The sequence below is a fragment of the Rattus norvegicus genome, chromosome X, assembly GCF_021556685.1.
Source record: "Rattus norvegicus strain SHRSP/BbbUtx chromosome X, alternate assembly SHRSP_T2T, whole genome shotgun sequence".
Classification (NCBI taxonomy): Eukaryota; Metazoa; Chordata; class Mammalia; order Rodentia; family Muridae; genus Rattus; species Rattus norvegicus.
In genome coordinates, this window is record NC_141554.1 from 117654440 (window position 1) to 117798618 (window position 144179).

Below are 144179 nucleotides of genomic sequence, written 5' to 3' on the forward strand. Positions count from 1 at the left end.
CCAAGGTCTTACTTTAGAACCATAAGATCAGCATATTTAAATGCAAGGCCAGGTAGTGGACACTGAATGAATACCTGAGATGATGGTGAGCTCATTGCTTAGCAATGCACTTACTTAAGAACCGCTTTCTATTTTAGTCATATGAGCCATGTAAAAATGTTGTAGGGTGACTATCTGTATAATAAAAATGTCGGGGTTGGGGATTTAGCCCAGTGGTAGAGCGCTTGCCTAGCAAGTGCAAGGCCCTGAGTTCGGTCCCCAGCTCTGAAAAAAAAGAAAAGAAAAAAAAATGTTGTAAGATGACTATATGCATTGTAGAAAGCTAAATAAAAGGACATCAGATAGTTTATCATAATCTCCAGGCTCTCTGCGGGAGAAACCACAGCACCTCAAAGCCTAAGCCTGTTTATTAGAGTCAAAGAGAGAAGAGGAATAATTGCATCTAGCCAGACTTGGAGGAGGAATTATTACATGCAGAAGACCAAAGAGGCAGGGTTTATGCTTGATCAAGGTGACAGACTTATCTAATCTCATTAGGAGCAATCTATGTAGGGGAGAAGTCTTTGAGCCATAAACATCTATGGGTAACTATATTGGACATTTTCTGCATACACTATCAACATCCACACATGGACTAAAGAGAAGATTGTGCCATTTCCTTGAGAGTCTGAGGATGGGCAACATGACATGGCAGTATCCATGTCAACAACACATATTGACTGAGGACCTCACACACTTAGGACTTCCTCTGCTCCCCACATTTTAGTCTATTGCTTCAACTGTGATCTTTAATGTTCGTTGAGTGGCTCTTCTACCATATGCTCATGTGATACACAGAGACTAATATATTTGTTTCTGTTTTACTGATAAGCCTTATCTTACAAACAAACAAACAAACAAACAAAAACATATCCACAGGTAAATGTGTTTGTTGGAAGAGACAGTACTCAAACACAGAGCTCTGGTGACTTCCACACTACTTCTGTATGCCAGGTAATTTAGATGTTAAGGTTTTCTTCAGCTTTTCAGCAGTTGTACCTATTTTCTAGAACCTTTGTACTTGGAAACAGTCATTCGATTTCACCTTTGCACATACTGATCCTTTCACCTGGAATGTTAATAAAGCCCCCTAGTCTGTCAGGTTGACACTTGAATAGTTTTCCCTCAAGTCATCCCAACAGCCATTCCCTTCCTTTGCACTAGTCCTGACTTGCTCGAATTTTTGGTTATTTCATGTATCTCTGTGAATTTTATGAGTGTGCACGCCCACAGATATGTGATTTGCTGTAATTTCCTAGAGTCGGGGACTTAAAATTGTGTATTCCTGTGGTTTTCAATATACAAGCATCAAATAAGTACATACTCAGAAACTCTCACATATCCAGCGGTAGATGACAACAAACTTGCATCTAAGAGTACTCGTGATGTGCTACCCAGTGTGGGTGTTGAAAAGAACATGGAGTCAGAGGGGGTAGGGAGTAGGTCCTATTATTGAGGATTCTTCCATCAAATATCAGGTAAAACCAGTCAATTCCAAGAGCAGAGCATTTGCATTTTTTCCCCAAAGCAATCGAGTAAACAAATGAACAAACCTAGCAGCCTTCCTGTATGGGAAGTTGGCAGCTAAAGGAGTGTGAGATATGATTTCTGATCTCAGTGGGGCATGCCTACATTGAGAGGTGTGAGTAGCAGGCAGATATCAAATTGTGTTAGAATCCTCCCTAGATATGCTCCTACCTCTGAAACGCCGTATGTTCTGAATGGACCCTTGAATCACAACCATTTAAAAACCAGGGACAAGATCCTTGTGAAAGCTCTGGTTGGCAAAGCTTTATAAGATGTGATAACATTTAATACCACCTTCTTTGTTCTGAAAAGGGGCCGTTCTTCATCTCCAAAGTTTTCAAATAACTCATAAGTATGGAGGAAGTACAGTCCCAGCTCAGACTTACAGTTGTCTAAATCCTGTACTCCTGATCCATTTCATTTGTAACGTCAATCACAATCGACTCCATTGTGAAAATATGTCACTTTGAGGTACTTCTGGAGCGTTTCTTCCCCAGTTAGGATGCTGACTCACTACTAAACATGAAGCATAGAAAAGGTAGAGGAAAAGCAGCCTCATCATTTCTTTTTTTTTTTTTTTATTAACTTGAGTATTTCTTATTTACATTTCGAGTGTTATTCCCTTTCCCGGTTTCCAGGCAGACATCCCCCTAATCCCTCCCCCTCCCCTTCTTTATGGGTGTTCCCCTCCCCATCCTCCCCCCACTGCCGCCCTCCCCCCAACAGTCTAGTTCACTGGGGGTTCAGTCTTAGCAGGACCCAGGGCTTCCCCTTCCACTGGTGCTCTTACTAGGATATTCATTGCTGCCTATGAGGTCAGAGTCCAGGGTCAGTCCATGTATAGTCTTTAGGTAGTGGCTTAGTCCCTGGAAGCTCTGGTTGCTTGGCATTGTTGTTCATATGGGGTCTCAAGCCCCTTCAAACTCTTCCAGTTCTTTCTCTGATTCCTTCAACGGGGGTCCTATTCTCAGTTCAGTGGTTTGCTGCTGGCATTCACCTCTGTGTTTGCTGTATTCTGGCTGTGTCTCTCAGGAGAGACCTACATCCGGCTCCTGTCTGCCTGCACTTCTTTGCTTCATCCATCTTGTCTAATTGGATGGCTGTATATGTAAGCCTCATCATTTCTAATGAACGCCCAACTTATGTGTTTTCCCCCTTATTTTACTTTTATTATTTAATTTCAAATATGACTACACAATGTGTTTTGATCAAATCCACCCCTATGCTCCAACCCCCAATTCTTCCCATACCTCCCCACCACCTTTTCTTCCAAACTTCCTGTGTTCTTGTTTTTCTGTGTTCTTGCTTGTCTGAGTGTTGTCAGCGCATAGGTGTGACTGGCCTTTATAAGAAGCCACGCCCCATCTAAAACTAATTGGCATAACTATTACTGTTACAGAATAGGAATTCCAAGGGAAAGTGACTCGAAAATACTAATCCCAAAATTAGTTCTCTGCTTTGCATGCCCCTCATTTTACTCCTCAGAACCCAAAATCTAAAAGGTGCAAAGCTCTTACTATATATAGCTTGCTTGCTTGTCATTGTATATAAAGACTGCTATAGAGCATGCGGCTTGCCATATTGTCTGAAGATGTTTCAAGCACATCCCATACTTTGAGCAAATGCAAATTCTGCTGCTGGTGTAAGACATTTTTACTATCTTGAAAGTAATTACCAACACCGCCCAAAGCCAGTAAACACCAAAGCATTTTCCACACAGTGCTGCATTTTAAAACGGCTAACTTTATTGTCATTGAAAAGATAGGCTTAACTTTATTTGATCTAAGTCTCTTGATTTACAGAATAGGATCATAACCACTACAAAGACCACATACATTAGCCAAAAGTAATTCTTCTTGAACAATCTGCCAAACCCATGTAGCCATCTTATTCAACACATGCCATTAACCACAAAGGAGGTCAGAAGGATTTGAAAGCTTCTTTTAACCCACTCTTACTACCAGAAGAAAATGTACATGCTTCCAACCCTTCTCCTAATGTCAATGGGCGGCACTCGAAAGAAGAACTTCTAAAGGTTGTGGCAGGCCAAAATCAGTGACAATGAACCCACAGCGAATAGTTCCCTTTGAAAATACTTTCTGTAAGAAGGAACATATCCTAAGTAACACATTCCATGTATGAAGGAGCATGTAAGATAACAGACTGTATGGCTAACAGATATGAGCATTTATTAAAGTTAGCGCATACATCTATACTTTAAGCTGCCACATGATTTAGATTCTTCATGTAAAAAAGTAGTTGGGAAATAAGTTGGTTAGACCCACTCAACAGTGCAAAAGTAAAAAGAGAACATGACAGGTATCTTGCTAGTTTTCCTGCCATTGATGATGGCAGATGTTTCAAGTTTCTACTGCCCCATCACCCTGCAGATCAAAAGCAACACTGAAAGTAAAACCTTCATTAAGACAACAGTCACAATACATGACTTTCAAAGGAAGTTCAATTACCTCCCCAACAATGTTAATAGTTTTGTATCAAGTATAGTTCCCTCAAGTGAAATTTTGCTGGACATGGGACATGGGGGATAACATAATGCATTATAAGATCCTCATAGACGACCAGACAGTAAAAGTTAAGACAACAAATATTCCCTCCTCTTCTGGGAAGCCCAGGAAGAGGCCCCAAATGTTACTTTCACGCAACCGTGAAGACATGAGTTAATTTGAGATTTATCCATATTCTGAATTTTTAAACTGGTAGGTGGTAGGAATTTTCTCAAAAGGTAGAATCTATGCAGATTCTACCAACATAGTCTTTCTTCTTCCATCTTTTAGACATGCAATGTCCTTCTAGCAAATTGCCTGGGACAGACAACTGAAGAGAACAAGTGCCTCTTGGGTGATAGGCACAGAGGTTCTGGAAAGTTCAAATTAACAGTTCAGCAAGGACTTCCTTCTTTCCTCAAACACAGGATTCTAAAGAGATTGTTGCCACAGTGAGGAATGTATTTCATCTGTCACTTTACAGTATATGATTATAATCATGGCTCCCAGAGTCAGCCCACATTCTAGCAATATGTTTTCATCATGAGAGGACATGTAGGTTCTTTTATTCTCATTCATTTGCTTGAATAGAAAGTAGCTCTCCTGGTGTTTGCTGCCTGATTTTTCTACTGTCTGCAGGTTTTTTCCTTGCACTTTTAAATGTCTATTTGGCATTCACTCTGTAACTGAGGACCAATACATTGGATGATCATTTTGCTATTAAAAATGTGGAAAAATATACTAGTTAAAAGATGTTGTATTGCCTTCCCTCATCTACAGACAGACAGACAGACACACATACAAATAAACCTTTTGGAAGGTAATTAGGAACTACACAAGAATACAGGTAAATATAGCACTCTTATTCTCACAGAGGAATACATAAAATGACCCAAGACACCCAATTTTATAGTGAAAAACAGTTGGGGTGCATTTCATGTAGCTCAATGATTAAATGGGATGAGGAAAAAAACAATTTCATATAAGGCACTCCAGCAGAGACAAGATAAGAATTCAGATACCCAATCAATCTATTCACACCAAGAAGATTTTCATAATGTAGGTATGCCCTAGACTATGAAGATGTCCTTTCTTCAAAACAGAACCTTCTTTTTTATAATTGTTTACCAAAATGGGCATGTAATTGGCAGAACAGAGAGATGCGCGTGGTGATCTTGAAAAAGTCACTGATCTTTTCCAACTCTCAGATTCCTCATCACTAAACTTAATGCTATATTGCTAAATAAAGTTCTTCCCCACCGCTATAGTCCATGGCATAATGCAGGATACCCTTGTATCAATCTCATTTCTAACTTAACACATCTCTAAATGTCTACCCCCTTTACCCAATAGCCCCCTCCCTTAACCTCCCTATAGTCCTGAAAACTGATCTTAATGGTACTATCTGTAGTTCTATTGCCTTAATGAAGGGCAGAGACAAGGGACAAGGACCAGTGACACCTGACACCCTCTGTGTCCTTGGAGGCAGCTCTATGGCAAGGTCCCGTGTTGGTCTCGCCCATGTATACATTCCCAGCTGCTGCCCAAAGGGATCCCAAGATGGAGTCACCGGTAGTGAGAAGAGGTAGTTGAGGAGATTGCTGCAATCAACCTCGCTCCTGACTGCAGCCTGGTACTTTGGATTTCTCATGCTATTTCCTTGGAGGTGACAGCTGCATATACCTTTGAAGGCACATGCTAAGGATTTGGAAAAACAAAAAAGAAACATTTCCGAGTATTTGCCAGAAATTCAACACATTCAACCTGTCAGCAAAGATGTTTCCTTATCGTGCAAACGATTGGCAAACAAATACTGGCAAACCAGTCAGTGAGTCTGCATTGTTGGGGGGAAAAGGCTATGTCAGTCAAGTGGACTAATTTAAGGTGACTGGGCCATATTCATGACTATACCCAGATCACTAACGTCTGCATGCAGCGTCTCATGCAGCCCTTCATCAAGGCCTCTAACATCTAATCCCCTAAGAGAGGCAGTGATGGATCACTGTTCATTTACTTTCCTACCCTCTGAAAGCAATATATTAATTATCCAAATGCATATATTATTCCAGAGTATATATATGAATGTATCAACCTCCAGGAAGAAACCAAAAGAATCCACTTCCAAAGCACCATTGAAATGGAGAGAAATACCATCATTACGAGGAGGCAGGGTAACTGGCAACTGGGAGAGAAAATTGGCTCCAGCACCGTTCTTTACCCTAACCCTCTCTACCTTTTCTTCAGCATCCATAGCTCCTAAAACACTTTCTTTTCTCAGCCCAAAGTAAGAGTTTTCTGTGGCTGTTGTCTAGGTAGTGACTAGACAAAGTAGCAAGTCCTCAAACTCTCCCTGAATTTCCACTTCGTAACTACATGTTACAACCTGCCTTCTACACATACTGTATTCTTCAATGAAAAGTGACCTCAAATGGGAAATTTAAAACAAGTTGAAGCGTATTCAAAACATCAATGGACGTCACTACCTGTTAATAGTCCATGATTTGTATAAAGACCAACAGTAAGATGTAGAGCACATTCTGCTTAACCTATCTTTTTGAGGTACTCCCTAAGGATTCCAAAATAGATTGGAATTCATTTCTATGGCATTACTTATGTACTACCAGAGTCCAATAAAAAGTCCCTTTAGAAAAATCATCCCCACCTCCCAACCCCATCTTCACCCCAGATTAAACAAATGAAAGGGAAACATTATTAAAAAGAACTCTTGCTGATAACTCCAGCGCTTGATGTGGCCTTTAGATGAGATATTCCACCATCTCTGCATCAGGCTCTTGCCCCAGGATCTGAATGGGTGTCTTCCTTTCCAGAGTGCTGGAGTGGAAAGCAGGACCATCTGAATGGAAACGAAGGGTTAGAAAAGACTTAGGCAGAAAGGAAAGATTAACTTTCAGCAAACCATGTTAAGAACCATTACAAAACTCATTTCTAAATGGAACTTGCCACTACAGACATGCCTATCCTTTTCCTTACTGAAAAATGGCCTCTGCTCTTGACCATTCCCATTTTAGCGAGTGACAGAAGGCATTTCCAGAACATCTTTTCTTTCCTCTGACCCTTTGGATCATGCAGTGTTCAACTCTGTCAAAATGGCGGGCATCAGCTGATAGATGTACACCCGAGAACACCACCAGAAGATGCCTGCTAAAGAAAATTGTGACTACCTGGCTTATCTGGATTGCACATCAGATTTGGTGTAGACAGACGGCGTGGTCCGGAACTGGCACCTGGACTTGCAGGACCCTCAGCTTGAACCAAAGCTGGAGTTGGAGTCGGAACTGCAGTAGGAGGTTCAATCGGAGCTGGAGTTGATGCCTGAGTCGGAGTCGGAGCAGAAGCCTGAGCCGTTGCTGGAGCCGGAATCGAAGCTGGAGATGGAACCGGAGCCGAAGTAGCTGGAGCAACCTGAATAGCAGTAGTGGTGGCAGCAGCAGCAACAGTGGCAACAGCAGCACCAGCGGCAGCACCAGCACCAGCACCAGCACCAGCACCAGCAGCTGCACCAGCAGCAGTAGCAGCAGCAGGAGTTGGAGAAACGGTAGCAGAAGTAAGAGATGCAGCAACTGCAATCTGACCAGCAGCAGCTGGAGAGACAGGAGCAGCTGGAGAGACAGGAGCAGCTGGAGAGACAGGAGCAGCCTGAGAGATCGAAGTAGCTGCAGAGACAGAGGTAGCTGCAGAGACAGGAGTAGCTGGAGTGACAGCAGCAGCAGCAGCAGCAGCAAGAGCAGCAGCATTTGCTGGAGATGGGGTGGCAGTAGCAGCAGCTGGAGCAGCAGCAGCAGCAACAGCAACTGGAGCAGCAGCTACCATGATAGTGGTGTTGGTGGCAGCAGTGGCAGTGTTGGTGGCAGCAGTTGCATTGATGGCAGCAGCAGGAGCAGCAGCAGCAACTGGACCAGCCATTGGAACCGAGATGGGAGTGACAGCTGCAGTTTTGGTGGACTCTGATCCGCGCTCAGTTTGGGTGCTACAGTCGCGACTGCCAGTCTTCGAATGAGCTGAGAGTAGAGGAGTAGATGGAGGCACAGGGGAAGGTGTGGATGGCACAGGCTCAGCACGGTAGTCTCCACCCAAAAGAATGCCTAAGGGTGAAGCAAGGAACAAGAGGATGGGAGGTGATTTTTCTCTAGATACTGATTAACTATTTGCCCTTTTCGGGAATTGAGGAAAAGAAAATATTTGATAGTTTTCTTCCAAACGTGATTGGTTTTGCCTCTAGTGAACCTCTGGGATCCTCTCTCTCTTACATCCCAGCTAAGAGTTGCTTTTGGACTTAGATCCCTTCTTGTCTTTATTATTCAATTAACAACATAACATTAAACCTCTAAGTGTCCTGGGTATCAGTTACACTTCTTTTTCATTAGTGATTTCGGAAGACCAACTTGTCAGAGGTCTTTTTTTTGTACCAGTCATAATACCCCACATTCACCAGAGAGATGAAAATAACTCAGTGGCATGGGGAGTCTGTGGATACCAATAAGGGTGTTTTGAGTTGTGTAACGTACGGTTCCAAACATGACCAGGGCTCAAAGAACTCTGACTAAAGGATACTGCATTCATTGGATCAAGAAAGGAGTTAAAAACACCAAAAGATTTGAAATATATCATTTGTTTGCTTCCTTTGGATCAAAAATGTGTCTCAGTATGTAAGGTACTCCGAGGCTTTAATTAGAGGGGATAAAATGGACAGGAATTGAACGAAGAAGTACATTCTGTTCTCTTATCTGAACATTCTGGTAAGAAAAGCTGACACGTGACTTCATTAGCCTTAAGAGAATTTTGGGTCCTCTTTCCATAGGAGAGGAAGGAACATAGCGATGCTGTAATTTTGAATTTTGCCTGAGATAAAGTCCATTTGAGTTTTGAACAAAGTTCCCATGTGGCAAAAGCCAAATACAAGAATTTTTTTTTTTTTACATAAAAGTCAAGTTCGGTTCTTTCCCAACCCTAAAGAACACAGGATTCTCATATTTTCAGTCTTTCAGTTACTGTTCTCACCATGAGACTTCAGAGTCCTCCTTATGCATCTAGTTCCATGAGGAGAAAAAAATAACCCCAAACTCTCCTCTCTAGAAGCTGGACCATTGTCCTTTTCCTTGCTGCGTGGAACAGAGCCATGATACTTTCTAGGTATGTCACTGTACCCTTGCTTCTGTTCCTATCATTTTTCTTACCTAGGCTCCCCTTCCAGCTCTTGTCGTCTCGCTTCTCCTCCATGATGGGCACACCAGTCAATGTAGATGAGTGTACAAGCAGGCCTGATCCAGCATTGGAAATGGACATCAGAGACTTCGCTGGCCGCATGGATGACAGTTGCTCTGTCTTACTAGGCTCCTTTCTGGAGCGCTGCTGCAGCACCTTGATCATGGCATCCTTTTCAATAATCTGCGCATGGAGGGTCTTAATCCTAGGAGACAAAGAAAAAGCACACACAGAGACTTGGTTACTACTTCTCCATTCTAATCTCACCGCCTACATGGATTTGTATTCCTATTATCCTTTCTATTAAGGGCTGGTGTAGTGAATTCTTAGTTGGAGGCAAGGGTCAGTGTGTTAAGGCTTAAAGGAAAATAAAATAGCACATCCTCTGGACTGCCAAGTAGACATAAGAGAGCATCTAAAAATTTCTGTGGACACCCTAGAAGATCAAAGTCAAATATTGGCAAATAGAAAGGCCATGTATGAAAGAAGTCATTCTCTAGTAAAGGAGTATGTCCATAATAACAGTAAGTTCAGTGAGAAGATAAGAGTCTTCTACTAGTAAGGCATGACTTCCAGGTAGTAATAAATGACACTGAGTCTATAAAAGACACTGGGTGCCATAATCCCCAGATATTTTGTTGACAGATTATCTGTATTATAGAATTATTGCTACAAGGAATACCTCAGAATGGAATACAAATGGAAAACAATTATAAAATCCAGGAAAAAGCAACCCTACCTGGAACTCCACAGTTAGCAAGAATGTTCATTATTAAGGCCATCACATCAAACCTTAGGTAACAGACTGGCAGGGGTAAAGAGGTAGGAGGTCGGCAGGCTACACAATCAAGTTCATCATTTCTGAATAAACAGCTTGCCCTACTCTACTGATGTAGCTGGTCTCAATATCGACTTCTCAATCCTTCTGGGTCTGCATTCAGACTTTACCTTCCTTCCATGTCTAAGCAACGCTTGTTTGCCATCAGGATCTCTTCCTCTTCTTTCTGGATGCGGGCCTCTAAGGCTGTGTCATAGCTGGTGTTAGGAGAGTGGCTAATGACTGTTGTGTCTCTGTGGGGGACAAAGGGCAGTGACGATGATGAGCAGGCATCAAAACCAATACATGTTATTTTCAATCCTAAGTCAATGGAAGATTTGCTGAAAATTCTTAAATTAACATTGATCTCAACAGGAATGTTTGATTTGTCAGGGACTCACTGGAAAGAGCTTTGAGCAAGTATGATTTCAGGAATATGTACACTTCCGACTTCATTCTCTTAACAGTCACAAAATGGAAAGGTATTTTTGAAAGAAACCAGAGGATTGCTAAGTAGGTTCTATGACAGTTGAGGATCATTTACATATGAGGGCTAGAAACACACAACAGAGACACAGAAACTAAAGCCAGTTATGCCATATGAACTAACAGAAGGGGACTTTGACTCGGTGCTCTTTGCTTCTTTATCTAATCTACATCAGCAACCATTCTCTCACTGAATACATGGGTTTTAAACCAACCCAAGTGACTGTTCTCATGCCAGAGTCTCAGCTGTGCAAGGGATCATCGTGTTCCACCTGGAATTGTCTCAGGCCATTAACTCAAAGCCTCAAAAAAGGAGAAACATGTGTGCAGAGGAGAATACCAGAGACAGAGAGGGGTGAGTAGATGAGAGACCAAAAGACAAGGAAAAGAGATGAGGCCTAAGAGAGAGATAGGTATTATGATTAAAGAAGACATGCATGGGGTTAAAGGTTATACAGGAATCAGGACAACAAGCTGAAGAAGGACGAAGTGGGCCTGCTTCACTCTCCTCCTTCCGGATTCCAGGTATGTTATCTGATGGAAGCTAAAGAGTCATGTTCTCTTGGCATTGGGATTGTGACCAGAAAAGATTTGGGGTAATAGAATAACAAGGGAATGACCAGGTGGTAAGTTAGCTTCCCTAAGATTAGGGAGGTCTGTCTGGTAGGCCTCTATAAAAACCACTGCTCTCCCAATGACTACAGCTCCTTTGCAAACTTGTAACTGTTTACTGGAGTTGGGAAGAAGTGGGAGGGATACAGTTTCTCTCCATCATTTGCCAAATCAAACTAGTTTAACATCCCCAAATTCTATATTTCTCCAGAGCAATCACTTGTTCACAATTCTCCTGAATTAACCCCCTTGCACAGTACTCGATATGAAGGCTATTCCTAGAGACAGCCCCAGGATCAAGTCGCTGATTCCTCAAGTACTCTGCCAGAAACCAACTTTCTGAAGTGCAAAAGTCAGTTACCTGCTTTTATGCTTACTCTTCTTCACATGCAAAATGAGAACTGAAGTGACATTTCCTGCCCTTTTATGTAAATTAAAGTTAGTGATATAAAAACATCTACCATTGGGCACAGGAAAGGCACACAACAATGCCCTTTCTTTTTTAATAGAAAGAGAATAACAAAATGTCAGTATGAGCTTGAAACAGTGTGCCCCTTGGTGCAATCCTGGAGGCCATTTGTGCTCTTACAGAGTGCCAAGGGAAACTGAAGGCTAACTCTTTAGAGCCAAGCCTCTTGAAAAGTGCATGCTGTCTACAGACACTGGGGGTTTGAACGTACGGTTTGTCATTGGGGGAACTGGTGCTGGCCTACAGCCATTCATTGCATAAAAGACCAGTTTGGGTACACAGAGCCCTGCCAGCTAATTGATATGGACATTGTGAACTGCTCAGGAATGGAGCCTGAAAATGTGGGGCACTTAGTGAATTCCTACAGGGCTGCCAGGACAGCCCTCAACATCAATCTTCCTTGGAGAAGGGCTAGGGCTAGGAAGCCAATGGCTTTGCCAATGCAAGCTAGTACAGCATTTGAAGGAACTAGGTCCAGAGCTCTCTGAGGCTACCCTCAAGAATATCAGGAGATAATGGCTGCAGGCTGCAGACAGCATTCAAAGCCACATGCCCCTGGACCTCCTATGTCATCCTCTAAAATTCTTAAATAAACAGATGTTTGTTAATATCCCCCCCCCAAAGTATGCTCTCCTTTTCTCTAATAGCATAGTCCCAACTGAGGCAGGAAGATCATTACCAGATCTATATAGCAAGTATCAGGCCAGCCAAAGTCTGTTTGAGACTCTGTCTCTAAAGATCAAAAAATAACTTAAAAATAAATCACTAAATATGCTTCATCTTTTCTAACTGGTAGCATCTTGCTGCTTATTTAATACCAGAACTTTACCAAATGGGGAAGATCATGGGAGGCTAGAGAGAAGAAACATGTGGAAATGATTAGGCCCTAGGTGTAGGAAACTTGCAAGGGTAGACAAGGAATAAATAATTAACTACTACAGGAGTGAGTTTGGACTTTGGTCCAACAGGCATTGAAAATCACTAGAGCTTTTTGTGGGGAATGAAAGAGTATGTGCTAAGCTCTGTGACAACAGCACTATCTGTTGCTGAAACACAGAGGTGGATCAGAGGAGAGAGGCACTTGAATCAAGCAGAGCAGTTTGGAAGGTGATTGCAGTAATCCCATCAGACGATAATGAAAACACACACCAGTAAAGTGGCACGGGAAACGGGAACGGGCTGTAGGTGGTGGACGTGATTGGACTTGGAGACCATGTCCATGGTAACATTAGGGAGATAAAAGAATGAATGAGAACTGTACTTGTAATTCAAATCATGGAACAGTGTTTGCTGTCATGGGGAACCAAGGAGAGGATTTTTCCAAAGTGCTATGATGGCTTTAGATTACAGAGCTGTTGCAGTGAAGTTGTCTTGAGAACAGTCCTATGATGGGATCCATCAAGTTGCTGGAGATTTCTAAGTTTAATCTTAGAGATGAAAGCACTACTATTACAGTATTTTTCTAATTGCAGAGAAGTTCTGGTTGAAAACAAGGTAAGTACAGTGCAGACTGAGAAAGGACATTAAGGAAGGAACACATAGCCAAGTGTGGTACGAATCTTCCTCACACCCTCCGTTACTTTACCACCTCTTCTTCTGGATTTGCACTGGCCAAAACAAACCTGCAACATTCCAAGTTAACAACCCAAGGTAACAACCCAATTCAGTAAATCCATCCTAGTAGATCACATGGTTGATGGGTTGTTATTGTATTATCTTTTTGCTGCTCTCCAGGCATAACCTCACCGTTTATGAGCTCAAACTCAAAATCTGGATTGCTAAATCAGATTTTCTGGGAATGAAGAGGGACTTCTTTTTAGGGAGTTCCATTCATCATATTAAGTGCCTAGATTCTCGGGAGACACAGTAACTCAGAGCCTGAATGCAGGGAATGATCCTGCAAGTATTGACAACTCCTGCAAGTGCCTAAGAATCTTCAGCTAATCCTTCATTGAACAGCGAAGGATCTCAAGCTCATCATCACTGAGCTAGGAGACAGTTAAACGGATACACTGTTGATTTCCATTCTGGCTCTTGTGCCCTTGAGTACTGCTCTATAGATGACAGAATATCTCCATGACTGAGAGCAGAATAGATAATAGCACCCACCTTTAAAAGATAAGTAATATGTTAAAGTTGTTACTAGAGCCCTGCCTGTTTTTGAGAAATAAAATACATTTTTCGTAGCCTTTGGACAAAAAATATTAAGTGTCACATACTATTGTATTTCATTTTCTACAGGGTTTGATATAGCCTAAGCTGGCTTTGAACTTACACCCTTCCTCCGTGTCCCTCTTGTGCACTGAGACAACAGGTCGGTGCCACCACACTCAGCTCAGGTACTTATTTTTAAAAACGTGAAATTCAACTACCTCACTAGAAAAGCCAAAGAAGCCTTCAATGTATTCTTTCTTTCTCCCCTTCTCTCCTTTCCACTGCATTGAATACAACTTACCTATACATACAGCAATCAGTCTCACTGTCTATTCCTAGACACTTCTAGTTTCTAGTCCCCAATTCCTGTCTGAAAACATTGTACCAACAGCTTTCCCTTGGCAAAAGATTATTTAGAATCAAAGCACTACAAAGGTTATAGACAGACTACCATGTAGTATGGCTTCTAATGCAAGAAAATAATCTTTTAAAAAAATCCTATGTTAAAATTTGTATTTCCTTATATTCAAAGGTCACACACTGGAAATAATCCAAATATCCATCACCACATGAATGGATAAATGATCTATGATACATCCATTCCATGACACATTACACAGAAATAAGAAGGCATGGGCTATTAATAAATGCATCAACTGTGATGGATCAAAATAATTATGCTGAGCAGGACAAGTAAAACAGAGCATAAACACAATGTAACTCCTTTTTCTATTGACAGTCTAGGAAAGACATTTGTAGTTTTATGACATGAACCAGATGAGTCATTGCCTAGGAAGGAAAGCATCAAGTTTAAGGGCCAGGAGGTCACGGGAGAATGTGACTTCTATTTTGAGTGTTAAAATGTAGTGCTAATTACACACTGATTAAAAAAACTTGCCTTTTCTCTCAGTTCCTCTTCTTCCTTCCCTCTTTGCTCCCTCCATTTTTTTTTTTTTTTACTTTTCCTCTTTAATCAAATTTTGAGCACTTTCCATCTGCAGTCAACATCCCAGGCATCATTTTGCATTTAATTTGAATTTAATCGCAATGAATGCAAATTGCATTGAATGTCTGTATGTGTGTGTGTGTGTATATATATATATATACATGTATATATGTATCATTCATATATATATGAATGATTTCCATCACAGAACAAAGACAAAGGATTCAGGTTGGTGGCAGGTCGAAGTGAAGGAATGTGAAGAGATACTGGCATGACAGAGAGAAAGGCCTATAAGGTAAGAAATCTTGTTTTCTGAATATTATCTCACAGATTTAAAATAAGGAAGCCAGTCTGTAGAACAAAGTGAAATGATATTATCATTGGAAATATAGAATAAACCTTTAATAAAAGGGTCAGGAGGAATCATCTAGTCTAACTCATTTATGCTACAGGCATTTCAATATAATCTCTCCACCTCTCATCTTTTCCTATTGTCTGAATCCATTATAAACAGTGCAGATCAGGAATGTTTGCCTCTGGAAGAAGGTGTTCCTACTTGCTAGGAACACTGGGAACAGCCTGTGTTCTATCACATTAAATGATAAACATGCATATTTTGCTGAAAATTGTAATTATGTGGACACATTCTACCTAGTGATACAAAGCAATTCAATTTAAGTCAACTCATTTTAGACATAGATCTGTAAGAGAACTCACTCAATTCTTAGTGCTTTCCAGAAAGGAGAGGAGGAATGGTTTGTTTATTTTTATATAATGGCCCTTGTGCCAAGCACCTTTCTAGATTTCTTGTACTTTGCCCTGGAATCCATTCTGTAGTCAGCACCAAGATGCCTCCTTCAAACATTTTCTCATGCCTTGTACAGTTATGAGCTACGTCATGCAAAGCTTCTGCACAAAGTGGACAAAATGACCCAGGATCTCTCTGGCTCACCATGAGCACATTTCCTGCATCAGGCCTTCACAAATATCTCTGAGCAAGTGCTGCCCTTCTTTGGGAGCCTGTAGATAATATGATACTAAATTCTGCTTCATATCTGCCTCCAAGCCTTGTGACCATCTTCGGACACACATGGAGATTCATTGGACACTATTATGACACTGGCTTTTCACGGAGCATGCTTTTTCCAGGAAACAAAGCCAGGGAAACTTCAGCTGATAAAGACCTCAAGATTAAGGCAAAGATGGCTTCAGTCTATTAAAGGTATAAGGTTATCTGGAGACAGGAGACTCTGGAATAAGTCTACCTGGAGAATCCTGAGTATCTTTAGAATGTGCCAGTCCAACACTGATTCCTTCCACACACCTATTAGTACTTAAAATCTAGCAAGTACTGGACTCTACTGATGTAGCACATTTGCAAGAATATAAAAATACACTGCTGTGTCTAATAACTTTCTGAATAGAAGCCTGTTTGGGTACAATATACTCTAATGCAAGAGACTAGAGTCAAGACCCCCTTTAATACCTATGTCTACACCTACATCCTGTCTATTATCCCCACAACCAAAGCTATCACCTGGTGATACCTGAGCTGTTTCTTTCTCCGCTAACAGTTATGAACATAGGCAACATACAAAAGCTGTGAAGAACAATTGTTTCCTATAAAAGCTAATTAATTCTTTTTATTAATATGCAAAAAAAGTACCCAAGAAACCAAAAATAGAACTCCTCTTGCCTTTTTCTCTCTGGTACCAGATAGAAAGAGACTTCTTATATAAGATTATCTCAGGAATACAGAGCCTGTAGCCTGCAGATATAGACCTTCTCAAAGGGCCGTGATGGACTCATATTCCACACATACCCAGGAAGAGCCAGGACTATCAAATGGCAGCAGCTACTCCTGAGTGACATTTGCTTTCTGACTGGAATTTCTGCAGTGGGGATTTCACGTTGGTCCTGAGACTAAATACCAGGCACATGTGGCTGAAAGGATCTATAGCTAATAGGGAATGAGGTGTACAAATACTTACTAAGCCTATCTGTAATATTCCAGCTCATTCCTAATGCAAACTCAATTATCATGCTAGAAAGTCCATAATTTTGAAATCTTTACAATTCTCTCCCCAAATCCATCCGGTCCATGTGTAATTGGAAAAAGAAAAACATATATGAAGAGAAACTGAAGGGGAGGAAAATGACTAGATATTGGGAAATCTCTGAATGAGTTAGTGTACCTGCTTTTCCCATTCACATCTTTCAGTGACTTACCTCTGCGCAGCCACGGTTGCAGCAGCATCCAGAGCAAAGTGTCTCATCACATTCTCTTCCAAATACTTTTGCTCCCACTTAGTCATATCTGCTTCCAGGGCCAGAATTCTCTCCTCCTTCTCCCGGAGGAGCTCCATCAGTGCAGCAGCATTGTATTCCGAAGCATTAGTGGGCTGAGAGTTGCCCTGGCGCTATTGGGGGAGATTCCAAGACCCCTCAAGTTAGTGAAAGAAAAACCATATTGCCTAAGTCATGAAGATTGATTATCTATGTATCTATGTATCTATCTATGTATCTATGTATCTATCTATCCATCCATCCATCCATCCATCCATCCATGTATCAATCATTGCTGATTTTCTAAGACAGGATTTCACTATTTAGGTTTGAACTCATGAATCCCCTGACACAGCCTCCCCTACCCAATCTGGTCTGAAGAGCTTCCGTTTTATAAGAACAGGCTTGGCCATGCTATTTTGTTTCTTTGCCTGACTGTTTTTTGCATAGTGTCGAAGATCTAACCTAGAGTTTCATGCATGTTAGGCAAGCACTGTTATTGATTGGTGTTTCCAGGTATCAAACCATACAGTGCTGTGAGCACTGATGAACTGTTCTATTCCTAACCTCAGCTCTTTTTTTTTTTTTTTCGGGGCTGGGGATTGAACCCAGGACCTTACGCTTCCTAGGCAAGCGCTCTACCACTGAGCCAAATCCCCAACCCCCTAACCTCAGCTTTTAATTTGAGTACAAGGCTGATTCAAAAGAAGGAAGGAGAATTTACATCTCCACATTGCTAGGTTGTTTGAAACTTAGATGTAATGAAATAAAAACTTCAGTCCTTAGCTGACAGTAAAATCTTCAAGGAAAATGGGAATTTTTTTCTTTTAAATATGATTTGGTTCCAAAATTGTCCCTAATTTATGAGATCTTTACTGAGGTGCTCAACATTTGGGGTGAGGGGGTCTTGATTTTTTTTTCTCCTCTAAACCCCAATAAGTAGTATGGTCAGAAGATTATTAAAGACCACTTACAGCTGAAAGTGGTGGTGTACACCTTCACAGACTTAAGTTGTAAACTTGTCTGGACTACAAGAGACCCAATCCCAGAACAAAATAGAAAAACTCTCCAAAGATCCCACCAGCTTCGATTCAAAAAACATCAACTAATTCAGGTGTACATCTGTTTCACTTCATATGGATTTTTTTGAGGTTGTTGTTCTGGTTCGTGGGAAAAATAAAATGGCAGATTTTGCTGGAATAGAAAACTAAGGAAGAAATAGGTAGGCTATGTATTTATACTGGCCACACCTTTTACTCTACCACAGGGAGCTGGCAAACATGTAAAGATTAACAAGCACTAAGTACCTTTAGAGTCTGATGAACACAAAATAATACACAAAGAAGCAAGCAAATACCCAGGAATTTGGCATTTCTTTTCTCCCGTTCCTTCATTCCACTAGTTAAGTAAGCCTCAGGAAACAAGCCCCGAGGAGTAAAGAAGTAAAGGATCATTCCAAGGCTAAATACCCCGCACAAGATTTATAAGTCCCCCTCTCCCCAAGATTATATAAGCAGTAACAGTTGCTACAGAGACAAAATTCTGATTGGTGGAGCAGCCTGGAGGTTCAGCAGAGATCTTCAGTGATTCAGCTATAATGCGTCATCCCCCATGCTTAGGGAAGGAAGACCTTTCCAGCTGCATTTGAGTCACCTATACTTCCATATGTAGCCCCTTGCCAGTATTTCTGGAAGCAACCCTAAGAAACTTACTGGTTCATTAAGACAGACTTGGGTAGCATAGTTTCACACATCTATCATCTCTGTCCATCCCCAGGATGTCCCACAGCATTACCTGCTGGATTCTAAGGGATTCCAGTTCCCTCTCCAAACGTGTCCGGAGTCGGTGCTCCAGCTGCTCACGCTTCTCACATGCTGCCTGGAGCTGCACCAGAGCCTGTTGCATCTTCTCCACTTTGTCCACGTACACTTGCTTCTTTTTCAGCTGGAAATCCAGGTTGGGAGGGAGATTCGCAAATAAAAAGAAAATAAGTCACGGGGTCAGTTTCACCCTTTTCCAAATTCAGCCTTATACTGAGATTTCTTTCTGATTCAAGAAGAACAGTGAGATGGACCTTTGGAATGAGCTTTCTGCTTATAATGTATATATCATACAAATGTGAAGAGAGGTAGGACCCTCTCTTGTATCCCTTCCTCCTCCTCCTAATCTGTATGTCTTCATCAAGCTTTCTCCACCCAAAACAATACCTTAGAATGTGAGATGGTTAGTTTCCCACTTATGGCTGCCCTCATCCCTCTTCTTTACTATAAATGAGAAGGTTTGAGGAAGCTTGTCTCATTTGCGCTCTCACAGTTAATAAATGCTAAAGAAGTGGGAGGAGAAGAAGGAGAAAAGATCAATGTTGTTTAGAAGCCTACTCCCTTGAATTGTGTTTTACATTGATTATTTGTGTGTGGGAGACATAGAGACAGAGAGAGACAGAGAGACAAAGAGATACTCATCCGTACTTAAACGGTCACAGGCCACAATGGCATATAGAAGTCAGAAGACAACTTGTGAGACTTGGCTTTCTCCCTCTACAATTTGGGTTCCAGGGATCAAACTGAGGTGGTCAGGTTTGGTGGCAAGCCATTTACCCATAGAGCTCTCAGCAGCCTACAATCCCCTTAAAACACTGTCTCCTTCCAGGGCTGAGGTTAGAGAAAGCAGCTACTATGGATACAAAGGCACCAAAAATGTCTTTCTGAAAACTTGCCCTGATCATTTTTCAAAGTAGCCTACATTGGCTCACTTGGAGAACTTCTGTTTCTCAACTTGGTGATGCCAAATAATGGCTCAAATGACTTTTGGTCTCCTCAGGACAAGCAGTGTCTTACTTGTTTTATGTTTGTTTACTTTTTAATTAAAAGACTACAAATTATTTGGGATTTTCCTTTCCAAAGTTGAGGCTGATGATGACTGTGGACTGTATACTCTTTAGTTTTATTCTGGAGCCAAGGGTCCCTTAAATACTCAAATGAATCAATATATATCTCAGAGAACGATTGAGTCAGATGTGATTCTTCACCTTTGCAAGACTATAAGCAAAAACTGAGATAACCAGGGAGAAGAATGCATGTTCTTTGTACCCTTTTATCTTGTAAGCCAAACCCTGGCAAAGCAGCAATGATCAAGGAAGCCATTGGACAGCCTTAAATAAGACATTCATACTCCAATATCCAATAACATTGGAAAATTAGCAAACAGCCTTACCATTTTGCTTGCAAAAGAACAGATTCTGCTTCCCACACTACCATATAGCTTCCCTGAATGCGAGCATATCAACTTGTAGGCTCTTTCTACAATAAATTCCTCCCAAGTGGGGCACTCCTATCATTATATTTTCCTTGGTCACTAAGTTTAGAGATAGCTCAGCCACTGAGATTAAGAGTAAAAATATTATTGCTAACAGGTAGTAAAAAACATAAATCCAGGTAGTTAACTGCAGGTAATTCCTAAGCCCTGGATGACTTCAGTAGGTAGCTGCAATGGCAGAAATTGCACACCGTGTCAATATTGTCCATAGCCACATAGCCCTATTGGTCAAGCCAGTAGGACCCATCAGATCTTCTCAGTGCAGAGACCAGGTAACTCCTTCATGGTAATAATGAGCCTAAACCACAGTTGTTTTGTATTTCTGCTTCAACCGCACTACCACTTACTGGTGGGGAAACAACATTTGCTCAGAATCCTCTCCTATCCAGGTCAGAATTACTGAGCTTTCCCTGGGTGTCAGGAAACATACCTTATATTTTCCTATCACCAGACCATTGATGTCTCCTGTGACCAACAAAAGAAACCATTTTAAATTGCTTCAATGGTTTTTTGGCATTGCCTTCCAAAGCAGGCCTCATTTAATCTGGCACTGTAAACCAACAGAGGTGAATTTAAGTCTAGATGCTTTACTATTTATCAAAATTTCCTAAGGTATACAATGATCAAAGAAATCATCCTATTTTGCCTCTCAAGAAGCTTAAACCTTTCCTTCCTTACTAGGGCAAGCAAGAGATTGGGGTCTGGGATGCTTCTGCCTTGCTTTCTGTAAAGCATTCAGTACTGAGAAAGAAGGAATCATTCTGTCACCTTCACCTTTGGGGTTTTGTAATTTAGAGCTGAATGCATTTATTTGTGAATCATGCTGAAAACCCCAAGGGAGCAGTGCAATGGTAATGCAGAGAATGGGAACTATAATTATGAAGCTTAGAGCAGTTATACTTAAAGGCAATTAAACGTAGACAGCACGCATTTCTTTGCCTTGATGGCAAAGTACAGCCAAGTGAGCTCTGAAAACTGAAAAGCAAGCAATCCAGGGTCATGCCAATCTCTCTACGCCCTGCCTTTCTCAGAAATGGAAACGAAACATCCCATGAAAAGCACCCACAGAAAGAGGAGTCACTGAGCCAGCCCTCTGAATGGGAAAGGCAATGTAGAATCGGCGAGTTCTCTGAGTTTGTTGAAAACTGGGTGTTTAGACAGATTCTGCAGAGCAAGCCAAGAAAAATAAAGGCCACTATTGCTGCCATAGTCGTACATTCGTACATTTTTTTTTAAAAAAAGAAAAAATGAAAGAGTATAGCTCGGCCATAAATACTGCAAGCACCTGGGAAGCCCTTACCCCTTAGATATGTTAGAATGGAGAGTGGCAATTCTTGGATACTGCCCATGCTAGGCTTTATGCATGTAACTTACAAATTCAGCCATCTTCTAGGTTATATACTCCACAGAGTGTAGATATTTCTAAGTACTGCGGTCTATGTATTCTAACTTCATTGCTCCCGGAGATTTTATGGGCTATAATTTACTCTCTTTCCAGTTATGTGTGTTGTTAAGCTCCCCAACTTGGGTTACTGGTTGGCTATGAATGACAACTTCCCCACTGTGCCTCAGAGTCTCCATTTGTTAACAGACAACTGTGGGTAATAGGAGGAGCAGTGCACGAATCAGCAAAGCTAGATGGCTGATGCTATGCCAGGCCTGTAGAATGTGAATAGTTCGTTGCCTTCCAGCCAATAAGACTGAGTACAACAATTGCAACCAATACTACATTGCCCTCAAAAATATTAAAAACTATTTACTATGTAGTGCCAGCCAGGGTGTCTTATGGGGGTGGGCACCTCATCAATCTCTGAAGGGTGTCAAAACTTCAAACTGAATTCTGCAGATCTGATATTTTGTATGGAGTTGCTGCTATCTTCTCCTCTATTGTGTATTTATATATTTAGTGTCCTACATAAAACATCCTAATATGTAAAAACATCCTAATATATACATATATACATACATACACACATACATAAATACACACATATATATATACATACATACACACATACATACATGTGCATACTCATCCCTTTTGTTTCCAATGTTGTTTTTCATAAAGAACTAGCTGCACACCTTATAGCACTCAATCATCTTGTTTGTTTGAGACAGTGTTTTCTTAAAGTGCCTAAGCTGACCTCAAGCATAAGATCCTCCTTCCAGAATGCTGGGATTACAGGTCTACTCCACTACATACAGCGTGACATTTATCTTTTTATAAAACAGACGCAGCATTGTTACACACGTACTATTTACGGTTCCAATATACCCTTTGGTGATTTCGCTCCTCACCGCTCAGCAATTCCTTCTCCCACAAAGTTTTAAGAACTTAAAGAAAACCCACAAAACTAGATAAATAATTTATGATGACCTCTACAGGTCTTTAAACTTCCATAGTTCACAGATCTAGGAGGTGTCTTTTCATATTTAACAGTGAACAATATCTGAGAGGGTTAAAGAAAATAAGATGTTAAACAAGGTCCTAGAATATATATAACTGTGGAGGTTAAAAACTAAGTAAATGCTCTCTCTCTCTCTCTCTCTCTCTCTCTCTCTCTCTCTCTGTGTGTGTGTGTGTGTGTGTGTGTGTGTGTGTGTGTGTGTGTGTGTGTAAGAGAGATCACAGAAAATGTGATTTTATAGAAATCTAGATTATTTATTTTTTGATGTCTTCAGTCTTCAAGGAAATGAGGGTTCACTTTTTAAGTTTCCAAATCCACAAGTGTGGCTCTGGTCTGCATGTAGAAAATGAGTTTTCAGAACCACAGATTAGTCACTCTGAGTTTCTAATCAAACCCTGTACTCATGAGTTCCTAGAAGAAGCCACGTAAATCCATCATTTCAACCTGAATCTTTCTAGTTGTCTAGTGAATAGCAGACATCATTCCATCTATTTAAGCTTTCTTAGTAAACATTGATTCAGAAATTCGTTAAAGATTTTCCCTTCCCGTACTATCCTCTCGCCTGTCTTCTCTCAATTTGTCTCCAGAACCCATTATTTGCTTTTGTCTTCATCTCTGAGTCATCTTCTCCTCGCCCCATCCAGGAACCACTGTACCCCAGAGATTCAGTCTATGACAACTACCATTTTTGTTTTCCCACCAATATTTACTTTGCTTCGCTAAGTCATGATAAGGATATCAAATCATTCCTATTCAGAATAAATATAAATTTTCAATGGAGAATCTTTGTCAAATATAGTACAGGTCTGTCATCCCTGTGCTTTGAAAACTGAAGAACCCTCTTCTCTCTCTGTTTCTCTCTCTCTCTCTCTTTCTCTCTCTCTCTCTCTCTCTCTCAATTTCTCAATCTTTCCCCCTCCATCTCTCCCTTCCCCCTTCCCAGACAAATGCACAGACACACAAAAGGAATCTTTAAAAATCTTAAGAAATGGGAGAAAGAACAGTGAGAAAGTAATCTGATAGAGAACAGAACAAATCCTCTTGCGCTAAGTCAATCATCTTTCCACTGCACTTCTGTAATAATTTGAACCCATTCCCAAGAATTTGGCAGATCCCATAACCTCTTCTGACTCAGGAGAATCTGATCCCTACAAATGAATGCCATGTGACAGCATCTCTTCCCTCCTTCCAACAACTGTGTGTGTCTTTCAAACTGACTTTTTTTTTTAAAGAAAGCTATATACAAAATTAGTTTTAGAGCACCTGAAGCTGTTTGTCTCAAGCTTTTACAAGGAAGTTCCTTAATCCATATGTTCCCCACTTATTTACAGGATGACAAGTAACAGGGCTCGTAGTGTGTGTATGTTTTCCCGAGATTTCTTTCTAAGTGTCCTGCCTAATCTGTCCGCACTTTAATACTCTCATCTGTGGAAAGATGCTAATACTTGGAAGGTTCCCAGAGGATATAAAATATGTCTGTTGTTGTTCTTTTTTCTTTCTTAACTTGGCCATGTGCATCCCAGGCAAGTGCCCTACCACTAAGCCACATCAACGGCTCTCTGGAAAAAATACAAATTGGAGATTAAAAATACAGATGTGTAGGCAGGAGTGAATCCTGACATACCCAGGCACCCATCTTCTCAAGGACACTGAAACTGATACAGAAGTAAGATCAGTGTGCCCACATTTTATCTGCTTAGTCTCTTGCCTTCCATTATGGACGCATAGTCCTTTCTAATGTCATGTCTACAGTATATTTTCTCTGTTCCACTTCTTCGCAGAGGACGAGCTTTATGTTGCCCCATGAGCTTTCAGTAATATTTGTTTGATCTGATTTAGTTTTACCCAGAGACCCTGCCCAATGTCAGGATTCACACCGAAGCAACTTGGTAACACTAGCCTGGTATTAGCAAGCTGCCTCTGTCCAATGCCAAAAGGTTATGGTCCGCTGGTAGATATTAAAAGACTTTAAGGAGTAAAACACCACCTCTGAAAACTTGCTGCCTCGGGAATAAAGAAATATATAAGGCTCCTACCTTGGGAATTTAAAAGGCCATAGTGATATAAAAAAAAAAAAAAACGGAAAAAACAACCTAAGAGAGGCAGTCCTATTTCTATTGGGTGTGTGGCTAAAAACAATAAACAATAACAAAATTGCAGTGTCATGGGCATGAGAAATGTCATCTTTTGATGAGATGCCTTTCAAATGAATTGATAGTTCATCAGTAGAACATTCCGGGAAATTCCTTATGGCATATGTACCTCATCCTATCAACCCTCTAAGTACACATATAATTCACACTCTCAGACGTCCACTCAAACTTATAACATTCTAGCTACTGTATAAGCTTAAAGTTCACCGACAGAGCTCAACTGGTTCAAAATTATTAGAGAGTATTAAACATATACATGTTATGCAGACATCTTCCTCTATGACTGGAAAGGAGAAACTGGTATATTACTTGGTAGACAGCAAAAATTATCTTTTAGAACAAAACAAACAAAAAGCCAAGGAATTCTAGTTGTGAGGGGCATGGAAAGATTGGCAAATGTTAGCTCTTAAGAAGAATGCAAGTGAAAGTGGAATAAAAGAAGGGAGGTAGGTACATTGGGAGACATGGCTGAGGTGTCAACAGGACTTTGAGAGCTACTCAAGGATCTCAACAAGAATAACAATGTCGAAATCATCATCAGTCGCTGTGGTTCTAAACACGTGACTACTTCAGCCTCTACTTCAATCATTCATTCCAGCCCCAAATGTGACTCATTGGCTCTTCCAGCCCGTCCTCTCACCTCCTGCTTTCTACTTTCCTACACACTGTGCTCACTAAGCAGCTCGCCCTCAGCATCTTCCCCTTCAGGTTTTGCCAAGTCTATTTTTCCCACCATCCCTGAAACAATTATCCAAGCCTCGGCTTCAACTCTGTATTCTCCTAATGTAGCAGCCGGCCAGAAGCCTGGGCTGACTTGAGTTTTGTGAAAAGATATGCCAGACATCCATGGAAACTCCCCAGTGAGGGTAACTTTGAGGGGATGGGAGGAAGTGCTCTGTGAATGTGAGAATACTGTGGTTGCTTTAGGACACAGAGCTCTTTTGACTTGTTGAATCAGTGTCAATTTCAATGAGACCCATGTGTCCCAAAAGGTAAGGGAAAAGGGGGTTAGGAATGCATCATTTACCTCCTCTGGCTGTCTGCTACATAGGAGGGAGGCTGATTTTAAGGTCTGTATCACAGTGACTTGTCAGAAAAAGGAATCTATTCATCCCCACCCTAGCAAAATATCTCTGTAGATGTCATGAGACCATGGTTCATAAAGGAATCTGAATTATCTTGAGAGAAATTGCATGTTATGACTGTAGGAAAACAGTTCTTGCCTGAGTGGCCCTTCTATGGAATGCTTATAAGGGTGACTGCCGAGACTCACAGGAAGCTCAATGGATTGGAAAAGTGAAATGAATGTCAAGGAATGCACCCACATGAGGGCTTTCAAGAGGTGAAGGTATAAAAGAACACAAGGGTCCTTGAATCAATATAGTTAATTCCCTGACATCTTGATGTAATGAAAACTAATTACCTGAGTGACCTTGAACTTAAGAAACCTGAGAAAAATATTCCCCTCACAAAAGGCCTGCTTCGAGAATAATTTTGATTTGCTAAATAAGTTAAAAAAAAACCTTTCTTTTTCCTGGGAAAACTCCAAATTTCTGAGACAGACATGAACCACACAAAACGTATTTACACAGGACACTGGCAGGCAGTCCAGTGTATCTCGGCTTTCCAACATGGCCTTCCTTGAGCCATGTCCACCAAGCATAAGCAAATCTTATCTATTCATTAATCCAGTTCTACCTTCCTCTCTGTCACTCTGTTTTATGAGACAGGGTCTCACAATGTAACTCTGTCTGTTCTAGAGCTCAATGTGTAGACTGAGCTGGCCTTAGACTCACAGAAATACACCTGCCTCTGCCTCCCCACTGCTAGGATCAAAGGCATGTGCCACTATGCCCAGCACAGAAAGCATCCATAAGACAGAAGTAGTCACTGATTTTGTGACAGAACCACATTAAAGATCGCATATCAAACTGTTGCAGAGTTTATGAATCCTAACATTCTCTGTTGAGCAGTTTTAATTCTGAATAACCAACACCTCTTCATATCATGAAGTAACAGTATGTTTTTAAGAGAAAGGACTGAAGAAGTATTATGTCGATTCTCTACAACTTGACATTAACACTTGGGTAAGGCAGGCTAAAGGATATCATGGATTACATGGTATTAGTTCCTAGTAAACTATTAACTCACAACGTAACTCCGACCAGTCTTTAAGGCTCAAAAAGAAGATCAGAGGAAATCTAAGTCTGGAGAGCTCCAGAAACCACAGCCTTTCTTAGTAGGACCAAGAAGTGGAAAATTAATGGACACAGGGAAGACATTTCTCATACAATAGCTACAATGTCGTTTAGTTTGCAAAACTACGATCTTATTTTATTTTAGGCTCCTATGGCTTTCAAATTGTAAAATAACGGAGGCTATTATTACTGTTTTCCAAAAGGTTTTCATTATACTACTTGGGCTGGCCTTGGAGTTGCTATGTAGCCCAAGTGGTTTCCTACTACAGATCCATGAAATGTACTATTTCTCTTAAAATAATTCAAATTTCAAAATAGAATTTAACAAGGTTTTAATTTTTTTTAGCCAAATTTACACTTCATCATTACTTCTTTGTTGGAATATACCCATTCCCCAAACATTCAAAACATTTAAGAGTTAATGTTACTCCAGAACAATCACAACCAACATCTAGGATTAATTAATGAACAGTACAGCAGCGAAGTTCCCGCTTTTTCATAGTAAGACAGTTTAGTGTCGCAATATAGCAGCTTCTACATGGACACTAATCGGATACATATTTAAAGCATTCTTACTAATAATTCAGAGGCCCTTGTATTTGTCAAGGGATGGCTCCATCTACTCACACAAAGAGCTGACAAATTCAACCGCACCACATAATAACATTCTTTAAAACTGGTCTCTAAGCCACAACAAAGATCTTTACCAATGCATTCTCCTGACATAAACTATGAACTCTCCCTGGGTCTTATTTTTGTCCCAGACCTCTGAAGACTGCTTCTATCTCCAAACAATATTGTCAAATTCAATAGCAAAGACAGGGCTGTCAAGATGCATTTCTGACCTAGGACAAGGTCAGGTTTGACTTTCCATCGAGTGTGGGGAGAACGGGACCATTCCAATTGCAAGATCAGTGGAGTATTTTAAAATATCTGGAATCATTCTCTAGTCCTTTGAAGGTAAATGTTTAAAGCTTAGTAAGAAGAGGCTAAAGGCAAGGCTAAGGTACTAGGGAGAACTTGTGGTATAGAAACTGTTTATTAAATAAATAGGAGAATGGAAATTGCCTCCTTTGTAATGGTAATGATTTCATATTCTGGCATATATAAATATATTCTCGTGTGTGTGTGTGTGTGTGTGTGTGTGCATGAGGATTTTTGTAGATACCGTCTCCTCTTTAGAATGGAAGAATCACTAAAAAGTGCTTCTAATTGTTAGTCACAGTCAGAAGCAGAGTACCAGCCATAAAGGAGAAATCACTGAAGAATTTCTGTCATGCAGGATAAATAAAATACGTTAGAAAATGAATAAGAGAGCGAAACTCTGAAACATAGAAAATGGAATCCGAGCAGCAGTCTATCCCTTATTTCTGTCCAGATAAAACTGAATAGCCAAAATCTGTCTCTGTTGTAATACTGTATAAGCTGCATATTCAAACGGATAAGAAACCCAGTGCTATGAGCTCCCCAGCTTTTACTCTCAGGCTCATATGCTACCTGAGGGAACCTACCTCTTCTTCCAGTTTCACCACCTTCGCCTGGGCATTGCTCAATGCCTGGTCTCGGATTTCAATGTGTCGCCTTTGGTCTTCGTTGGTTGAACGGGCAGTAGCCAGCTCAGCTTCTAGCTTTTCCTTCTCCCGCTGGTTTTCCTTATCTGTGTGCACATGGAAACCACAAAGAAGAGTCTTTGTCAAGCAGGATAAAGAAAATATACTCGAAAGGAGCAGGAGAAAAAAACACTGAAACACAGAAAATAGCATCACAATCAATCCCTTATCTCTGTTCAAATGAAACTGAACAAGCAAAATCTGAGCAAAATGAGGTAGCAAAATGAAATGGCATTTATCTCAACCATGCAAGGGTAGTTCAGTAAATATCACAAGTCTGAGCCTCGAATCTATGATGCTCCATTTAAATAGAGCCTTGATTCTAGCTTCTGCCCTGCCTGGACCTTTCCTACTTAAACATGAAAGGCAGTTAGGTCCATGACTAGCCATGTCTTAATTTTTTTTCTTCTAAAGTAGAATAATAGAACTTCTGGTTTCTAATACAGCATGAAAGGAATTTAAAAAAACAAGACTCCACATTATCAGAAGTTTAAACGGCCGAATTAAAAAAAAAAAAAAGACAATTGAGGAGAGATCTGTAGGGAGCCCTCAGAAGTGAAGTTCACTGGAGGAGCTTCTGCCCTTAAAGCAGGAGACCTGTGGACAGGGGATCACAATTTATCAAATTAGAATTCCATGAGCAGGGACTATGGAAACCCGAGGCTAGTTAGGAAACCCTGAACTATATAACTGATAAATTGCTGGTGGCTCAGTATGCACACATGTGAGAGCTAATTCCTGGGAGAGCCACTCATACTGGAACACCCACATTTTTAGAAGTTTTGCCATCAGGTGTTCATCTAGATTCTTCCAGGAGACCAGAAAAATATTTCCTCGTGTTATTTGTGACTGGCGGTTGGGTGGGGGTGGGGGGTGACCATTATGAAATATCCCAGAGCATTCTGTTCTTCTCAACAAGGCATGCCCTGAGGAGAAACTTTAACCAGAACCTAACTTATTGGAATATTTTGGATGCTAACCAGTCTGGAGAAGGGATAATGTTCATTTTAACATGTTCCAGGCTAAAGAAAAATACCCTGACTCTAGGCCCCTCTGATCCTAGCACAGTAAACAAGAATAGGGACTGAGCCACATTTGTAAGGGCCATAGTCCAAAAGCACAGACTCACTAAAGCTAAAATCGTAGGGCTAGATACTATTTAACTTGCTCCATGCCTTATACTATATTCCCATGCCTTATGCTATAATAGGAAAGAGTATTGCCCTTAAAACAACAATGCATGACAAGTGTTATTCAAATACCTGTCTACTGCAGTTCCTAGCCCCTGTATAATTCCTATTACTCAGCAACAATAATCAAAATATTTTTTAACTAAAATACAAACTACACAGCTTCTTTTCTACACCAGACCCACACCCAGGGAAGTCAAGGAGGTTTGAATGATCAGGTCCAAAATTGGAAACACCTAGGAATAATATGCTTACGTTTTTAATAAGGAAAAGTAGACAAAATGGAAGGACAGGAGAGGAAGTAAAAAGATCATATGAAAGGATAAAAACCCTCTATAATGCAAGCACAGGTGACAGTATCCCGTCTTTTGTCATCCATATTTCCTAAGGATCTGATGAGATAAAAGGATTTATTTAAATGAGGGACACATGAGAATGATAATCATCACCATGATTAATGAGGAAAAAGAATTAAAGGCTTCAAAATATGTCTTTTAACTAAACGTGACTGATTCTTTTATATTAACTTTTAAAATATGATGGCTAAGTGTTACCAGAGCTGTAAGAGTAGTAATTTTGTTTCCGAATTTAGTACTAAAGTACAGCTACAAGGGACAATGACATACACTGTATGTCTCATGTTTTTCCAGGTACCTCTCCAGTGACTAGGACAAACCTCATCACAGAGACATGTTAGTGTGGACATGTATGTAGAGGTGGTCTTCCTTTGAAGACCTTGAACACTATCTCCAGGATGCCAGTTTGGACTCCTTTCCCACAGACCCTTATTTGAATCAAGGTACCTCGGAAAGAAATGAACATTTGCTGAACGCTCACTACATATCAGACATGGTGCTAGCTTAATTCTCAGAACAAGGATATGAGGTATCATTCTTCGCTTCTCTATTTTGCATACAAGGAAACAGGACTTGGAAAGCAAGCATGACTGACTTGCAAGAGCTCCTGGAAAATGAGGGGTGCATTCTAGACTCGAGCTAAGGTCTTTCTACTGTACCCAACTGCCTCCTGGCTTGAACTGCTTCTGTCTCTCTGGGGTTGCTGGAGTATATATTCCCAGGGAAGGTTTTTCAAAAGAGCTCTCTTTCTTCCGGTTACAGTTCCCATCTTCCAGGGCCCTTTGGATGCCCAAGGGCACAAGAAACAAAGGGGTCAAAAAGGCATGCTCTCGTCTTCACCTAGTTTTAGAACCACTGACAGTAGTTTCACCCTGCTGTTAATATAATGCCGCCTAGTAACTAACTGAATTTTATAAACCCATGCCAGAGCTCTGAGAGTACCTGAAATACCATTTCTTCACACAGAGGAGTAAAAACTGGAAGATGCAGGGCAAGAATCCATATGTTTTGTTTTATTCTGGGAGGCTGCCACCGTCTTCCTACCACTGAACTAGCTTCCAGGGTAACAGTGATACCACAAAAGCAACTTCACAATTTTCCCTAGGTTCTGATGACACCAGAAAAAACAACATTCCTTGCCCTTAAGACTACTGACAAAGGAACAGGAGGCTCAGGGCCGAGAGGAAGAAAAACTGTTCTGGAGCCAGAGTACAACAGAGCAACCCAGGCAGGGAAGGGAATATTGTCAATGAAGATCAAACAGACTTGTAAAAGCCAACTGGGAACTGCACAGAATGACATGAAAGGGTCACCGGGAGACCCAGCAAAAATAGAAGAGACTGTCATGTCCCCAACAAGAAGAACTTCAGTGGAAGTTGCACTGAGGGAGGCTGGGGTGGGGGATTGGGGAGCCAAGTTTAGGCATCTGTCGAAACAAGGACAGTTCATCTGTTCTCAACCCAATTCATTCTCCCAGTGGACTCCATCTACTATGAAGTTTTTATTGCGACTTTTATTATAGCAATTGGAAAGAATTAGGCATTGTCTAGCTGGGTGGAGTCCATTAGGGACTCGATAAAGAAGAGGATTAATTCATTGTTACAGTCCTAGGAGTATTTCCAGACAAAGGAAACACTATTATGAGGAAAGCACAGCTCTGCCCAGCCCCATACCCTCCAACTCTGTAATCAGAACCATGAGTTCAAGTCACAGCCAAAGCTCTTCCTGCTTAAACTACAATCTGCCAGTGGGTAATAATATGACACAGCAGTAAGTGTCTGATAGGTGAACCCATGGTATAGGCTGGGGATTTCAAACATTAATGATTGTCCTGTATGGTCATCCCATCTAGAGCCAGCATATGGAATCGCCTATGATAATTCCTTTGGCATTATTGAGGACAGTATTCCCTAGGGTCTTTTCCTCAGCTAGCCTTTACGATGGCAGGAATTCTAATGGGTTTTCTCTGACAGTGCAAAGAATACTCCTTCTTGGTCTTTCAGGCACTAACAGGAAAAAGATATTCATTCTTTCCTGGTTGTTCTAGAAAGCTAAAGAGAAGAGCCAGGCAACATTTTCATAAATGATACCTCTATCCATACCTGCAACATCTTCAGACCTGTTCAATACATTCATACCTGCCTCTGGGGTTTGCAGACTTACGTTTGGCAAAGAGCTGAGAGATGGTCTTCCTGGTGTCCTCGGACCCCTCGTACTCCTTTTCTGCCAGCTGCTTGTTGGCAGTCTCGAGACGGTCTGTGGAATATGAAGATGATTAATGCACATACAGTTTGCCTTCTAAATACTAGCCTTTGGCAAAGGTCAGCATATTTTTGGACAAACAGGGGTGGGTGCCACAGTCCTGAATTTTCAAGTGTGAATCTTCAAGTAATACAAGTTGGTCTAAAGCAAGAGCCAGATGTAGGCCAGCACATGCTTTCATCCTCACTGCCTGGGAGAGTAAAGCAGGGAAATTGTAGAATATAAGGCTGGCAAAGACTATGTTGTAAGTCTTAGGCCAGCCCCAAATGGGTAAAGACACATTGTCTTAAAAACAAACAAGCAAACAAACAAAAGAACTAGAAAGTGAAGTCCACTTGTCACTCACCTCGCAGATCTCTGTTGAAGTCATGCATCCTTCTAATCTCGCCCTCCAGCTTGTTCCTCATGGCTTTCTCCAAAGCCTCTCTTTTGGAAGACGACTTCACCAAGGTCTCATATGCCTCAGAGACCCGTTGGATTTCAGTCTCCACCTTTAACATAAGAGAAGGGAGGGAGGGAGGGAGGGAGGGAGGGAGGAAGGAAGGAAGGAAGGAAGGAAGGAAGGAAGGAAGGAAGGAAGGAAGGAAGGGAGGGAGAGAGAGAGAGGGAGAGAGAAAGAAAGGAAGGAAGAAAGTGTTACTAGGAGTTGGATGGAAATGACCGTTTAGAACCATACAGGAAACACTTAAGTGGCATCTTCTTTCAGACTGACTGTAAACTCAGTAAATGACTCAAATGCTTCATGGGATTTCCTTAGGACAAAAGCAAGACTCTCTCTCTCTCTCTCTCTCTCTCTCTCTCTCTCTCTCTCTCTCTCTCTCTCTCTCTCTCTCTCTCTCTCTTCTCTCTCTTTCTCTCTCTGGAGTGAACATTGGGCAGTGTAATTTCTGCCTTCATGGGAGGTACTATGATAAAATAGACTTCATACATGACATTAATTTCTAAATTATCTTCTGATTTAGAAAATATTAATAATATTGTAATAACTTTATTTTGAAGCACTCAAAGGACTTCTTTGCAGTTCTCTCATTTTGTTCTGACATCTGCCTAGGCAATGTAGCTTGCTCTATTTAGAAAGTAGTTAAACTATCTACCCCAAGTACAGATCAACAGCAAGTATAAGCCCTGAAATCCCAAAGTGTCCTGTAGTATAATTCAATTCGCTTTCACGACTATTTAATCAAGGGTCAAATAGTTAAGAAGATCTGATTAAACTGTGAACTGTGCAAACCAGAGCAAGAACATCCACATTATCCTTGCCTTCAAGGAACTTTCAATATAATCAAGTCAGAGAATAGAGGGCAAACTACAGCTTTAAGAAAACAAGGACTAACAATACAAAGCCAAAAGAACGAGCGAAGTTATCCCTGTTTGGGGGAGGGGAGGAAAATAATTTCAGGGAGAGATGGCATTTAGAGTCGGATCCTGAAAGCTGGATTGGATTTCAATGGGCAGAGGTGAGTGGAAGGGTATTCTATTCTGAGTAAGCAAATGCATTCCCAGAATGACCAGGAGTCTAATCTGGCTGGACACTGTGTGGTAGCCACAGGGAAGCTAGAGGGATGTGGCCGTGAAGATGGACTGAAGTCAGGTCATAAAATGGTTTTAAATGTCAGGCATTTGGACTTTATCCCATAGTCACCAGAGTCAGTGGGAAACTAGTGCAGATTTCTAACTGAAATTCAGGATTTGTGTTGCTTTATGGCACCTCTCTGCAAATCTTATAAAAGGAGAAGGAAAAAAAAATCAGAAAAAGACTCTTGTCCAGAATGAGAGAGAAACAGGAAGAAAGGAAGAAATTAGACTCCAGAGTCTTGCGATCAGTACAGCTCCAGTGCCTGTGTAATAACCGCAGAGATTATTTGCATATAATTTGTATAAGACAAATAAACCCCCTGGCCTATTAAGCAATTGTCAAATTAAGTCTGACTCTTCCAAGCACTCTGCATTTCTTCTCAGTTTTCTACTCTTCCCGAACAAAGCTCCGGGGACTTTAGGGGGTGAAATAAACAGGCGCCCCAATGGAGGGTGGGGGAGGGGAGGGAGGATTTCAATCAACTCCAATTCCAGCTGCCCCCATCTTCAAAATCCCGCTGGAGACAGGACTGCCTACAAACAAATGAGGCTTACACTCCTGAAAAGAGCAGACATGAAAGTGTTTTTCGCCTTGCAGATGGCACCAAGATAGCAGCACAGAAGGTGAAAACTGGTGAGTGGCATTTTAGAGACAAGATCCGCAGGGTCTGTGCTGGATGGAGCTTTAACGGGAAAATCAACTGCTGGAGAGGAGAAAAGAAGCACTTCCCGTTTGAAAGAGCAGGCCAGGTGGTGTTGCTGTGAAAGAAGCAGACCAGCGAAACTGAGGCTTCTTACTTCCGGCCCAGAAGGCCACACCTAAGAAGACAGACCCTCTTCTCAAAGTGCACAGCCTGCTTGTTAAGGATCTGGTGCTAACCAGTCCCCTTCCCCTTGTGGACATACTGTCCCTTTCCAAAGAGCTGTGTGATAGATAAAGCTTTCCCTGAAGGGAGGATCCACTGGCTGGGCATGCATGACGGAATAGGGAGAAGAGAGGAAGAGTGCCCATGGGTTTCCAGACTTGCTCATTCTACTTCCTGTCCTCAAGACCTTGTGTTCCAATTTTTTCCTAGCTCTAGCATCTATCTTGTGTGAATCTTATCTTCCCCTACTTTTAATTTCTTTTTCTCCCCTACCTGTCTCAACCTTAGCCTTGGCTTACACTGTGCTTCTGCAGACACTGCAGCGAATGATGATTGTACTTTTCTGATGTATTTCTGCACAAGGAACAAACAATCAACAAAGTTCCTATTCTGCTACCTAAACTAGTTTCCCAACCCAGCTCCTAGCAGTGTCCCTGTCATCACGATCCTTTGGCAAGGAAGATCTGAGTTCAGTCCTGGGTGATTGTGTCAAAGAGGAGGCCAGGCCAAGGCCAATTAAACGTTAGAGGAGGTCTACTCAGCGAAGTGGGGTTTCTAATCAATGAACAAAACCCATGGATGGCATGAATGTGAAATGAGCAAGGCGTATTTATTGTCAACCTAAGAAGACAGAAAAAAATAAAATCAAGACAAAGTAATAGCTCTCAATCCATCCTGAGAGCCCCCAAACAGATTTGAAGAAAGTAAGAAGGGGAGGGATCTTTTTCATTATATATTTTTTAAAAAAATCACTTTACTATGGAAAAATAAGCCCACTTCTCCTTTAGGTAAAAGATCTGGTGTCAGTGAATTCTCAGCATCCTGCAGGCCCCTAAACCTTCCATTCCTCTTGTCTCCTAGGGACAGAGCTACTGAACAATGCAAAGCAAGTGTCTCTCCATCCCCACCTTCAGCCTCACCTTCCCAGAACAGTTCGAAAGATCACGCCACGTGAATTCCCTCATGGACAAAAGCTACAAAGAAACTGCCAGAGGCATAACTCACTAAGAGTCACCGAGGCAAAAAACTTAGGTTTGGGCCTTAGGACACGCTTCGAAGTTAAAGTCCCAGTTGAAACAGACAGTGGGTGTGGGGGAAACAGGGAAGAAGGGTAACTGGGGACACTTTTTTTTAAAAAAAATTCCCTCTGCCTATGGCTGTCACCTGTCACCCAGCTGTAATGCTAAGCTCCTTTTGTGTGTGCCCCCTCAACACACACACACACACACACACACACACACACACACACACACACACACACACACACACACCAAGAGAAAGAGAGCAGATGTTGAACTGGATCTGTGGTCAAAGACCAAAGCAAACGCAGGGAGGAGAAGAGGAGAGCTCCCACAAGGAAAAGCACTGTCAGCCTTTTCATAAAGCATACAAACTCTCAGCTGCTGGGATTTTCCTAGTAACTATGTACTATGGCTTTATATTTTTGAGGCCAAAATCATATGGAGAAACCATAATCAAGACAAAAGGCTTTTAAATGCTGTTAGTTTTTTTTTTTCCGAACACAGGCCTTACTAATATTCTTTGTGAAGAACTATCTCTGAGGATTTTTTGAATAAAATAATCAACTAAGTTTTCTAGGATTGCAGAGTCTGGGAAATCGATAGTATATTTCTTTTAGTAAAAATGTAAAATGTTACTCCTGTTAACAAAACGAGGGGGGGGGCGTACAAAAATATACATGATATTACACGATAATACATTGCTCACTCGTTTAAAATTCCTATAAAAATTTCGCCATGAAACCCATTATTTCATATAATTAAGGTATGGTAATAAAAAGAGGAAAAACTTAGTTATCCTAGACAAGCAAAGAGGTTTTCTAAAGTTTGACCAACATCAGAAGAAGAATCTTAAAGATATACTCACACAGATGAACTTTTATACAGTCACTTAACAAGTCCCACCAAAAAGATTCAAAGAGTAGAACTGACCCTCAGGGGGAGCCGTACCTTCTGCAGTCTTGCCACCTTCTCGTAGCATCCATCCAACTCCTGCCGCAAGTTGCGATTCTCATCAGAGAGGATCTCAACCATCTGCTGAGCTCTAGAGACGATGGCAAAAGGGTCAGCTGGCATGGGCTGATAAGCAGCTGCCTGCTGAGCCCGAGGCATAGCTGAGTAGGCTTCTCCTGGTTGCTGCTGGGCTGGAGTCAGGCTGGGCTGGGGGTGCCGGTAGTGGTCCCCCTGATGACTCTGATTCGGAAGAAGATGCTGCTGATGCCTCGGCAGGTGAGCAGAGTGGTCTCCTTGGTTCGAGACCAAGCCGTGTTGACCAGAAGACAATCGAGTGGATGGTGGAGACTGCAGCAAGGGTAAGCTGGCAGCCCCAGCTGTCAAGGACGAAGTAGGGCTGTGAGGCTGAGAGTTCCTGGCTGAGAAAGACAGCGAGGCGATGTCCTGTGTTGCCCTGAAAAACACAAAATGCAAGCTCTGATTAAATTCATCCCCAAGACACACGGAGCTATTCCTCCCCAAATTCAGGTAGAATGAGAAGTAGGCAGAGTTAGATCCCCATCCACGACTTCTCGAGCTCCTTCTTACCGAAACATTTTGAGACTCTGTCCAACTGCTACTGCTCACTAGCTATGCTCCTCTTGGAGATGAAACCAGATAACTTCTGAGGTAAGTAGGAGAATCTTAAGATGGCTATCTCCACATTCATTGCTCACTCGTTTAAAATTCCTTTTGTACAAAGTAATGCTCATGTGGTTGACTGAAAACTGAACCTGTCTGAAAAAACTTTACGTATGCAACCCATCACATGCAGACTTAAATGTAAAAAATGTTTACTGGCTTATTTCAAGCAGTCATTCCACCACCTTTCACCTTTCCACTTGTGGCCACCTTGGAGAATTCCTCCACTCGAGAATGACTTAAAGAGATGAAGACGTTCGTTGCATTTCAAGACACCAAATAATTATTGCCCATTCCAGTTATCAATTTAATACTACAGATGAAGTGGTGATTTAAAGGCTTGGGGACACAAGCAACACCACCATACCACTTGATATACTGAATCACCACATTTAGAAATTAGAAAGGCTTTAAAGAAATTATTTTACTGAACAGAGTGAAACAAAGACTCAGGGAAGAAAAGAGCTGTGCTGAGGATTAGGGTGACGTACAGGGCAAGAACACAGGCCTGAAGTGCGGAAGGCCCCGAGTCCCACCCTGAAGGAAACAAACAGAAAGAGACAGAGAAACAGAGAGATTGAGGAGAATTAATTCAGGGGAGTTAGTGGTAGGATCCCACTCCATCTTCTGGCACCATTAATTTCTGAGCAGCAACCCATAAACCCCCAACTTATTGCTTACAGAATGTTCAGAAAGAAAACATTGGTATGCTGTTTTTTTGGTACCTAATTACTAAACACAAAAAGTCTCTAGAAATCCCAATAAAGGAACTTGAGAGACTTTTGTCACTGTTCACTAGCTGGGCAACCTTGTTTCATTACTTAATATAGAAATTGGAGAGGTGGTTCTGTGGTTAAGAGCATTTTGGGTGCTCTTTTAGAGAACCTCGGTTTGATTTCTCAGACCTACAGAACAGCCATGTTGTATGAGATGGTTTGCTGTGTTCTGGTGGGCATCAGGCATGCATGTGTAGCACAGACATACATGCAAGCAAATTACTCATAAACCTTTATAAAATTATAAAAATAAACCTTTTTAAAATTATCTTCTGGGCACGGTGGCACACACCTTTAGTACGAACACTCAGGAAAAAGCAGAGGCAAGCAGATCTTTGTAAGTTCATGAGCAACCTGGTCTACATAGTGAGTTCTAGAGAGGCACGGATGAAAATAAATTGCTAAAATACTGGGATCTTCACATGTTTTGACTCTATAAGAATTATAGCTTCTTATCTACCAGTGAGATGTGTTTGCCTTGTTAAGTATCTTTGACATAGAATAACCTGTTAATCATTGTGCTAATGTGCATAAAATTCCTGATGGAAGTTGGACAAATGACCACCAATCCAGATGCTCTAATGCATTTCTCTTTCATACACTCCAGGCACCAGCATCCCCCAAAACTCCTCCCTATACGGGCTGTTTACAACAACCAAATCATTGCAAACATCGACTCAAGAACACATCCAATGACCTAGATACTGAGAAAAGTATTCAAACCTGTTTAGACTCTAAGGTCTGTCCTACGTTCCGATATGTGGCTCTAGCATACACACATTTGTCCAATTTTACATATAAGTCACTGGAAATAATTGTTTAATATTGAAGAAATCATGCAAATAACTTACATATAGAACGTGTGATAAGATATTAATGACCACAACTGGAAAGTTGGTGCCATTCATAACTTTTCTTTCCAAGAGCTGAAAACTTTCAGTTGTTCTAAAGCCAGGGGGTGGCTTATGAACTTACTAGGTGAAAGGTTCGCATTTTCTATTCTGTGGACCTTCAATTTCCATGCAGGTCAACACAACTACCCGTTCTCTTTCCAAGAGCTGTTTTAATTGACTTTCAATATAGAGTTAGAATGTCCAGGGATTTGAGGTGGGGGATGGTGTTAAATCTCTTGGGCAGAAAGAGGATCTTAAATTTCCTATTTTCCAATCCTGCTTTCAAATTTTAAGAGGAAAGAAGTCATTCCACTCTCTTTTGCCCCTGTTCTTGGGATTTGGAAGCCTACTTACTGCCTGGGAGATGTTCTCTCTAAATACAGTTTCAAACTGAACACACACTTTCAAAAGGGGCTTCCTCCCAATGGCTCCCCTGAAAGCTTATCAAGTAAAAGGGGCCTTTCTCTCAAACAGGGAGGCATCTGCCTCACTCTCCCAGAGGGTCGAATGGCCTGTTAAGGCCTGGACAGTGCACAGCTTCTCAGGGGTCTAGGGAAGGATACTGTGAGGTTTCCGGAAGGTCTCTAGGGTCAGATAAGCCCAGGATGAAGATAAGCAAAACAAAACAGCTGGCCCTTGACTCCCCAGGCTACAAAAGGAAGCAGAACATTGTGGTGTTGAAAAAACCCTCAGTCCTTCACTGGCAGATTTGCAAACAAGCAAAGGCTAAGGTAGTTGGGGGGTAGGGAGGAGTAGAAACCCTCCAGGCAAAACAACTCCATCTGGGCTCCAGCATCTGCCCACCATCAAAAGGCGGGGCACTGGAATGAGGTTCTCTCTGAGAACAGGGGGCTCTTGGGAAGAAGATACAGGTTGGGAGAACTATGGCAATCTGTCAGGGAAAACAAAAACACACTGAAGAGGAAATAATAAAAGAAAGAGTAATGACAGCAATAAAGGGGCAGAAAGGAGAACATTCTACAGGTTCTCCCACCCCACAGCAGCTGGAAATGCTCTGGGAACAACAAGCCACCAACAGGAGACAATAGAATCACATGATCCCACGGTCACTGTGATCTGCCTCCCTGCCTGTTCTCCCCAACTCTGTACTCCTTCCTAAGACTCATGGGCTACAAGTGTTCTACCAAAGAGAGAACCTGACTATCTATGCAGGAGACCACTCCTCCGAAAAGCTGCACTGAAAGAGAGGACATAATCTCAAGGAGAACTTATATAAAGACAAAAAGGGAAAGTAAAACCGAGTGTGTGCTTGCACACACGAACACACAAAAACACACACACACACACACGCACACACACACCTTTCTACCCTGCTACCTCCATGACTAGGGTCCCCATACCCTTCTGTCACTCTTTCACACACACCTGCCAACACGAGTGCAACACATGCAAGCTCCTCCCCACACCTGCCCTCCAACATACACTCTCATCAGAGCAGGTGCCACCAACAACCTATAGCCAACGTCTCACCACTGAAATGGTGCCTCTCCCAGGCTCCGTGGCAGTGAATGTGAATCGCAGAGCACCTTGTGAATAATTCTGGACCGTTCCAATTGCACAAGGAGCTCTGTTCGGAACTACAGATTTAGGTCACCCTGAGATTCTGCTCAAAAAAAGCATTTCAAGAAACCTCAGAGCTGGGCATGATTTCAGCAATTGCAAAGGGGGTGGCCGCTTTATAAACAGAAATAATTTAATTTTTTACAAGCACTGATCAGTGTCTAAACCCAGGATGCAAAAAGGGTTCAGCACTTAGAAAGACAAAGATTTAGATACTAAATTTTTTTGAAATGGTTTGGCCTTCTTTCCCATCTGGAGTTCTGAGCATTTATGCTATTTATGAAGTAGGGAGGAGGGCATGGGGATGATGAAGTAATCAAAGGATTGTTTATAACATTTTGTTCATTTTAACAGCAAATCTCAACATTTCATTGACTCTCCAAAGGCAAAAGAAAAATGATATTTTCTTTTAATAGCAGTTTGTTAAAGCAAAAAACAAATAAACAAAAAAACAAAACAAAACTTATTTTTCATACTGATCTGTCATTTGTGGGTTCAGAATTTAAAATGTAGGCTCATCCATCCATCCATCCAACCATCTTCCTGTAAACTACAGTTACTTGGGAAGATATTCACAAGCCATATAGGAAATCAAGGAGGAAAATGTGTCTCTACCTAAAAATGGTAGACTTCTGGAAAGCTGTTGAATTGCCTCCTTTTGCCAAAGATCTGTCAATAGGTGCCACTGCCCGGACCCAGTGAATGCAAATGCCTAGAGACAGAGTTTGTCTGATGTATACCCAAACTACACATGGAACACTGCTAGCTTAGACAATTTTACTATCCCTTAAGAATATCAACCACGCTGTTCCTGTCCCATAGAGAATCAACTCTTGGCATATGTCTCGGTGTCAAAATACTTCTCAAGGGCGGTGGGAGGAGTTCAAAGGTAGGGCATTTGCTTAGCCTGCTGGAGGCACTGGATTAGATAGATGCCTAGCACCCTGCCCAACCGAAAAACAAACAAACAAGACAAAAACAAAAACAAAGGCAGGTCCCCACGGGCTTTGTCGTTTCAAGACACAGAGAGTGAGATCCACAGCTAATTTAGACGGAGAAACTAGACCTATCTTCCTATAAAATATGTGCCGCTAAATTTCTTTGGTTGTTTAATCAGTATGGGAAGGAAAAACCCCTCTTTGTCTCATTATTTATTTAGGCAGATCAAAGAGCTTTTCCATCTAGCTTCAAACACTGTGGGAGTCACTTCAGATCACAAACAACACTGGTGAATGAGTTCTGAAAGTAGCTTTCCTGAGAAGGCGGGCCATGTGCTGAGCAGGGGGCTTTGGCTTCAGCTCCACACCATAGCCAACCAGCGCTTCCAACAAGGCAACAGATCAGACGTCATCCCATCTACAGATCAGAATGGAGGAGAGGCACTGTCTCAGATGCTTCAATACTGATGGGAAAAGCAAAACAAAAGCCCTGGGCTTCCTTGAAATTTTCCTAGCTTGAATGGATTTTCACTAAGCTAGGCTGTCAAAGGGTGCTGTGCGCTCTCCCTGGATCTTCCATTTCACTGGGCAGATGGGAATCAGGTTCGTGCGCTAGTTGAAAGCTGAATGGACCTGTTTTTGTCCCATTTCCTGTTCTCAGAAAATTATCAAAAATTAGGCTTCTGAAAGCTTAAGAGGACCTTGCAAAGGGTTAAGAAGAAATCATCCTGAGTTAGGGAGAAACAAAAAAAAAAAAGTCCTAAACCGGTAAAGCAAGGGGAGGAGCTTAAAATGAATTGCCTCTGGATCGGAAAAAAAAAAATCAGGACCTGGGGGGGAGAAAAAGAAAAAAATACCAGGAAATTCTAGGCAACTTCTCTTACCTCCGCCCTACCCCACCCCAGGTGCCTTATCTCGTGAGTCACCACCTGCTAGCCAGGAGGTTCTTTCCCAAATGAATGAGTGGACCCAGGAGACAAAGAGGAAGATGCCAGTGATATCACTGTCTTGGACTGCGAGCCACCTGGGGCTTCAAGCCTTCTGGACAGCCATAATTACCTACCCCTGGGAAGAGGCCAGGATCCCGTGCACAACTGTTGCAATATCTGTCATGGTTTAACCCTTCCCCGACACCATGTCCTGAAAGTCTACCAAATGGTAAAAATACAAATAATATAAAGAACCATAGGATCTTGTGGGTTGTGCAAAGGACAATGGGAGCTGAATGATTAAGCATTGGAAACATACTTAAGATACAGAACAGAGATGATAGTAGCATTCCATGTCCATTGAACATCTGGAGGAACTTCTACAGACATTAAAGTGAACTTAACCTAGATGCTTAAAAAACATGAACGGCAGGCAGCTACCGTTCTTGAGAGCTACAAACTCTCAAGAAAAGCCAACAACCAGTTCAGACGTTCCCCGAAGTTGGACATGAAGTTCAAGGCAAGAAACATTCTGAACCCGCATACGTCTATCATTCTTCTTCTTTCACCAACAACCATATCTCCTCGACTGTTTAGTATCCAAAAGGATCCCAATAATTCTCTGAGAAAGCACAGACAACAGGAACAGATCGATACCCACAAACAAAAGTGATTTGTGAATCATGTGAGTGATAGAATGTTGCAGACTTATTCAAGGCCAAGATGATTTGCTTCTGCTCCTCAAGGAAGGCTTTAAGAATTCAGACGTGAAACATTGACCCCTTTTTTTTACAGGCCTAGGAGGCAATAGAGCAAGTCAGTAGGAAAATAAAGCATTGCTCATCTCTTCAGCCACTAGGCAATTTGTCATATCAAACACCTGCCCGTTCTGTTCCTTCCCTTAAGATTCCCAGCAGAGAGCAGAAGAGGCTGATTGGGGACGAGGCCAGGAAATGACAGAAAGGGAACTCTTACCTGGCTGCCCCATACTCAGGTGGGTGCTGATACCTCATCAGTTGCCCCTCTGTTCTCCCTGGCTGGTTCAGGCGATGCTCACTATAGAAGTGCCCTGGCTCTTGGGACTTGCACACTACAGATTGGGATGGCACGCCTTTGAAAGGATATTCTGGTGGGGGACCGCGGTGTTCCATGCTCTTCAGACTATGTTGGCTTGGAGGTGGCCCTTGGGCCTTGTAGAATTCACTGGAACTGGTCGGATTCTTGTAGAGGTCATTGGGTTGTGGTGGGGAGAGGGGAGCACTGGTAACAGGTGGGTGGGCTTTAACCCCACTGGTAGCCAATGACATCTGCATCAGTCTTTCGCTCAAGGATCGGACATGCCCTTGCTTGAGATCTCTAAGGCCTTCATCTTGGTGCATCTTCCCAGGAGTGAGTCGCTGAACTGATGGACGTCCCTCGGTTCTCATCTTCTGGTTAGTGACTCCTGTGACATAGAAAGCAGCTCCAACACTAGCATGCTGCTGGCCCCTAAAGTACTGGGACTGGACCTTGGCTTCTTCATAGGTGGGGAGTTCTTCGTTATTCTGCATTCGAGGGGACACTTGCTTCTCCATGACGCCGTTTTCTGACTGGATTTCCTGACCCTGGGGTTCTTGACGAGCAGGGTGTGCCACAAGCTGCTGGTGGTGATCCTGGGAACTCAATACATCATTCTGAGGGACTGGGTTCCCACTGCCAGTGGAGAATGGAGAGCTATTCCCTGTGGCTTGCTGGTGTATGGCAAGCAGACTACGATTCTCACTGGGATTGCCATAGCGAAGCTGCTCTTGAAGCAGACGTTGCAATACCGTAGTTCCTCCGCTTGGCTGATCTTCAGAATTTCTCATCTCTATAGCCGGCGGTGCTTTGTGAAGAGAGAGAGAAATTGGGCACTTGGGCTGCCCTTGACCTGGGAAGGGGAAACAGGAAGCTTAACATCCAGCTGATGTATAAATCAGTCCTCTATAGGGGAAGAAAACGTGTTTCTTTTGAAGGTGAGCAGTCCATTACAGAAAGAAAACAGAGGACTGAATAGATCAACGATAGATTAATTCCATGATTATTGTCTTTACTACTGATATGTTGAGGAAGAGTTAGCCCAAAAAAACTGATTTCTCTTTTACTTTTCTTTAAACGATCCTGATTTAATTTCAAAAAGGCAAACAAGGGGCAGGCATGTAGGGGAGTCAGAGGGGGCTGTTTTCTAAGACTCTCAATCACAAAGCTCATCTCCCTGTACTCTGTTTAAATTAAAAATACCCTATGGCTATGGAGGTGCAGCCAGAAAAGTGAGCAAATCTACCCACTAAAAAGCATTTATCAAGCAGTTTCAGCATGTGACCAGGAAAATAAAATGCAAAATAATAACGTAAATAAATAATGGGTAAAGAGAGCTTAGCTGATACCAGGCATAAAAGAACCCTGCGTAGTTTTTCTCAGATTGCCTATAACTCTAAAATAAGACTTATTTATTATATGTATGTATGCTGTAGCTGCTCAGACACACCAGAAGAGGGCATGAGATCTTATTACAGATGCTTGTGAGCCACCATGTGGTTGCTGGGATTTGAACTCAGAACCTCTGGAAGAGCAGTTAGTGCTCTTAACCACTGAGCCACCTTTCCAGCCCTCAAAATATAATCTTAAAAAAACCTTTTTAGTATTCATTTTGGATGCTCCGTAATTTAATAAGAAAATGTCATTGAACAAATGTTACTGACACTTTTCTTTTGGGCCATCAAAGGATAGCGCTAGGATAGTTTGGTGCTGCTATTGGGTAGGACAAATTGATTTGAAATAGTTCTCTGACAACTTTTAGAAACTGAAAAAAAAAAAAAATCAAAGTCCATGCTTCGGAAACAGAAATGATGACCACGCCCCTGACTACCATCATGTTCTCCTAAAGAACTACAATGGATCTTCTAAAACAGATAATAGAGTCCCAAATTAAGATTCACGTCATAGTCATACTATGGTACCTAGGGTAGCCATACCCAGTACTCTTCTTTTCATGACTTCTATTTTCTCATCTGAGAAACTGAATGGGAAGGCACATGCACCACCCCATCTCTCTCAACACTATCCTACTCAGAGCATCTGATCAGGCACGCAAAGACTCTTTTGAAAAATAAAAGTCAGTCATGTTAAGTACTACAAGTAAGCAATAATGTTAAACGATGAACTGTTCATTGAAAATATCTGAAGCAACTCAGTGTGAACACACACACAGTCACTGTAAAAGTCAACCTACTGAGTCTTTAGAGGTTTCTAAAGGAAAACTCTAGACTCTACCTGCCAGGTGGTTTTTATCTCTTTGATATTACCCCACCTCCAGGCTCTCTGCAACTCCCTTTCTTTCGTGCTGCAGGGCATCCAGGAGGTGCACAGCAGATGGCCTACTCAGCCTCTGGCTCTTCTCGTTCGGTAATGGTTATCACAAGTTGCATTCCAACTGTTCTATGGGATAGTCTGATCCAACAGTTACCCTTCCAAAAGGACGGTTTACTTTTTTAATTCAGATAAATAGTTATCTTGTTGATGGCTTCATTTTGTGCTGTTAGAAATGGAACTCAGGGTCTTAGGCATGCTAGGCAAACATGCTACTTCTGAGCTACATTCCCAGCCCTAGAAGCTCTCTTTCTCCTTGTTTTAGTTTCATCTATATTCTTTTGAGAGGTGGAAACTAACCACTAAAAGGCTAACCAACCTAACCCATAATTGTACTCTCCACTCCAATGACACTCTGGGGTTGTTAAAGTTGGACTCAAGAAACCTCTTCAGTTGCCTGAAATTGGACAGATGACTACCAAATTCTTTTCTTCTAGAAAAAAAAAAAGGTGGAAACAAGAATGTTTGCAGTTAAAGCACAGACCACTTCCACCCCTCTCCAGCAAAGCAGGAGAATGTCGACATTGAGCTGTCCCAGACCCCATACCTTCAAAGGTATGCCACTCCCTCCCAAGGCCACACCCGCCCATCCAGCACACTCTGAAGCAAACAGTCATGTGGACGTGCGGGTCATCACACACTAATGTAGGGCCCATGCACGCAGGCACACAAATATACATACTTATTCAAGCAGGCATGCACACACACATACATATGCACACACACCAATGGTTCGTACCTATTTCTGCTTTCTTTTAGGCTTAAAGCCTTGATCAGGATAGGAAACTCTTGCTTATGCGCAGCTCCAGAAACCGCAGCGGCAGATTCCCTCTCCCCTAACACTCAGGTTCAGGGTAAGCACCGGCAAGAGTCCAACCACTGGTCAGTCTGAAATGTTCAGGAGGGGTAGGGGGGAGAAATAAAAATGTCGTTTCTAAGTTGCCACCAAGAGCCAGCAGTTAACCGAACTACTCCTTCCAAGGGAAAGTATTGTCCTGTGTGGCTTGGCTTTTTAAATGAGTGGCAAAGGCTATCCACACTAAGGCAGAAAGCAAACCTTAGTGTTCATCAGGTGTATGCAGGAGGTCATTCCAGTCTCCCGGAGACAGGAAGGCTGAAGTGTGACCCTAGAAAGTGCTGCTATGTTCAAGTCTCACAGCCTTGGAACGCCATGCCAATCGGAACCCTGGCTGATGGTTAAGAACCACAACCACAGTTACCTTTAGGAACAATGTTTGGTTGGTGTCAGTAGCAGGATAGGCTCATGAGTTTGTAACTGTCTTACAAGCTAGAAGGGAAGACAGACATCATAAAATAGATCTGAGGTTAAAAACAAAAACAAAAACAAAAAAACACTGAAATATCAACCTCCTGATTCTACTGCCTCAGCCTCCAGTAGGCAGAAGAAAAACAAAGCATCAGCTGAGTCCTTTAATATTTATTGAATATTGACCATTCCAGACATTTGCCAGCCTTGTGCTAGACACAATGAGTCACAAAGATACACACGATGTAGTCCCTGCTCTCACGGCGCTTACACTCTGATCAAGGGCTAATCACTCTTGCCAGAGTAGGAAAGCTGAACATGTACCCAGTTCAAACCAGCAGCCCTTCTCCATGCAGCGGAACATGCCTTGATTTTTCTTTCTCAGCACTTCCTGTGACCCAGGGTCTCAGCAAAAGAATTCTACGTTTTAAAAAAGCTAAGTACAATTACAATTGGAGATGAGATACAAACATCCCATAGACACGGATTTGAGGTCATCTTCATTTGCAATTTCTGCTTTGAATCTCTCCAAAAAAAAAATCCCTCCAAGTCCAACCAATGCTGTTATAAAATTTAAGAGTGTGTGTTTAGATAAGGTTGCACATGAACCACATCCTGGCCCAGCCATGACTCATTCATATCACTTTAAAGGAAAGAAAAAAATAAAAGAAAACTTTAATCCACACCAGAGGCTCTGTAAGCAGCACAGCAATGCAGAAGAAACACACGAGCATCGTATTTTGGGAGCTTGTCCAAAATTTTCAAGTTTAAAAAAAAATCCACAAAACCACACAATGCTTAATTTAACATTATTTCCTTGCAATGTTGCCAAAAATAAACCGAGCAGATAAAGAGTGAACAAACCCGGAAATTTGTCTTTCCATCTTGTTTTGGTCCAAAATTACAATCATGATCAAAAGCAAAACTGCATCCAATCTGCAAGGTAATTATGTTAGGGTGTCTTTCCCTCACTTCATAGCAGAGAAGCAACTTTTAATTGGAATCAAAATCAGACTGTGCGAAGAAGTTTAGTAAAGAACCACCAAGCTTCTTTTGTCCTATTCAGAGCAAAACAATTATCTGGGTTTCAACTGAAACACAAGAAAACGGCCAAGGCCTTTCAAGTGGAAGCCTCTGGAGAGAAAGTGCCACAGGTTTTTCTCTCCAAAAACTTCTTAGGTTCGTCTTGCTGATTAAGACTGGATTTCTTCTGACACCCTGATCTTCACTGGAGAATGCTTGACTCGTCTCAAATCTCTTTTCCCCGTATGTTTTTCTCCTCTTTCTTGTATTCTTTTCAAAACCCCAATCACTTTATAGAACCCACCGTGCTCTTCCACTCCCATACAAGATTCTAGTTAACAGGAAAGCAAATCAGTTCAGGAAACAAACAAATAAACAGACAGACACTGAACATAGTTTCTATTCAGCTATGGCTCTGTTCTTAAAGACCTTATGACCATCTGGATGCTAGGGAAAGACATGACACTGTTAAAGACATGGTTCCTTGCCTTATACACAAGAACTAAAATAGTATGAACCCTGCAACCTTTAATTTACCCACACTTTTAATCATGCCACTGCCAGAGATCTGACATCATCTTCAATCAATAAAATAACCTTGTTGCTCTTGGACACAGAGAGTGCCTTTGACGATACTGGTTGGGAGAAGAAAGGAAATACCTAGCTTTGTCTTTACAAATCCATATATTCAGCTCTTCTGTAACTGCAAGGCAGCAAGGTGAAGCTCAATTCTTACTCCATTTGCAGCCATTATCCCCTCCCCATATAACTAGAAGTTGAGCCTAGCACATTAGTGAGAACTCCGATGTTTCCCAAGCCAAGACCTGGCAAAATTAACATTACATGGTGGCCAGGACAAGCCTTATTTTTGCCCTTCAAATGAATTTTGCAATAAGCCTATTAGGTGTTTCTAACCCTTGTTCTACTTCCCCCTACATTCTGCCTCCACTTTACTACATAATCGAGGAGGGAAAACAGTCTAGAAAACCTTCCTATGTTAAATGTGGATCGAACTACCCCATACTTTATTTCCACATAAATGGTCAAAATTTCTGTGACTATGTCATTGTGAATAAAACATCACATGGACATATGCACACCCTCATTAAAAGCTAGAAGTGTGGACTAGAGAGATTCCTCAGTGGTTAAGAACACTGACTGCTCTTCCAGAGGACTAGAGTTCAATCAATTCTCATTACCCGCATGGATCACAACTAACTGCCTAACACCAATCCCACAGTATAATACATCATCTCCTGTTCACCATAAGCACTGCATACACATCATTCACAAATACATACAGGCCAAATATCCATTCAAATAAATCTAACAACAACAAAAATTTGAAGAAGTCCCAGTATAGTCTCATGTTCTGTCAGGTTGGACTGCTTACTGGCCTGATCTTTCATGGACATATTTCCCAAGAAATCTTATGACACAAAGCACACATTCAATTCCTTGCATAAGATCCCATGAGTTTAAGAGGTGATGGGGAAGCAGTAAAACCACCAGAGGCAAGGGTTCTATAGTCTTCCGGCTTAACTTCAAATCTTGAATCAAGGTCTTTATTACTTGCCCTCATCCAGGTTTCTTCACTCTTATGGAGCTCGGTGGCATCACTTACAGTGGTCTACACAATGAATAGCATTATAAACACTAAGATAGGTAGAGGTGTTTCAAGTAAAATGTTGAGCATGGAGCCTGAAACACAGTAACGACTCCAAAGTTAACTATTACTCTAATTATCATGTCAATTTAGGTTTCTTTTTCTTGCATTTTAAAAATTTAGGGCTGTTTTATTTTAAAGTCCACATTTGCGTCACAGTAATTGGTGCAGGGTTTCTTAAGCCATCAATCAAATTTGGAAAGACTCGTGAGAGACCACTTAATGGCCCACACTCAGGTGACTCTCACACCAGATTGGCATCTGCTCTTGCTTAACTCCTAACTTGCTTAGAAAACAAGTGTTGACCTATGTCATTCATTGCTTAGATCACGTTGGAAAATAGTTGAAAAGCCTTGAAATTTTCAAGCCTTACCAAGGATCTTGTGAGAGATCGGTTTCTAAAACGCTAATTCATTTACTCAAATTTTACATATGAGTGTGGACAGTAGTGTGTGGGCATGCACACCATGTGACACTTGTACAGATCAGAGGTCAACTTGCAGGAGTCACCTCTCCTTCTACCATGCAGCCCCTGGAGATGGACCTCAGTCTTCCCAGGGGTATTTGCTTTACCGGTTGAGCCATCATGCCCAGACCAGGATCACTCATTTTTTTATCGACTACTTAGACTTTAGTTTATATTGTGCTGAAGCAACGAGCCCAAGCATATTGACAGGCAAAATTTTTATCACATAGACTGTGGAGGGGCCAGCGAAACACAGAGTAGTAGGGTGAATTCTGTTGCCACCACTCTATCTTCTGATATATGTCCATTTCAAAAGAAGATGAGTGAACCATTTTACCACATCTCACTGCTTACTGCCTCAAAAAAGTATCAGGGATCCATACAATCAGAGTGAACATAAAAGGAAAAGAGTTTGTACCTGGATAACTGTTGCCTCAATGGTCTCCTCCCACTATGGTGCTGTGATTTACACTTTATGTTTATGAACAACATATATAATAATAAAGAAGACAAGTCACTTATAAATCCAGTACTTCAACATTGTTAGTATTATTGAACGTATTTAGATCTTGGCAAAACAATGGGAAAAAAACAGTTTTTGATTGGAGAGACAAGGTCTTCCTGTGTAGCCTGGAACTCACTATGTAATCCATGATGGCTTCAAACTCATGGCAATCTTCCTCAGTTCACCAAGTGCTCAGACTACAGGTGTGAGCCACAATCCAGCACAATGAGGCATTAACATGCCTATAACCATAGGCTCTTCCACTTGTACCTTAATGTAAGCCTTTCAGCCATGTTTTGGAATAGACGACATAACAAATATGCTAATGGCCATGTAACAGTCCATTAAATGAGTGTATTCACATGCACTTACCCAGTTTTCAATTATTAAGATAGTCAAATGGCTTTCAGTCTTGGGCTACTTTAAATAATATTATAAAAATGTCTTTGTCATTTCATCCTTTGCCATATTTTGGAAAATGGTCTTTTACCAATATTGATAAAATCTTAATCTTAGTAAAACATATTGTTTCTTAATGATACAATCCCACAAATGAAATAAATGGATCAAGGAGCACACATTTGTCAACAACCCATTAAAACAAATAAACAAACAAAAAGTAGCAAAACAGTCAAGTCTCATGAAATCTTTCTTTCACTTAATATAATGTTCTGCTTCTATTTCTTTTTTTTTTTCTTTTTTTCCGGAGCTGGGGACCGAACCCAAGGCCTTGCGCTTGCTAGGCAAGTGCTCTACCACTGAGCTAAATCCCCAACCCCCCCCCCCCCCCGCTTCCATTTCTTTATCAGGTCAGAGCAGGGCTCTGGGGACACTGGGAGGCTACAGCTGAGAGAATCAGTGTAGGACCTCAGTGGCTTTGGTAATGGCCGAGAGTGGAATGTGGGCTCCCTGAGGAATCTAGCTTGCATGCACTTGCCCCAAATTGCCACTTGGCCAAGAAGCTAATTAGCAAAAACATCAGATGGGTGAGAACAGGTTCATGGCCTGTAATGGCTCATATCATCTTTCATTTTTGCCCTTGGAAAAAGATCTGACAGTCAGCTTGAAGACATTCAGTTCTAGTGACCCAGCCTGCTACATTCTGAGAATGGAATTTGTGAGTTTTGACATCTTCATCTTCAACCTACTCGAATGCGCATGTTGCTGTGTAAAACTGAATGTACACAAGCAAGGAGTCTGTGTGCATGCCTCTATTTGGAGCCTCAGTGAAAGTAGCACTTTAAAAAGGTGACCTGATTTAATAAAATATGAGTGAGTGCCACCTGTTTAAGGGTCAATGTGACAGAAACTTCGGGTAGTGAAAGCAGCAGCCAGAGTTGTCCCTGGCTTCTGAAGAAAAGACACGATGGTCATTTCTTTTCTTCTGTTCTTTTCCAGAACACTCAGAAAAGTGTTGTTCAGCTTTCTCTCTCCTCCTTCAAAGATCTGAACTAATTCTTCTCCAGTTCTTCCCTGCACTGAATTCTTCTCAATATAGGAAATAAATTCTGTTCCCTTTATGTTGCTATTGTACTTTGTATATAATTTAATTTAGCACCAATCATAGTGTATTTTCACCAACATTTAGTGAGCATTTACTATAGATAAGTGTTTAGCTTTAGCTTATAATAAGTAAACATTGGAGTAGGAAAAAAAATCCAAAACCAATCAGAGCCCGGGCATCAGGAGCTCCTGGAAAAGATAATATAATATTTCTGTAGAGCACAGAGCTGTGGTCTATATCTCTAATAATGCAGAAGGGGAAAAATCTCTGAGCTCTGTAGAAGGCCCTGAATTTGTGAATCCACATGATTTCCAAGACATACTAAAATATATCTTCAGAAGTCATTGGTATATGGTTAATTGATAAAGTCATAAGAGAGAGTTGGGGCATACAGAGGAGAAACAGAGTTCACCAGGGCTGACAGAGATGGACCCCAGAAGAAAATGATCATTCGAGCATCAGGTACATTGTAACTGTGAAACTAATTTCTTTATAAGTAAAGTAAACTCTCCGGTCCTTTCCTCTATATAACTTCAATGAAGAAGACTTTGCTTCAGGGATGGAAGTCCCCAGGAGTAATGTGGAGACATAAAAGAAGGTAATTTTCCTCCTTTGTGCTTCTAAAGTGTCCAAGCAGAAAACTGAGCCAGAAACAGAAGACAAGTGTAACTTGCTAGGATATGAGATCATTGAGGCCATGGGACGGGTGTATACGATTTCTATCCCAGAATGTAAAATATGAACTCATGCATTCAATGTGCCTGATATGTGCATAAAGTAAATGATGATTTTCCAAAGATTTGGATAGAAGCGAAGCTAAAATAGAAGAAAAGGAAGGGAAGACATAGAATGTTAACATGATTATTACCTTTTGCTTCTCGGCCTTCTTTCTAAGGAATCGGTTCTTTCACTCCTACTGGTTCTCTCAGCAACTGTGGATGGAAATAAAGGCAGATGTGATTAACTCCACTTTACAACAAGAGAAATATGAGTCCAGAACAGATAGCTAATATTAATTCACTCGATCAATCTTTCACTCTTGTCTACCAGTAGGATTGGGATCAGAACCAAATCTTGCGACTTCCTATCCTATGTAGGTAAAGACATAAACCTCCCATACTTTCCTTGTCTGGCTTTCAAGAAGACAGTTCCTAACAGAATTGTTTTAATTAAATATAAATTTTAATGTAAAAAAAGAGAGAAACTCATTCAAAAAGCCAAATCACACTCAACACTTCAACAGTATGTCTAAGTGTGTTCCACCTACAAGAAAAGATTTAAGACCTTTCCCCAAGCTAACACAGGTATGACTGGCTTCATTTAACTCTCATGGGGTGTTCCACTGACATAGTTCAGAGTCCCCCATTTTGTGATATGACTTTGGGAAGGAGCCCCATTTGCCTGGAGTCAGGTTTTCATGTCTGAGCGAGGCTCAGGTGCCCACTGCAGGTGTGGCTTCACCCAGCAGGTGCATGGACAAGAGCCAATGTTTCATATCGTCATGCCAAAGAACCTGAGTCACTCTCCCAAGACACAGACAGCCCCTCCTCCCACTGCTGACCTGCAAGCACCAGAAACCCAGTTTGACTGGGTTGATTGATAGAGCTGAATTTAGATCTTGCCTTCTCAAAATACTTAAGATCAGTTATGCCACATGCCATATAGCCAAAGTAACCGCCCCAGTAAGAGACACTAAAGCAGGCATAGCCCATGGGGAAAAATGCACCAGGGACTATGTATAAAGAATGACCATCTCCTACAAATTATGGAGGGAAATGAGGCTCAAAATAGACTTCTATTTTATCCCTCTACAGAACCTCTAGTCTTCTGAAGATGGTCCTGAAATCTCAGAAACCAACGTTTATTTCCCTAAAGAGGTGAAGCAAAATAGAAACTATAGGAAGCATATGTTCTTAAGGTTATTACCGCCATAACCTGTCCCCTTCACACTACTAACAGAGCAAAGTGCTTAGCCTGGTCATAGAAACAACCAGGCGAGAAAATTTGCCAAAGTTCCCTACACAATCCTAACCAGCACCTTCGGGCAAAAAGAATCTCTAGGGGGTGAAACAGGTCATCAATATTTTTCTTAGCTCCAAATACTATTTGCTTGGGAAAATAATTTGCCTTTCTCAATCTGGACCCACCTCCCTCCTGTCCCCAACACATATGCATGTATTAAGGCAAACACTCACACGCACACAGAGGGGGGAGGGTGACAGAGAGAAGACAATCATACAAGAAGGGAAAATAAAATAAAACGGTGTGGCATGATAAGCCACAGGATTTCCCCAATTCAGAACAGAGAACTCCCATTCGTAAGCTATGGCTCACAGTCCACAACCCAAAGTAAGGGACTGAAACAAAGATCTGAACTGAAAACCCAAACGGAACAGAGGAAATTCTATGTCTTCAGGACTGGCGATCTAAATGCCTTTCCCCCTCTGTGATATTTTTTCATCTTAGTTTGCTATCACATGAGGAAGCATGTCACTAATTCAATGCAAACTCATGCCCCCTTGAAAACAACTAAAATGAGTAAAGGAGGCGCTAATTAGCTTCCTAATAGGGAAGGCTTTAATTGAACTTTTCTATAACAACCTTCATCAAAGTTTCCAGGACAACTTCATAAAAGATGTCAAGTCTGGCCCGTATTTGTATTGCCTTAAAATACTTCTCAATACACAGAAACAGAAAGCTGATTTCTCTCCAATGCTGTTAACACTCAGGCCACTGCATTTTCTGATGTCAGCAATCCCCTCCCCACAAATATTCCAAGTATGCACCACCATCCTTCTCCTTTCAATTATGTGGTTTCTCTGCTCTTTTCCTGATTGAGACCAGGCCTCCAAGATAATGAGAAGCATGTGTTGGGGAAGAAAAAAACCGGTCCTAAAAAATACATACATCAGTTTCATCTGCATCATACTTGGGGGGGGGGGCAATCACTTGTTCCTAATCAAAGGTATCAAAATGTGAAGTTTACTAAGGGACATTATAAGATCAGCATCATTGTGTAAAGATGATCAGTTATTGTAATTAAAGCATCACCAATAAATATAAGGGAGATAGCACCCCCATCCACTCTCTCTAACTTGACCACATTTATATTTAATGTTATCTTAATGTTGCCTTTAGGGGTATTTAAATTCTGACATATACATGGAAATGAGCCACGAATTGTACAGCAAGCATAAATATTCCATCATTAATAAAAACCAGCTGTGCACAAAACACTACAAGAGCCGGGTTTTAGTCACTGGCTATTAGTATTATTTGTCACAGGCAAATATTACTCAAAACTTTTCTCCCTGCAAACACAGACCCATCGACCTTTGCTTCACTTGAACATTTGTAGGTACTTTCAAGAATTCACTGGTCACTTGGGTGCCTTCCAACTAATGTCTCTTTCTCAAACTGTTTTTCCTCACCCCGACAGTCACCACTATCCTCTTCATTCTTACCTCAGCCTATCACAGAATATGAAAATATTTTAATTGTTTTTGGAAAAGGTTAGAGGGTCAATAACACAAATGTAGGGTCAATCTTAATTATAGTCAGTAAGGCAATAGGGCACCAAAGGGCACTGTATGTTATAAGAGAGCAAAAGCTCATTAAACACGAACACCTGCTCAGGACCCTATAATAAGCCGTCTCTGCCATCATACAAACACCTTTCATCCAATGACCTCAAAGCATGTGCCCAATATGAAGCATGCCTAAACACCTCTGTGAAGTCTTAATATCCTCGCTTCCCAGAAGGGTAACTGAAGCTTAGAGCAGCTAATTCAGCTATCCTTGGTCACATGGCAAGTCAGTGAGGGGCTGGGTGGAGAATCCCATATCCTCGCTTCAAGTCACACAGACTAATGCCATTTCAGGCAGCCAGAAAAGGAGTGACAGTGGCTTCACAAATGTCAACTAAATTTGCAGGGAGAGAGAGAGAGAGAGAGAGAGAGAGAGAGAGAGAGAGAGAGAGAGAGAGAGAGAGAGAGAGATTGATTTGCATTAGAAACTATTACCAAACAAATAGACCCACCTGCATTTCCCTCTCAGGAGCACAAAGTATGAAGCATATATTCCTGTATTTCATTTGGAAATGTCTACATGCCAGAGACTTAGGTTTTAGTATTTCTATTTTGGCTAGAGAAATTTCATTGAATTTGTGCAGAAATATTATTAATTTACCAGACATCAAAAATTAGACATTACACACAGACTATATTTTATTAAAGGGAAGTTAAAGGTTTAAGAAACTTAAGATTCACTATGTACTAAAGTTCTCAGATAAAAGAACCCTTTGTGTGTGGACCACACTACTATACCTGTGTGCTGTGTATTAGTCCATTGCCTACAAAAATCATCTCCTCCCTGGTTCTTTTTTCCCCAGTCTGGCAAACATTACTTTTGAAGCTATCAATCAAGCATATCTAGGCCTGCCTCCTTCCCCCTGCCTCATTTTGGGTCCTTTGCAGTTCATCTGAATGGACACTATCTTAATGAAATATCAATGATGCAGCAATTTAAAAATAATGTCCAATCAATTAGATAAGTAAACACTGGGTTCTGGTTTGGTTTGTCTTCATGTGGAAGAGTGGAAGAGGAGACCACAAGAGTAGTATTAACAGGGGCTGGAGAGATGGCTCAGTGGTTAAGAGCACTGATGGCTCTTCCAGAGGTCCTGAGTTCAAATGCCAGCCACCACATGGTGGCTCACAAGCATCTGTAATGAGATCTGATGCCCTCTTCTGGTGTGTCCGAAGACAGCTACACTGTACTTACATATAATAAATAAATCTTTAAATTTTTTTTAAAAAAAGAACAGTATTAATAGGCTTGCTACATATATAAACCACCTCTAAGTCAGACAATGATTAAAGCTCACTGAAACCTATGTGCTTCCTGGCACACCAGGAGCAATGCACAAGAGAATCTTGGCATGGAGTCATTGGTACATACTCCACTATTCTATACCAGTTTACAAAGCTTTGTCTCCGACAAACTCCTATTGAAAAGCAACATTACCTACTCTCACGACCCAAAGTAAGGAAGATTCACATGCGTAGAGGGACCAGGATTCTTGAAGTTTCATAGAGCCTCTTTGGCTTATTATCTGATACTACTAAAAAATAAAGCACACTTCTGTACATACGTTATTACAACTGATCCCTCAACCCACCCCTACACACAGGATTGTCATAACTGTTACACCTCACTCTCATAGCAATCCTTCAAAGGCAGACCACGTAAATGAGGCCTCAAAAGACATGCATAAACTTTTGAAAATTGACTATCAAAACCACTCTGTCCAATCTCCACAATTGACAGTGGAGGAAACATGCCTAAAGCCCAGGTTCCCCTCACTAGTGGCCTTACCCAGAAAGCCTATTATAGATTCTTATATGTAAAATGGTATTGGGGATCGTTGTTTGCTAAAATAAAAAATAATCTAGGTCCTTGTGTTAGTCAAACATGATAAATGGAAACAAAATAGTTTACCAAAATGAGGTGGACATTCAGAATCTGCAAAGTTAGATTTGTCTCTAGAAAGTAATGCTAAATCCTTTCTACAAGCCTGTGTGGGCTACTTCTAAGGTGGCCAGGATTATTACAACCCAGAATGATATAGACAATTAACTCGATCCCATATAACAAAAGACTCCAAAACCCCAACAACAGCCTCATTTAGTTCAAGAAATAATCAACACAGCAAATGTTAATGTAGTCTTTTATGCAATAAGTATGTTCCCGAGAAAGCCCAGATATAGTGAGGTTGGTTTTTTTTTTTTTAACCTATCAAGCAATGGTTTAAAGACACTAACTAAGAAAGCTAGTTCTGTTCAAGAACTTTTGCTTTTATAAGGCAAATGACATTCTACTTTCTTTTCTTTCTTTTTTCTTTTTTGTTCAGATTGTGTGTGTTGTATATGGAAGGGGCAACTTCCTTAAAAAGGGTCAGAAGCCCACCATGGAGGCGAGTGCTTCAGTATCCCAGCCTGTTTAATACCCCCTTAGTTCCTGCAGCTAAATTCTAACCTTTGACTTGGGGGTGGAAACCTAGATTTTGGACCAAAGTCCACAAAAGGCGAGAAGGAAAGAAAAGTAAGTAATGCTAAAGACAACACATCATAGTAAAACACTAACAAAAATTCCTGGGGACAGGAAATCAATAGATCACGATTCTAAACAAATTGGTTTAGTCCCCAGCTAATTAACTTGTCATGCCGATCTCTAAACCCACTGAATCTATGGGAGAAAGAGGTGATGTAATAGGAGATTTGGAAACATTTACCATCCTAAAAGGCTAGGCCCCGACCACACACACCTCTCTCCACCCCTTTCAGTGGGTTTAAGCTGGGCTTAATGGGTGCAAAGGACAATTTCTACCAGACAGTCCTGAAGAATAGACTGTTCTCATGCATTCCAAATGTTCAGTCTCCATGGAGGAGGCTACCTGGCCACAAGCATTTCCCAAGAAGGAATATATCCTCTATTCCTCCTCACTGGTAACACTGCCTCTGTCCCAAACAAAACAAAACTGCTAACCATCCTGAGAACTTGGTGTGTGTGTGTGGGGGGTGATTTTCTGGGATAAAAGAAAAGAAATGTTAAGAGGGGAGCAGGAGAGTGTGAGAAACTCCTCTTGTCTCCAAATGGAAAATAAGCCTAAAAAACTGGATCAAAAGAAGAAGAGAGTTGGGGGGAAGGGCTGCTTAATTACAAAGACACCCTTTTAAAGAAGGCACAGGCCCTGGGAGAGAGCTCTTAGGAGAGGCCCAGAAGCAGATGTACCCACTTAGAATGCTGGCAACTCAGTGGGACCTCAAAGTCAAAGTACCCATCCCTCTATCTTCCTACTACTCCATTCTCAAAAGCTTTCGAAAGTCCTTGTCACTCTATACAAAAGTAGAGGAAAATGGACCTCCAAAAATGCCTTAGTTATGCATTAGTCTACTAAACTTTGCTTCATAAATTAAAAAAATACATTTGATTGTCCCAATCTCAATGACAAATATGAATTGCGAAAATCTCTTTCTAAACTTTATTTTTTGTCAAGTAAAAGGGATTCAGGATGTCCATGTAAAACTTACTTTAAGTACAGGTGGAGTTACAGGATTACTTTGTACCTAGGCTGTGAATTAAAAAGAAAATTAACTTTCAATTTAACAGAGACACAAACTTTTCCAAAGTACAAAGGAACTTAAACTAAAGTATGATGTAGCGCCAGAAAGGGCCCATAAACGACACCAGGCAAACCCATACCGAATAGCTGGGACCTGAGTTATCTTCCGTAAATAGATGTAACTACACTACAACCACCTGGCTATTAAAATGTCCCAGGCCCGTTTTAAAATGTAGTGTGGTCCGGCCAGCTTTTCCCTCCCAGCTGATCTGAAACATGATAGCCTTTAAAATCGTCACTATGTAACACTGTAGCATTCCTTCTCTACCTTCCTGGCCACCCCTGATGCCCTGCCTGCATCTTCCGCAGCCCCCTGTTAAAAATCAACCAAAGATTTTATGTAAATATGTAAATTATTTATTCTCTAAAGAATAAGCAACAGCTTCCGGACATTTTGGGAACAAGTCTTTCAACCCAACTAGTATAAAGCCTGTGGCACTTACTTGCCCAAGTGAAGAGAAGTAGGAGACAGGTAAAAATTTATCCTGTGTCCAAAATGCCATTTCAGACTTTTCTTAGCTATTGAAGGAGGGTACTAAAAGGTCTGAGGTAGTTTCCCAAAGCTGGCCTGAGGAAGAGGTTTCACAAGGCCAACCCAAGAAGAGTTACATATATCCTTAGCCCTTCATCGTTAAAGATTACAGTTGATTATCTTTCTCTCTAAATGAGAGGAAAAAAGTTCTAAGTTTTCAATTGTCTCCCCACATCTGGAGGTGAGGGGCAGTACTGAAAAGGCTTTTTCAAATCTATCCCTTTCATCTTTCATTAATTTGTATTTAGTCCCTTGCTGTAAATTATTCGCCTATTATGATTTATTAGAGGCAATCACCAGAGACTGCTTGCGGTCTATAAAATCTGTCATTCTCCCTCCTCCTTCTCCTTCTCCTCATCTTCATCTATCTTCATCTATCTATGAAGATGGTATTGCTGTTGATGAACAAAAGTACAGTGGCCGGGGCTTGGACCTTAAACCAGCCACCTTCGTGATGTTTCAACCACTTATTAAAATCTTCTGACCTTTTGAAGCAAATAACGGCAATCTCCGCCTCCGGAGTCTCACTACCACTACCACTACACATGCGTCCATAAAGCGAATAGTTGTGTGGTACATTACTTCCACATTTTAAAACTTGAAGAATTCGTGGCCTTGGGTCAGGGAGGGTGAGCTCCCAACCCAAGTAAGCACCTAGGAGAAAGCCATCTAGCTCTCTGAGATAAGGGTAATTCCTCAAGCAGGACTGAAGGTAGAGCCCAGAGTCCCCCTAACTTAGTTACTGGACTGAAGTTAGACTCCAGAGTCCCTAACTTAGTTGCGGGGCTGAAGTTGGACTCCGGAGTCCCTAACTTAGTTGCGGGGCTGAAGTTGGACTCCGGAGTCCCTAACTTAGTTGCGGGGCTGAAGTTGGACTCCGGAGTTCCTAACTTAGTTGCTGGACTGAAGTTGGACTCCGGAGTCCCTAACTTAGTTGCTGGACTGAAGTTAGACTCCGGAGTCCCTAACTTGGTTGCAGGAGTGAAGATAGATCCCGGAGTCCCTAACTTAGTCGCTGCGGGACTGAAGTTAGACTCCGGAGTCCCAATTAATTGCAGGACTGAAGGTAGACCTCCTCGGAGTCCCTAACTTAGTTAAGTCCTTAGTTCCTTAAGCGATCAAATCTGTAGGAACCTACAAGAGCCCAGGGAGGAAGTAAAGTAGCACCAAGCAATGGTACCCCTCCAGCATCTCCTCCTAAAAGTAGGACAGGAACCAATACTTTTAAACTGCGTTAAATAAACTTCTTGCACATCTCAGAAAACTCAAGGCCAACGGCAAAAATAGTAGAACATACAGGCGACCCCACAGGCACATACAAAAACCTACTCACAAATAAGGACGTGATCAAGTTCACAGCACTACAGATTACTGCCCCAGTTCCCCGCAAAAGTAAGGACGCTTCTCCTACCTCTGAAAGCAATGAAGATAAGGTGAGGACTCTCGGTCTGCAGCCTCAAGCGGTTTTGGTCCCGGGCCGGAGGCCAGGGATGGGTTGGGAGGAAGCCCCAGGTCCCGGCTACTCCCAACCTCGCTGCTCCCTCCGGTCTCTCCTTGGTGGCAGTGGACGAGCAGGATACCGGGCCGGAGGGTGGAGCAGCGGATGGTGAGAAGCGAGATAGGCTGGAGGTGGTGGTAGTGGGGGAAGGCGAGGAGAACTAAGGGAAGGGACGAAAGAGAAGGGAGACGGAGGGGTGATTTCAGGGGTCTACCAGCGAACGCAGCCCGAAAGCTCCTCGGAAGGAAGGGGCGTGACTGCGATGAAGGCAGCTCCTGAGAGAAGGATGAGAGGTAGAAGCAGGGGAGGCACGGTGGCTTTTCTTCTGGCGGTGAGCAGCTAGGACCGCCCACAAGAAGGGGGGCTGGAAGATGGGATGGGCCGGGCCGAGGGCGGGGCCAGCAGGGCGGGAGGCAGGGGGGGGTGGAGGCCCGCTGGACTCTGGCGAAGGGGAGGAGGCGGCGCCCCAGGAGGTCAGGCGGCCTTCAGGCGGGGAACTTTCAAACAATTGATCTGCTACGTTGGCTAAGATCAGGAGTCTGGGAGAGATCTGGGATAACGCGCAGGCTCTCCAGTCCTCCCACGCGGCGGACTCTACTCCGTGATGGTAGTTCCGATAGTGTGTACAGGAATTAAAGCGGGAGAAGAAAGAAAGGCACCGGGTTTGATTTTTTGGTTTTGGACATTTGGTTGATTGGTTGGATTTTTCTTGTTCAAAGACTTCAATAATCTATGGCAGCAGAGTAGCAGAGACGCGTGGGAGAGTCAGCACAGCTCCCAGCCCCAGGGCGGGAGGAAGAAAAAATCATAGAAATGCATTTAAAAACAAAAACAAAAAACAGCACGGAGCCAAAGCTTCCCAAAATTCAAGAACAGCTTTCCTTCGTTTTTACCCCCTTTGTTTCCTTTGACCACCTAAGGCAAAACCAACAAAATGCCCCTTTTTCTTCCGTCATCCTGCCGGGTCAGCCTCTTGCCCCAAATTTCTAGAAGGGTCCATGTCCCCCTCCCGGAGGCCGGTCACTAGGGAGCCAAGGGATGGGCGGGACTCAGGAGAAGCTCCACCTCTTGGCCTGGCTGGGCGTGCTTACTTTAGAACAGCCGGCCCTTAGTAAGACCCACCCACCATTCTTCTACATCTACTTATTGGCCAGTCACGACTGCTGTTGGCCTATGATTGGTCTCTTTAGTTGCCAATCTTATCCTTTGATCCCATCCCGCCCTTAAAATTATTAAAACTAAACAAGAGACTATTGTCTAGCTCTCTGTTCTCCCCAGCTTCTGCTGGGGATAGATGAGATGCTTGACTTCTCAGTATCCTAAAAGGGTGCGACAGTGCGTTAGCCAACTGAGATATAACTTTATATTTAAAGCACTGTCCAGCTCTCTGGGAATTGGTAACTTACCTCTTAGTTCATAAAACCAGGAACGGACAATACATGAAGTGTCATTGTGGTACTCACATTTCCTTCCAGTGGAAAAAAAAAATGATACTGCTCAAATACACGGTGAGTTGAGTACTACAGTATCCCAGGACACAGGGTTGGGTTTGGAATCTGCAATTTACCATTTAGGTAAGTGAAAACACAAACATTAAAGGGAAGCAAAATAATGAGAAAGTTGGGACCAAAGAAAGAATTCACTGTGGGCTCTAGCACATATTACCTGGCTGGGTGACTTTTAGAGAACTTTAATTTCTCAGCCTTAACTTTCTTATCTGTAAGTAAACGCCATAAGGCATGTACCGTGTTCTAACTGGCACTGATGGTAAAGTCAAATGAAATGTATGCAAAGACTCTCTAATTCACTCCCCACATGTGTGACACACACAGTAGAGCCTCTAGCATGTGATTGTATTTGAGAGTCTGATCTCCTGCCCACCTGTTTTAAGCATTTATAGCCACGATTGTAGAGGTTCTGTGGCTTTACTGTGAAAAGGCAACTCTTTTCCTATAGTTTTGAGGCTGAATATGAAGTTGGCTCCCCCGATAAGAGTAATAAATTACCCCCTCTTCTAATCACAGTGGGTGAGTTCTTTACCAAACGGTTTTGCAGTTTCGTCACCACCTAATAGTACTGTGGTACTGATGCTGAAAGAGGAAAACATGCTGTGTATCACCAAAGTGAAAATGTTCTGAATTGGAAACAAGTATAAGTACAAAAGCTCCCATTAGTTCAGAGTCGTTATAATGAACCCATGCTAATGAGAGAGGGACATCCAATCCTAGGCTACCCAATGGGAGCCTTGAGGGTACCACTGATCTAGGCAACCAAGGAAGGCAGGGTCAGAAGACTGTCTCGTGATAAATAGGGTCTTCAAATATCCCTCCTGCTATAAGAAAGGTAGTGGGTGGGTGACTTGCTGCAGACTGTACAGTATGTTCTACTAGCTGCTGAATCAGAGGCTAAGATCGTGACAAAATGGATTCTAAGTCTGATTCACTCTATGTGTGAGAGGTCAGTCAGGTGATTTCCCCCCTGCCATGGGGCGGCAACCTTTTTTGAGTGCTTAAACATAGAAACATCTACCTCGTGAGGTTGTTTGGTATTTAGAAGGATTCCTCCTGATCATCACCTCAAGAGAATACTTGTTTCCAGAACACTGATGTTTAAGTGGAAAGGGAATAAAATATGCAGTTCTAAAGAGGAAAGCCGTACAATAAAGAATGAGTCCAGTGCCGAGGTCTTCATTTGATCTCCTATAAGTGAGGTTAGCACTCATGACATACCTTGAATTTGTCTATTCAATGATATGCCTGAGATGTCTGTCCCTATCAGGAAAACTACTTTTACCTTCTGTTTGTTCATAACTCATCAAAAATACTTTCACTCAGTTCATTATTAAGAGGGCCCTTGCCAGTCTTGTGTCGCCACGGAAAAATAAATTGCAGTAGCAAAAGCCTGAGGGATTCAGTGTGATATGCTTGCTCATAATCTTCGAAGCTGCCTTCAAAATCACTTTCAAAATGCCTTCCCCAAAGCTATTGGAACCTATAACTGTGAATCTTGGCTATGACTCTCCAACCAGTTGAAAATTTGATGGTGAACCGGGTGATGAGTGAGCCACCTTTATCTTAGCCTGTGGCAAACAACAGGTTTTTAGGTAATTCTCTTTTCTCCAGGGGGTCTCCCAAGGGTCTTAAGGTCTTAGGTGTTCCTCCTCTCCCGCCATGCAAGACTTCCTCTGTGTTTTTACCCTGAAAACCTTTCAGCTTGTTTAAATTGAGTTTGAATTTATAAAGCCCCACATTGCCTGCCCTACTTAAAAGGGAGGGAGAGGGCAACATCAACAAACCTAGACTGAACTGCTATTATGGACAGGACTTTAAAAAAACAAAAAGGTATGCGACTTGGCTCCTGCCTTCCAGCATATACACATAAAAAGACAAGTAACAAGTGTATGCTAAGTGCTAAATGAGTGGTATTGACAGTAAAAGCTGTGGAAGTTAAGAGCAGGGAGTGAAAACTAAGTTTCAGAGAGTGAGTTTATACAGCAAACTATGCCACACACATTTAACTAATCCCCACAGCATCCCTATGTCTTCAAGACTTGCCTATAAAATATGGGAAGCCCTCTGGGGGATACCAGGAGAATTAGCCACTAGCTGTAAAACACCTGTGTAAAGACACTTGGTTACTGAAGTACTATGCATTAAAAACTATCGCATTAGGTAGGGAAAAAAAGGAGACTTTTTTTTATCTGAGAACTAAAGAGTCATCAGGCCAAACCATGGACCCTGTTTGACCTTCTTCATAAAATAAAATTCCTACTTTGGTGTACAAAGTCTGTGCTGTGAAAAGAGTCTACTAAAAAGAAATATCTGCCTTGAAAATATTACGTGAGATGAAATGAATCAGCCACAAAGGGACAAATGTGTGGTTCTTATATGATGGCCCTTCAGGACCCAAGTTCCATAGCAAACAAAGAGTACAAGTACAAAAAGTACAAGTGTGCTCTCCAAGAAGACAGTGCTTTGGAGGAAGAGTTTCCGCTTAGAAGAAGGAGGAAGGTGGAAAACAGATTATGATGGTGTTCGCAGAATCTGTAACTTTACGAGTCCTTAAAGTCAGTAGGATAATGGACACTACTAAGAATAGAAAATAGGAGTCATTATAAAAGGGGCAACTGGAGAGCTACCATAGGTCACACAAGCCCATGCCATCAGGACTCCTAACTTCTCAAGAGAAATAAAAGTTGTAACTCATGGATGTTTTCATTTCTAAAATTTTGTCAATCAATGAATGTCTTAATAAAAAGTCTGTTTTTCATTGTGAACCTTCCCTGACCTAATTGGTCAAGCAAAAAGGAGAGTGATGTGGATAGTCTGTCCCTCAACACCATAGAACCACTGGAGTGCTTTGTGCTGAAGGACATTCTCCTCCACCCATCAAGTAACTGGGCGTGCGAAATGAGTACATCTTCCTCTACCTACCTTCTGAACAGCCAGATCATCTAAATGCATTTAAGAATAAGAGCAGAAGTATGCACATGCACTTAAGCAAATAAACCCTATATATTTATGACATTACAGAAAGTTCTGCCCCTTTCTTCCCACAAGCCCTCAGGGGGGGAAAAAAACCCCTACAGACATATTAGAAAAGTGCTGAAAATCTGCCTTCACTAGGGCAGCTCCCTAAAGCTCAGGTTCCAACTGATTTCTGAGCACCCCATCCCTGCTCCACCCCTTCCCTGATCATACAGATGCTGGCAGACCAGACAAAAAGGAGCCTTGTGTGAACAGGACAGGAACCAAAGAGGACACATACGCAAGGCAGAGAATTACAAACACTTAGGTTTTTTGGTCCCTACCCCTCTTCCCAGACACACACACACACACACACACACACACACACACACACACACACACACACACAAACACACACACACACACACTCCCAACACAGGAAGTCTGAAGCCTGATCCATGTGTGGAAAACAGCAATGTGGGAATTCAGGAAACAACAACAGAACTCTGCCCCAAGGCCGAGACCTGCTCAGCATTTGAGAGCCAAGTTACTCCTGGGGTACTTATGAGCCTCAGGATTTTGGAAGTAAATCAAATGCAGGAAAATAAAACTGCGTGCAAGTCTATTCCCCAAATACCTCCTAGGGTCCTGTTTGACTAACCTGGGTTCGCCTCTTTATGATTTATACAGGGTTTCATTTCAGTTTAACTAAATACCATATCTCCTTCAGCAGTTTGAATTTCTGCTGAAAAGTCCAGACTGACCATACCTCAAAGTAGGGTTTGCTTGTAAATTCCTAGGTTATTGGACCAAGAGGGATGTATGCCTGGACTGAGAGAGGTGGTGGGCTGCTGCGAGGGGGGTTCTTATTGGAGTTAGTGATTAAAAAAAATCTCTGCAAGTGTCAGAGGGAAGTCAAACAGCTGAGCCAGTAAGCATGTTAAATGTACCGAGTTAGCAGGAAGTTCATCCTCTGACATTACCCTTTGCAAATAAATTCTTGATTGATTTCGCATTCTGTTTTTGTAGTTACCAGATTGTGTGACACTAGGTATCACAGTTGGAAGCAAATCATGCTATGGTGGGAGTCAAGATTTCTCTTCTCTGACTTGCTGCTTTACTCTAGGAACTTCAGGGAAAGCTGCTCAATGCCACACCAGTGTGATTTAAAACAGGACTACCTTGCAGGCCTCAATCAGCCTTTTTTTCAGGTTTGCCGCTGTCCTGTGAAATTCACACAGGAAGGCCATTGTTAAGGTATAAATACCTAACCTAGGAAGGGTTAAACAGTAAGCCATAATTGTGAGCTCTGGTGGAAAAGACACAGAGATTTTTCTCTAGTCACCCAAGCCTGGATTCCAACACAGAGCCACAGTTTAATGAGGAGGTAAATTACTTAATCATCATGGACTTCAACTTCCTCACCTTTAAAACCAGGGCAAATTCTTTGCCATAAGGGATTGTTGTGAGGGTTAAATGAAAAGAGGTCCTGGCCTGAAGCCTGATACGAAGCCATAAAGCATTCCAGGAGGCAGGATGATGGACTTGGTCTGGTGATTTCAGGAACTAACAGCTTCAAGATGGTAGGCTCACCTCATTCACTCTTATCAGCAGAGTAGATGGATGTTGCAACATCCCAAAGATGTCTTTTCCGTTGTTTAGGTTATGCCGTTCACTATCTCTGTAGCTTTGGGTACACTTTGGGTTCTCATTTCTTCAGCCCTAAAATATGGGTACCAGGCTGGAAAAATAGCTCTGTTACAGCACCTACTGAACACGTATTAGGACTTGAGATTGTACTCGTCCCCTCAAGCCCATGTAAAACTAAATATGCAGCATGCATCTGTAATTCTGGCACATTTAGTGTGAGATAAAAGAAAATAATTTCTCTCTCTCTCTCTCTCTCTCTCTCTCTCTCTCTCTCTCACACACACACACACACACACACACACACACACACACACACAGTCAAATAGAATGAGCTAGGTGTGGGGATGCACACCTTTAATCCTAGAAGGAGTCAGGGAGTGTTACATCTATATGATTTCAAGAACAACCTTATTTAAAAACAGAATTCCAAGTCATCCGAGACTATATAGTTAGACCTTGTCTCAAGCAAGCAAATAAAACAAAACAAAACAAAATACAATACAAGAAAATATGGATACCACAAAACCTATGTAAGAGGATGGTATTAAGGATAAAATGATATGTATATGCAAATATTAGTTCAGACAGCTGTTTGTAATAATATGTACAACAAGCTATCCAGAGTGCATGTGTTCTAACTACCTACCTATCTGTCTGTGCATCCATCCATCCATTCATCCATATGTCTGTCTGCCTGTCTTTCTTTCTTTCCTTCTTTCTTTTCTTTCTTTCTTTCTTTCTTTCTTTCTTTCTTTCTTTCTCTCTTTCCATGAAACAGGTTCAGACTTTGTACCACAAGCTAGGCTAGAATATTCTATGGAGGGCACATTGACCTCAGACTCAGGACTGCCTCTGATATCTGAGAAACAAGGTATTGGTCTCCAAGGCAGTCATGAAGTTTACTGTCTCTATTGAATAGTCTCGAATCTAAAACAATGCATGATTTTACCAAAGGGTTGAAAATTCTTAAGTAGATGCCATCTATAAGTTACTAGATTGACGATTACGTTAAGAAATTTAAGGTCATGGGGGAGTAGTTGTACACCTTTTCTAAGTGTTGGCACACATCTCTCCAAGCTTTACAGTGTTCTGCCAGGGCCTGAGTGAAAAGATGGAGTCTTAAGAGAATCAGGTGTCTTGACATATTAGAACATTCATGCTGTTAATAAACTGGGAATGGGTGGTCCAGGGAGGGTGAAGGGGGCAACTTAATAAAATGGAAGAAAAAAGAGATTTTTCAACCACATGGAACTAGATTAGGATCCACAGATTAGCCAACTAGTTGTGTGAAATTCAATAGATCAATGTAATCACTTAGGTCTCAGATTGCTACCTTTCTGCCTAATGTTACATCTTGAAGGGATGTTGGAATGGAAGGTAGGTATTTGAGGACTGGTAACGATTCATGGTTTCCTGGAATAGAGTAGCTATATTAGTAGTAACAGTACTATTATATATAATTTAATTTTACTTATTAATTTTATGTGTATGGGTGTTTGCGTATAAGTCTATGAATATCCATGTCTAGTACCGATAGAGGCCAGAAGAGGGTGTTGGATTCCCTCATCAGTTTTGGGCCTTGTGGGTAATGGGGATTGAACCTGGTTCTTCTAGAAGAAAAGCCCATGTTCTTAACCACTGAGCCATTGCTCCAGCCCCAGTACTACTATGTTTTAATAAGGTAATAATTACTTGCGTAAAACTCAAACAAATCTGGTTTGTTTCTGTACAATGGACAGTAAATTTCTTAAGCAAAGTATTTGGGATTCTTGTTATATATTTCATTCCCTTCTGACTGTTTGTTCCAATTATAGTTCACTCTATAGCAACTACCTGCATGGTAAAAATTCATGTAGGGCGATCCTGACCAATACATTTCACCTCATTTGGATGAACTTGCCTCTCACTATTTCTGGGGTCAGAGAGCATGAATGTGGACTCTTGACATTCCAAACAACTCCAATTGTCACATTCTTAGTCAGGTGACATAAACCAACCAAGCATTTCTCACAAGCATGATATCCCATCCTTCTAGAGGTTTTAAATTGTATATATTATTTTTAATGTGTGTTTCTTTTGGATATATGGTTGTGTGTGCCTTGTGTGAAAACAAGAGAACAATGGGGTGGTGGAGTTGATTCTCTGCTTCCGTCTATACATGATCTCAGGTGATGAAAGTCAGGTGGCTGGGCAAATTTACCCAAGCAGACATCTCACCAGGTACAACTCTCTACTTCCATAGTCTCTTTTCCAGAGGGAGATGCAGTTCTCAGTTCCCCGTGGTTCGTTTGATTATTTAAAATGGCAAGTTTTACCTTCCTACAGAACAATAGAACCCTGACTTAGGTTTCATATGTTATGTGTTTAATTTCACCAAGTGTCTTGTTTCCCGGGATATCGTGTTTCCAGCATTTCAACGATCATGTCTCTCCTCCTACAGGAGGCGTGCAAGCATTAGGTGAAGGCGTCCAGAGAGCTAGAGCCGAGTTAGCAGCACCTTGCTTCCCCTTTCCTTTGTCCTTTGAGTTTCTATCTCTGTCAGATTACTTATCACATTGCTTTGGGACAAGCATTTTTGCATAGCCAGCTCAACTGCAGATTCCCTTGAGGTGCTGACAATGTGTACTTAACTGCTGTGTCTGATAAACCTAGAACATGTTATCTGTAGCATATACTAAATAGTAAGTAAAGGTGTGGGGGAATATAGGAATTGTTCCATGATAACACTATTTTTGTTTTATTTTGTTGGAATTGAGTAACTTATAGTTTTATTTGGCATTTAAATCAGATTCGAGGCAACTATTCTCACAACGAATGACAAAAACTATTCCTTTAGAGTGCTCTCTGTCCTACATAACTCACATAACTCTTTAAAGCTGTCCTGCCTTTGACTTCCTGATTTTCCATGGTTGTCCTCGATGGGTTTTATTTTGTTGTTGTTGTCTTGTTGGCTTTTTTTTTTAATCTCAGGTTCCTGTTTTCTCGAAACACAGACACTGCATTCACAATAATTTCATTTTAAAAGCCTTTTTCATGAATGGTTCTCCAAAATGTTTGTTTTTCCTAGCTTTCCCACCCTTCTTGTCTCGTTGGTCATTTGTGCTACTTCTAACTGGGTCACTTCTCTCAAGCATGTACTTCGCCAGTCATTTCCTCCCCTGGTGGAAAAGCTGTATTGTATTTGCCATGTAGGGAAGCCATTGTTTGTCATGTACAAAATTACATTTAGATAGAAACTGCCTTGACTATCATATTGCACAGAGGGATAACTGTAGTTAACAATAACGCATTATAGATTTCAAAATTTCTAGAAGATTTTCTTGATGTGCTTACCACAAAGAAATGGTAAGTGATGGCTCTATTGAATAGCCTGATTTGATTATTAAGTAAAGTCAGGGTGGTCATGGGCACCTATAATCCAAGAACATGGAAGGGAGAAGCAGGAGAGGCAGGAGTTGAGGGGGGGGGGCTATTCTGGGCTGCATTAGCCAAGAGCTTATCTCAAAATACAAAACAAAACAAACTGAACTGAGAGAGAAGTGAGAGACAGAGACAGGGGGCAAGAAGAAGGGATTTGACTCTGGTAATGCTACTTATATAAGTTATGCATACTTAAACAAGTAGCTTAACCCTTCTGAGCGTCTTTTTTTTTTTTTCCTGGAAAACAAAACCTGAGAAAATCACTGTCATGTCTTGGTATCGGACTGTCTTGCTGTGAGCTTCAGATCAAACAACAGTTAAGAAAACACCTTAGAAAATGAACTCAATGGTTATTTTCAGGACACCTGTGGTTAGTGTGGTTACCACCCACGATGCCCCTCCCTCCCCTCCCAGGAAGGCTCCAAGAATTGATCCTGTCTTAAACCCCCTAGCCTCTTGCTATTGCTGGGTGGGGGAAAGCATTGTTCTTCGTATCTTGACAAGTTGATCTTGGCTTAAGACTTGTTGCCCTCCGGTCTTTTCAGTCAGCATCTGGGGGAGCTCCTCCTTTGCTTTCTCAAAAGCTTATTGTCAAGTGTTTTTTTCCACGCTACCTTGCTTCTACCTTCGGAGCCTGCTTTGTTGTCCCAGTGAAAAGTTGTTCTCCTGGCGGGAGGAGAAAGGGCACATTGCCAGCCTCTCTGTCCTCAGGACCAGAACTCCCAGTGTCCCCAGACTCCAATTTCTCAGGCATAATTTCTTTCCATGCACCAAGGTTTACCTTATGAGGTATTTTAGATGGATCCCAGGCAGGTAAGTTACATTTTGCAGAGATTTCACTTATTCCCAAAGCTCTGCCTCCAATTGGTAATTACAATACAAAATCCAGAACTTTCTCTGCCTTCGTGGTTAAAAAGGAAGGAAAAAACCCTCAGCATTCGCCTCCCTTTGACCTCAGCTTCCAGACTGTGCTTGGGTCTGTGCTCAAGCTTCCCGGGGGAGTTCTCTAGCATGAATTTGGCCAGATGCGCAGTGTCCTGTTTAAATCACACTCACCAGTCGTTTTTTTTTTTTTCTCCACGTTGTATAGCTTTTGCACAGACGCTTGGATTTACTCAACATGTTCTCTCTCCAGCTAGTTCTGCCCACTGGGAGCAGTCAGGTAGGGCCACAATAAGTCTTTCCCTCATTCTGCATCATGACTATTTTTACAATAGACTTTTCCAATGCCTCTTCGGCCTATTGGACCAGACCTATTCAATGAGTTATTCTTCAAGTTGAAATTGAATCAAAAATGAAAACAATCTCTATGGTCGTGAATGAGGATAGGCCAAAATTATTTTCTCAGTGTTTTTTTTTTTTTTTTGGCAACTCTTTTCAAGATTATCTAATTTATTTCATGTTTTAAATGTCTAGATGTATGGAACACTAAAACATGACAGAGATTCCAGAAAAGTAGCTCACAAAGTCTAAAATATGTGGTACATAGTGCTTCCTAGACAAACTTTTCTTTAATGTCTTCAACGTGTTTTGAGGTGGTGCTGACCATGCCACTTTCCCTCCAAAGTTACAAGAAATTTTTGACCTCTTTATCACCCTGTTTTTCTGTGTCGTCTATCCCTTCCACTCACTTGCTAGTCTAGCCACGGAGAGTTTCAAAGATCTTTTTCTACCCGAACTCGTGTTTCAGTTCTTTCCCAGAGAATAGACGAACTTCCTTTGCAAACCAGCTCCCTGCCTCCTTCTCTTCCTGCATCTAATTAATGTCCCTTTGGCTTTGGTGGACACTACAAAATGAAGGCTCCTTGCTCATGTTCACAGAGTCTCCGAAAAATGCTCAGGGTAATTTGAAGACAGAGCAGATGTTAAATACAGGGAGATTTTTTGCAGACAGCTAAACCACAGAGACACTTAAAATCCCCTTGCAAGCGAAGGCTAACTCTGTTTCACCCACAAGGTGATTTATTTCCATAGCTCTTTGGAAGAAGGCAGGATCAGTTTACTGGGGCTCAGCTTACTCAGCAGAAGGACTAATCTCTGCTAAAATGTATTTTGGCCGAATTTAATCTTACTCTCGTTCCTTTTCCTGGTGCACTACATTCACAGTTATCAAGGATGGCCTCTCCTAACAAATAATGGCCAACTCTAAAGAACATTAGCCCTTAGTTCAAACAAAAATACGGAAGGACTAGTAAATACTTAACATAAGATGGTGCCATGAAGTCTCAACTTTAACCCAGTGTCCGGAACCTCAGATGTCACAAATGAGACAAGATGCTTAAGTAACTACACAGGGGGTTCACGGAAACAATTCCTGTGGCCGGATTGCTTCCGTTTTACAGCATTTCTCTTGATGCACTTTTCACACTCATTTCCATTGATGAATACACAGGCACTGTAACCCTGCTTCCAAAAGTAGGGACACAATTGGAAATAGCTTTATGGGCTTGATCGGAGGAGAGTCTGTGAGTGAGTAAAGTGGTTCGAGGATGGCAGTCAAAGAGCACAGCCTAAGTAGAGGGGTAGAAGCTGATACTACAGAGTGTGTTGCTTCAGGATGCTGAGTGCTTGACACTGGAGGAGGCTACGGATCTGCAGAAGTCCAGTCTGAGGCTCTTCTTTTCTCTCTCTCTCCTCTCTTTCTTTCCTTCTGCCTTCCAGTTTTTCTGACCTCTTATTCTCCCTAAAGTGTATCATGAAAAGCCCAGTTTTTCTTTCTGAAGAGAATCCCAGGAAGACTAGATCCTCCTTTCCCCAAAGCAAGACATAAGATCTAGCAAGGCCACAGGCTATCTCTGAGATATCATTCCTTTTTGCCTAATCGCATTTCTACATAGATATCAGTCCTTCACTGCATATATGTACCACAGAATTTTCCTTGGGTCTTTGGGTCTTCATTGCTGAAAATCCTGCTCTTGGAGATTTTGGTTTGATAAATTGGTTATGTCTTTCCATCATTAATTTGTGAGGCAGCTGTTGTCTGTGATAGATGAGGAAAAATTTCACATTTTTCTGTCTCTATAATAGTAACAATACTAAAGCTCTACTGTAAGACGTCTGGTTCGTTTGTACTACAAGAAAGCAGCCTGGCCAAGTTGTACCAGACAGTTTCTATGTGTGTTTGCAAAAGTTGAGTTTAGTTATGTAAGGTTAGAACAAATTATTGAGGAACTTGAATGCCATCCAGAGCAATTGGAACTCGTTCTTTAGGAGGTTTTGGAAGCAATCCAATGTCCTTGGTGCATATGTGGTTTTTAGCTAGGAACAAGACTGACAAGTACCAAGCTCGATTTTCTTAGATCCTTTATTACCCTGTGAGGACTACTTTAACTGAGGTATCTATCATGTTTTACAAATGATACAACGCACACTTGCTTGGTCAAGTGTATTTAGACTGGGCTAGGATAAGTGCTCGATGACAATGTTTCAAAGATACTTAAAAGTTATTTTCACAGTTTAAAGAATTTAGAAGCCCAAGATATAAATATATGACAGGGTCTCATCTATCACAGCCTGGCCAAAAGTTTGCCTTGTAAACAAAAATATCTTGAATTTCTGATTTCCCCTACCTCCATCTTTTGAGGGCTGAGATTACAGTTGTGCAGCATCACACGTGTTTTATACAGGGCTGGAATTGACTCTAGACTTTCATGCACCAGAGCTATTTATCCACTGAACCACATCTTCAAACCAGCAGGGAAAGATGTTTTCTTGTCTCAAAAACTGACAAGGAACATTGTAATACTCCAAGCACAATAACGTCTCTTAGATTTCCCTTTCAGATCCTTGAATCAAATAACCTGCTGGAACAATAGAATGAATCACATAATTGTCATATGCCTTTGTCTACATCTTCTATCATTGTGAATGCTATTGCTGTGAATCTGATTGCCTAATTACCCAAGCTAGAATCACAGCAGCAGACCTATAAAAATGTCCCCGCTCTCTCACCACTTAGTTTTCGTCAGTCACACAAATATCTCAAGTTACTATTCCATGGCCAATGTTCCTGTTCAACTTTAAGTTCTCATTACCCCTGGCTTTCACTACTTTATGATTTTCTCCAGTCTCATCCTCAAGTCCATCAGTCACATCTTTCAAAGGTGTGCTTTATAAATACACAAATATGATCTTTCCACTATATAAGTGAAACTGTGCAACACCATAGCAAGATTACTGAACTAAGGTTCTATGTGATGCTGGGGTGAGGGGGGGGTTGGGCATGGATGTAGGTCAATAGTAGAGTAGTTAATATGCACACATCCCAGCATTTGATCCCTAAAACAAAAAGAACATAATAACAATTTTAATTTACAAAAGAGTATTAGGTTATGAAGGCCCAAATATCTCAGGAAAAAAAACCCTTTTTTTTATTAACTTGAGTATTTCTTATATACATTTCGAGTGTTATTCCCTTACCCGGTTTCCGAGCAAACATCCCCCTCCCCCCTCCCCTTCCTTATGGTGTTCCCCTCCCCATCCTCCCCCCATTGCCGCCCTTCCCCCAACAATCTAGTTCACTGGGGGTTCAGTCTTAGCAGGACCCAGGGCTTCCCCTTCCTTCCACTGGTGCTCTTACTAGGATATTCATTGCTACCTATGAGGTCAGAGTCCAGGGTCAGTTCATGTATAGTCTTTAGGTAGTGGCTTAGTCCCTGGAAGCTCTGGTTGCTTGGCATTGTTGTACATATGGGGTCTCGAGCCCCTTCAAGCTCTTCCAGTTCTTTCTCTGATTCCTTCAACGGGGGTCCTGTTCTCAGTTCAGTGGTTTGCTGCTGGCATTCGCCTCTGTGTTTGCTGTATTCTGGCTGTGTCTCTCAGGAGAGATCTACATCTGGCTCCTGTCTGCCTGCACTTCTTTGCTTCATCCATCTTGTCTAATTGGGTGGCTGTATATGTATGGGCCACATGTGGGGCAGGCTCTGAATGGGTGTTCCTTCTGTGTCTGTTTTAATCTTTGCTCTCTATTCCCTGCCAAGGGTATTCTTGTTCCCCTTTTAAAGAAGGAGTGAAGCATTCACATTTTGATCATCCGTCTTGAGTTTCATTTGTTCTAGGCATCTAGGGTATTTCAAGCATTTGGGCTAATAGCCACTTATCAATGAGTCCATACCATGTGTGTTTTTCTGTGATTGGGTTACCTCACTCAGGATGATATTTTCCAGTTCCAACCATTTGCCTATGAGTTTCATAAAGTCATTGTTTTTTATAGCTGAGTAATATTCCATTGTGTAGATGTACCACATTTTCTGTATCCATTCCTCTGTTGAAGGGCATCTGGGTTCTTTCCAGCTTCTGGCTATTATAAATAAGGCTGTGATGAACATAGTGGAGCACGTGTCTTTTTTATATGTTGGGGCATCTTTTGGGTATATGCCCAAGAGAGGTATAGCTGGATCCTCAGGCAGTTCAATGTCCAATTTTCTGAGGAACCTCCAGACTGATTTCCAGAATGGTTGTACCAGTCTGCAATCCCACCAACAATGGAGGAGTGTTCCTCTTTCTCCACATCCTCTCTAGCATCTGCTGTCACCTGAGTTTTTGATCTTAGCCATTCTCTCTGGTGTGAGGTGAACTCTCAGTGTTGTTTTGATTTGCATTTCCCTTATGACTAAAGGTGTTGAACATTTCTTTAGGTGTTTCTCAGCCATTCGGCATTCCTCAGTTGTAAATTCTTTGTTTAGCTCTGAACCCCATTTTTTAATAGGGTTATTTGTCTCCCTGCGGTCTAACTTCTTGAGTTCTTTGTTTATTTTGGATATAAGGCCTCTATCTGTTGTAGGATTGGTAAAGATCTTTTCCCAATCTGTTGGTTGCCGTTTTGTCCTATCCACAGTGTCCTTTGCCTTACAGAAGCTTTGCAGAAAAACCCTTTTTTATTGTTTGTTTGATTAAGATTAGTAGTAAATGTGAGGACAAGATGATCAGCTCAAACGGCTTTAGACTCAGAAAAAGCACATTTTCATGCTTTTCTTTGACGAAGAGGGGTTCTAGTTTTTGCGGAACCATCTTGAAGGATACATATGACTCCTGTTTTCTGTGACTTACTTTGGGGAATAACTGATTGGGAGAAACAGGGGGTTAAATGGTGAGACTTGGTTTTTGGGATTTATGGAAACCTCTTTTAACTGATAGTACTCAGTGTGCCGAGATGCCATACTTTAGGAGTACTGTTGTCTGAGTTCCACCACTGCTGTTCTACTATAAGTGTCCAGTAATGCTCCGTATTCCTTTCACAGTAAAGCCCACACATGCCTGACAAGCCTTATTTCTAGATTATTTCACTCTTCTCCACAGTTCATGGTGTGCTCTATTGACATAGAGTAGTCTGTTCATGTCCCACTGCTGTGGCACATACTGTGTTATCTCTACCTCTCCATTCCTCCCATCATCCTTTCACTACTTGTAACTTCAGACATCTTAGCCATTACCTCCTTGTGAAGCCCTTCTTCAACCTTCCTACTGTAGACTAGATGTTTCTCTATGGCCTTCATGGTAACCTGGCTACACTTGGAACACAAAGCTAATCATATCCTACTATATGGTAATGGCATTTGTACTGGATAGTTTTATATCAACATGACACAAGCTGAAGTCATCTGAGAGGAGGAAACCTTAACTGAGAAAATGCCTCCATAATATCCAAGTGTAGGGCATTTTAAAATTACTGATGGGTGGGGGGAGGGCCCACCCAGCCCATTGTGAGAGTTTCTATCCCTGGGCTGGTGTACCTGAGTCCTATAAGAAAGCAAGTCATGATAAGCAATCTAGTAAGCAGCAGTCCTCCATGGCCTCTGCATCAGCTACTGCCTCCAGGTTTCTGCCTATTTGTGTCTCTGTCTCAGTTTTCTTCAGTGATGAGCTGTGATGTAGAATCCTTAGTCAAATAAAAAATTTTAAGCCTCCATTTTTTTCTTTTGATCCCAGTGTTTCAGCACAGCAATAATAACCCTAACCAAGACAGCTTGCAGCTTGGTTATTGGTATCTCTCACAATGAATACTTTGAAGGGAATGTCTTTTTTTTTGTATGACTAATATCTATGCGTAATGTATTCTTCAAATTCTCTGTAACAGGAATATGTGGGTGACTAATTAGAACATGTTTACGGTGACATATGAGAAGCTAATATTTATTCCCTTATGGAGAGTTAATAGAGAAAAGGAAAGCATAAAGTTTACAGATGATCTAAAAATTAGAGAAGGTCTCAGTGTGTGGGATTCAATAGATGCTATGAGCAAAAAGAAAATATCAGAGGTATCTATAGAAACTTCTCATTGCTAGGCAGAGCAAGCACTGGCTATGCAAAGATTCCTTTTTTTTTAAACAGGGAAATAATACAACTAAATGAAACAGCTAACTTCCTAGGGAATTGAGGGAAATTGAAGGAAGTGAACAGAGGGCAACTGCTTTCTGAGGGAAAACAGACGTTTAAAAGGAAATAGGCCTTCAGACATTCATTTACAAGGCAGTATCTGAGTGAAAGCAGGGGCAGCTTCCCCTTCTCCCCAGTCCTGATGGCTCTCATGCCTTAGCACTGGGTATAACAGCTTGTACCACAGTCTGGCCACGCAAGTGACACAGTGACTACCTGATGTGCTTTGATGAGAATAGATTTTATAACCTTAGGGGACATGGTCATGCTTTATACTAGTCATGTCTTAAACATGGTTTTGTTTTCCATGGATTTAGTTCCACAAGGCCAATCAGAGTTAGAAAGATAATAGAATTTGCAATAAATAAAAACTTAAATCTGACAAGCTTGCTCACACTGTAACACCAAGGCCTGGGAGGCTAAGGCAAGAGGATCATTTTAAGTTTGAAGTCAAAATGTGGGCAATATAGTGAGCACCAGATCAGTGTAGGGCACAGAATGAGTACCACTGTGATAAAAACAAATTCATAAGCTTTACATTATATGATTTTGCATAGCATAAGAAAGTCTCAAAAACAAAGAAAGAAAGATAACAGAAAGTCTCATGCTGCCCTTCTCCTTATTGCTCAGGAAATGAATCATCCCGCTAGCCAATGTACCTAAGCTGTGAACACTACCCACTTGTAAGCAACTAAATAATGTTGGTTGTCATATCACCTATACTTGTATTTAAGTAGCCTCCAGTTTGGCTAACAAACGACCCTAGATGCACAAGTAGTTGTATTAAAGATTTATTATATTACATTGTTATATTGTTCTATTTTTGCTAAGTGTCATTGATAAATTTTTACTTAGTGTATTAGTGAATTTTGTAATTGCTTTCACCAAACACATGACAGAAGTAACTCAAAGAGGAAATATTTATTTTTGGCTCACAGTTCAAACAGTATAGTCCACCATAGAGGAAAAGGTACAGTGCCTGTGGCTGCTTCATCCATAACTGTCAGAAGGTAAATGAGAAAGCAGAGAATGGGAGTATGGGTCAGAACCAAAAGTGAGTACAGACTTCTCGTAATCCTGATACCATTTCCATGTGACGTCCACTAAAAGTATCTTCTAGGTAGCCCACAGACTCAAAGGCTCCATAGCTTTCCCTCAAAAATTGGTACCACCAGATGAGTAGGAGTTGTCTAAAACATGAGCCTACATTTTACATGTAAGCCATGGTGTTATATCTAATTTATAAACTAAACTTCATCATAGTTATATATGCATAGGAAAAAAACAGAAAATATGTAGGGTTTGACTTTATCTGTAGATACATGTAAGCACTGTTGACTTTAGAAGGTACTTTTGAGGATAAGGGCGGGTTAAGATATTTACGTATCCAACAATGCCAAGCAACCAGAGCTTCCAGGGACTAAGCCACTACCTAAAGACTATACATGGACTGACCCTGGACTCTGACCTCATAGGTAGCAATGAATATCCTAGTAAGAGCACCAGTGGAAGGGGAAGCCCTGGGTCCTGCTAAGACTGAACCCCCAGTGAACTAGACTATGGGGGGAGGGCGGCAATGGGGGGAGGGTTGGGAGGGGAACACCCATAAGGAAGGGGAGGGGGGAGGGGGATGTTTGCCCGGAAACCAGGAAAGGGAATAACACTCGAAATGTATATAAGAAATACTCAAGTTAATAAAAAAAAAAAAAGAAAAAAAAGATATTTACGTATCATCCTATAAGACTCTGAGTGAATCTTGCATGTAGGAGGCATTCTTTGCATCTAGAACACATCAAAGTGGGGTATTAAAGAAATATTATCAAACGGGGAAACATAGAAACATAGGAAATTAGTTCTAACTGACATCTTCCTGCTGTCTGCCTATAGACAAGTTACTACCATTGTTTGGCTCCCTGGATCCTTCTTGTTAAAGTTAGAATGCTAATGTGTTCTTTCATGGCTTGCTATAAACCACATGAAAGAATAGACGTGACACATTAAGCTACATGTTCAATATATATCAGTTGGAACCAAAAAAAAAAAAAAAAAAAAAAAAAAGAACTAGAAAGGATTTACAACCTACCCCAAAGGATTCAGCCTCTGCCTCCTATATAGGTGTTAAGGGCTTTTTAATCTCAGAGACATCTCTGATTGTTGGCTCGGCATAGTGATATATTTCTGTAATTCTAGGAATGCTGAGCCAGGAGGACTTCAATACAAAGTCAACTAAGGCTATAGGAGAAGTTCTATATCAACCTATACTATGCAGTGAGACGCTGGTACAAAACAACAAAACAAAACAAAACGAAACAAAATGAAACAAAATGGGCATGGTAGCACACACAAGTATCTGCTGTTTTGATTGTCATACTTCAAGGCAATATACTTTTTTTTAGTTAGTACCTCCCAAGCTAAATTGCCATGCTAAGGAAGGCAAGAACATGAAAAGAATCAAAGAACAAAGTACCTTACAGTAGGTAGGAAGAGGCAACTGATAGAAAATGGGGTTTGGGGCTCGGAACAGAGCTCAGTGGTAGAGGTCTTGCTGAGAATATTCAAGGCTCTAAGTTCCATCCTCCTAGGTTCAAAAAAAAGATGTTTCAGTAATCATAAATATGGATATGAAATAAAGACAAATGGCTCCTACTTTATAACGTGTTTGTGTCTATACCACAAGGCATCAAGGGTCTAAAGCATACTTTACTTAGTTCCTCTTACTTTTGTTGAGTGTGTGTGTGTGTGTGTGTGTGTGTGTGTGTGTGTGTGTGTGTGTGTGTGTTTTGCTGGAGATTAAAATCAGGACCTCATATATGCTAGGCAAGTGGTTTACAATTAAGCTATGTTCCCAGTCCTGAGATTGACTGTTAATTGGCCTTACATGTGCTTTACACATACACACAGCAGAAACCATGAGGCAAATGCTTCATATCATGAAATAAAATGAACTGTGCATTTTATTAAATTCTGGGAATGAAACAGTGCCACAGTGTGGTTTCTGCACAGAGTTTCATGAAGTGTATATTGGAATTCACTTTTTGAGCAGAGACGATGTTTTGAGAATATGAATTAATTCATCAGGAAACAAGAGGACACTAAAAAAAAATGGAAGCTGTCCATATTGGGTATCTCTGAACTGGGAGGAGATGTGTGAAAGATATTTCTGAAATACCAGGTGAAATCAAACCTTTAGAACCTCTGTATACTCATATGCATGAACTAATAAGAAAGTATATATAGAATTGGTAAGTCAGTGGTTGGGCAAAGACATTTGTAAATCTCTACAAATTTCCTAACCCATTAGGAAAAACACTGAATCCTGTTTGGAAGGAAGAAAACGGACTGTTTTATCTTAGAATTTCCTCAGCATCTAGCATAGTGCCTATTAGTTGTTCAGTAAATGGCTTACACAAAGCCAAAAAAAAAAAAAGAGTTATTTTCATTTTCTAGACATGCCATAACAAAACAACAGGCCATCTGGCTTAAAATAATCAAAAGACGCTATCTCACAGTTTTTCAGGCCAGAAGTTTAATCGCCAGCTGCTGTCAGGACCAGACTTGCACTGAAACCCGCAGAGGAGAACTTTACCTTCATTTTCTGGCTTCTGGTAGCCCCAGGTGTTTTTTTGACTTCTGATACCATAACTCCAATCTCTGCCTGCATCATCAAATGACCATCTGCCTTCTGGGTGTCCCCATCTGCACATGATTTCTCCCCTTTGGAGCACTGTCTTTTCATCTAAGAAGTACAGCAGTCATATTTAGGTAAGCAGATCGTCTCTCCTGAAGCTGATGTTGTCTTAAAATCTCCTATATCCAAATGAATTTACATCACAGGTACTGGAATTTAAGGCTTCAACACATCTTTGTGAGGAATATAACTCAACCCACACCAGGATCCCAACAATACCATCTCCTGATTTCCACATAGTCAGAACAGAGATTTTCTCTAGATCTAGTTTCAAGCTTGGTGTCTCCCACAGTGAAGGGCTTACTTCACCTCTCTTGCTTTATTCTTCTCTGTGCAAACGATCTCTTAAATCTATGTGTCTTCAAGGTCTAAATTCACTTTGTACAAATGGTGTGCCCACGACCATTGTGTAAGTTTTAAATGTACTCCTTAATTTTTTTTTTCAAAATGACTATGTTCTCTAGTTTATAAATCGTTGGGTAGGGAAGAACTCCCTTGCTGATAGAGTCTTGCCCTGCCATTCGAGTTTTAAGGCTCAGCTAGTAAATCTGCATTTCCTGGGATCCAGCTGCTTTTCTTATCTTACCAGCTCCTTTGGGTTACAAACAGCAGCCCAATTCCACAAAGCCAAAATCTAACTAGGAATTTATCCGAGTCTCTGGTCCCAGATTACTGAGTGATAAGAGAGGATTAAAGCAATCTTTCCCTACCTGGGCTCCAGACGGTCTGGAATCAACATCTTGGAGAATGTCTGTTGGGCTTCTATTAGTTTACTGAAATTCCCATTAAAATTCCCACACATTTTTTCACAGACCTGGAAAGAGCAATTCTCAACTTCATATGGAAAAAAAAAAAAAAAAAAACAGGATAGCCAAAACAACCATTTCTGGTGGGATTGCAAACGTGAACAAGAACTCTGGAAATAAATCTGTCAGTTTCTCAGAAAATTGGAAAGAGTTCTACCTGAAGACCCAGCTATACTGCTCCTGGGCATATACCCAAAAGATGCTCTACCATACCAAAAAGACATGCTCATAGTAGCTCTATTCGTAATAGCTAGAAACTGGAAACAACAACCAAGATATGTGGAACATTTACACAATAGAATACTATTCAGCTATTAAAAACAAGGGCATCATGAATTTTGCAGGCAAACAGATAGAACTAAAAATCATCATCCTTAGTGAAAGGACATGCATGGGATGTACTCACTGATAAGTGGATATTAGCCAAAAAGCTCAGAATACCCATGATATACCCTACAGAAGCAAGGAAGTTAAAAAAGAAGGAAGGCCTAAGAGATGCTTGCATCTCACTTAGAAGCAGGAAACAAAATAGTTGTAGGAGGATGGTAGAGGGAACCAGGTGGGAGAAGGAATGGGAAGGGAAATGGGAGGATCAGGATCAGTGTGGGGAGAGACAGGAGAGTGGGCCAGAGGACCAGGATAACGAATAGCAATCTGCAGTTTCTGTGTGGAGATGTGGGAATGGGGGGTGGGTGGGAAATTTCTAGGAAGTGCCAGAGACCTGGGATTGGGAAGGCTCACAGGAGTCATGCAGGTAAACATAGCTGAGGCTCATGGCAGTGAGGATGTGGAACCTGGAGCGTCTGCCCCCTGTAGCCAGGCAGGAAACCCAGTGGAGGATAAGGACGCCAGCACACCCATAAAAATTTCAACCCCAAATTTGTCCTGTGTAAAAAGAAATGCAGGGACACATATGGAGCAGAGACTGAGGGAATGAACAACCAGTGACTGCCCAACTTGAGAACACATCCCATGGGCAAGAACAATCCCTGATACTGTTAATGATACTTTGTTGTGCTTAAAGATAGGAGCCTAGCATGGCTGTCTTCTGAGAGGCTCCAGCCAGCAGCTGATTCAGACTGATACAGACACCCACAGTTAAACATTGGGTGGAGTGCAGGAGCTCTTTTGGAAGAGTTGTAGGAAACATTGAAGGCCCGGATGGGGATAGGAACTCCACAAAAAAGCCAACAGGGTCAACTAGTCTGGACTCTTTGGGACTCTCAGAGATTGAGCCACCAAGGCCCCTGGCACATATGTAGCAGTTGTGTAGTTCAGTCTCCTTGTTAGTCCCCCAACAACTGGAGCAGGGGCTCTCCCTGATTCTGTTGTCTGTCTGTGGAATAAGTTCTCCTAACAGAGCTGATTTGTTTGGACTCAGTGGGAGAAGATGCACCTAACCCTTCAGAGACTTGTGCCAGAAGGAGAAGAGAAGGGGAGGTACAATAGGGGGAGGGAATATGAGAGGAGGGGACACAGAGATTGAGATGTAAAATGAATGAGTAAATGAATGGAGAAAAACTTTGACCATGAGGTTGGTGTCTTGCAAAAACAGATAGCCACCCCCACCCCCACCCACATGCACATAGGGCTGGACACCAAAATCCAAAGCAAGGTTCTAGTGCAGTCAAGGTTCCTGAGGAGGATTTAGAATAGCATGTGTCTTGCATCTTCCAGGTAGTGGTTGTTGCCAGCATTTCTTGACCTGTAGCTTCATCAGTCCCGTCTCTTCCTTTTCCTTCACTGCCTCCTCTGTTCTTCCTTTCACTGTGAGTTTAAGGACACTTGGGTGTTTGACTTAGGACCCACCTGGAAAATTCAAGATGACCTCCTTATTTTAAGATCCAGAATTTACGACATCTGTTAAGGCTCTTTTTCCCCCCAGGTACATAATGTTCATCGGTTCTAGGGATTACACTATGAATATATTATGAAACATTATTGAATGCACTACAGTGTTGATTTTCTTGGGGAGTTTCCAACACATTTTGCTAGATTCTCAAGATTTTGTAAATCAAAGAAAAATTAGGAGTTGACTTTCTCTAAATGCTTTCATTTAAAAATACATCTATCTATCTATCTATCTATCTATCTATCTATCTATCTATCTATCTATCTATCTATCCAGCCATCCATGGGAGAGGTGTGTGAATACCTCAGAATTCTTGTGGAGGAAAGAAGACAACTCATATATGGGTCTCTGTTCTCTCCTTCCACCATGTATAACCTTGGGACTCGAACTCAGATTGTAAGGCTTGGCAACAAGCCCCTTTACTTGCTGAACCAATTTATTAGCTCTTTTAGGTATGTTTTGTGTGAAAATATGAGTGTAATTGGTGAGGTAAATGTAACTTGACCTTTCTAATATATTTTGTTCTTTTGATTTGGCATTAGAATTATGGTTTTAATATCTATCATTTAATGCTTACTCTGTGCTAAACACTGACAAATGTACTTCTTTTGTATCAACTCATTTCACATTCAGTACATTTTCTTTTCTTCTTTGCTTTTCTTTTGTTTATTTTGAGATAGAGCCTTACTCTGGAGTCCACAGTGGCCTGAAAACTATCTATGTGGCCCAGGCAAAAGTATTCTAAGTGTGAGGTTAGCCTAAACTATATAAAATGGACAAGGGCAGCATAAGTTATATTGTGAGAATGTATCTCGAGGGGTAGCCTTTAAGCTTTCAGATGCTCAAGCCAGGCCCAATGATGGACCCCTCTGCCTGCTGCCTGCTGATCCAGACGTAGAACCCTCAGACACTTCTCCAGCACCATGTTTGGCTGAATGCCACCATTCTTCCCACACTGATGACAATGGAATAAACCTCTGAGCTGTAAGCCAACCCTAATGAAATGCTTTCCTAAGACTTGCCTTGCTCATGGTGTCTCATCACAGCAATAAACTAACATTTAATATATCCTGGGAATATATATATGTATACAAATATATGTATAATATATATTATATATAATATACATGTGTGTGTGTGTGTGTGTGTGTGTGTGTGTGTGTGTGTGTGTGTGTGTGTACTGGTCCTGACTTGAGCATCTTAAAGCTCAAAGGCCACCTCTAGCGACACACCTAATTTAGGAAGGCCACACCTCCTAATTGTGCCACAGCCTAAGAACTATGGGGGTCGATGTCATTCAAACCACCTTACTCATTTGTTAAGGGGACTGTAAAGAGGAGTACATAAAAGCCTGGTGTGTTTAGGGAACATGACAGAGATTCTGAAACTTGTCTTCTCAATGTCTGCATTCGTGTGCCTCTGTATTTAACTCCGTGTTTATTCTTTCATTCTTTATACTTCCCTCCAGTTTCCCACAAAATGCATGTTTAATCACTGTCCCTTACCAACACTCCTACTAGGTCTATTGTTACATTTAATATGGACAGCTTTGCTAGTACAGCAAGAACTGTGGCTTGTTTGTACAACCATACCATAACATAATTGAACAGAGAGACTTTGTTATTTCTTCCAGTAGATATTTAATAGAAGGCAATTTCTCTGCTCTTGCGAGGTGTTTTCATTCTCTTTTACTGTTATTGTGCTATTGTTGCTGTTATTATTTTGGGGACAAATTCTCATAATATAGTTCATGCTGCCCTTATACTTTTTATATAGTGTGGGCTAACCACACACTTATTAGGATATATATATATATACATATATAGTGTCATGATTCCTTTAAACGTTATGTGAAGTGCATAATTAAATTATTAATAGAAATATCCAAATTTATTCTACTTCCAAAAATCCTGCGAGTCTTTCTTTGGTTTTCATTAGTTGAAATATTTAAGGAATGATGCTTGCTACCTTATACCTAGACAAGATGAGGGAAATGGCCCAGACAGTCCCTGTATATCACAGGACTGCTCCAGTGCAGACCTCAATGTGCTTCTCAAAAGAATTTCAAGTTTTCAACTTACAGTGTGGCACAACCTGAGACACTCTGCAGGTTTCTGAATCAGCTCATTATTTGTTTAGTGCCCTGCCATTTGTTTGACATTATGTAGACACAAGGCTCTATTGAATGAGGAGAGTGTGTTAGCTGGTAGGTCATAACTGGGGCCTCGGAATTGCAATCCAAACAACCTGTCACACATTTCAGTCACACGTAGCAGCAATATAATTCTGTCGCTTTGGAAATAGTTAAAAGCTAATTTTACAATAAGAAGACAAGCTCTTGAAAATAGAGAGGGGCGGGGTCGCGGTGTGATTGACAGACTGTCATTAGTACTTGACAGATAACCACGATTGTTTTTTTCTAACAGGAAAATGGGTGATTCTCAAAAGCAATTTTAGATTCCTTTCTCTACTTTTTTAAAGAAAGCCTCTTTCATCAGCTTTTCTGTGTAGTGTCAGTGAATGAACTGTTTCCTCTAAAATCCGGTGCCCTGCCATGGGACCTTCAATTGCTGAGCAATATATCACGAATATTTGGTGGAAAGAGGAATAGCCAGGCATAACCATTTGAGTTATATGGGCTTTTCCATGCATCTGTTTATTCAGTATGGGTCCTAAAAAAGATTCTTGCATTTCAAAGAATATTTCATCCTGATGAGCAACCATAAGACAGTGAGTGACTTTCCTAGTCTGACACTACATTATAAAAGCACTTGAGAGTAGGTGCATCACTTTGGCAGCCTGTTGCATTCTGAAGCAAGTTGGCGGCATCTTGCATGATAAAACGTAGGATGCATTGACTGATGGAACCTTTATAAGACTGCCTCAAAATGGAAAGTTGCATTTTCAACTTTATTTGAATGGCTTTGTTAGAGAAATTAGTGCAGCCACGGTAATGTGCCATTTGGGCTCTATAAAACAGGAATGGTCTAATCTAGTCCTAAGGCCTATGATATTAGGACTACACAATGCCACAGTCACTTTTTCTGCAATCAAAACTATTCACTTCCATGTATTTCTATATTACCACTAAGTTTCGCAGATATGCTCCCCCCCCAACCCAATTCAGAGACAAGTTTCCCATGTAAACAATGCTATAAATTTGTAGCCTGTCTGCAAGCCAGGGTACTTATGACTACTTTCTTCATAATATGCTTAAAGTATAGCAAAATAACATTCTCACACACACACAAGATCAGTTGGAATACAAGAAAATCATTACCCATTTTTCTTTCCTGTGTGACTTTCCTCTGCTTCTGTGCCTCCCATCCTGTTTTAGGCAAGCCTAGTCAAAGGGATCACGCTGGTCTCAGAGTAAGATGTGAATCCTTCCATGTCTGTAAGGAACCAAGAAGAAAGTGTCATTTAAATCATTTGAGGCTGCTTACCTCTTGCTTTTTCATCCTTAAATGTTGGTCAGAGTCCTGCCATGACAACACAACTTTGTGGTTGTTGTTCCTGGTTTTCACTGTCTGTCCTTTTGAGACACAGTCTTACTTGGGAGCCCAGAGTAGTCTTGAACTCATGATCCTCCTGCTTCAGTCGACTCAGGGCTAGGATCATAGGTATATGCTACATGGCCAGGAATGCAAAGCTTCCTTAAGGCTTTTTTATTAATGACAACAGTGGAAATACAGTAAAAACTCTGATTTGTCTACACTTTTTATATGTCTATTAACTTCCACTACGTACTGGTGTAAACCCAATTACTAGATATGTGGCACTGTGCTCTGCACTTTTCTTTCAAACAAGAATGAACCCTTCAGATCCTTTCAGTCTATATAAACAAACCTTTGCGATGTGACACCATGGTACCTACCAGTGATGGAGTGCTTTGAGCACATAGTGGGATGGGACAAAAGACTCAGTATTCTGCTTAGTCAAAAAGCTTCCCAGAGTAGATAGTAAGACTTAATTGGGAAGGACGAGGTGATCAGCGGGCAGACTAGGGACTCCGAAAAGGCATTTTGTGCAGAGAGAAGAATAATGAAATATCACATTCAGAAAAGTAAGAGCCACTTGGTGTGGCTTGAAAGAGCCTCGAAATAGGGCAGTGTGAAAAGGTGAGGTTAATTAAGGGGTTTAGGTAAAGAGACTTGCATATCATGGTAGAAAATGGGCTTATTCTCAAGTTTTAAGTAAGAGTTTTGTTCAGATTCATCATGGTAATTGCATTCAGAAAGTAGATTGAATGAGAGGAAAGTGGAGACAGAGGATAAGGGAAAGGAATATAATTTTGCGAAAATATGCTTTACTTTTAGCTATTTAAAAATGGGCAATTCAACAATCTTGCACACATCCATTTGCTACATAACCCATCTCTAGGAGCTTTTCATTTTTCAAAGATAAAATTCTGTACCCATTAAATATTAACTTCCCACTTCCTCCTCCTCACATCCCCTGGCAACCACTACTCTGCTTCCTGTTTCTGTGAATAATCTATGTACCCCATGTAAGCAGAATCATTTCTCTGTGGCAGTCTTATTTAGTTAGTTTTAATTTTTATGTTAAAAGTAATTTGTGCTTATGGAGTAATAATATTAAATAGTAACTAAATATGTAGTATGGATAGTAAAATCACAGAATGGATAATAGATTTTATTAAAGGCATTTCAGCCTATTAATATAAATGATTTCCTTGACTACTAATACTTTGTTACATAATCATTGACAATTAGTAAGGGCAAGAATAATCCAGGGGTTTAATGTCATGAAGACTGAAACAGAGTGAAGGTGGTTCTGAATGAATAAGCAAACATGAGTCTCACCTCCAGGACCCAAGAAATCTTATCTTCAGTACAAAATAAGGAAGTGTTAGGGTATAGCTATGTGAACCCAGAATTCCATAACATTCTTTGTTCATATTCTCTCATGATGAAAGCATGCTTATCAAGCTTTCTCTGAGTTAATTTAAGAATTTTTCAGCTAGATGTAGTTGAGAACACTTTAATCCCAGCAGTTTGGATGCAGACACATACAGATCTCTATGAGTTCAAAGTCCACTTGGTTTACATAGCCAGGACACAAGGGCTACACAGAGAGACCTTGTGTCAATAAAAGTAAATAAGGGAGAAGAAAGAAAGAAAGGAAGAAAGAAAGAAAGGAAGAAAAAGAAAGGAAGGTGTCTTAGTTGTGAGACATAGTTGACAGTGGTTTGCTTCTTAAGTACAAACATCAACTTATTGCTGGTACATTATTCCCATTGTAACATCGGTCAGCATTTCCTAAGAAATGTTTTATTGAAGTATAAAGATTTCTCTTAGATCTTAATAGATTGTACAGTCATAAGAAAGAGAAAAAAGAATCTCTAATGAAAGACATTTAGATACAATTCATTCTAGATGTTTCTCATAAAGCAGTGCTTCTCAACCTTCCTAATGCTGTGACCCTTCAATACAAAGTTCCTCATAGTGTGGTGACCCATAACCGTAAAATTATTTCATTGCTACTTCATAACTGTAATTTTGCTGCAGATATGAATTATAGTGTAAACATCTGATATGCAACCTCTGTGATGTGAAAGGGTCATTTGACTCCCCTCCCAAAGGAGTCCTGGCACACAGGTTGAGAACCACTGTCCTAAAAATTCATAGCACAAATAATCTCATTACAACCTGTTACATGCGCTGTGATAAATAATAGATCATTTGAACCTTTAAAACACTGTTTCACAGCTATGTTTACTAGTATATATACATTTTCTTTTATTCCTAGTTTTGTGTATAATGAATGCACTGCAAATCATATGAAATGTGTAAGTAGAGATGTTGGCCAGGCTATATCATCTTTCAGAAACTAACCCTCTAGATATATGAAACTGAGAACTGGGCTTAAGAAAAATGAAGTCAAGGAGTTGCCATCATGTTCTAGTGCATTTAAACTATCTCCAAGATGCTGGCAAAGTGACTATGAGAGTTTCGTACAGTTACACAACGAAATACAATATATATATATATACATACATATATATTGCATATATATGTACATATATAGAATGCATATATATATGTACATTCTCACTACCCCATATCTATTAAAAATGCCCCTTCCCAAGTTCATATATTGTCTTTATGACCCACTAAGTTCAGTTACTGCTGACCATATATACAAGAATGTAGGGCCATCCAGTTGAGTGTGAGAAAAATCACCAGTGGCTCTATCCTCAATAATGAGTGAGCCTCCCACACAGATTACCTATTCAATGCCATTACCTCCTCAGTGAAGGATGAGGTCTGCCTGCAAATACTCTGCCTTGCCTACACCAAAATTTTGACTGGCTCGATCTTGTGTAAATCTTGCGTAGCTAACCACATCTGGTGTAAGATCATGATTGTGAAGGCCATGTTAGGTCCTGGAGGCAGCATTTCATGAACTTGATCTTCATCTTCAGGCTCTTGCATTCTTTCTACCTCCTCCTTTGTGATCCTCCCTGAGCCTTGATATGTTTGTGTGGGGGGGTGGGGGTATGCTAAGAGATGCTTCCTGAAGACTGCAAGTTTTAGGTTTCTGCCACTCTGCCTGATTTATTTGGTAATTGGGGTTGAACCCAGGGCACTATGCAAGCACTGTATCAACTGAGATCCACCCCCAACTTATAATAATGATATTTCACCAAAAGGTTTAACTCAACTCCAATTCATAATTTTAAAATCTCAAGTCTACTCACAAAACCATCCTTGCCCTTTCTGTTCCTCAATCCTGTCCCATAGTGAGGTTTCAGTATGATCTCTGTCCAGCATTGATGACTCTCTAGACTTTGCTTCATCTTTCTTTAATGTCTGAAAACACAGAGATTTATATAAATTTGAAAGAAAAATAAAGAGAAAACTAGAAATATAGTTTTCCCCCTTTTTGTGTCTGAAAGAAGACTGAACAGACATAATGATGACACTAGTTGTGTTAACTATTCTTGGGTAGTTGTGACAAAGCACATCTATTCATCTCAGATATGACACCTTTAACATAGTAAAGAAATGATTATGTCTAAGTTAATCAATGAGTTCAACTGGAGTTACTAATGAGAGGATGGATTCAGAGTTCTATATATAACAACCTATGGGTGATCAGATACTCCACTAAAGAAAAAGTTCTTCAGCAACAACCAGTATCTTCTTTTATATCTTTGAGTAGGGGTGGGTCTGCTTATGCCTCCCCAGTTCCACAATGGACTTTAGTGTGTCTAATATTGTGCATATCTGAAGGTCTTCATTTCATCTCAGAGGTGATCAATGACATAGTCATGTTCAGAGGTTGGCATTCCACCACATTAAGTTAGATATTTTATGCTCGATAACAGCACTGAAGCTTCCCACTCATTTATAAAAATTGTATTTCATTTGAAGAGATGGGAACAGCATGGTATTTTGAATGTACTTGGACAATAATACCATTTTGAAAAACATTTTCAGTTCATTGGATAGAACATTACATTCTGTACAGATTTGGGGGCAGCATCAATTCAATGAAAAGCTCTAAAAATACCCATTCAACCTTTTGGCCATCAGATTTTCCATCTTGCAAATAATTCTGATTTTACCTACGCAGTGTCACATAATGCCCACAAAAATATACTAACATTACCTTGTCCTCTTAGGTTTCACAGTATATTACTAATGGTAAAAACGAGGTTTATTATATAATGCAAGATGACAAGCCTTGGGAACAGATGGTAAGGATGCTTAAATTTCCTTCATGAATTAACAATGGTCACATCATACAAGTATTTCGAATGAAGTGAAAATTATTTAAAATAAAGTGTCCATATCTATCTAAATATGGCTATCTTCATAATACATACAAAGTACCCAATAATACACAACATATTGTAATGATAATAATATAACCATTGGCAGAATATTTCATACATGCTTATAATATTAAGGGCTTGATATGTATTATATATTTGACATGCTAAACATTGTTTTGTATGTGGGCTTTCCAAATTCTGGATTTAATCACAGAAGTTGGGGACTAGCTTGTCATCCTTGCAGTTGCATTCTTTCCAAATAAGTGCTATACATATGCAATGTTAGGAAAATGGTTTTCCCTCTATTTTTCCTTGACATTTGGCTTAGAGTTCCTATTACTGTGAAGAGACACCATGACCCCAGAAACTTTTACAAAGAAAAAAATGTGGTTGGGACTGGCCTACGGGATTCAGAAGTTTAGTCCATTTCCGTAATGGTGGGAAGCATGGCAGCTTGCAAGCATACATGGTGCTGGAGAAGGAGCGAAGCTTTCTACATCTGGATCAGGGGGCAGCCGGGCGAGAAAGTGAACAACAGGGTGGGCCCACTTGAGCTTCTGAAATCTTAAAGTCAATCTCCAATGACACATTTCCTTCAACAAGGCCACACCTTCTAATAACGCCACTCCCTATAAGCCTATGGTGGTCATTTTCATTTAAACCACAACAACTATTAACCCCCAAATTTGTGACTCATCTCCTGGATTAGGAAGGCTTACCCATGATACTTTACTCACTCATTTCTGTATTTTTTTGAGCAATGGCTACATTTCTAGATCTGCCATTAAATGTCATATTCATTTCCCATTTTTCATTGACACACATTTAGTCCTGACCAAGGACAGTTTACTTTACAATTAATATTCTGCATCTTTGTGTCTCCCAATCACAATCTTCATTGTAGATGATTTGATGACAAAATTCTCAACACAGTGTTCTCAATTTGTGGCAAAGCTCTATTTCCAAAAAATATTAAAATTCGCAATAGTTTCAAAATTACAGTTATGAAGTAGCAATGTAAATAATCGTATGGTTGGGGTCAACACAAGATGAGGAACTGCATTAAAGGAACACAGCATTGGGAAGGTTGGGAACCACTGTTCTAACAACAATTTCCATCAGCAGATGATATTCCAGAATAATATAATTAGAGTTCATGACAAATCCATGAAGAATATCAAAATATTCTAGATACTTTCCTTCTGAAATATATATATAACATAAATTCATGGATCTTACACTTGAGGATGTCCTTGTATTCCTTTGGGAACTGTATTTTGTATTTTGTCTTTTCAAATTGAGGGATGCTAGGTTTTTCTAATTGAAGGTCTAGCCCTGATGTCTATCTACCTTACATGTTACAAGTATATTCTTACCCAGTTTCTTCTAAAAATGGAACTTCATTTCTCTAAATACACTGCTAGTTTTGGGAAAGCATTTGTCTAACCTTAGCAAGAACACAATCCTTCTTTGAAAATATGAATATTTATGCCAGAAAATAAAACAATAGCAAAGGTTGCTATCATAACTCATCATGATAGCACTGCTATTTACATGAATCACTTTCCAATTAATCTCCAAGAAATCTTGATTTAGGTTTTGGCCAATTTCAAACATGCTTGCCATACCTACCACTGTTTAACTGGATACTTTTAATGTGATTACCTGAATTTCTACTTGTTTCAGTTAGATTTTGTGTTCTAGCAACTGTTCTTCCTTTTGTATAAGCAGGACAATATGTCTGTCTTTTTATTGTGTTCTAACAATGGGTTAAATTTAGACTCCAAGAAAAAGGTGGAATAGACATTTTGGAAACAATCTGGTGAGGTATCTTCAACAACATGGTGATAAGGAGTAAAACCAGGTGAAGTTTACAATAAATCAGTGAGAATTTCTAATAGGAGACACATTATAAGAACAAGGGGATCTAAAATTGAGTGAAATGATAACGAGAATATGGAATTTTAAAAATAGATTTTAAAGTCTCTCTAGCTAGTATAGTCATGACTAGTCAACTCTTTATTCATGAGTGATTACATATAGTTAGTTAAGCACTGTTAAAGTATTTTTTTCATGTTGCTGTGTTAAACACTTCGATAAAAAGCAATTTAAGAGAGACAAGAGTTTATTGAGCTAACAGTTCCAGGTTTCAGTAAATCATGGCAGGGAAATCATAATGACAGGCACTTGAAGGGGCTGATCATATTACATCCATGATCACGAACAGGAAATAATGAATTGAATGCATTCTAGTACTCAACACATTCTTGCCACTATATATAATCTGGATCCTTCCCACAGTTAAGACAGGTGTACTTGAATCAAGTAATACAGCCAAGACAACCCTTCGCAGACATTCTCAGAGTCTAATGTTAATTCAGATGATCCTTTATAGGTGTGCCAATGAGTTTGACTCCTAGTTTTTGAGATCACTATTAATAATAACCATCACAACCATAGTAAGTCAAACAAACAAACAAACAAACAAACAAACAAACATATACCTTCGTATTTGGAGGGAATACATGATTGTGATCCTTGATGCATACTCTTCTGTTTGTTTTGTCTAGTATCTGTTATTAGCCAGCTCTTAGTTAACTACATAACTCCTTTATCTAGGTCCAGCTTTCTATAATTCTCATTTGCAGTTTGCAGGGGTCCTCCACAAGACTCAGTGGTTGAAGACTTGTATCCTAATGCACAAAAACTCTGAGGTGGGGTAAGTGGGATTGTGATTGAATCCTGAATATTGTAACTACATTGGTGGTGAGTTTACAATTTATTAAGGTCATTTGGAGGTTAAAGAATGGAGTTGTGCCTAATCAGAAGATGCAATTATGTTACTTTACTTATCCAGGACACTGTCAATTGAGAAAATATTCTTCTCTTTGTACCACAATGTTATGCTTTACTATGACTAAGAAACAATTTAGTCATCCAATCATATAGACTGAGACTTCTGAAACCATGAGCCAAAATAAATCCTTTCTTTGTTAAACTAGTTTGTCTCAGGTATTGAGACTGACATATAACTTACGCACTTATTATTCCAACAAGAGAAAGGATTGCAAAAGAATGAATGTTTTAATACCTTATCCAATTTTCTCTGCTGAATTTGATAAAAAAAATCAACTTGGCCATACCTATTTTATTAATAGTCAAGAAAGAAGTGAAACCCTAGAGTTTTAACATTTATTTCTAGGCTTTCTTGCTATCTATATACAAGTTACCTAGTGATCAGCTGTTGAACTTAGTTATTAATAATCACTAAGCCATAGCTAAGCTACATGTCTTCATGATGCTTTCTGAAAGTACATCTACATGACTAGCTGTTCTCTGAAGTATATGACCAGAAGTGGTGGGTCTCTTCTTGGTTGAAGGAGATCAAAATGTTTGTGGTTCCTCTCTATAATGATCTTAGACTCCATGTGTTAAAAGCAATGGCATTCTAATGTAGAAGGAATTTGGGTCCCCGAATGACTGGTTTGAATATAGGATCCACAGGTTTACTCTTGGCTACACTGGGCAATGATTTGAATGAATCAAATAAAGTTGCCTGTCGGAAGACCCGGAAATCATGAGCTTTGTTATGACATTTAAGTATCTGGACAAAAACACCTTGTCAGGGACCTTAACATACTTCATTATTCACTACATGTCTTATTTGTTTCCTACATATGACTGTGAGTCCTTTGAGGGTGAGTTCAGGGTAAAATTTATTGTTTGTTGTATCGATAGTGTTTTGTACAGTTATCACAGGACAATTACAATACTGGATAGCTTTGGTTGAATGCTAAAAATGTGTGTGCTGGCTGCCTCACCAATAAGAAACACACTGTGCTAAGGAGCCCACGGAAGTTGCTCATGTGCCTCTCCTTTTACTTTTGATTGTAGATAAGGAAACGAGCTCCGTACTGATTAATCAATTAACTAATTTTTGGCAAAAGGTCAGTCATGGTTCACACATAAGAAATCCAAAGACCTTTGTTCACATGTTACATTGCTTCTAAGTCGCCCAAATAATTGTTCTAAAAAACTGAATTTCTCCCGCAGAGTCCATAGATGTCAGTATAACATCGAACAAATATGTCGAAAGCTAGCTGCATGAAATATAAAGTTTGCAGAAGAAGGATGTTTTGAAATTCTTATATATGTATGTGAATATGCATGCATGCACTTATATACATATGCATGTTTATCTGGATATATACATGGCCCATGACATGATAGCTTGATTAGACATTCTAGGTAAAGTCCAACCAAATAAATACAATTAGCCAAACTAGTATTTGGCAAAAGACAGCAAAATAAAACCTGTTTATTCCAGAGAATTTTTACTTTAACCGACTGAATAGTCACATACACAAATGAGCTCAGTATTTTAAAAATGGGCGTTTATAATCATAAAGCAAACTGAAATTTCATTGGTCTGTAATGTGTTTTTTTTTTTTTTAACTGAGATAGGTATTCTCTAAATTGCTGTGAAGGAGAAATTTGCATTGTTGGGTGGAAACATTATTTTGTTAGGTCTTAGAGAAATCATCAAAAAGATTTCTGAGAAATTACTAGAACATTCAAGTTACGGTACTTCCTGCATGGGATTGTTCAGTTCAAAAGGAAACTGGATCCAACACAAAATAAACCCTGGGGGTTATCTCAGTGAGTACTTGGTGCCAAACAACCATTTGACTTTTGTTTTTAATTTTTTGACTATACTTTTGGCTCGGAGGAGCCTTGAGTATACACAATATTACAGAGTGCCACAAAACACTGAGGTGCTCTGCTTTTATCCGATGCAGCAGGATACATATTTTCACTGCTCGTCCCATATTCCTTTAACAGATCTTCTAAGGAGAAGGCACAGTGACAGGCAGCTCTTGTTTTGTTCAGGGACATTGGGATAAGGTTGCAGTTTTCAAAATGAAAGATTGTTATAATTGTACATGTGACACATTCCTTAATCCAGTTACATAGAATACATTCCAGTGGCCTCTTACAGTCAAAGGGGCACAATTCGGTCCATATTCAGATGCCAATAAGCATTGTATTATTTAAACTTGTTTTTCCACTTGGAACCCAGAAGATTAGACCCGAGCAGTGGCAATGGAAACATAAAAGTAGCAAATGCCTTCTCCAGATACAGCTTTTCATATAAACACATTTTCACTTAGCAGCTTTAGTAGTTATTCTTCAAGAGAAGAGATTTGCTGAATGAATGTTTTCTCCCCATAGAAGTAGCCTTTGCAATACACAATATTCTGTTACCTTAAAAATATATTTAGAGGAAATTATTTTCAGCTAACAATGCTTCAAACTTCCCATCCCTTGCCTTTTAAGACTTCCTACTTGGATTCTGCCATAAACTGTCATTTCATCTTTTCCCCCCTTTAAATCAATTCCGCAGGAAAGGGATCAGAAAGGAGCCCTGTGTTCTTGCTAATTGGTATTTGTCCTTAGACTACACGGAGACTGGAGAACATGGCTGCTTTAGATCCTGGGAAGCATTTCTCACAGACACTGCAGAATATTGCAGCCTTGCGATGTCTCACAGCTATTCTTCTGTAACTGACTATTGTTTGACATTTTTGGGAAGAGCTGACTGTTGACAAATAGAAGAGGTGGACCATAATTATGCCCAGACTTGCTCTTGGGGCAAGATTGCTTTTTAGTTGTTGTTCTGCATCATCTCTGCTTCCAGACACCATCTTCTGTTATCTGGGTTAAGCTCAAAGTACGTGGTGCAAATAACACAGCTGTCTCAGCTGTATGCATGTGTCAGGAAGCCTCCCTGCCTAGGCCGATTGAGGTTTTCCAAGTTGATCAGAAAATAGTGACAAAATTGAAGCAAGTTACTCAGTGTGCTTTGTGGTCTTATGTCACATTGCCCATCGACTATGCCACAGATCATATCGTCATAGGAGCTTATTGTTCAGCGTGGCCTCTCCTACCCCAATCATTCCAAGTTCCCTAAGCAACCTGTGCCTCTGCTTCTTCCAAACATTGAACTGTAAAGACCAGGGTGACAGAGGCCTGAATTGTGAGTTCTTTAGATATTCTCCATTCCTTTTTATTTTGTTTAATGCAAAATGGAACGGATGTTTATACATGTCAACTGACAGTACAGCTGGTTAACATTGCTATGCCTAAAATTCTGCATCTGACAATTGCTACTGTTAATGAACATCTGTCCTACAGGATTGGCGTGATTGTCAAATGAGATAATGGATGTATAAAATCTCTATGAACTGTAAGTGCTCCACCACCGTAGTGTGTTAATAACCATAATAATCGGTTTAAAGATGGATATGGCTTTTGTTTCTATGACGGCCTTTTGCCTTAGAAACTAGACATTTGCCTTTCAAAAGGTCAGAGATTCCAAATCAGCCAATCTGCCTGTTCTGTGTTTAGGAGAATATTCCAAGGCAAATTGCCATTTAGCAAATTGCACAAATTGCAATCTTTGGTTCAAACCAGAATTTAGCTGAAAGGTATGCTCTGAGGCAGTTGATGTGTGTTAAATGTTCTCTTATCAGGAGGCAGGATAACAGTGTCAGAGACATACGCATGCAGCTTAAGCTTCATGGCACAGCTACATAGAAACAGTGAAGCTTGACAGAAAACCAATGATCCTAATGACTAGTGGAAGATTGAGGTGGAAGTTCTGTTGAGTCTATGAGGTCAAGACCAGTCTAAGAAACATAATGAGGCTTCTATCAAAGATAATTCGAAATGAAGCAAAACAACCAAAGGAATCTTTTTTAATCAATGAACAAGTGAACAAAAACAGATAAAACTTGGTAATTTCTCGAAGCTCGGTGTATAGCATATTGTTAGCTCTCCATGAAAATCCTACTTGGGGAAACTGATTGTATTGGTTATCTAAAGACAACATTTGTGAAGTGTGGGAGAGTTTGCTACCGTCAACAACGTGTGACTTGACTGCAATACGAATGAATGGTCTCTGTCACTTGGGGCTTCATTCCAGAAAGTTATGATTCTAACTGTTTGCTTGCTTTGTCTTAATAACATAGCCCAAATATTTGCATGATATTTGAAATAATAGTAAGACAAACTTACTTACAAATGTATGTAAAAAGAAGAGAAAAGAAGGGAGGAAGGAAGGAAAAAAAGGAGGGAGGTGAAGAGAGAGGGAGGGTGAGGGAGGGAGGAAAGAAGGAAGGAAAGAAGGAGAAAGAAGGGTACTTCAGGCCAAAGAGAAGTAGTGAATTCAACTCCTTTGTGAAAGCGGAATGGGAAACCAGAAAGCCTTTGTGAAAAGCGCCTGAGTGAAGTCCCGTGGAATGCATACAGGTTGGAATCCTTTCGGGAGGCCTTAGTGTCTTCAGCTACAGACATTTTATGACTGCAGTGACCTTGAAAGACAAGATTGCAGCACAGCCCCACACCTGTTTCCAGTGGCAGTCTTCAGAAGTTAGCTTCCATCAGGCATCTGGCCAGCTTGAAAGAATTTTAATCAGAAAGAGGTTTATGAGGTAACAGTGCTTGGACTCTGTCCTCTCTGAAGCCCTTTTCATACTGAGCACAAGGTTGTTCCGTCAATTCATTGCTTATCAGGCCTATCTTAATTAGGCCTGGGAAATCAGTATGCAAAGCAAATTGTCCTTAAGCAGTTAGTACACTGCCTTAGAAAGGGTGCGCTCTGTTCATTTTTCTGAAAGGAGATTTTCTTCATCTTGAGAGTCACAGCTGGAGTAGAACTAAAACCTAACACCAGCCAGAAAACTTCCTGCTGGGTACATTTTTCTAGCTTTCAGCATAATTATGCAAATCCATCTTTGACATTAGAGAAAGGCCAATGACAATGTCAAGCAAATGTTATCCAATTTTCCCTCAGTCCTATTTTAGGTATTCATAGAGTTCCTGTTCAAGCACCGGAGTATAGGAGGAATCGTTCAAGTGTCTGAGGGAACTGCCGTTTAGTGCCTGCTACTGGAGTAGCTGTTTAATTAGCAGGAGAAAATCATCCACATGGAGACCTCTCCACTTTGAAAGCCTTTATTAACGGCATGCTGCCTTTAGATTACTTGGCATTACTATAGCACCCATAGGCTGTTTCCATGACACTGACTACTGTTTTCACTGCTTTTCTGGATTTAAGGTATGTCTGAATGTAAAACAGAAGTACCTGAAGCCAGCCTTTTATTCTGTTTTGTTTGTTTAGGGGCATTCAATCCAACACACACACACACACAAACACACACACACACACACACACAAACACACACACAAACACACATACACACACGCAGGCACGCAAAGTGATCTGACAAACCGTAGGCATTTAAAAACCTTTTGAGCAAAATAAAGTAGGCAAAGAAATCTATCTACCTTCTTGATTACATAGACCATGGAAACTGGTTTGGAGATATTAGGGACAAGAAACAACCATGCTGTTACCTAAAATGGCCTCTCCATCATGCATGGGAGTCACTCATGGGAGGCCTGTTGCAAAGGACTTGCCTTAATTCTGTAAGCTGATCACTGGCTGAGTAATGAAATCTTAGACTTTGTGACACTGGATCCACTTTTCTTACAGTACATATTATCATTCATAGAGGACATTGGAGGATTAGAGACAATATTCTACAGAGCCACTATGGACAACTTTATGACATAGAAACTGAGACATTTGCAAAATCTCTTGGGGAGGATCAGGAGCAAAAGTCTTGACATTCCAAAAATCAGTAAGCTTAGGTGTTTGTTCAGAAATGATGGTGACAATGAGCCCCAAATGACCCAGAAAGTGATAGGTTTTAGCAGTCTGACTACTGGAGAAAATTCCAACAAAGATGAGGTGGCTTTGAGGGACTTTGATGATATCACTGACCTAGGTTTTTCTGGTTGTGCAAGCCCAGCTCCATAATAACTCTGACCTCCGTGGAATTCAGGAAATCTGGAAAATATGTACACTTCACTAAGAAACTTATTTTCTGAGGCTCAGTGATAGAGTGTTTGCCTGGTATGTACAATATCCTGGATTCCATATACAGACTGGCAAAAAAAAGTAAGACAAGGAAAAAGAAAGATAAAAATACGTTGTGTGCTTTTAGGCCTTATCATAGAGTAACTTAAGAAATAACCAGGTTGTAAAGGTGCTGGATAAACAACAAAGAAGGCAAATAAGCTATGAAGAATGAAAGGTGAAACCAAGTCAATATGAAAAAATAGAAAATAAAAGAAAAAATAGGATAGGAAAGTGTACAGCGTACAGACAAGATTTTTCTAAAAGCAGAGGCATGGGTCCTATTTTTTTTTTTTAGATTTTATTTGGGCACAGGACATGCATTATGGGTCCTATTTTTATTTCTGTGATAGGGATGCAGAAAAGTGGAGCATCTACTTGAGATAGAAGCAGAAAAACCAGATGGGTAGAATCTAATTGATAGGAAAGAGGGTCCTAACGATAGGATAAACTGTCAAATTGGAGTTGTTGATACACTGAGGTCATCTCAAGGGAAGCAGTTCTAGGTTTCAGAAAGAGCAACAGAGAAAAGGTGAAAGGCAAAATCTGATATAAAAATCAAGAAAGTGGAAACAGCATGCTTATGTTATAATAAAGTTGTAGAGGCTTGATATACTAGTTGTTAAATACTGGTTGTTTGTTTCTCTCTCATATATATATACAATAATATAATATAATAATATTATGAAATATATAATTGTAAGGTTGGGCTTTTTGTCACAATTAGGAATGGTCTTTATTGGTACCTATCTAAGGGGACACATAGGTGCTTACTTGCTTCCTATTGCTTTCTACATTATGAGGGACAATGAGGTGAATACGACCACCTTTAAAACAGCCAACGTTCAGGCTTTCCATCATTCATCAGAACTTCACCATATTGGTAGATTTTTTTTTCTTGTGTGTGTGATAGGAATGGAACTCAGAGCCTTGTGCATACCAGGGAAGTGCTCTACCACTGAATCATAGACTGAGCCTCAAGCTGGTGCTTGAATGTTGGATTCCCAGCCTCCAATACTTAAAAAGGAAATTCATTGTTGAAACTACCCAGTCTTTGGTGTTCTCCTATCATAGCCCAAACAAAGATAGTGCTGTGAAAGCCCCAAGTAAAGAAAACACTCCATGATTTTTGGAGGCAATTGCACTCCTATATTCCCAGGACTTAGCACAGTGAGTAGCATATAATAGGGGCTAATTTTTTTTTTAGTGAATGTGATCAAAATATGTTTTCCTTTGAAGAAATTTTCTCCAGAATTTGGCAAGTGGCCATATAGACAGAAAAAGAAAAAAAAGAAGAAAAAGAAGGTATATGGACTGAGAAGAAAATGATAGAAGTTTTTGGGGTGGTACCTAAGGAGAGCTTGAATGGATGCCTAAGTGATATAATTAGTTGGTTATTTTGCTGAAGGCAGAAAAATGATATGATGTTTCATTGTGAACATACTTTGACATTTGGAGTGTCATTGATTTGATTTGTCATCAGTGTTCGTGATGGATCATGATATGTTTATTCTCCCTAGAGGCTTTTGTGGGTACAGAATGAGTGTGCGATACACATAGATTGGATAAAAATGTGTTTCTTCTCTTGTTCATATGGCAAAAAAAGGCTAATGTCTTCATGTTTTTAGTTAGGCTCATGTGTCACTACTTGCATTGACACAGAGAAGAAAGACTTTAATGCCCTTATGATCAAAGGGTATAAGTACAGACAGTGAATTACCATGCCAAAGTAGTTATTGCCCATGAAAATTCAAAAGCACCCACAGAGTATTCATAAAAGAGTTTCCACCTCTTCAATTGTTTGTTTCTCTGGCTTTATGACAAATTGCACATTGGGCTTACATTTAGGTTCATAAGAAGAATTTAAACAGATGTGCAGTATACAAATGAGTAGATGGATGAGCTCATGATAAATAACCTTGTTCGATAAAGAAAATATTTAAACATCTTAACTAGTACTCATTAAACAAAGAAGAAAAGGACCATATTTTTCTTCTCTCACCAAGTTTTTCTAACTACAGCCACTGGAGCATCATGGCCTTGACATTGAGCAGGATATAGTAATAGAAAGTGAATCGTTTTGGGGCATTAATTTTTGAAACATTCAAATTTCTGCTGTTTTGATTTTTGGCCAGTAACAGCTCCACTTTATGTCCTTGGATTTGAAACCTTCTTCCCTTATTTACCTTTTATTGATTTCATATAGGTTACTACGTTTTGGTGTTTTGGTGTTCTGTTTTGTTGGAATTTTGGAAGTATTGTTATCCATTCTGTAAGATTATCATGAAATATCTATGATATGAAACATGAGTTTATAATAGTGGTTGGCTATAGCATACAATTAATATTTTCATTGTTATGTAAATTTTTAGATATATGGAACTCTGGATGGAGAGGTTGTTTTGTACACAATGACAGTAGACTGATTTGTAAATAAGATAATAATAATAATAATAATAATAATAAATTTTAAAATTTCTTTCCAAATAAATAGCTTTCCTTATGGCATATATACACATCGTTTATAAATAGGTTTCCTTATGGCATATATACACATCATTTTGGTTGACCTTTTCTCTGACCCTTCTCTCTCTCTCTTTTTTTTTTTTTATTAACTTGAGTATTTCTTATACACATTTCGAGTGTTATTCCCTTTCCTGGTTTCCGGGCAAACATCCCCCTCCCCCCTCCCCTTCCTTATGGGTGTTCCCCTCCCAGCCCTCCCCCCATTGCCGCCCTCCCCCCAACAGTCTAGTTCACTGGGGTTTCAGTCTTAGCAGGACCCAGGGCTTCCCCTTCCACTGGTGCTCTTACTAGGATATTCATTGCTACCTATGAGGTCAGAGTCCAGGGTCAGTCCATGTATTGTCTTTAGGTAGTGGCTTAGTCCCTGGAAGCTCTGGTTGCTTGGCATTGTTGTACATATGGGGTCTCGAGCCCCTTCAAGCTCTTCCAGTTCTTTCTCTGATTCCTTCAACGGAGGTCCTATTCTCAGTTCAGTAGTTTGCTGCTGGCATTCGCCTCTGTATTTGCTGTATTCTGGCTGTGTCTCTCAGGAGCGATCTACATCCGGCTCCTGTCGGTCTGCACTTCTTTGCTTCATCCATCTTGTCTCATTGGGTGGCTGTATATGTATGGGCCACATGTGGGGCAGGCTCTGAATGGGTGTTCCTTCAGTCTCTGTTTTAATCTTTGCCTCTCTCTTCCCTGCCAAGGGTATTCTTGTTCCCCTTTTAAAGAAGGAGTGAAGCATTCACATTTTGATCATCCGTCTTGAGTTTCATTTGTTCTAGGCATCTAGGGTATTTCAAGCATTTGGGCTAATAGCCACTTATCAATGAGTGCATACCATGTATGGCTTTCTGTGATTGGGTTACCTCACTCAGGTTGATATTTTCCAGTTCCAACCATTTGCCTACGAATTTCATAAAGTCATTGTTTTTGATAGCTGAGTAATATTCCATTGTGTAGATGTACCACATTTTCTGTATCCATTCCTCTGTTGAAGGGCATCTGGGTTCTTTCCAGCTTCTGGCTATTATAAATAAGGCTGCGATGAACATAGTGGAGCACGTGTCTTTTTTATATGTTGGGGCATCTTTTGGGTATATGCCCAAGAGAGGTATAGCTGGATCCTCAGGCAGTTCAATGTCCAGTTTTCTGAGGAACCTCCAGACTGATTTCCAGAATGGTTGTATCAGTCTGCAACCGAACCAACAATGGAGGAGTGTTCCTCTTTCTCCACATCCTCTCCAGCATCTGCTGTCACCTGAGTTTTTGATCTTAGCCATTCTCACTGGTGTGAGGTGAAATCTCAGGGTTGTTTTGATTTGCATTTCCCTTATGACTAAAGATGTTGAACATTTCTTTAGGTGTTTCTCAGCCATTCGGCATTCCTCAGCTGTGAATTCTTTGTTTAGCTCTGAACCCCATTTTTTAATAGGGTTATTTGTCTCCCTGCGGTCTAACTTCTTGTGTTCTTTGTATATTTTGGATATAAGGCCTCTATCTGTTGTAGGATTGGTAAAGATCTTTTCCCAATCTGTTGGTTGCCTTTTTGTCCTAACCACAGTGTCCTTTGCCTTACAGAAGCTTTGCAGTTTTATGAGATCCCATTTGTCGATTCTTGATCTTAGAGCATAAGCCATTGGTGTTTTGTTCAGGAAATTTTTTCCAGTGCCCATGTGTTCGAGATGCTGCCCTAGTTTTTCTTCTATTAGTTTGAGTGTGTCTGGTTTGATGTGGAGGTAAATAAAATAATAATAATAATAATTAATAATAATAAATTTTAAAATTTCTTTCCAAATAAATAGGTTTCCTTATGTCATATATACACATCGTTTATAAATAGGTTTCCTTATGGCATATATACACATCATTTTGGTTGATCTTTTCTCTGACCCTTCTCTCAACTGTCTCCCCATTCTCTGATGTACCCTTCAGTCCTTAGTATTTCTCCTTCTCGTTACGAATACTCCCATCTTTTTCCTTAAAACCTCCCTTCCCCCTTTCTCGAGGGTCCCTTCTAATTTTCTAGTTTCTATACTCAATCATTCCTACATAAATACACATACATAAAAATTAGAAGCTAGAATTTTCTTTTTTACTGGTTATTTTAGTTATTTACATTTCAAATGTTATCCCCCTCCCTGATTTCCCCTTTCAAACACCCTATCCCATCCCCTCTGCTTCTGTGAGGGTACTCCTCCAAACACCCAAGCTAGAATATTTTGTATGTGGTATTTTTATTTTTGAGCCTTCATACGATGTTTTCTGATTCCATCAAGTTTTCCTCAAATTTCAGTTTTTAAGGATGGGATAAAATTCTGTTGTGCATGTGTATCACATTTTTATTATCTATGGACATTTAGGCTGATTCTGTTTCCTATCTTTGTGACAAGAAGAGAAATGAACCTGGATGTCCAAGTATCTCCTTAGTAAGCTATGGCATCCTTTGTACACAGGTCCAGGAGCGGTATAGCTAAATCATGTAGTAATTCCATTTATCCAGTGTATTTATCCAGATCCGGTAGAGAAGAGAAAGCCCCACAAAGAAGAGGGAGTCCTCCATATTGTGCCAAGACATGGTAGACTATAACCTCAGTAGCAACGTGCAACACAACTCCACATTGATTTCCATGGTGGTTGCTGTTCCTTTTACTCCCCGCAACAATCAAATGCGTCTCAGCACTTGTTGGCATTTTGTTTTAGATGTGTATTTATTCATTTTTTTACACATGTTACTATCATGCATGGCTAGGAAACCACTGTTAATTTTTCAGTTGTGATTTTTTTTGAGACAATATTTTATTATGAAGCACTGGATGGCCTCTGATTTATAAACGCGTTGGGATTAAAGGCAGCGCTTCTTACTCTTTTTTTTTTAAATAACAAACTGTAGAAACGATCCCTGAATATACATTTTTTTCTTTTAAAAAAGGGACCCTTTCAAGCATTCTTTAATTAAAGCTCCAGTTTATTTATTTATGTATTTGTGTGGGGAGAGGCACATGTCACTGTGAGCATGTGGAGGTCAGAGGACCATGTGCAGGACTCAAGTTTCTCTCTTTACCATGTGGGTCCTGAAGATTAAACTCTGCCCCCAGGCTTGGTAGCCAGGGCGTTTAGGCACAGAATCAAGTCTTCAACTACTATTTTCCTGATGGTAATCATTCTCACTGAGCTGTGATGTTTTTGATAGCCTGCATTTATTGTGGAGGTCACATGCACTATGAAACTACCCAGTTGTAGATTTTATTTTTACATTTGTAAGTGAGACAGTGTCTTTGTAGGGAACACTACCATAATTGAGTAAATTTATATTACGTCCAAACACCAAATTGGGCTAACAAACCCTGTTTCACATCTTTCCCTTGTTATGACAGAATGTCTTAGAGAAAAATGACCTAAAAAAGGGAAGAGATTTATTTGGGCTCACTGTCTCATAGATTTCAGTTTATGGTGTTCTGAGGCTGTCTTTGTGGACCTGTGATGAAACACAGCATTGTGACAGGAGGGATGTGACAGAGGAACGTTTCTCACTTCACAGCAGCCAGGAATCAGGGAAGGGGAAAGGGAGAGGGGAAGAGAGAGGGGAGAGAGGAAAGGAGGGTCAGGAACAAAACATGTCCTTCAGTGCATACCCCAGTGACCTACTACCTTCAACTAGGACACACTCCTAACATCCCATATAGTATGCACTTGCCAGTGTATCGATTCATTGACAATATAGTACTCCCATAATCAAATCAGCTATTGATAGTGTGAACAGACTGATAATATACACATTAATTAATTAATCAACACATTAGCTTTTGGGAACATTGTATGTCTATCTTGTAGTATAAATATTTCCTTGTCCTCCAACATTAGTCATTTTATACATTAGGAATTTTTTGCTATTTTATATTCCTTATCAGTCATTTTGAAATATCTTAATAGGTTATTTTAACCAAGAGTTGTCCTGTTGTGCTATAGGTGGGAAAACAGAACTAATTCTTCCTAAGTGTTTTCTGACTTTTACTGGCAATTTGGTTCAGACATGTATTGGTCTCTAAGGATAGTAAATGAATCAGAGAGTGAAGAAATTGAGGAGAAATCAGAGCTAAAAGCATAGGGAGACTGAACTTTAGAGAAAATTCACATTATAGAGTCAGAAGATCTACCTGAGGGGAAAGACCAGATAGATCAGATCACACAAAATAGTTTGGATGCAGTAGGAACTCCATATTCTAAATGTTTCTACAGTGAAGTCAGGGATAACTAGGTTGATAGTCTTTATGGCTAATATTTAATCGTATCAATATGTGCATTCACATTCTTAGCATATACCCCAATTCATGGGATGTAATCAATATATATGTATGTATATATTTATTGAGTAAATTAACATGTCATCTTAGGGGCCAGAGAGATGGCTCAGTGTTGATCTCAAAGAAGTTTGCGAGATAAAGGTGATTAAAAGGGCATTTGTTTCAGAGCTACAAATATTTAGGAGTCTGGTATTTCAAACACCTGATTCAAGATCAAATAGAGTTCTTTGGTATATTTCATTTCATCCCGTTATGAAAGCATCATCACTAATGTAGCTCCAGAATGCTATACACACACCTTTTCCTTGCTTCTTGCGGAGTGGAAATCATCATAGTTCATGGGGTTGCAGTTGAGATTTGACATTATGAGTACACAGGTATGGGAGGGACTAGGCTAATAGGCAAAAAAGAGTTAACTGAATCTAGGCTGTTCTAGGGGAGGTGATGGGTGTCAACAGCCTGGAAACTCTTTACTGGAGACAATATAAGTCATCTGTAGCCCTTTTTCGGCTGCATGCTTCTCCTTCTCTTGTTTTTGCCTTGAAACGATAACAGTATTGATCTTTACAGTGCTTCTGTCACCTTGGTTTTGGTAGACCACAATTTCCCATCCTAATCTCTATTTTGAAACCGCAGATACAATGCATTTTTCCAACCCTCAATAATATGACATTTAATACATATATTAAATTTTTTCATGATGGGAACAAAATGGTCACCAAAAGGAACATCACAAACTTGAAGATTATATCTGTGTATGAACTGAACAAAAGCCTCTGATGCCTTTGTTGTATGCATCCCAAAGCATTCTACACACATTGAAAAATAACTTTCTTTTATTGTTTTTTATTCAATCAATGCTATTATAGAGAAGATTATATAAAGTCATAGTTATATAAAGACCCTGTTACCAAAAGGGATTTAAATATATAGACACAGAATTGAATGAAATTTGAAACCTACCTGCAATTTCCTATTCAATCAAGTAAAATAAACACCATGAGCTGAAAATTAACTCTGGACCTGATGATTTGGACAATTTGAAAAATGAGAAGCACTTCGTTTTCTTCGTCTAAAATCTGTAGATGGATTTTGGACTATTTTATTTCCTTTGTTTTTAAGGCTTTCAAAGGGCTGAATCAAAAGACCTGAGCTAAAGAGAGGCAAAATATCCTCTGCTTCAACACAAAGAAAATTCTGTAGCACATCTGTATGCTTTGTCAGTTGGGAAGCAACTGGAATGACAGAGAGACATGAGGACCCCTACTCAAGGTGATCACTCAGCAGATTTTGCATTCTAATAAGCCACAACAACCCAGGATGCCTCTGGCTTAGGGAGAGGTAGCTCTAACCTGACTGGGGCCAATTATCTAAATATGACTGAAAGGTGTGGGAATTAGTGCTCTGCAGGGACCAAGCTTGATAAATGATACTTCTCTTCAATATGAGGCACAGCAAACTGATATTCCTCTTTGGAATTTCTTTTCACAGAAAAGTAAAAAGAAAGTGGCCCAAATCAAATGCTCCCTGTTTCAAATACAGAATGTCCTTTGCATAGATGAAGCATGTACACCAGAAACTAGGAGACCCTGTAGAAGAGATAACTTAGAGGATGGTCTGGTTGTTATAAGGACTCAGAGTAATATAAGAAGAAAACTCAAGTTTCTAGACACCCACCTGTCTGTAAGTCATCCCAGAGTGCCAGTTTCAAGTGACAGGTAAACAGTTGTTCACTAAATGAAATTATAGCAAGAAAGCATTTGTAGCAAGGGTGAGAGGATATAACAATATAGCAGTGTGGGCAATGATAGTCATTTCTCCTTGAAAATAAACAAAATTGATAACTGATATTTAGTTATTTATAGTGGAGATGGCTTGGAGTTCCTAGCCATACCAGGCAAGCACTCTTTTAATATCTCAAAATCAGGAACTATTATTTTTTTTAGCAGAATGTTCTATATAGACACCTACATAAACACAAAAGCCCACACACTTAATGAAGGAAGTCATCAAGTATTTTCTTGAAGGCAGAAACAATTTTGATCATTGTTTCTTGCTAATCATCAAATTATCTTTTTCTTTAATGTATATCTATGGTGAAAAAACATATGAATTATGTTGTCTAATATCGCTTTTGTATAAGCACCTTTTACTAATGTAAGCCCTCTAAGATTTGGTCATAATACTAGATTAGGCATAATCAAGCCTGCTGAGTACAAAAGAAAGGTAACTGCGCAGGACTCTTCTGTTGTTTAGATCATGCGTTTGTAATCTTATCACGTGAAGGAAGTTACACTTAGAGATGTGAGTTTGTTCCCTGTAATCAGCTGCTAGACTATTTTTCATTTTGATCGTGGCCTACAATGGCTCCTCAAAGAAAGAAAATCTGATAATCATGAATCCTCATGTTTAGCCCACTGATAGAAAATCTCTTTCAGACATTGTGTAATAATACTACAGTGAGGTTTTATTGTTTTGGTGGTGTATATAAGAATAATAAAGAAGACTATGTCTTCAATTTGAGAGGTAGCAAAGGAGGAGAAAGGGGAGTTGGAAAGGGGAGAAGGAAGGTTGAAAATTATGTTAATAAAGTATTCAGGTATAGCATCTTCCCCAAAACAAAAATATTTGAACAAAATAGATAGTAAAATGATCATAGACCTTAAGTAAACAACTGTTAGTAAGACATCATTGTTAGACTGTAATCCTTGCACTTGGAAGTCAGGCAGAGGCAGGAGGATCATCAGTACTTCAAGGCTAGTCTCTACTATGTGAAACCTTGTCTTACCTTGTCTTAGAATGTTTTCCAACATAGAACATATGCATACAGTGTTAATTTCTTGAGTCAGGGTCTCACTGTATATTGCTAGTCTTAAAGGCATGCATCAACGTGCCTGACCTATAATATAAATTTTCACTAACAAATTATGTGCTTTAGTTCCAGATGCCTTTTCTTAGTATAAGTCCCCGATTTCATCTTTATATGCTGCGGCATCCACAAAGTGCTCAGAGTGACTGCATCTCATCTCAACCTATCTACAAGGTTTTCTTGCTTTAAAGAACAAGTTCCGATCATGAGCTCTTTGGACTTTTCTTTCCTTGTCTGGGAAGTAAATATGGCTAAGATTCTTCTGATCCTTTACTGCAGGGAGTCAAGGTAGTGTAACTGTTGTCTGTGCATATGTGTGTACCAAGTAATGGTTCAGAAGAATGCCAAGCGCCACATCTGGAATGGTTCAGAAGAATGCCAAGCACCACATCTGGAATGGGAGAGAAAGTAGAAGGCTGCTACCTGCTTATTTGGCACCTGTGAGTGTCGACAATATTTGCAAATTGAAGTAAATAAAGAAGCCTCCAAGTACAACCATTCTTTCCCAAAGTAACTCTAAAAATGCAATGTGTTCGGCAAATTCTCCAAGCGGCATGAAGAAATGTTCTATTCGACTGGTAATAATATACACGAAGTCAATTTAAAAGCTAAAACACCCCAATTTTCATTAGAAAGTAAAAGTTATGAAAATAAATACAGCAGAGGACTCCCGGGTCTGGGTTCAGTCAGAGGAGATGTACCTGAGCCTCAAGAGACAGGAGGCCTCAGGAAGTTTCGAGGTCTGATGGGGTGGGTGGGGACAACCTTGCGGAGACACGCGTTGGGGAAGGGAGTTGGTATGGGACGTGGAACAGTCACAGGGTAGATCCGGAGGTGAATAAAATCTGGAGTGTAAAATAAATAAATAAATAAATAAATAAATAAATAAATAAATAAATAACTATTTAAACGAACAAATACTGGCTCAAGATTTTTCAGACCAAAATATTTAAAAACATGAAAATAAATTCCCTTCAAGAACGAGTCTTAGTCCCTTTAGTTTTCTTTTGCTGTGTCTATTCAGGTGGAATTCTTGCTCAGTCCCTTCTCATATGTCTTTGGAGGTAACCGGGAATGAATATAGGAGTCCCCGCCTACTTCCTGTGCTATCTATGGTATGTTTTCAAGATTTTCAGGTTTGCTTTTAACACAGCTTCTTTCATTATCTTATCTGACAACACAGGTTCCCAGCAAGCAGGAAAGTCTATTTGAGTACAGAATAATTTTAAAGCAGTTCACTAGCAAATGACTTGGATCGTGATGGAGTTTGCTTTTCGTCACATTGAGCAACGGATGCATGGAGAATGTCCCTTATCCAGGAACTTTGTAAGCCAAAGAAGGTAAGGGCTGTAAGATCTAATGTGTCCTAAATGCAAACATTCTCTGTAGCATTTCATTTTTAAAGTGATATATTTATCTTTTAATTAAGCCCCAGTAAAAGTTTTGATTTTGATCATTGTTTGAATGATTAAGCTCTGTTTTTACTCTGTGGTGGTGAGCATCTCATAACGGATTGTCTGAGAGAAAACCACATAAAATAGTCACTTCACTATGAGGGGCGTGTGTGTTTCAAGTAGCACTCAGCCTGTAAGTTCTTATTTTCTTATCAAAGTCCAAGATTCCCCCATAAAATGTATCTAGCGCTCCATCTCTTTATATTATGATTTTACCCTAAATGTCGATAATTCTTCTAAGAGAAAGATGAAATTTCTGTGCTCAAATTTAAAGTGTTAGCTGAATGAAAAAAAATCATGGTGGGTTCATTACAGAAAAGAGCAGGAAGGTTCCCCAAGATTCTAAAAACCAAGGTACAAATAATTCCATTTCTGGGTATATATTCAGCAAAAGTGAAATCTAGATGTCAAAGACATGTAAAACCCATGTACAGACCACCATTACCCATGAGAGTTAACAGGATAAAGTAAATACATGTATACTTACTGCCACATGGATAAATATGCTATCATAGGAGATTTTTCCAGCATTAAAAAGCAAATTCTGGGGGTTGGGGATTTAGCTTAGTGGTAGAGCCTAGCAAGCGCAAGACCCTGTGTTCGGTCCCCAGCTCCGAAAAAAAGGGGAAAAAAAAAGAAGAAAAAAAAAAGCAAATATGGTGCTTGCTTCAGCAGCACATATACTAAAAAGCAAATTCTGTTGTAACTTACATGTTGGTGAGCCTAGAAGACATAATGCTAAAGGAAACAAGTCAGACATAAAAGGCAAATACTGGTAAGAGAAGTGGTTTAGCATAGAGAAGTCCTTGGTGCATAAGCCCCGGAAGCCCACTTCAGTCTCAAGACCCCATATAAGGAAGAAGAAGCCTGACTTTACAATGTTGCCATACATGAACCCACATTCTCAGTCAATAGCAATAAAAGAAGTAAACACTTAGGAAAAAAACTACTACATGAGGAATCTAAACCAGTTCAGCACTTCGAAAAGATGGAGCAATATCTGTTAGAGACTAAAAGGACAAATGGAGACTTGATGGTGAGCGTATAGATTTTTAGATGTGCAAGATGCAAAAGTGCACAGGTGATAAAAGGTTATAGTTAAGATTACTCAAAATGGATAAAGTGAAAAATGTTGTACACAAAAGCTTTTCTCATTTACCTTGAATATTAGCATGTTATTAACTCGGAGGATCACACTGTTATGAAAATGTATTTATCTTTCATTAACTTACCATTTCTCGTGTTCATTTGTTCACAAGATTTTAAGGACTCTTAGTGAAGTATATGTACTAACATTCTGAAGGATGTTAATGATGCATTAGTTACAGTTAAAGAAATGACATTTATGAAGATTATACTCATCACCACAATAGGTGGAGAAGAAATTACTTGCAAGCTGTGATAATAAAATCAGTTTGGGACATAATACATCGAAGAAAGAATATGTTGGGAGAGTCTTGCAAATTTTTTTCAGCCATTAATAAAAATTTGTCATAGGCAAGAGCTATACAAATATATTGGATAAACTCTATACTTATAAGCCTAGCAGATTCTCTTGGGTTGCATTCAAAAAGAGTTTAGGCCTTGCTATCCAGAGATGACAATTATTTAGAATATTTGAAGGCCAGTCATGTTTGAGATCATTTTTAGGAGTTTCAGATTTCAATAGTCACATACAGAAATAATCTCAAATATATACAGAAGAATTTCAAATAACTGAGATTTATTGCAGATTTGCATATCAGCTCCAATATAAGAAATTTATAGCACAGATTATGTAGGAAGCAGGGTAACAAAAGGTAAAGATGACATGGTCTGGACCAAAGACATAACTTGTTGTCTAAGGTTTCATGACAGGGTTGGAGAAAGCTTGGGAATAACCCATTTCTTTGTTAATGGAGCTGAAAATTATTCTGCAATTGTGATTTTGTCAGCAAAATGGACAGACGAGCTAAAGGTTAGTCCTTGCATAGTGACATTGCAGCACGATCTCATTCTGTCAGAATTACACTGTCTACATGTGAGATTACACTAGAAAAAAAAAAGAGTCAGGGAATCATGTTAGAGAAACAAAACCTAAAACAGAAATATAAATGTAAGTGCGTATAGTATCAGATAACTTTAGGTTACAAACTCTTGGTAGATCGACATGAACGCATACTTTATTGACAGATAAGCTGTTTTATAAGCAAACATCCACACACACAGACACACACACACACACACGCACACACACACACACGCACACGCACACATGTATGTATGTAGGCACATCATAGAAAAACCAATAAAATATAAATTAACTTGGTTGATTTCAAAGGCCAAACCCAAATTGTGGTCATAACCTCGAGTTTTGTAATAGTACAGTCCAAACATGAGCAAAGTCTTGGAATACCAATCGAGTTACACTCCTTGTCTCTTATTTTCAATTTAACCTGAAGGTTTCTCTCTTTTCTTTCTCTATTTTATCTTAAGCATACGTGCAAGCTTCCAGGCACATCAGCTAAAATGTCAAGTTTCAAACCCTGCTGCTTAATGAGTGATGCCAAGTTAGTATGTTTGCATTTCCCGAGGTATAGAATATGCGGTGCTCCCCACACCTACCACATAGGGTTGCGTATAAGAAATAAGAGAATGCTTGCCCTATACGGTAAAACGTACCTTTCTTATGTAAAGTGGTAAGGGGTATAGTCAGCATCACACATTGGCACCTTATAAATAATGTATTCCTGGCTCTTTCCTGAGCCAGGAGTGCTGGGAAGAGAAGCGTGGGAATGCAGAGGGAAATCGAGCTTAGAGACTAGTGGAGAACAAATTTCCCTGGGGATTGTATGTTTCTGGGAGTCCAGTCCAGTCTTCAAGTTTTCTATAGTTTCAAAAAGTTTCATTAAACATGAAGTTGACTTTATTACATCTATATATCACCTTGAATTTCTTAGAATTTCCTTACTTGATTGTGCCCTAGCAAGATGACCTTGGTATGATGATTCTAATTTTTGTGTAAGTAATGGCTCCTAATAAATTATTGCCTTTCTCAGCAGAGCTGTTAATACAGCTGACATCTCATAACTGGAAAAGAATACTGTCAGAGCTCATTTTCCAAGAAATTGCTATCAGAAGATAATCCATTACTCAACACTGTGCAGGTTTTGTTCTGATAACAGACACATTTATTATCAAGAAGAAAGTCACGGGGGTAGGGCACTGGGGCCTAAGTGTGAGTTAGTCCCATGAGAGGTGCGGAGCTTTCATGTGAAAGAGGTGCAGGGTAGGGTGCCCTAGAAGTCTCTCTGACTGATGTATACAGTTTAGAAACCTTTCATTTATTTGTGTGTGTGTGTGTGTGTGTGTGTGTGTGTGTGTGTGTGTGTGTGAGATATAGCCACACAAGCACTTTTACCTGCTGAGCCCTAACTTTCTAAGTTTGTTTTATGTACAAATCATATGCTTGATATACTATAACTCACTATGTCATTTTTCTTGCTTCATTTTATCATGATTGCAGGACTGGAGAGGAAAAGAGGGGTTAACGTAAGAGAAAAAATGTCTCAAGAGCTAGCTTCAACCTTCCTTTGTTGACCTGTGACCTACATTAGCTTGTACCATTTCCCAACAGACACATTCCTTCTTCTTATCAGTGTAACCTGTCCCATGCTGTCTTGACCACATGCGTTTTTTTTTTGTTTTTGTTTTTGTACCAAGTCTTTTCACGTGATTTATTGAATACCTGTTTTGTTCTGTGAGCTGTATAAGGAACTGAAGTTACAGTAGTGAATTAGATAAACTGCCTTGAAATCTGCACGCTCATCCTTTCCATTTTTGTTAATGCTGACCATCCTTTAAGCCATCCTATTTGATACTCTTCTCCCCAAAAGGACCTCACTCTTGTTTTCCATTTCATTTTCACCTATCAGGAAACAACTAACATATTGATCACAAAGCCTGACTACTTAACACCAACACAATATACTAAATATATACTTTTATATATAACTCAGGGTCTAGAATTAAATAGCTATTACTTGGAATCCCACACCCTCCTTATGAGTCTGACCTGGAGCAAGTTGTTTATTTTCTCTGAGCTGGGATAGCTGAACTATGATGTAGTTAGTTAAATTTACTGAAAAAGTAGCACTGATTTCATAGCGTTAAAAACATTTGTACACACACATATATCTTAGAACATATCATGGCCCCATGTGTGTACCTAAATGTTGACTATTATTGTGGATATTGGTTAGTACATATTTTATCGAAATCATAACACCGAGATATCAGGGATGGTTGGGTGTTCTTTTCTTGCACTGGAAGAAGGGATACATAAGAGTTCAACTGATTTGCCTTTAGTCCTTCAGGATGGGGCCAAGACTAGAATCTCGACTTACAGCATACAGTACAAGAAACTCAAATTACAGAACTGGTTTCTTTGTCTAGAATAGACCTTTACTAAAATCTGTGTGGTCTTCCTGACTGGTTGACTTTTTGACTCCTTGACTGGTTCCCTGCTGACACAATTAAGTTGATCAGTCATAACTCTTTCGATAAAACAATGAAGTTCCAACAGCATTTTTTATTAACATCTGATGTGCACCACCACCATTTCTAGCACTTTGCCCATCCCTCATCACATGTTTTCAATACAGGCTCATACATGGATTGAGGCTGGTAAATGGGCTCATTTACTATGCAAAGCCCAGCAAAAGTGCAAAGATTGATACATGGCAGGCCCTTGAAATCCCACATGATCTTACACAATGATTAGAGGGCTTGTTTTGAATTTTTAATACATGAAAATGTTTTGGCCTGGGTTTATTTGCCTTGGTTTGTATAAAAATATCATCAGTGTTCTTGATTTGGATACTCATATAACATATTTAATGTGCATTTTACTCTAAAGACAGACCATAAGAATTCACTAGCTAGGCCAACATTTGAATTTCCCTATCATAAGCCTGGAACATAGACAAGCTTTTATTTCATACAAGGTTGGATTTTCATGTTACTTTTCACAAATCACTTCCTGTAGTGAGAGGGAATTTTCTAAAAGAGCATCAAAGCATAGTCCTTGAGGGCCAACTCATTTAAGTTTTTCTAGTTTCTTTACAAATGAAACTTTTGGGTTCCCCCTTTTATAAATGAAAAGAAGCAGAAATAATGCATTAGATAGGAAGTGACTAGAAAAAGATGACAGAACTTAGCAATGTGTCATCATAATCATTATTATTCTACTCAAATATTATGATATGGTATGTTTACAGCAATAGTATTTCCAACATCTATTATATTCCAAAGAACGGGCTTATTCTTAGTTCTTTAGACTTCATTATAAGCATACATTTATTCATCCCAAAAATTCAATTCTTTGCCACTTTCTTTATTGTTTGCTTTCTTTCCATCACTCACAAAATTCCCGAGGCACCCAAGATGAGTGAGGCATAGTCACTGCGTTCAAGGAATCCACAGCCTCTGGGGGTAAACAAGGGCAACCTGATGAATTATTAAGTAACATAGTTGCATGTTATCACTGTGATGGAAGCCAAATGCTGTGGGAGTCCAGTTCTTTCTCTCAAGAATATCTGATTTATCATTTTTATCTCTAATTTGGAAAGGGAATGCAAAGTCCTCAGTAAATGATTTCAAGCTTCAGAGAACAGGCTAGAGAGCAATATTTTGGCAACGGACGCCTTGCCACTGTCAAGGAAATAACACTCTGAGGCTGCCTATGCCATCCTTGTCCAAGGCCAGTCTTATTAATATGTCAGGTCTTCTAAAAAATTAACAGTGAAGTATCAGCCTCAAAAAGAAGAATTCCCATCAGTTAGCTTCGCTGTACACAGTAGACTGTCAGTGGGAGCATCTGTGGAGATGCAGATAGCTCAATGTGGAGCTTGACCTATTTTTTGAGATTGCTTTCTAAAACAATCATTTTATTCATTGTTGAAAGTATAATTGAAACTTCACATATAAAGGAAAAGAAAACAATTTCTATAAGCACGCAAAACCCAAGAAGTTGCTGACTTCTCTTCCAATACAAAAACATCCATTATGAAATAATGATTTTCATTTTGCAAATACGCATTTGTAGATGAGAATATCCTGAGTTCCAGACAATTCCTATTGAGTGGTTAGAAAAGCCTCTTGGAGTTAGTTAGATCTTCTATCTCCAGGCTTAGGAAGTTTCATGCTTGACACACATAACAGTCAAAACACACGAACATTGGACAGGCACATGATAATGACACATACCTGTAAATTCAGCTTTGGGCAGGGTGAGGCAGGAAGATCACAAGATCGAGGCTTGTCTGGACTATACAACCAGACCTTACCTCAAAACAACAGGATGTTAGCACTGTTGTGTATTAATAAAATAAATATAAAGCAGCACAAATTGTCTCTGATACATAAGGAACATGGTAAGGAAATGTTGAGTTGTCTAACATTGTGTTTCTTGAATGTTAGAGTTGGCAATAGTAGTGTTTCCTCATGAATGTCAAAATCATGTGTGAAACAGTAATGCACACTGTATTTGAATTCTATTTACGTTAAGTCTACTTACACCTATGATAAAGATTTTGAGACTTTGCACTCTGTCTTTATAAACAATTAAAAGGTAATTAAAATGAAAGAGTCGACAACTTTTTAGTGCAATTATAAAAGTGGGGTCACAGGAAAAAAATAGCTGCTCCTCAAATTGGAGAGTCAAAGGATGAATAGAAGGAATCACAAGTCACCAAGCTTTTTTTTTCACATTGAGAGTGAAAGTCTTCATGGACAGAATTCATAACAGGCACATACTTGTTTATACTTAAAAATTTTCTTTGCCCACAGAAGCCCAAATTATGTTCACACAGTGAAGATCAAAGAAAACAACTTCATCTTCCCATCAGACAGAGAGGAAAATACTCATGTTAAAATATGCAGGAACATTGGGTTCTTATGGCAAAGCTCAACTTCGAAGAAAAAAATGTTCCAAAAGCCTAAGCCTGGAAGGAGGAAAACAGCCTTTATAAGCATCAGGTAAGTAGAGTTAACCATGTAGAGAAAGAAGAAGACATATTTGTAGCATTGATGAAGGATTGGGAAAATGGAGAAATACTGGAGAAATTCACAGAATGTAGGCACAAGATGCTTAATGGATACAATCGAAACCTAGACTGTAGAATACTTCTCCTTTCCCGATTTTATCGCCATGGCATTGAAATGCTCTTTAGAGCAGCTCTTTTTGCCTAGTATTTCATGTTTGCCTTTCAATAAAAATAATAACACCCAACAAAATGTCAAAAGATACAGTTGAGAAACTGTACTAAGTTTCAGAACCAGACTTAAGCAAGGCAGGGATTTTAGAAGCACCAGACTATGAATTTTAAACATCTTTAATTTATGGTTTAAGATGCTCTGGGTCTCTATGTCGTTCAAGACTCTTCTTAAAATCACATTTCTTCTTCATTCAACTTCCACGTGCTGAGATTAAAGATAGATACCTCAAACCAGCAAAATGACTATGATTCATTTATAGATAGCTCTAATAGTGGCCTATATATAGGCACAGATGTGCAATGTCAGTGTAGATAGAGAAACCCTAAGAAAGAATAAAAATGATAAATGTACAAAAAAATCTAAACAAAGAGTCTTTTTAAAGGTTTGTTAAAATGCAAACTGAAGACAGCTAGCACAGGAATTGGAAGTCTAAGGATATTGCAACAGAAACATCCCAAAGTATAATAAAATAAAGGAAAAAGTGACTAAAAAAGAAAAGAAAATACAATATTCAAGAGCCATGAGACTAAACATAACTGTGACATATACATTTTGGAAATATGAGATGGAGAAAAAAGAACAAAAGAACATAAGAAATATGGCAGAGAATTTTTCTAAATTAATAGTAAATACAAAATCACAGGTGAGGAAAGTTCAAAGAGCATTATGCATAATGAATGTTAAATAATAGCAAAATATATTCAAATATTTATGCTCATATATATTTACATATATTTACATACTTGGTGTGATTAAAGGTAAGACTCTAAAGTTAAAATGAAGGTCTTTGGATTGTTATCAGGTAATCACATTGCCATAATAAATTCATTACCCACTAAAAAGTGGACAAGAAAAAATAAAACTGAAAGGAGAGAAAAGGGAGCCTAAAAATGATTCATCAAAATAGAGAAGGCAGAAGGGTGCAGAACGTGAGCAACATAAGTTATATTCTGAAGAAGTATATATAATACGATATGATAGACATTAATCAACTTCAGCAGCAGCAAGACAATATACTGACTAGGAAAATATTTGAAATGATTTTTCAGAAAAGAACCATTTGACACATGCAAATAATGGTTAAGCTCAACAATAAGAAGACAAAGTAAGTGTATTATAAATGAGCCTTGTTATTACTAAGTGTATGCATAGCTCATTGTACAGATCAGGGTTTAATCTTTAGCAGCAAAACAGAGATGACAGCAGATTAGAGAGAATAAGAGAATAAGGACTTTAACTGCCCCCCATGAAGGAATACATAATATAAGGTAATGAAAAGTTGTTGCCTATCATATAGAATTCATAAATTATAAACTAAAATTAAAAGAATATTGGAATATCACACATTGATTATTGGAATTCCAGATTCCATAACACTGACATGAATAAATCAGATAGTCACCCTGGCTTATTACAGTGTCATAGTTGTCACATGTAAACAGTGTAATTTAATGTTTTCAGAGGCTAGGTTGGCAAACTGTACATCTAGAGAAATTTAGCCCATCAGCTATTTTCTCATGCTAATAAGTTTCTGTAGTTTTTGCAAGTGTATGTGTGATGGACGTGTGAGAGTGTATCTGTCATTCATTTGCTCATCCATGAGCATTTGGAGATCAGAGAATACTGTCATGTGTCTTATTCTATTGGTCTCTTCCTCCTTATTATTACCACATTTTTGTGGTATTAGGAATTGGGTTTAGGACTTGACCCATGCTAGGTAAGGACTCTCTCACTGAGCTGTATTCTCAGGATCTCTGGGAATATACAACATACAGTAAACAATCTAGAATCATGGTCCTTCACATTCACGTGTTCCACTGGATGGGCTAGTCCTTGGGACCCATCTGTCTGTGTCCACACCTCAACCTTCACATCCTGTGCTGAGATTACAGGTGCTTAATGGGTGTTAGAGTGACTTTCTTATGCTTGTGCAGTAGCACTTTACACATCGAGCCATCTGTCCAGGGTGGGTTTGACATATTTAATGAATATGATAGGTTTAAAGAATATTTCAGGACACATTGCTTTTTTTTTCCCATAACATTTTAAAAATCTGTAAAACCTCAAACATTCTCATGTATTTGCTTTGTAGAAAGGTTTCTGACTTCTTTACCAGAGCATGACAATTATTCACAACACAATAATAAGAAAGAGAACTTGCATGTTTTTTTTTCCCACTGTTTTACGTCCACTCTGACGCCACATCATTTGATTCAGAAGACCTAAGACTAGTGGCCCATTAACTTTGGCAGCACACAGGAAACAATCTAGAATGTTGTCTCAGGAACAAACAGTGGCAGGTATGGTGTAGTCACACTTAATCTACTCCATTGTGTCTGGGATTAGCGACCAAGGCAAAGTCCAGAGGAAGAGGATGTTTAGGACTTGCGGTTTCGTAGGACGGACTCTGACCTGTAGGAGCACATGCACTTGGGGTAGATATTCTGCAACTTCTGCTGTTTTTCTGTGATTCCCATTAGCTCTAACTTTTGCTTCAGTTTTCATGGCAAATAGTGATTTTCTTCCCAATCCCAAGTAGCAATGCTAGAAAATTACTTGTCAAAGATTCCTCCATCTTCCTAATAATGAATCCACCCCTACGTCTGTTTTTACATTCAACATCTCTCTTGTGCTATAATCTGAATGTGTGATGAGCTCCCAAAGCACAAATGTTAAAAGCTTTGGTCCCCAGAGATGCACTGCTTTCGGAAGATGGTGAACCTTTCAAACAATGAGACTTATGGTAGGACTCCATGTCATTGGGGACATACCCACAGAGGGTTATATGAGATGAGCCATTTCCCCTTCCTCTCACCTGGCATCCTGGTAAGCTGCTGCTTTACCACATGCTTCTACCATAAATGTCTCAACTGATCACAGACACCTCAATTATTGCAAAACTCTCCTGGCTAGCTTTTCAGTGGAATCTATGCAGATTGATTGTTCCTGCTTCTCATAGCTTTCATGAAGATTGCTCAGTAAGTAAAGTCAATTAGGTAACACTCAGTAAACAAAAAATGATTTTATCGGCATACTATTGTGTTTCTGTTGAAAGAAAGATACAGCTGGAAATTCAATTTTGTTTTTCTTTTATTTCCTAAGGAATACTATGTGCTATGTGCCAGGGACCATGCTAAGTGATTTACATACACACTCCTGGAGTCCTTGTAACCTGCCAAGCACATGTCATTATTTTTTTTCTATTTCATAGGTGAAACAAATTCAAGGTAGACATACAGGTGGGCAATGTATACCTGAGTCTGGAATACAGGACTCTTTTCACTCTTCATTATGCTTTTTCAGAAGAATGCTGGAATCATTTGGGTAAAAGAAAAAAAACCCAGCTAGGTGTTGAGAATGAAGAAAAGCTTCATTTGAAAGACCCAGTTTCTGTCAGGAGCTTTGACTGATGCTGAGTTGAAAAAATATTAAAGCGAACCATTCTTCATTCTCCTTTCTTTTTGTTGCTGTTGATTTTTCTTTTCTTTTCTTTTTTTCTCTAGAATTATGCTACATTTCAAAAAAAACCCCAAAAACAAAAAACAAACAAAAAAAACCCAAAAAACAAAAACAAACAAACAAACAAACAAACAAAAAACCCCACAGTGGCTCCAAGTGTCATTTGAAGCACTTAGTTAAGTTCAATGTAACAAATCGCATGCTTCATATTGGCTTTTACCTCTTCTACCACAGGGCTGGCTGATTTATAAAGGAGAAAAATTATGTTATTTTTCTGGAGCTAGGGATGGGTTCAATCAACATACGTCAGCTGTTGAGAACTGTTTTCTACTTGAGGTGCAATACCTTTCTGCTTTTAGCTAGATGATAGAAGACAAAACCCTTTAATGAACACTGCCCCAACCTCCTGCTCAAGGAGGTTCTGTAATGACTAGAAGCATTTCAGAGCTCATACAGGGCGAGCATTATTGCAAGAATCTTGTCTGTGTGACAATCTTTGGGTGGGCTTTTCATCCTTGCCCCAAAAGAATTTTGTCCTGGTGCTAAATAAATGTTACAGAAGCTGTAACTATGGATTTCTAGCTAAAACAGTTTTATCTTTCGAAAAATAGGACATGTCACCCCAAAAGGTATTGGTGGTGGTCACTTCTCAGAGAAAGAGCCCTAAATATTCCTTTCTAATAGAAAGGAAGAAAAACAGACAATAAGGAATATAAAAACAAAAGTCAAAAGTTTAGTTTTAGCATTGTTGTCTCTGAGACAGACTTCTTTATGCTGTTTTCTTATTCTTCTGTAACCTAATATTCTCCAAGTAAACTTGTTCACCATATTGAATTCATGGTAAGCCTCACTTGTTTTCTTGTCCTTTCACCTTAACTGCTGAGGAATGTGGAAAAGAAGATCCTGCTATCACATGGCAGGAGGTAGAAGAACAAAACCAGGAATTAACAGCCTTCATCAAGCCCCTCTGTAAAGATACCTAATCTCACTCACGAGGGACTTATCAACTCTTGTGACCTGTTGATCTAGCAGAAGCTCATCCCTGATATGCAGGGACTGCATTCAGACCACAGCAGGCCTCCTCTGTCTCCGCAGCATTCAGATGCTCACTCAGGGGATATGTCCATCTCATCACAATAGCCCCGAGTCTTATCGGTCCAAAACCAACCTTAACGTTTAACTCCGGATACTTAGCCCAATCAGACATGTGTGAAATTCAAGGCTTAATGTCTTCTAAGGGCAATTTCCTGAAAGCGTTAAGCCTATGAAGTCAAACAAGTTATGTTCTTTGAAAACACAAGGATGGGACAGTCATAAAACCGACATTTCTATTTTAAAAGGAAGAAAGAGAATAAACAAGGAATGGGCCCATTTAAGTCCAGAACCCAGCAAAGCAAACAACATTAAATCTAGAAGATTAAGCATAAGCCCTCTTGGCTCCAAGTCCTGCTTTCCAGACACTAGACTGGGGGTTTGGGTCTCAAAGGCATCAGGTAGTTCTGTCCCCATGGCTTGAAGGTGTAAACCATGTTGTAGCTCTTAGGCATTGAAGTCACATGACTGCACTGTTCCCAGGCTCTTTTGAATGCCTTTAGTCTGTAACTTGGTTGTTTTGGGAAAAAGTCTACCTCACAAGAGGCCTTGGTGAGGACTCTCTGTGGTCATCGTACAGTTCATCCACACAACTCTGCTGGGAATTGTGGTAGTGAGGACCTTCTCTCAGCTGTACTCCTGCGGCAGTTCTCTGTCAGGACCAGAAAGGTCTATGAAAGCCTGCTTTGAAATCTAGGTGGAGGCAGCCATGTTTTCACAGGTGCATGCCTGTAAAGACCATATGGGCACCATGAAAGTCCACAGCCAGTATTCCCCAAAGCAGGATCCTGAGCTGCATTTGAACCCACTTGAACCACTTACTGCCCATCATACTGAATTCATGGTAAGCCTCACTTGTTTTCTTGTTCCTTCACCTTAGATGCTGAGGAAAGTGGAAAAGAAGGTTCTGCTATCACATGACCGGAGATAGAAGAACAAAACCAGGAAACCAACAGCCTTCATCAAACCTCTCTGTAAAGATACCTAATCTCACTCATGAGGGACTTATCAACTCTTGTGACCTGTTGATCTAGCTGAAGCTCATCCCTGAAGACTTGTGTTAAAATAAAGTTCAGGAAGCAAAGACCTGAGTCAGCCCTGAGTAGAGAAGCCACCCACAAAATCCAGCCCATTTCTTACCCTGGCTTTCTTACCCTTACCTTGGCTTTCTTCCCCAAACCTTTTGATTTTAAACCTCTATCATTCTGAACTTGAGGTTGGTAGGGAGGTCTAAAGTTTTCCAAAATGTATTGTGATCATTCCCATTTTCTCCAATGAAGAGTCCCTGACTTCCTTATAGTCATATTTGTCTTTTTTTATCAAACATATACACAATTAAATACATGCTTTTACTTCTAACCACATGTTTTCTTTATTTATCCAAGAAGGAGAAAGGGGATGAGGGTCTCATGTATCCCAAACTGAACTCTACTGTATCCTGCTCCTCACAACATACTCTGATTGCAAAAATTGCCCAGCAAATGTTGATATGACTGACCCACTGTTCTTTTATTATTTTTCATGCCTGCCTGAGGCTTTTGTAAAATCTCACAGGACTGTGGCTCACTCCTGATATCTCAGCTCTTGGGTAATAGAAACATGAGGATCAGAAGGAATTCAAGGTTAGGGCTAACAACTTAACCCAAAGCAACCCCCCCCCCGCACACATCAACACCCACATGCACCTAAATCCACTCCCCCTGACACACACACACACACACACACACACACACACACACACACACACACACATACGTGTGTGTGGCACAAAACAGGAGCTATAGAGATGGTTCATCTTTTAAGAACAGGTATTAATTTCCAGAAGGACCAAAATTCAGTTCCCAGTACCCACATCAGTAGGCTTGCAAGTGCCTGCAACCTGGGCACATTGCTCTTTATGAGTTTCTCTGCTAAATATGCATTTGGTCATTCTTGAGCTGTTTCCCACAAACTGGTAGCACATGACTGTAACTCCAGACAAGTTTTTGTGCTAGTTTGCAATAAAAAAAATAGTCCTTTCTCCAGTTTCTAATGCCTTCTTCCTCATTTGCATATAAAACTTCATTAAAGTATTCTTCACTGTAATTACCACATAAGTAACTGAGAATTAGACTTTCCTCATAGCTTTATCCCACTTTCTTTGAGAATTAATTCTTCACTGTCCTCAGTCTTGGGAGGCATCTCTTAAAGGCTGTACTTCCTAATGATACTATGGCATTGGGGCTTAAGTTTCAATCTACATTCTGAGTGAACAAAAACATTGAAGCTAAAGCACCCTGGAAGAAAGGAAAGTTATGCTGCCTCAGTCCTGTGAATAGAGATAAGGGGGTACCTCAGCTCTTATTACCTCAGGGAGGTTTTAACAGCTAGAGGTTAAGAAGTGTTCCATGAGTATACACTACTTTGTGTACATTTAGAACTTTTGGTGACGTCTGTTTTGAAACGTTTGTTGCTTTAAAGTCAAACAGTAGAAAATGAAGCTAGCAGGTGAGTCTTCAAGACTTCAGTGCTGAAGTCTTGGGACCAGAAGAGGATTCATCACCTAGGATCTTGTTAGGAAGGCAAGTTTTCGGTCCCTTAGTGCTACAATCTGAAATTCTGTATGCGGAGCTCAGCTGTCTCTTTTCTCACAGGAATTCCAGGTGATTTTCATGCCCACTAAGTTTGGGAACTACTTCTCTGAAGTAGCCTTTTAATTCCTCCCCTGTTCTGCTTAAGACAACTATCCTGTGAGTAAATAAATGGTTCACATTAGTAATAGGAGATTTGGGCTATTAGGAGCATATCGTGAAGAAAATTTAACCTCTCAGTTTTACAGCTCTCCCCCCAAGAACCTCATAAATGACCCACACCAGGATTGAGTAGATTATCTTGTGACACACAATTCCTAATATGCTAAAATCTGAAAGTCCTTAACTTAAGATGTTAGTTATCAATTCCAATAGCTGCTACGAGGTAGATTGTGTTCAATTAGGTAAATCTGGGACTTTAGGTGCTTTTGACTTTCCTTCAAAGAATATTTCTCGTATTGACCTTTGCTACATGTGTGTAGAAAGACATTTGTTATACACCAGATAAAAGTAAATTGCAGAAAATCTATAGAGTTTGGTTCATATTCAACAGAAAAATCACAACCATTTTTAATGTGTATTAGCATATGCACAGAAGCACACAGGAGAAAATTATTCTTAATGGTGGGCCCCTGGAAGTTACAGAGTTGGACATGGCAGGTTCATTAGTATCCCTTATTTATGAGTTGATTTTATCTCATTTCTGTTAGACGTGATCAAATATGGTTAAAAATTACCCTAGATGCACAGAACACATGAAACTCAAGACGGATGATCAAAATGTGAATGCTTCACTTCTTCTTTAAAAGGGGAACAAGAATACCCTTGGCAGGGAATAGGGAGGCAAAGATTAAAACAGAGGCAGAAGGAACACCCATTCAGAGCCTACCCCACATGTAGCCCATACATATACAGCCACCCAATTAGACAAGATGGATGAAGCAAAGAAGTGCCAGCTGACAGGAACCAGATGTAGATCTCTCCTGAGAGACACAGCCAGAATACAGCAAATATATAGGCAAATGCCAGCAGCAAACCACTGAACTGAGAACAGGACCCCCGTTGAAGGAATCAGAGAAAGGGCTGGAAGAGCTCGAAGGGGCTCGAGACCCCTTATGAACAACAATGCCAACCAACAAGAGCTTCCAGGGACTAAGCCACTACCCAAAGACTATACATGGACTGACCTTGGACTCTGACCTCATAGGTAGCAATGAATATCCTAGTAAAAGCACCAGTGGAAGGGGAAGCCCGGGGTCCTGCTAAGACTGAACCCCCAGTGAATGTGATTGTTGGGGGGAGGGCGGTAATGGGGGGAGGATGGGGAGGGGAACAGCCATATAGAAGGGGAGGGAGAGGGGTAAGGGGGGTGTTGACTCAGAAACCGGGAAAGGGAATAACATTCGAAATGTAAATAAGACATACTCAAGTTAATAAAAAAAATAGTAAATGCGGGGAGAGCCGCTGTAGAGAGGAATCAGTAGTTAAGATCACTGTATTCCTGGCTACATGAGTTTGAAACCTAGCACTCACATTGTGCAGCTCATAACTGCCTGGATCTTCAGTTCCAGGGGATCTGAAGGCTCTGACCTCTGCAGTCACCTATAGATACGTATACATGAATGAAAATAAAAATTAATCTTAAAAATAAATTGGATAGTCAAGAACTAGTTTATAATTTTAAAATGTACAATCTTCTGTATACAACAATGAAATCTAACACTATGCTTCTCCTTTTGTCTAGGATGTGAATTATCTGACATAATATTGCTGTACACATTCATAATTTAGTCACTTAGGAACTGTCTCAGATACAGGATCCATTGTTACAATATTGCAGGATTTGTGGTCAAGTAATCCTTGTTTTGTATAATATTGGCCACATAGTACAAAAGTACTAGTGTATGTATAAAAAGAGAAGCTATAAGGTGAAGTTTCAATTTAAGGGAAAAATCATACACTAAGGTTGTTAGAATAGAGGAGACCACATACTTCTCGTAGGGTCTTATGCTGTCCTTGAATTCAGACATCCACAGGGGCCCTTCTTCTCTAGATACTTTCTGTATATAAAGGAATACTACTGAATTTTCAAATTTGGCTTTTTGTACTTTCTCATTTTCAATTTGTCAGAATGAAAATATATTTCTATTATTATACTGCTACTGCTACTGCTACTATTACTACTACTACTACTACTACTACTACTACTACTACTACTACTACTACTAATTGTAGTATTAGCGATAAAGACCAAGGCTTCCAGTGTGTGGTGTAAATTCTGTCCCATGGAATTATGTTTAAAGCCTCTTTTCAGAAATTATCTCACTGGCTAACTTTGAACTCGCTCTGGATGCCTTTAAATTGCTAATTTTCTGCCTTGGCCTTCCTAGTAGATAGTATACATGTCTGTGCTACCAGTCTAGCTTTAAATATTTTTAATATACCAAATTCTACTGAGAAAGTAATGTCTATATAGCAAACAATTCAAATATTACAAAGAGAAAATAATTTTAATAAAGACCTTAAATTTTTTGTATGTTTATAATATTTACTGTCATATAATTCTTTTATTATTTAGTTACTTATTTGTTTTGTTTGTGTGAGGGTGCTGCTGGCTTATAGTGTGCATAGACAGGTCAGAGAACAACTTGAGGGAGTCTATTCTCTCTTAAATCCCAATCATTAAACTTCTCTTACTAGACCTTGAGACAGGCAAGTATACCCACTGAATTATCTTACCTTCTACTGGCTCTGGGTTCTCTCTCTCTCTCTCTCTCTCTCTCTCTCTCTCTCTCTCTCTCTCTCTCTTCCTCCCTTGCTCCCTCTTTTTCTGAGTGTCTCATTCTATAGACCAGTGTGGCCTACCTAGAATTCATGAAGTAACTCAGTCTGGTTTCAAACTCCTGGCAATTCTACCTTCCATTCCAAATGCTGATTACTGGTATAATATACTATGCCTGGAAGAGAAAATAACTCTAAACCCAAAATATGTTTTGGAAATATGAATAAAACTTTCTACACAGAGGCAAAAATGGGTAAACATGTAGCATTCATATCTAGGTATTTGCCTAGATATGGAAACCATATAAAATGAAATATTAACAACTACATAGGCTGGCCTCCTTGTTCATCAGGTTCAAATGTTGTTAGCCTTCTTAAAGATTGATATTTCTCTTAGTGCTCAAGTAAACCATTTTTAAACTGTTTTATTTACAATACATCCAGCAATTGAAAAGTCCCAGTTCTTTCTATCTTTGTAGTGTCATGACAATAGGAGACAGGTTACAGAATAATCATTACGGGCCATAGCCCAAAGATTCTACCACTTTCTATTCTATTTGGTACCAAAAGCTGTTTACTATACTCTTCTCCCTTTTTTTCTGGAAACGAACCACTTTTTTTTTTAATGCTACTTAATAGATTTGGAGAAACAGTGGTGGTAATTGTTTTCAAATATTTCTTTTTGAATTTTAAATTGTATTTTATTTATTTTTTTAATTAATGAGCATATGAGCATTTTGCCTGCAAACCTTGTCCTCTTGGAAGTCACAAGGCAGAGTTGGATTTCCTGGAACAGGAATTATGAATGGTGATTAGCCATTACGTGGGTGTTCATAACTGAACTTGGGTCCTCTGAAAGAACAAGTGTTCCTAACCACAGAACATCTCTCTAGCCACTCTGTGCCTACTATTTATTAAGAGTCAGAGGGGGAAAAGCTTTTGGATTCTTTTAATGTTGTGTTTATTTTCTTCTTAAATGTCAAGCTCCTGATCAGTGAAATGTTCCTTGTGCAGTCAAGTTGACAATTCATTCACTTAACTTCTTTTCTGCATGAATGACTCCTATCCATAGAAATACATTCATTACCATACTGCTTCACAACAAATATTTTACAATCTGCTCTGCTTTTCTCTAGCTCTACTGTTCATGTAGGCAGGCATCTTTTAAACATTGATTGGCCTGTCCCCTCAAAATGTTTTAAGACATTTAAATATGACAGGCCAATTTTATTTAAAGAGGAATGCACTTCTTTCTTGTGCAGCACATGTACTAAATTTGAAATGATGTGGAAAAGATTCCAAGAACAGACATGGCATGATGATTCACAAAGAAGAATGTGCGTTCTTTTGTACATCCTGGAATGAAAAATGTCTTACTTCAACCCATCATATGTAGTGGTAAAACACTGGAGGCCTGGAACCATAAAAATCCAGAAGATATAAAGACCTGCTAAGACTATTAAAATTGATTTTTTAAAAAATTACATAGGCAGCGCAATAAAGTCAGGAACAAATATTGGTGATCAGGAGACAAAATTAATATCTACACATGGAATGATTTCCTAACTCGGAAGAATTTTAATGAAATATATTCGCAATTGCCTGCTTTTATAAACGCTTCCAGAATCAGTTAAAAAACGCTGCGGAGGAGTGATTTAGTATGATGCAATAAAGTAGGATGACAAAATATTTTGTTTATTCTTTTGAAATATCTTTTGAAGATGTATTTATTCTTATTCATGTGTCTGTGTGTTGTTCGTGAGCATGAATGAAGGTGCCTGCAGAGGCCAGAAAATTACATGGCATTCCTTGGGCTAAAGTGACAGGCAGTGTCAGCTACCTGAGATGGGTACTGGGAACTGATCTCATGTCTTTTGCAAGAGCAGTACACAGTTTGGAGTGCTTAGCTATCTCTCCACAATCCTAAAATAGTTCAAATAGAATCCCCAAAATATGGGCTTGGGGGAAGGGGAAATCAGTGATGAGGTATATGTTCAGCATGTGAAAGGCCCTGGGTTCAAACCTCAACACTTGAAGAAAAATCTCAGATACTATTTTAATATATTGCTGAGATACTTTAAAACTCTATCCTACAGAATAGGCAACAAAGAATAATAAATCTTTCTAGGAAAAGAAGTTAATTTTGCAAACTTTCTCTAACAAATGAAAAAAAAACTGGTTCAAAACTACAGTTCTTAAAACAATATGGCAATTGCACATGAATGTAAAAAACAAAACAAAACAAACAAAAAACTCGAACCCAGTACACTCCAGAGCCACCAAATAGTAAAATACAGCTCACATCTTTCCAAATGAGTTAGAGAAAGTTCCACTTGAATCCTGTGTTAGCACAATGACAAAAAGATTTGTGTTGTGGAACCTCTGACTTGCTTTTAGGTTTCTGGTGGATTCTTTTGATTGGAAGCTTGCCCACATTCTCACAGACCGGAAGTTCCCAGGAAAACTGAATAGATGCTGTTTGCCTAAGCCATACTTTCTTAATGTTTCCTTTTCCCAACCAAGTGATTGTAAATACAGCATGTGCTGATTTGTTTATTTTGGCAGATGACTGGAAGTATTTAGAAAGTTAGCAGAGCCTCTGGACTTTTTTTGTCAGTGTCTGGTTAAAAGTGACACCTTACCATTGGTCAATATTCTATGTCTCTGGAGCAATAACTTCAGATAGTTTTCCTTTTAATGTAACAGCATGATCACATGTTAGAAGGTTTCATTTCTGAAACAAAGGAGACACATCTCATCGGGAAATTGTGTGTAATACCCTATAATAGGTATATATTCAAATGGTTATCATTCCTGTTTTCCTTCAGAAACATTGTGGAACTAAAATCAGAAGCTAATATGTGTCAGGCAATTACTCTTGTACAACAGTGCCCTAATCTTATATATTCTTTTCTAAAGCTTCATTTATAATATGTCAAATTATATCTATATCTGAGCACATGTATAGGAATAGTACCTTTAACCTATTAAGAACTACACTAAAAATATTTGAAAAACACATTGATCATATTTACTTTTATTAATCAAAGATATCTAAAAATATTTGATGAGAATAACACCTAAAATTTATTTGCCTCTTAAAGACCTTTCTGTCAGACTGGCCATTTTTTCTAATCTCTTGTACTTAAATAAAACTATGTTCTGATACTGCATTTCCTACTTGTTATTCATGTTTTTTTGTTACTGTACAAGGTTAGACACTGGATTGTGATATATATGCATATATATGCATACCTGAAAATTAAATGGTCACATAAATACATGACTGCAAATGAAAGAAAATTTGTACACAATGAGGAAAGAAGTAGACTTGTAATAATGTGTCTGTTTAGCTTGAATGAAGGGATCATTCTCTTTGATGAGTTGGCAATGTAAATGTTGAGAGAAAAACTGTTCTGGAAGAAAAATACATTCTCTATAAAGATATAAGGCAAATTCAACTAACTAGAAATTCAGGATGGCTAAAGGTTCAGAAGTATATTAGTTATTACCTTAAACTGAAATGGTTATAGTAGTAAAGATCAGATTATGTAGGAGCTAGAAATCTGTGTACAATGTTGTGTGTTTATAATAAAGGTGAAGGAGAGTTGCTCTAGGTTAACATGCAGAATATTATGATAAAATTAAAGGTTTTAATGAGTAATTTGCCTTGAGTGTGAACAATGTATGGACGGGGAGATCAGCAAGGATGGATGTAGACTATAGTCAGCTATAGAGTTAGAAGCATGCTCAAATAGTCAAAAGAATCCTTTAAAGGCAAGTTTGACCTCAAAATACCATGGCTATAATGTACTAATATTGTACCCCTATTGTGGTAGTTTGAATGAGAATGGCCCCATAGACTCATATAGTTAAATGTTTGGTCTCTGGTGACACTGGGAAAGATTAGGATGTGGGATCTTACTGGAGGTGTGTCACTGGGGATGGATGGGCTTTGATGTTCCGAAGCCCACACTACTCCTATGTAGCTCTCTCTGTCTCTTGATGCATATGTAAGTTCTCAACCACTGTTTTAGTAACAGCTGTGCCTGTCTTTTGCCATGCTTCTTGCCATGATAATCATGGTCTATAATCCTCTGAATACATCCAGTAAACTTTGTCTTCTGTAAGTTGCCATGTTCGTGGTTTTGTCACAGGAACAGTAAAGTAAAAATGGCATTAGTTAATACAAATGATTATTATGTTTTATAATTTTATATAACACCTTCAACTGTGATCACGTGCTTTTTTATTCTTTCTTGAGAATGTGATAAATGTATTAGTATTCTGGTGCAACTTGAATTTATTAAGTAGTCATCTTCTTTGAAGGCTAAGTCTTCATATTAGTTATATATTGGTTATTCATACTTGTGACTAAGTAATGAGGGTGTACCATATGTTTCCCCCAATTTATTCTGGATTAAGTTCCTCCGAGTCTGTTAAAGAACAGAATAGATTTAAGTGTTGAAAAGTAGTTTGCATGCTATCTAAACAATGTTAATGCTTCATATAGCAATATGGTCAGTTTTGTGTTAACTCATTATATAGAATAGAGAAATACTTAGGCAAAGAGGAGATTCTTTAAAATTGTTTAGTGGAGGTGTAAATAATTTTTGGTATCAAAAAATTATGATGTGCTAGATCAGCAGGTAAATGTTCTCATTTGCCCCAATCTGACAACCTTAAAGTGATTCCGAGGACCGAATGGTGGAAGGAGACAACTGACTCTTTAAGTTGTCCTCTGACCTCCACTTGGTTATGTACACACACACACACACACACACACACACACACACACACACACACACACATACAGACAGACACACACATGCCACAAAGCAAAAAAAAAATTTAATGATGATAATGGCTACCAGGAGATTGCTTTCTGTGGTTGTGGAGAAGCCAGCATATTTGGTAACCTGGAATGCTGTGACTCCACAATGGGATGATTGATGGCTTGCTCGTAATCTTTATTTGGAGCATGAGTAGAAGGCAAAGAGACTTTAGGGAATAGTCCCCTAAAGAGCTCAGGGCTCCCACCCCCCAAAAAAAGAACAGGTAAATAAGAAATAACATTCCAAGAGAATAAACATGCCTAAAATACAGAGAAAAGAATTTCATTGAGTTGCTAGATCTGTCCTAATGAACTGAACACCATGAGAGCAACGATTCACAATAACAGGATTCAAGAGCACTGATACTTCTGAAAGGGGTAACTAGAATGTCAATAATTAGGTAGTTTCTAGCAGACGAATTAGCCTTTCTTTTGGAACAAGCCAACTATGGAGAAATGGCTGAGCAAAGCTGGATTTAAAAGAGTTAAAACTTTTGCTAAATGGAAACCTAAGACAATGGGGAGTCTGGGGGAAGATAAACCAGAATATTGACTCACAAGCCGACAGGGTCCTTGCTATCTCAAAAAGCTGAGTTGGGAGTCTGAGTTTAAAGATGTTTTTGTTTGCCTAGAAGTCATGAGAGGAAGGAAAGGAACTTGCATTGTTTCTTAACTGCAGTAGTCAAACTGAAGTGCTTTTCAGTTTGAACAATTTCACTTTGAGATTTTATCATTATTTCTGCATGTGGTCTATTATCCTATAGTTTATGATTAAATGCTCTGGTTACAAGGAGTTGTCAATCTTATCTTGACAGACCTCACAGGAAAGGATGTTCTGGGTATCAGTCAAGCTAGACACCTGATCTTAATATCTGGCGGAAGTCACCCAGGAGGAGTGAGTTGATCTGGAGGCTGGGAGAAAACAAAGGTGGTGCAAATTCTCAGACAATTGTGAAGTAAGAGTATCCTTCCCATGACAATTTGTCACCTCACTTTAAAATCAAAGAGGCCCAATGCAGAAAAACAGGGTGGTTTAAAAAAGTGAAAGGCAAAAACTCACATTAGAATGGCCACGGGTCTTTAATTTGCTTATAGACAATATTACATGGGAGAGGTGAGACAGGAGTAGTGCCAAGAGTTGGATTCTAGCCTAAAGTACCCAGTGAGTTCTAGGCCAGTAAACCAGAACAACAACAAGCAAACAAAAACCCATAGAGAAAGAATTCCTGTGGCTACAAAACAAGTGTCCATAGGCTAAGGTGGGATGAGTCAGAAGGAATAAAAGAAGAAGGAATCTACAGATTGACTCTGTGTGTTAGGACATTGTAAACACTTGGGCATGACAAGGAAGAAAACATACTCTTTAGATTTGATCTAGCCCCACCTCATATGAACAGTCTAGGGTGAAATTCTGAGGTTGTTTTGTTCTTTTGGAAGAAGGCCCAAGGCAAGTTGGTGCAATATTTTGCTCCTTTCAAACAATAGTACTTAAATGCAAGTCTCTGGAGTTAGTGTAAATAAATAATGCAAACTTCACTACTATGATACATGCTATTATAATTCACAGCATGGGATATCCAAATATACAAAACATACTTGGCAATGCTATTTCTACAATGTCAACTCAGTAAAATTTATATTTAAAATAGCAATATGTCTGCTTTATATCATGAATTTTTGTGAAAATAGTATATAAGGCCAACTTATATACTAATCAGAAAAATACAAGGCCAAGCATGGTAGCTCATATCTTTAATCCCAGCATTCAGGGGATCTTTGTAATTTCAAGGCTTGTGTGGTCTGCATAATGAGTTCCAGGACATCCAGGGCTATGTAAACATGCCCTTTTTCAAAAACGAACAAACATAAAAACTGAAAAAGGAAAAGAATATAAAAGTATTTTGGCTATTTGAGTGCTTACTTGTGTTGAGTCTAGTATCCAGTTCTGTCATAGATATAAAAGTAAGACTAAGAAATGGTTCATACATCAGAATGACCATGCTAGTTACTTTTTTATTTTTTATTGTGAAAACTTCTTTGAAATAAGTGTCACTAAGGTGTATGTATAATGTACATTTTACCGGTTTCACTTACAGCAAAAGTGCCTTGGATTTGCTAGAACTGCTCATGATTTTTCAGTGAAAATGGTATGTGTAATAAGAGTAAAGTAAGTCAGGATGGAGAAAAGCAAAGATTGGCCCAAACTCATCTAAAGTGAACTTTATAAGAATAAATTTTTTTATTTTTATTTTTTTATTAACTTGAGTATTTCTTATATACATTTCAAGTGTTATTCCCTTTCCCGGTCTCCAGGCAAACATCCCCCTCCCCCCTCCCCTTCCTTATGGGTGTTCCACTCCCAACCCTCCCCCCATTGCCGCCCTCCCCCCATAGTCTAGTTCACTGGGGGTTCAGTCTTAGCAGGACCCAGGGCTTCCCCTTCCACTACTGCTCTTACTAGGATATTCATTGCTACCTATGGGGTCAGAGTCCAGGGTCAGTCCATGTATAGTCTTTAGGTAGTGGCTTAGTCCCTGGAAGCTCTGGTTGCTTGACATTGTTGTACTTTTGGGGTCTCGAGCCCCTTCAAGCTCTTCCAGTTCTTTCTCTGATTCCTTCAACGGGGGACCTATTCTCAGTTCAGTGGTTTGCTGCTGGCATTCGCCTCTGTATTTGCTGTATTCTGGCTGTGTCTCTCAGGAGCGATCTACATCCGGCTCCTGTCGTTCTGCAATTTTGCTTCATCCATCTTGTCTAATTGGGTGGCTGTATATGTATGGGCCACATGTGGGGCAGGATCTGAATGGGTGTTCCTTCAGTCTCTGTTTTAATCTTTGCCTCTCCCTTCCCTGCCAAGGGTATTCTTTTTCTTCATTTAAAGAAGGAGTGAAGCACTCACATTTTGATAATCCGTCTTGAGTTTCGTTTGTTCTAGGGATCTAGGGTAATTCAAGCATTTGGGCTAATAGCCACTTATCAATGAGTGCATACCATGTATGTCTTTCTGTGATTGGGTTAGCTCACTCAGGTTGATATTTTCCAGTTCCAACCATTTGCCTACGAATTTCATAAACTCGTTGTTTTTGATAGCTGAGTAATATTCCATTGTGTAGATGTACCACATTTTCTGTATCCATTCCTCTGTTGAAGGGCATCTGGGTTCTTTCCAGTTTCTGGATATTATAAATAAGGCTGCAATGAACATAGTGGAGCACGTGTCTCTTTTATATGTTGAGGCATCTTTTGGGTATATGCCCAAGAGAGGTATAGCTGGATCCTCAGGCAGTTCAATGTCCAATTTTCTGAGGAACCTCCAGACTGATTTCCAGAATGGTTTTACCAGTCTGCAATCCCACCAACAATGGAGAAGTGTTCCTCTTTCTCCACATCCTCGCCAGCATCTGCTGTCACCTGAGTTTTTGATCTTAGCCATTCTCACTGGTGTGAGGTGAAATCTCAGGGTTGTTTTGATTTGCATTTCCCTTATGACTAAAGATGTTGAACATTTCTTTAGGTGTTTCTCAGCCATTCAGCATTCCTCAGCTGTGAATTCTTTGTTTAGCTCTGAACCCCATTTTTTAATAGGGTTATTTGTTTCCCTGCGGTCTAACTTCTTGAGTTCTTTGTATATTTTGGATATAAGGCCTCTATCTGTTGTAGGATTGGTAAAGATCTTTTCCCAATCTGTTGGTTGCCGTTTTGTCCTAACCACGGTGTCCTTTGCCTTACAGAAACTTTGCAGTTTTATGAGATCCCATTTGTCGATTCTTGATCTTAGAGCGTAAGCCATTGGTGTTTTGTTCAGGAAATTTTTTCCAGTGCCCATGTGTTCCAGATGCTTCCCTAGTTTTTCTTCCATTAGTTTGAGTGTGTCTGGTTTGATGTGGAGGTCCTTGATCCACTTGGACTTAAGCTTTGTACAGGGTGATAAGGATGGATCGATCTGCATTCTTCTACATGTTGCCCTCCAGTTGAACCAGCACCATTTACTGAAAATGCTATCTTTTTTCCATTGGATGGTTTTGGCTCCTTTGTCAAAAATCAAGTGACCATAGGTGTGTGGGTTCATTTCTGGGTCTTCAATTCTATTCCATTGGTCTATCTGTCTGTCTCTGTACCAATACCAATAATTTTTTTATTAACTTGAGTATTTCTTATATACATTTCGAGTGTTATTCCCTTTCCCGGTTTCGGGGCGAACATCCCCCTCCCCTCCCCACCCTTCTCCCATTGCCGCCCTCCCCCCAACAATCTAGTTCACTGTGGGTTCAGTCTTAGCAGGACCCAGGGCTTCCCCTTCCACTGATGCTCTTACTAGGATATTCATTGCTACCTATGAGGTCAGAGTCCAGGGTCAGTCCATGTATAGTCTGTAGGTGGTGGCTTAGTCCCTGGAAGCTCTGGTTGCTTGGCATTGTTGTACATATGGGGTCTCGACCTCCTTCAAGCTCTTCCAGTTCTTTCTCTGATTCCTTCAACGGGGGTCCTATTCTCAGTTCAGTGGTTTGCTGCTGGCATTCGACTCTGTATTTGGTGTATTCTGGCTGTGTCTCTCAGGAGCGATCTACATCCGGCTCCTGTCGGTCTGCACTTCTTTGCTTCATCCATCTTGTCTAATTGGGTGGCTGTATATGTATGGGCCACATGTGGGGCAGGCTCTGAATGGGTGTTCCTTAAGTCTCTGTTTTAATCTTTGCCTCTCTCTTCCCTGCCAAGGGTATTCTTGTTCCCCTTTTAAAGAAGGAGTGAAGCATTCACATTTTGATCATCCGTCTTGAGTTTCATTTGTTCTAGAAATCTAGGGTAATTAAAGCATTTGGGCTAATAGCCACTTATCAATGAGTGCATACCATGTATGTCTTTCTGTGATTGGGCTAGCTCATTCAGGTTGATATTTTCCAGTTCCAAACATTTGCCTACGAATATCATATAGTCATTGTTTTTGATAGCTGAGTAATATTCCATTGTGTAGATTGCTTCAAGTTTCTCTCCCTTTTCATTTCTGATTTTGTTAATTTGGACACACTCTTTGGGTCCTCTCGTTAGTCTGGCTAAGGGTTTATCTATCTTGTTGATTTTCTCAAAGAACCAACTTTTGGTTCTGTTGATTCTTTCTATGGTCCTTTTTGTTTCTACTTGGTTGATTTCAGCTCTGAGTTTGATGATTTCCTGCCTTCTACTCCTGCTGGGTGCATTTGCTTCTTTTTGCTCTAGAGCTTTTAGGTGTGCTGTCAAGCTGCTGACATATGCTCTTTCCTGTTTCTTTCTGCAGGCACTCAGCGCTATGAGTTTTCCTCTTAGCACAGCTTTCATTGTGTCCCATAAGTTTGGGTATGTTGTACCTTCATTTTCATTAAATTCTAAAAAGTCTTTAATTTCTTTCTTTATTTCACCCTTGACTAGGTTATCATTGAATAGAGCATTGTTCAATTTCCACATATATGTGGGCATTCTTCCCTTATTGTTATTGAAGACCAGTTTTAGGCCGTGGTGGTCTGATAGCACGCATGGGATTATTTCTATCTTTCTGTATCTGTTGAGGCCCGTTTTTTTACCAACTATATGGTCAATTTTGGAGAAAGTACCATGAGGAGCTGAGAAGAAGGTATATCCTTTTGCTTTAGGATAGAATGTTCTATAAATATCCGTTAAGTCCATTTGGCTCATGACTTCTCTTAGTCTGTCTACATCTCTGTTTAATTTCTGTTTCCATGATCTGTCCATTGATGAGAGTGGGGTGTTGAAATCTCCCACTATTATTGTGTGAGGTGCAATGTGTGTTTTGAGCTTTAGTAAGGTTTCTTTTACGTATGTAGGTGCCCTTGTATTTGGGGCATAGATATTTAGGATTGAAAGTTCATCTTGGTGTATTTTTCCATTGATGAATATGAAGTGTCCTTCCTTATCTTTTTTGATGACTTTTAGTTGAAAATTGATTTTATTTGATATTAGAATGGCTACTCCAGCTTGCTTCTTCTGACCATTTGCTTGGAAAGTTGTTTTCCAGCCTTTCACTCTGAGGTAGTGTCTGTCTTTGTCTCTGAGGTGTGTTTCCTGTAGGCAGCAGAATGCAGGGTCCTCGTTGCATATCCAGTTTGTTAATCTATGTCTTTTTATTGGGGAGTTGAGGCCATTGATGTTGAGAGATATTAAGTAATAGTGATTATTGTTTCCTGTTATATTCATATTTGGATGTGAGGTTATGTTTGTGTGCTTTCATTCTCTTTGTTTTGTTGCCAAGACGATTAGTTTCTTGCTTCTTCTAGGGTATAGCTTGCCTCCTTATGTTGGGCTTTAACATTTTTTATCCTTTGCAGTTCTGGAGATGTAGAAAGATATTGTGTAAATTTGGTTTTGTCATGGAATATCTTGGTTTCTCCATCTATGTTGATTGAGAGTTTTGCAGGATACAGTAACCTGGGTTGGCATTTGTGTTCTCTTAGGGTCTGTATGACATCAGTCCAGGATCTTCTGGCCTTCATAGTTTATGGCGAGAAGTCTGGTGTGATTCTGATAGGTCTGCCTTTATATGTTACTTGACCTTTTTCCCTTACTGCTTTTAATATTCTTTCTTTATTTTGTGCGTTTGGTGTTTTGACTATTATGTGACGGGAGGTGTTTCTTTTCGGGTCCAATCTATTTGGAGTTCTGTAGGCATCTTGTATGCCTATGGGTATCTCTTTTTTTAGGTTAGGGAAGTTTTCTTCTATGATTTTGTTGAAGATATTTACTGGTCCTTTGAGCTGGGAGTCTTCACTCTCTTCTATACCTATTATCCTTAGGCTTGATCTTCTCATTGAGTCCTGGATTTCCTGTATGTTTTGGACCAGTAGCTTTTTCCGCTTTACATTATCTTTGACAGTTGAGTCAATGATTTCTATGGAATCTTCTGCTCCCGAGATTCTCTCTTCCATCTCTTGAATTCTGTTGGTGAGGCTTGTATCTACAGCTCCTTGTCTCTTCTTTTGGTTTTCTATATCCAGGGTTGTTTCCATGTGTTCTTTCTTGATTGCTTCTATTTCCATTTTTAATTCCTTCAACGGTTTGATTGTGTTTTCCTGGATTTCTTTCAGGGATTTTTGCGATTCCTCTCTGTAGGCTTCTACTTGTTTATTAATGTTTTCCTGTGTTTCCCTAAGTGTGTTCATGTGTTTCTTGAAGTCCTCCAGCATCATGATCAAATATGATTTTGAAACTAGATCTTGCTTTTCTGGTGTGTTTGGATATTCCATGTTTGTTTTGGTGGGAGAATTGGGCTCGGATGATGCCATGTAGTCTTGGTTTCTGTTGCTTGGGTTCCTGTGCTTGCCTCTCGCCATCAGATTATCTCTAGTGTTACTTTGTTCTCCTAATTCTGACAGTGGCTAGACTGTCCCTATAAGCCTGTGTGTCAGGAGTGCTGTAGACCTGTTTTCCTGTTTTCTTTCAGTCAGTTATGGGGACAGAGTGTTCTGCTTTCGGGCGTGTAGTTTTTCCTCTGTACAGGTCTTCAGCTGTTCCTGTGGGCCTGTGTCTTGAGTTCACCAGGCAGCTTTCTTGCAGCAGACAAGTTGGTCTTACCTGTGGTCCCGAGGCTCAAGTTTGCTCGCGGGGTGCTGCCCAGGGGCTCTTTGAGGCAGCAGCAACCAGGAAGACCTTTGCTGCCCCTTCTGGGACCTTCAGTGCACCAGGGTTCCAGATGGCCTTTGGTGTTTTCCTCTGGCGTCCGAGATGTATGTACAGAGAGCAGTCTCTTCTGGTTTCCCAGGCGTGTCTGCCTCTCTGAAGGTTTAGCTCTCCCTCCCACGGGATTTGGGTGCAGAGAACTGTTTATCCGGTCTGTTTCCTTCAGGTTCCGGCGGTGTCTCAGGCAGGGGTCCTGCTGCTCCTCGGCCCTCCCCCACGGGAGCCCAGAGGCCTTATACAGTTTTCTCTTGGGCCAGGGATGTGGGCAGGGGTGGGCAGTGTTGGTGGTCTCTTCCGCTCTGCAGCCTCAGGAGTGCCCACCTGACCAGCCGGTGAGGTCTCTTTCCCACAGGGTCTGGGAGCAGAGAGCTGCTGCGGGCCGGAATCCCTGGGTGTGGGACTTCCGGTAAACACAGGACGTGCCCGGTCCTAGAGGAATTCTGCCTCTGTGTGTCCGGATTTCTCCAGGCAGCTTTCTTGTAGCAGACAAGTTGGTCTTACCTGTTGTCCCGAGGCTCAAGTTTGCTCTTGGGGTGCTGCCAACGAGCTCTCTGCGGCGGCAGCAACCAGGAAGACCTGTACGGCCCCTTCCGGAAGCTTCAGTGCACCAGGGTTCCAGATGGCCTTTGGTGTTTTCCTCTGGCGTCCGAGATGTTTGTACAGAGAGCAGTCTCTTCTGGTTTCCCAGGCTTGTCTGCCTCTCTGAAGGATTAGCTCTCCCTCCCACGGAATTTGGGTGCAGAGAACTGTTTATCCAGTCTGTTTCCTTCATGTTCCGGTGGTCCCATGTGTTCTTTCTTGATTGCTTCTATTTCCATTTTTAATTCCTTCAACTGTTTGATTGTGTTTTCCTGCAATTCTTTCAGTGATTTTTGTGACTCCTCTCTATGGGCTTCTACTTGTTTATTTATGTTTTCGTGGAATTCTTTCAGGCATTTTTGCTATTCCTCTCTGTAGGCTTCTACTTGTTTATTTATGTTTTCCTGTGTTTTCTAAGGGAGTTCTTCACGTCTTTCTTGAAGTCCTCCAGCATCATGATCAAATATGATTTTGAAACTATATCTTGCTTTTCTGGTGTGTTTGGATATTCCTTGTTTGTTTTGATGGGAGAATTGGGCTCCAATGGTGCCATGTCGTCTTGGTTTCTGTTGCTTGGGTTCCTGCGCTTGCCTCTCGCCATCAGATTATCTCTAGTGTTACTTTGTTCTGCTATTTCTGAGAGTGGCAAGACTGTCCTATACGCCTGTGTGTCAGGAGTGCTGTAGACCTGTTTTCCTGTTTTCTTTCAGCCAGTTATGGGGACAGAGTGTTCTGCCCTCGGGCGTGTAGTTTTTCCTCTGTACAGGTCTTCAGCTGTTCCTGTGGGCCTATGTCTTGAGTTCACCAGGCAGGTCACTTGCAGCAGAAATGTTTGTCTTACCTGTGGTCCCGAGGCTCACAGTCGCTCGCGGGGTGCTGCCCATGAGCTCTCTCCGGCGGCAGCAACCAGGAAGATCTGCGCCGCCATTTCCGGAAGCTTCTGTGCACCGGGGTTCCAGATGGCGT

The 144179-nt window shown here is 40.1% G+C and overlaps 1 protein-coding gene across 6 annotated transcripts; it reads right to left on the reverse strand.

The window, feature by feature from the left end:
• Nucleotides 1-3289: 3289 nt before the first annotated feature.
• On the reverse strand, nt 3290-62093 carry Amot (angiomotin). Of its 6 annotated transcripts, NM_001432881.1 has the most exons (15): nt 61712-62093; nt 59677-59717; nt 53454-53517; nt 46894-47042; nt 43743-44676; nt 36967-37423; nt 32902-33046; nt 32457-32549; nt 28649-28794; nt 18858-19007; nt 17007-17197; nt 10242-10364; nt 9266-9498; nt 7253-8173; nt 3290-6924 (listed from the first exon to the last, which is right to left on the reverse strand). In NM_001432881.1, exons 5-15 carry the CDS (start codon nt 44612-44614, stop codon nt 6827-6829), a joined length of 3429 nt encoding a protein of 1142 aa, NP_001419810.1. In that variant the 5' UTR covers nt 44615-44676; nt 46894-47042; nt 53454-53517; nt 59677-59717; nt 61712-62093; the 3' UTR covers nt 3290-6826. The 6 variants fall into 6 exon arrangements, with proteins under 6 accessions (NP_001419810.1, NP_001419809.1, XP_087455472.1 ...); NM_001432880.1 differs by lacking the exon at nt 59677-59717; XM_087599346.1 differs by lacking the exon at nt 46894-47042 and having other exon boundaries at nt 61712-61851.
• Nucleotides 62094-144179: the final 82086 nt, after the last annotated feature.

What these genes read in the sequence shown, in the direction of transcription:
- Amot (NM_001432882.1), bottom strand. Translation starts at nt 44,614, where the DNA reads ATGAGAAATTCTGAAGATCAGCCAAGCGGAGGAACTACGGTATTGCAA. An exon ending in CCTGAGTATGGGGCAGCCAG is followed by an intron (nt 37,424 to 43,742) that starts GTAAGAGTTCCC and finishes TGTGTTTTTCAG; the next exon opens with GGCAACACAGGACATCGCCT. An exon ending in CTCTCAGCTCTTTGCCAAAC is followed by an intron (nt 28,795 to 32,456) that starts GTAAGTCTGCAA and finishes ATGTGCACACAG; the next exon opens with ATAAGGAAAACCAGCGGGAG.